Below are 142424 nucleotides of genomic sequence, written 5' to 3'. Positions count from 1 at the left end.
CTGAGCAGGACTATGGGACTTTGGCAGAGCTGAAAGGGGAGCCCATGACTGAACTAGCAGTGGGGCTGCAGGTTGGGACTTAGGGTCATTAGCACCCTGAGGATAAGTGGAGTGCAGGACTAGAAGGGAAATTCAATCCACATGGAAGTAGAGCAGGATTGAGTGGAATATAAGGAAGCAAGATGCACCTGCACTATCTCTAGCTGTGCCTGGCACATGCAGAATTAAAGTCCTAAAAAAGGGATAAAATTCTGTTCCCATGATGGGGAAGTTGTGCTATTGTTTTTAAATTTCCTTTTTTCCAATCATTCTGATAATCTTTGAGCCACATATCATATCTAGATGCTGCAGCAAGCCTCCCTCCTCTCCTTTGCTGCCACTAATGGTTTTTTTGTGTCACTGAGGAAGAAAATTGCATTTTACTAAGAAAATAACAGAATACCACAAGCAAAGCAGGTGGTGGGGAAACTGAGAGTCCCCCCTACCCTGGCCTAGCTGGGACACACTGGAAAAGCATATCCCTGTTGCCAATGCCCCTCAGTCCTGAGCCACAGCATGCCTTGCTATCCCACTCGGAGTTATGCCCCCACAGTTGTGCTAATGCCCTTCATGACCGCAAAGATAGTGCCTGCTGCTGCATTTCCCTTCGAATACAAACTTGCCACGTGAGATCTGCAAAGAGAAGGGCGCAGTCCTCTGCCTAGGTGAGAAACGCAGACTTTCCTCTCACTGGTGCGCCTGGGATCCGGGAGGGGAATGACTTCGCGACTGGCGTTGCCTTCCCACCAGAGGGCGCTGCCGGTTGCCTATTGGGAGCCAAGGGGAGCCCAGCCAGCTCGATCTGGTTATGTACAGTATGTAAATGCTCAGGAGAAGAGCTGGGCCGTTCGCAGCAGTGTCTCACGCTCGCCCAATTAGGCCTCAGATGTGTGGAGCACTGCACTATAGTAACCACTAATTAAATATGATTAGTCAATGTGAATGGCTGGGGGGACAGGCAGCCAGTGCTGGTGAGTATTTAAAGTGACAGCACCTCCCACATGGCGTAAGTGTGCCTGTTTTTGTCACAGAAGAATTACACTAAACGTAGTGCTGGTTGATGCTCCCTGGGGTTCTCTGATACCCCCTGAGCCAGGGACAGCCTGAGCAACAGCCGGGCAAGCTTTCCCAGCCTGCCTGGCAAGAGAGGACCCCTCTTAGGGGAAGAAGGACAATCCAACTGCATGCACACCAAGCCCACTACTTGTTTAAATGACATCACTGCTTCTGGCCATTCAGCCTTTGTGCTCACTGCTGAGGCTGCCACAGAAGGGGGCCAACTAGTGCCAGTTGTGCTGGTGGCTTTTGTGATGTGGGCACCTGTCCTGGACCAAGACCAAATCATGTGAATGAAGATGTGAGACTGTGACTCGAACAATTCTCTGGAGAGGGACATATATAGAGGGACTGTAAACTCCTCTCCATAACAAGGGAGCGGGTGGGATGGATTCTAATCTCTGTGGGATGAATCCATTCTAGGAAATCTACTATAGTAAATCCACCGGAGAAACTGCCATATATTCCCTAGCCATTGTCCTTCTGCTCCGCTTTGTTCTGCAAAAATAATAGCGTGAGCACTGAGGTGGATTCAGGCAGTCTTGCATAAAGGGGTGACTCTCGGGTCCCAGAGTATGACCTAGTGCACTGCATGGTGTCCCTGCAAGAAAGGGAATGATAAATGCTGATCCTGTCAACTGAGCCTTGTAGCTTGCATCCAGCGCCATGTGGATTTATTATGAGGGCAAGTAAATTATCGCAATAGGCATGAAAATACATTCTCCAGAGTTTTCAAGAATTCATGGCTTTGACCAGCCCAAGTGTTACAGATGGGGCTTTCCAGGACCCAAACCAGTCTGACTGCTCCATGCCAAAGTGCACTCTCGCACTATGCCCTTAGTTGACAACACCTATCTGTGGGAAAAGCCTATTCTGTAATCAGCCTGTCCTCTGTTTTGGATCCCTTTTGTCAAGAAGATGGAGCACATCCGTGCCATCAGCCTTCTCTCAGAGGGGAAAGGGAAAAGCTGGATGATGATTCTCTGTGCTGCAGCAAATGCCAAAGCACTACAGCATGTTGCCATGTAGTCTAGGATGGACAGTCCTCCTGTGGCAAGTGGAAGGGATGGATGAGGTGAGGGCGATGTTGAGAGCTGGCCATGGCTATGTGATTTAAGTTTATGTAGAACCTAGCATGCCAGTGAAGGCTGAGATATTTAAAAAGCTTTACGTGCAGGGATGACCTCACTCTCCACTGAAATGGAGCCACTTATGAGGTGAAACAAATCAGCGGTTGACCTTGAAAATCCTTGACATCGCTACACGAGAGTTTAGGGCAGGAATTGAAGAAAAACTCCATATCCAAGTGAAACTTAATAGGGAATTTAGGGAGGCAGAATAGAATCATCAGAATTGGAATTGGGCCAGAACATTGGGGTTAAACACCCCTAGTCTTACAGAAGTATACCTTATATCCCTTAATGACCACAAGTGGCCAGGACCTCAGTTTTACAATACAGTGCCTTCAACACCATAGTGGGACATTGGGTCAGTGAGAAGACCCATCTACTGAATCATCACTGCTTCCTGCAGAACCCTAGCGGTCTCGTATTTAAGTATTGACCAGGCCTGGCTTTGCTTTAACTTATGGGAGATGACAAGATCACAGCCTGAAGTGATACAGCTGCACTCTCAGCTTGTGGAGTGTTGTGAGGGAGGAGATATGCAGGCCGTGGCTGTAATACAGTGTGAAGACATCTGGGACTGGCATAGTACAGGGTGCAGTCAGAAACTGGCACTGGTAGTGATGCAGTAGGAGTGTGGGGTGTTAAGTGCTACCTTTATTTGCCATTATCATCATGAAGGATTTAGGCATAGATTCTAAGGCCGGAAGGGACCATTGTGATCATCGTAAATATAGTCCATCAATGCTATTACCTTTATCAACCAAACGTGTAATCTCATCCAAAAAATAAATCTGAACTCCGCTTTCACTGATGCAGAATTGGTGGCACTTTCATATCTGTTACAGAGCTAGAGGATCTGGATGAAATCACCTCTTGTCCTTTGTTTCAGCAGCACTGAGCTGGATGCCTCTTATTCAGATCCCTAAGAGGCAACATTCAACATCTAGATTTATAGCTTCTGAGGCCAGAAGGGACCATTGTGATCATCTAGTCCAACCTCCTGTATAACCAGTGTTTCTCAAATGCAGCCACCATGGCTCCATGTGGCCACCAGGGACTTTTCTTGCAGCCACAGCCTCCTGGGCTGTGAGTGTGTGTGGTGGTGGTGGGCGGGGGGGGACAGCGGTGTGCTGTGGCTCCCAGAAACAGCAGCATGTCCCCCCTCCGGCTCCTACGCGTGGGGAAACCAGGGGGCTCCGCACGCTGCCCCCGCAGCTCCCATTGGCCAGCAACCACAGCCAATGGGAGCTGCAGGGGCAGTGTCTGCAGACGGGGCAGTGCACAGAGCCACCTGGCCGCGCATCTGTGCAGGAGCCGGAGGGGGGACATGCCGCTGCTTCCAGGAGCTGCTTGAGGTACGCGCCACCCAGAGCCTGCACCCCTGACCCCCTCGAGCGCTTCAACCCCTTGCCCCAGCCCTGATCCCCCTCCCACCCTCTGAACCCCTCAGTCTCACCTTCCTGCACCCCAGAGCCTGCACCCCCAGCTGGAGCCCTCATCCCTCCACCTGCACCCCAACCCCCTGCCCTAGCCCGGAGCCCCCTCCCGCACCCTGAACTCCTCATTTCTGGCCAAACCCCAGAGCCCACACCCCCTCCTGCATCCCAACCCCCAATTTTGTGAGCATTCATAGCCCGCCATACAATTTCCATACCCAGATGTGGCTCTCAGGCCAAAAAGTTTGCTCATCCCGGTTTAGGTCCAGTAAAGAATAGAGACAACTATACATTATTTTGATTATTGACACTGCAAAAAAAAATCCTACATAAATTACAATGATTTGGACGTGTATGTGCATATTTATTTGTTTTTCCTAAAGTTAATTAAGTATTTTAGGAAAAAATTGTCAGAGTGGCCACCAGCAAGAGTTGGTGGCTGCACTCTGAGGCCACCAAAAATTTTGTTGTGAGAACCCCTGCCCTAGAACTTCCCCAGAATAATTCTAAGTGCATATGTTTTAGAAAAACATCCAATCTTGATTTTAAAATTCTCAGTGGTGGAGAATCCACCACAACCCACTTGGCAGATTGTTCCAATGGTTAATTACTGTCTGACTTTGTCTAGTTTCAATTTCCAGCCATTGGATCATGTTAGATCTCTCTCTGCTAGATTGAAGAGCCCATTATTAAATATTTGTTCCCCATGTAGATACTTATAGACTGTAATCAAGTCACCCCTTAAACTTCTCTTTGTTAAGCAAAACAGATTGAGTTCTTTGGGTCTATCATCATAAGGTATGTTTTCCAATCCTTTAATCATTTGCATGGCTTTTCTCTGAACCCCCTCCAATTTATCAACATCTTTCTTGAATTGTGGGCACCATAACTGTACACAGTATTCCAGCAGTGGCTGCATCAGTTGTAAATACAGAAGTAAAATAATATCTCTCTACTCCCACTCGAGATTCCCCTGTTTATGCATCCAGGATCTCATTAGCTCTTTTGGTCACAGCATCACACTAGTAGCTCATGTTCATCTGATAATCCACCACAACCTCCAAGTGTTTTTCAGAGTCACTGCTTCCCAGGCTAGAGTCCACCATCCTGTAAATATGGCCTATATGCTTTGTTCTGGAAAGACATCCGCTTGATGACTATTCCCTGTTTACAATTACATTTTGAGACCTGTCTGTTTAGTAATCCATTTAATGTGTGCTATGTTAATTTTATATCATTCAAGATTTTTAATCAAAATGTTGTGTGACACCAAGTCAAACACCTTACAGAAGTCTTAAGGATATTATGCTAACAGTGTTACCTTTATCAACCAAACTTGTAATATCATCAAAAAAGATATCAAGTTAGTTTGACAGGATCTATTTTCCAAAATCCCATGTTGATTTGCATTAATTAGATTACCCTCCTTTAATTCTTTATTAATTGAGTCCGATATCAGCCGCTCCATTATCTTGCCCAGGATCGATGTCAGGCTGACAAGTCTATAATTACCCAGGTCATCCTGTTTACCCTTTTTAAAAACTTGCACAACATTAGCTTTCTTCTGGTCTTCTGGAACTTTCCCAGTGCTCCAAGATTTACTGAAAATCAACATTAATGGTCCAGCGAGCTCCTCCTCTTAGATTCAAGTTAACTGGTCCTGCTGATTTAAAAATGTCTGATTTTAGTAGCTTCTGTTGAACATCCTCCAGAGATACTAGTAAAATGGAAAAAACTTATGATGAAATTGTAGCTGTTTTTTTCGCCTAATACAGAATAGAAAAATTTATTGAATAGTTCTGCCTTTTCTGCATTATTATTGTTGATAATTCTACCATGTCTATCTAGTAATGGACCAAAACTATTGTCAGGATTCTTTTTGCTCCTAATATCTTTAAAAATACTCCTTATTGTCTTTAACTCTGTTGGCCATAGATTCCTCCTTGCGTCCCTTTGCTCCCCTTAGCAATTTTCTATAATCCTAACTTCTGATTTATATCCATTCCTATTAACTTACCCTTTCTTCCATTTATTATATATATTATTTTTCATAGCTTCCTTCACTTTCCCCTAAATCAGGTCAGTTTTTTAACCAGTATGGCTTTCTTCCTTGATTGCGGCTTTTGGGGCATCTAGTAGGATATTTTTAAGTGATTCATGATCATCATTCACATTTTTTCTGATTTAATTCTTCCTCTCAACTGATTTGGCTTGTAATTGTTCTGAGCTTTATGAAATTGGTCCTATTAAAGTACCAAGTATATACATATTACAGGTCTGAACTTCATTCCTCACCTAAATGTATTAGTTGGGGATTCACGTCCCAGGCCCTGTATCCAAGCACTGGAGCCGGAATTCACACTCTGAGCCTTCGAGTACAGTAGGATCCACACATCAGGGCACTAGTGTCAGGATTCAAAGCCTTCGGGTGAGGTAGACAGGATCGCACAGATGCACAGCTCCTGCTCCAAGATGAGTGCTGTCACTCAATGGGGAGTCACTGAGACTGTGTGGAATGTGTCATTTAAAGCATCACTTGAAAAATCACATTCCTTTTTACGAAAGAGACAAGGTGGGTGAGGTAATATTTTTTTATTGGACCAACTTTTGTTGATGAAAAAGACAAACTCTTGAGCTACGCAGACCTGAAGAAGAACTCTGTGTAGCTTGAAAGCTTGTCTTTCACCAACAGAAGTTGGTCGAATAAAAGATATTACATTGCCCCCCATCCTTGTCTTTCTAATGTCCTAGGACCAACATGGCTGCAACAACATTGCAAACAATGACAGAAGATATTCCTTTTTACTATAACTTGAAACAGGGATATTGTGTCTTTAAGGCACCCCCTTCCCATTCTCCCTAATACCTCAAGGCCTCTGAGTGTTTCTGGAGGAGCGGATCAGTGCGAGAGTTTAAGGCATCTCTCCCAGCCCTGCTGCACTGCTCACTTACTGCTCTGAAGGCTGTGCTTTGCAATTTCCATGGAAACCATTAGTTGCTAAGCAACTGGAGCATCATCTGAGCTGAGCCCTCGCATCTAATTATCCCATCACTGTAGCTGAGAGGGGTTTGGCGGGGAATGGGGGGATTAACTCTTCTAACATGGCAGATCCATTGACAACATTTAAAGGTACAGTGTCTGCCTTTCACAGTGTGTATTGATAGGCCCCTGATCAGGTGTGATTGCTTGGTTATCATGCATAATCTCAGTATGAGAAACTGGACAGGCTTAGGTGAGCTACAGATACACCCTCAGCTCACAGCATGCTCTTTACGCCTGCTGGGAGCCCTGTTAGGAGCCCTCAGTATCTCTGTCTAGTTGAGTTATCTGTGCTGTGCTTAGGTGTGTGTGGACATTTGTATGTTGTGGACTCTGTGCCACATTTCTCATGTAGCGGCTTTCATAGAAATATAGAGCTGGAAGAGACCTCAGGAAGTCATCTAGTCCATCCCCCTGTGCTGAAACATTAAGTAAACCTAGACCATGCTTGACATATGTTTGTCAAACCTGTTTTTACAAACCTCCAAGGATGAGGATTTCACAACTTCTCTAGGTGAGCTGTTCCATTACATGCTTTCTTGCTGTCTGTGTTGTGGTCTGCTTGACATTGGGGCACAGACACTGACATGGAAACAAAGTCCCCATGATGTCCTCTCCGCCAGGTAGAGTATTGTTAATTCTGCAGTCTTCAGGCATCCTCATCCTGTTTGCTTTTACAGATAGATGGAGCAAAGCTGGAACAAAACACTACAGGAAAAACATTTTATTGAGCCACTGTGAACCAGCCCAACTGAACTTCTGACCCACAGACTTTGGTCATTCAAATAAAACAGGACCTGGATGGAACCTGTCTGTGTTCTGGTGTGTGCAAATCTAGAGCCAGATTAAGGTTTTACAAAACTAATTTTAGTCCTCAGTATTGCCAGCCGGCATTTGCTTCCCATTGCCATGCTCTTAGCTAGTGGCAGGATTGTGTTGCTGCCAGGCTGACCTACCCCCGGACTGATGGGTTCCACCACCTTGATTGATGGCCTTCCTGAAAGTCCTGCTGCACCAAGTGCTTGTGTAAATTACATCACTTCTTCCAGCCACACTGACTGTCAGCCAGAGTGACATCAATGTGAAGAATGTTACCTTTCAGAGCCATGGGAACAAGGGGACCTGCCATGTTGGCAGCAGTCATGTATGTGCATGTGCAGAAACAGTCCTTACCAATCTGAACTCTCCAGATGGTTTTTCTATCCCCCTACTTCTCCCCCCCCGCCCGCCAATCAAACTCCTCTAGCAGCTTTTGTCTGTATATGGAGTGTCTTTCAAAGTCTGTAATAAACACTAGCCTAGAGGAAATGGGAACCTCATGCTCATTAGCACAAGAACAAAGATCATAAAGCAGCACAGAATCAAAACAGTCACAGGGAACGGGGTAGGGGAGGCAATGAAGGGGTTGACCAGAGTCTTCAGTTGTCAGTGATGTCAGCAAGCAGCCCATAACAATATATTCCATTACATTCTGTAATGAATGCAGAACATGCCTTGTAGAAAGTGCTTCTGCTCAGCTTCTTCTCTGTCCCTGCTGCTCAGCCCCACCTGCCTGTGCATAGTGTCTGTGCAAGAAGATGGCACTTTTCAGAGAACTCCTTTCCTGCTCTCCTGGTTGGCCAGATACTGAGGAATTGCTACTTCTTCTCCTGAGAGAAGAGCACTTCTTGGGCTGCTGCTTGGTGGCTGGATCCTTGGGGACCTGGAGGTCCGCAAGGGAGTCTCCCAGCTGCTAGCATTGTTGCATGGAGACCATGACCAGCTCAATGTTACCACAGAGTCTTTGTGTGGTGGTGGGTGCAGCATTTCAGGATGTAGGTGCCTGTGGATAGGACGTCTTCCTTAGGAGAGCAACATGGTATAGTGGGAAACTTTCTGGGAGTCCCCATAATCCTTCCACTGAATAGAGGGGAATCCCACCATAGTCGCTGTCATTCACTGCACCTTTGCCCATCCCTGAACCCAGACTTCTGTCATGACTATGGCCTGCAGGCTCCATCAAGCCCAAGCAATATACTGTGCCAACCTGTTACCTGTGTTTTCCCTCCCCTTTCCCTGGCATGATTCCAGGCCTTGGAGCTCTCTGAGGAATGAGTGATTGGGGACTAGGTGGGAAGCTGCTGCTTGGGAAGATAGATCAGATACCCTCCCCCCTTGCCCTCAGGATGGGGAGATTGTTATTAGAGCTCTATAATGATTGTGTGGAGGGGGCAGACAGAGGAGAGAGAAATATTTTGTCATGAAAACAGTAAATGTAATTAAAGCCTACGTCTTAATTAAGAGCTGAGGATAAGGGGGTAGTTGGATTTCTGGCTGGAATCTCAATGGCATTGGTAATTAGGCACTTTGCGTAATGCTAATAAATAAGGAAGAATAACTGGAGGAGAGGAGGGCATGGAGTGAGCCTTCAGCAGAGGAGGGAACAGGAGTGAAGAAGTTCCTGGAGTTTGAGGGAAGAATGTTTAATGTAATGGAAGGTTCTGCTCTTATGGCTGAGGTTGGGAGAAGGGAGTAGGAATGTGGTGCCCAACTTTTCTTCTCCAGGCCTTTGGTCTAACTCAGCCAGATCAATAACAACGGGAAGCTGTTCCTGTCCAACGTCCTTATCTCGCAAACCTGCAGCACAATTAACTCCCTTGCTCCAGACTCAGCAGAGGGGCAAGGGCTGAATGAGCCATGGAGAATGAGCTACCTTCTTGCCCTGAGCCCCACCAGCTTGCAGCAATGCTGCCAGTGCATTTGCTGTCCTGTGGGTAGAGGATTTAATTCTCTGCAGCTTTAGGCTGGTAGCTTCTTACACTTTAAAAAAAAATTGTATAAAACTTCTAATCTCCCCTCAACTCATTATATCCATGCAGGGGAGATCTTGGCTAGCTGCAGTCCTCAGAAGACAATTAATGGGCAGGGCAGCTGCTACCATAGCTCATTGCTGATCAGGGCACCCGAAGTCCTGCTAATCTCCCTCTTTTGGAAATGCGTGAAATTGCTTAATCAGGTTCAGGCCCCCAGTGGCTGCAGCTGGCTTTAATAAGGAATTTAACACTTAGGACTCATCTACACTACCACTTGTGTTGGTATAATTTATGTCCTCAAGGGGTGTGACCCCCCCCCCCGAGTGACATAAGTTACATCAAGAGAAGCGCTGATGTGGACAGCACTCTGTTAGCGGGAGAGCTGTTCCCACTGACATAGCTTCCGTGGCTCGTGGAGGTGACTTTATTATGTCAATGGGAGAGCTCTCTCCCGTCGGCATAGAGCAGCTACACAAGGCATTTTACAGCGGCACAGCTGCATTGGTACAGCTGACTGTAACAAACATGACTGTAATTAGCAATGATGACATACTTGTGTGTAGGAGAATGAGGTGAAGTGAATGTGCAAGGGAGAAGGGGCTGCTGGGGAGGGGGTGCACAGGAAAATTGGGGGCACTGAGGGAGTGGGGGCAGCTCTATGGGTGTGTGTGTGAAGGAGAATTGGGTGAGGTGAATATGCAAAGGAGGAGAGGCTGCCCTGTGGGAGTGTACACTGGAAGAGTGGGTAAAGTAGGACAGACTGCCCCATGGGTTGTGTGCCCGTGTACATGTGACTGGTACATGAGGGCCCTGAGTCGAGAAGTGGGTAATTTAGAAGGCTGCTTGTGCTGTGTGTTGAATGCTAATGAGGCTGCACAGCTTTCAGACAGAGGTGCTGCAGCTCCAGCTCCTGTCATTGAGTTTTACTGCTAGCGAGGTCGAGTCCCTGAGAGAAAGGAGTGGGGATGGGGATGGCAGAATGTGCCTGATGCCGGCATTCCTCAGGTCAGGAGAGCTGAACAGGATCACTAGCCAGCCCTTCCACACTAGGGAGGCTGTACAAAAATCTCCACATTGCTGCTCTGGATTTCTGAGTGTGGTAAGCCCTCATGCAGAGCACCATCTGGGCTCCCCATGTTGCCATGGCTGTTGATGTTGGACCAGAGTTAACCTGTAGGGGAACTGTTGGTACTACTTCCCTTGTGTTAACAAAGCTTCTATACCTTATAGGCGGGGAGCACTTGTGTGACAGACATTACTGCAGAAATGTGCAAAACCTGAGCATGCTTATTATAGTCCTTTTCATCCAAGGGTCCCAAAGAGCTCAACAAGCTTCACTTACAGAGTTGTTTTCACCTACCCTTAAATACAGCTACCTCTGAGGTGGCGCACTGCAACCGCTTACACACAGAAACTGCAGGGGGAATTTAGGGAGGCAGAATGTAGTTACTCAAGTTGGAATTTGGCCAAGATGCTAGGGCTAACAGCCTGAATCCTGCAAAAAATGTCATGGGAGTTGTAGTTGTAGTTGTCCAGTACCTTGGTTATAGTCTTATCTGAAAGATGTGAGGTGGGTTTTCAGAGTACCTCGTACACCACTGATTCAGTGGCAGACTTGTTAGCAATCGAATTGCCAGCATTACTTTTCATAGCACCTATATGAACCCCCATCCAATTACTAACTAAAGCCAAAACTGCTTAGCTTGTGAAATCTGACAGCTTCCCAGCCCCTGATGGCATGGCTGTAGGGAGCAGTGCTCAGCTGAGAACATGTCTGACTACACACATTCACTCCTCCTTTAGCTATAGAAATGATGGGATGGTTACTCTCAGCAGACAAAACACTGTCCAAATATTAACCAGGTCTCCCAACACTTCATGAGGCTGGTGAGTGTCATCATCCCCATTTTCCAGAGGGAAGTGACTTACCCAGGAGGTCTCAGAGCTGGGACTAGAACCCAGGAGTTCCTGGCTCCTGTGCCATGCTGCATCCAACAGACCACATTGTCTCTCTGTTTTTTCTTTTTGGCATGTTGGTGCTTAAAAAAGTCTTTCTGTAAGGAACCAATGTCAGGAGAGCAGTAGTCAATGGAACATTGCCAAATTCTCTCTTTTTCTCTCCTGGTTTGACAGTGCTGCATGAAAGCAGATGGTCACTAATTAAAGAGAATCAAGTGAGTAGTTTGCATTGGCCTCTGCATTCTTATTCCAAAGAACAAAAACTCTAGTAGCCTTGGAGGAACATCCTCTCCTCCTCCCTTGAGTCTGCAGTGTGCAGTGATCTGAGTGGTGTCTGATGGGGATCATTGTGGGGAATCCATCCTGCTCTGGAAATGGAATCTCTAAAAAAGCAGACTCAGAATGTTTGCTAAGAGCCCAGTCTTGCTGCCATTGAAGCCAGAGGCAAACCTCTCATTACGACTGTGACGAAGTGGGGGGTTTTCTTGTTTTCTGTGGAGTTTCAAGGGTTTGCATGCGGAGGGGGTGGGACTCAGTTTTCCAGGGTGTTACTGGTTTAACGAGGTGAGGGGAGAGGGAGTGTGTTTTGCAGAGGACTGGAGAGAGGACGTGGGGACCCAGCCGGTGGCCGGGAGGATGGATACCCCAGAGACCGGCGACCTGGTGACCCGGAGGCCCAGCTGAGGAGACGCAGCCGGTTCTGGCCAGTGGGAGGACAATGGGCTGCAGAGTGAGGACCCAGTGACCCAACCAGCCAGTTCCAGCCAGAGGGAGAAGCAGGAGAGGAGGCCCCGGTTTACGACCCTGTTTACCTGGAGGGAAGACAATGGACAGAGGCGGGGCCTGGGGCCGGGGATCTTGGATGCCCAGCAGCGAGCAGGAGGGCTCTGGGCTGGAGAGGGGAAGCAGGCAGAGCCTACCTGGATGCAGAGAGACTGGGATGTGCTGAGCTGAGGGAGGCCAGGCCTGAGGCCCTGAGAGTTTCCTGTGCTGTGTTCAACTCTCAATAAACCCTCCTGTTTCATGCTGGCTGAGAGTCACTCCGGTCTAGAGAACAGGGTTGCATCAACCCCTTCGGGGGTGGAGGCCCCGGGGGTCCAGAGCGAGTGGACTCCCTGAGGGGGCCCACGGCAGAGACAGACGTGCTAAGGCTCAGAGAGGTGCGGATCCAGGAGGTGGAGGGACCGGACCCCGAGAGAGAGAGGACCCCCGAGAAGGGCTGTCTCACTAAAAGGGGCACCCCCCACGGACTGCACGGGGCCAAGAGTGGGCACGGTCTGTGAGTCCGTGACAAGGACTAGCCCTAGACTTGTGATGTGAGCATACAGGACATTAACATAAGGATCTTCCAGCTGCAAAGTTGGATGGAAGTGAAAGAATTTGCTGGAGAGGGGCTTGAAAAACCATGAGGAGCCTTCATCCCCCACAGAAGCTAAAACTAAGAGCTTCTCCTTCCAGTGGGGAGAACAGAAATAAGCCTTTGGGGCACTTTATGTCCCGCTGATCTGTAGATTCAAGGTGAGCCATCCCCTGCTTGGCACTCAGAACCCTTTTGTGTTCATCATCACGTTACATCTTCCTTACAGGAGTGTACTTCAATCACAGCCATCATCGGACTTTCTGTATACTGTCTGGGTTACTTCTCCAAACCCATGTGTTTTTTTCTAATGGCACTGAGAGCTAGATGGCTGGGGTAGTGAAGGGCAAGCATAGTGTGTTTCTCTCTCTTTACTGTCAAGAATACTTGATTCCTAGAGCCAGTCGTAACAGATACTGTCAATACTATCCCACCTCATGTGGAAAAGATGCCTATGGGGGAAAAAGTATCGGCAGCAGTATATACCTTCTTCTCATCATTCAAGACATGTGTAGTAGCTGTATCTCAATTAACATTTAGGATCCTGGTCCTCTGTGGGTTCCCTTTGTTGAAGTCCTGATCATTCTTCCTATCAATGCTATTGCTGAAGGGCTGGATTTCCTGGGGTTTGGACCAGCCCCCAGGGCAGGGAAGCTGACCTTCTGAAACAGCATATTGCCCTTTTGGGTCAATGGTGCGCTGCTGAATTCTTCCGCTCCCACTGCAGTGGGTCTTTGTCATTCCCCACATAAGTCCAGCTTAGGCAGGCCACAGGGAGATTGTTCCAGCTCTGCTGTAGTCTCTCAGTGTGATCCTTTCCCAAGTGCTGACACCAGCTGTAGTGCTGGTGCTGCATGAGCAACAAACATGGCAACGGCCAAAAAGAGATTTATGTGCCCCTCTGAATTGTAGAGTGATTTTACATTTGTATAGCGCCTTTCACCCACATGGAACTCAAAGCACCTTATTAACTGAGCAAATTTTATAGACCGCACAGGGGCCAACTCATCTGCTGCTGAAATGCAGCTGTCTTTGAGGGGCAGTACAACAGCTGTTGATAGTGCACATTAGCAGTACTGATTTAAGAGTGCAAGGTGCCTTTGCTCCAGCCAGATTGCATCCTTCCATGAAGCAGACTGCTCATAAGGGTTTTTCTCTCTGCCCTCCCATCACCCCACAGTGCTCTCTTCTGGGTGAGCATAAAAGAACAGGCCTCTACTTTGTCCCCATCTCTCTGCACTTTTGTATCCTTACTTGTAGACCTAGCTCTCAACTGCAGGAGGAAGAGGTGATTCCTCTGAGCGCCTCACATATACCGAAGCAATGACCCCAAAGGCTGGAGCTATGGGATGCCTGCCTAGCCTCCACCCACTTCTCTGCTAGATCTCTGCTTGACATGCAGATCAGACGCCTTTCCAAATCTGGTATTTGTAGAGGGAAGGGGCAGGATCAACTCTGCTGCTTGCTCCATGATAACGGGCTGTTCTAGCTCATCTGTGAAATACTGCTAATGTGGACAGATCTCCACATTAGGAAATACCAATGTGCTGCGCACTCACATCTACCCATGCATGCATGCCCACATGCCTGTCGTGCACGTGGCAAGTTGCTGTTGAATCCTTCACATTTTGAAGAAAAAGAGACTTGGGACCAAATTCAGCCCTTGTGTTCATTGCTCTGCCCACACCAGTGCCCTCCCACATGCCCATTGTGCTGCTGTTTATTCTCCCCAGCTCCCTGGATGGATACCAGTGGCCCCCATGCTGCCCTTGCCAGCTTTTTGGGGACTCCTGGATGGGGAAAGTGTATGAAAAATAGACAAGGACCAAAACTCAAATCCAACTCCCCTTTTGAATTTGAGAGATTGAGTTGAATCCCTGGATCTTAGCCTGCCTGCACAGTTTGGGACTAGGTCAGATCCAGTACCATCAGGGACCTATTGCCCGGTTCCAGTTTGGTTCTCATGGATTTTCACTATTTCAGACCTAATCTGATGTGATTTTTTGGTGCTATCTAGCCTGACATAGCCCTGAATTGGCCCCTGGTTTAGCACTGAACCTGGAGCACCTAATCCTAAATTAGTTTGAATCCTGACATCCTCAGCCTCTAAAGGAAAATTAATTAGCTGGCACTGCTGTGGCCACATTGGGCACACCTCCTGTCCCCTCTTTTGTAATGGAATCAGAGGACTGCAAGTTTGAGAGTGATAATTGTTTCTGTTTTCATGTCCTATCTTGGGGCCAATTAAATTTGCTGGCAGGTGGCTATCAGCTGTATGGGACTGTACTCACCCTGTGTAGTGGTTTTTTTTTTTTTTTTTTTTTTTTGCTGTGACATGTCACAAGTTCCAGGGTAAAATACTGGTAGATTTTGTCAGGAGTGACTCTAGGCACCTGTGAATCCTCCTAGTGCAGGAGCTTGGAGCAGATGCAGGTGGGTGTAGCTCTGTTCACCTTATATAGGGCCCCTGCATTTGGTGTTTTCAGGGCTCTTTATATAGGCCCAAGGAGACTGGTTTGAGGTCTACTGTGGCGAGAGCAGGAAACCCCAGTCACTGTGTGTTCCTGACACACACACATCCATGTCTGCTTGGCCTCACTGAAGAATCAATCTCCCTGTCATGAAATATTCATGACTGTTTCCGAATGGGCTCCAGCAAAGCAAATCTACATGTTCCTCCCCTCCCCCTGCCCTCCTGTGCATACCACCCCCTCTGCACACAGACACAGAGGCACAGCGTCTGCTGCAGTGAGGGCGGCTGCAGGCTCTGCTGTGAGGTCAAACCGGATTCAGGCAGCTGATCGCTATGTCTTTGAGGAAATAAAATAGAAAGAGCAGAAAAAAAGCAGCGAAAGCCCTAGGAGATGGTTGAGAGACTTAACCCTTTCGAGGGCAGGGAAGATCCAGAGTGCACCAGGCAGTCTGAACGGGGAAAGGGAGAATGAGATCTGGGGAATGGAACAGATTATGCAGGACTCGCTTAGGCTGGAGGGTGACTCCCAATTTTGAGAATCCTGCTAAGGTGCAGATCTGGCTGCACTGGGGCTAGGAACGCATCTCTTCATACTTGTGCCCTGAATCGTGCATCCCGCTGCACTCAGAAGCACTGGGCCACAAGAATGGCCATACTGGGTCAGATGAATGGTCCTTCTAGCCCAGTATTCTCTTTCAATAGATGCTTCAGAGGAAGTACATAGAGCAGGGCAATTTATCGATTGTTTGTCATTCAGGCCCAGCTTCTGGCAGTCAGAGGCTTAGGGACACCCAGAGCATGGAGTTGTGTCCCTGACCAAAGGCTAATTGCCATCGATGGACCTATCCTCCATGAACTTAGCTAATTCTTCTCTAAGAATTACTCTAAGATCTCTTTCTTGAATGGTAACAGCCAACTTAGACCCCATAATTTTGTGTGTATAGTTGGGATAATGTTTTCCAATTTACATTACTTTGCATTTATCAACATTAAATTTCATCTGCCATTTTATTGCCTAGTCACCCAGTTGTGTGAGATCCCTTTGTAATTGTAACTCTTTGCAGTCAGCTTTGGACTTAACTATCTTGAGTAATTTGTACCGTCTGCAAACTTTGCCACCTCACTGTTTACTCCTTTTTATAGATTATTTATGAATGTGCTGAACAGCACAGGTCCCAGTACACATCTCTGGGGAACCCGCTATTTACCTCTCTCCATTGTGAAAACTGACGGTTTATTCATATGCTTTGTTTCCTGTCTTGTAACCAATTACTGATCCATGAGAGGACTTTCCCTCTTATCCCAAGTCTGCTCACTTTGCTTAAGAGCCTTTGGTGAGGGACCTAGTCAAAGGCTTTCTGAAAGTCCAAGTACACTGTATCGACTGGATATCCCTTGTCCATGTGTTTGTTGAGACCCTCAAAGGATTCTAATAGATTGGTGAGGCATGATTTCTCTTTACAAAAGCCATCTAGATTCTTTCCCAATATATTGTGTTCATCTAGGTGTCTGATAATTCTGTTGTTTACTATAGTTTCACCCAGTTTACCTGGTACTGAAGTTAGGCTTGCTGGCCTGTAATTGCCAAGATCACCTCTGGAACCTTTTTAAAAAAATCCACCTCAGAGTAGCTATTCTCAAATCATCTGATACAGAAGTTGATAAAAGCAATAGTTTAGATATCACTGTTGTTAGTTCTGCAATTTCATATTTGAGTTATTTCAGAACTTTTGGGTGAATACTATTTTGTCCTGGTGAGTTATTACTGTTTAATTTATCAATTTGTTCCACATCCTCCTCTGTTGACACCTTAATCTGAGACAGTTCCTCAGATTTGTCACCTAAAAAGAATGGCTTAGGTGTGGGAATCTCCCTCACATTCTCTGCAGTGAAGACCGTGCAAAGAATTCATTTAGCTTCTCTGCAACAGCCTTATCTTTCTTGAGTGCTCCTTTAGTACTTCAATCATCCAGTGGTCCCACTGATTGTTTGGCAGGCTTTCTGCTTCTGATGTACTTAAAGTATTTTTGCTGTTAGTTTTTGTGTCTTTTGCTAGTTTCTCTTCAAATTAATTTTTGGCCTGCCTACTTATTCTTTACATTTGCCAGAGGTTATGTTCCTTTCCGTTTTTCTCAGTAGGATTTGACTTCCAATTTTTAAAGGATGTATTTTTGTCTCAAACTGCTTTATTTACTCTGCTGTTTAGCCATAGAGGTGTTTCTGTTATCCTCTTACAGTTTTTTTTTTTAATTTGGGATATGCATCTAGTTTGAGCCTCTATTATGGTGTTTTTAAAAAGTTTCCATGCAGCTTGCAGGCATTTTACTTTTGTGACTGTTCCTTTTAATTTCCGTTTAACTAGCTTCCTCATTTCTGTGTAGTTCCCCTTTTGAAGTTAAACGCTACTGCAGTGGGCTTCTTTGGTATTTCCCCCACAAGGATATTAAATTTAATTTATATTATGGATGCTATTACTGAGTGGTTCGGCTGTATTCACTTCTTGGTCCACATCCTGTGCTCCGCCTAGGACTAAATTAAGACTTGCATCTCCCCTTGTGGGTGCCAGGACTCTGATCTAAGAAACATCCTATCCTGAGGTGACATGTACCCAATCAATATGGGGATAGTTAACATTTTCCTTTATTATTGGGTTTTCTGTTTTTGTAGCCTCTCTAATCTCCCTGAGCATTTCACAATCACAATCACCATCCTGATCGCGTGGTCAGTAGTATATTCTTACTGCTATACTCTTATTATTCAAGCATGAAATTCTATGGTACAGATTGCTTCATTTAAAGTTTTTACTATATTTGACTCAATGCTTTCACATATAATGCCACTCCACCAGCACGACCTATTCTATCATTCCCGTATATTTTGTACCCTGGTATTATAGTGTCCCATTAATTATCATCGTTCCATCAAGTTTTTGTGATGCCTATTATATCAATATGCTTATTTAATGCCAGGCACTCAAGTTCACCCTTTAGACTTCTTGCATTTGTATACAAGCACTCATAAAGTTTGTCAGTATTTAGTTGTCTGCCTTCATATGATGTAATTGAATGGGACTTTTTTTCCTTTTGACTTTTTCTCTTCAGTTCCTGCCTGTACTTTATCAACTTCTGTCCTGTCCTCTTTACTAGGATATAGAGTATCCCCTTTAATAAGTCCTCCCCTAAAGGATGTCTGTGCTCCTGCACACCTTTGGCTTTCCCCCAGCCCTCAGTTTAAAAACTCTTTTTTATGGCCTTTTTCATTTTACATGCCAGCAATCTGGCTCCATTTCGGTTTAGGTGGAGCCCATCCTTCCTGTATAGGATCCTCCTTTCCCAAAAGGTTCCCCAGTTTCTAATAAACCTAACACCCTCTTCCAAACACCATCATCTCATCTATGAATTGAGACCCTGCAGTTCTGCCTTTCTAACTGGCCCTGTGCATGAAACTGGAAGCATTTCAGAAAATGCTACCATGGAGGTCCTGGACTTTTAATCTCTTTCCTAGAAGCCTAAATTTGGTCTCCAGGACCTCTCTCCTACCTTTCCCTCTGACATTGGTACCTACATGTACCATAACTACCAGCTCCTCCCCAGCACTGCATATAAATCTATTTAAATGTCTCAAGAGTTCCACAACCTTTGTACTTGGCAAGCAATTCACCATGCTGTTCTCCCAGTCATCACAAACCCAACTACTATTTATATTTCTAATAAGCAAATCCCCTCATTACTATTACCTGTCTTTTCCTAATAACTGGGGTTCCCAAATTCATCTATTGTGTAAATGCGTCCATCTCCTATTGGCTTTGAGGGGAGCTCTGCTTGCTTACACTGGGCTGCATTTGGTCTGCAGAGTGAGAGTCCTGGTTCTAATACAGTGAGGTTTGGATGCTGGTCACTTGGGTGGGAGTGTATGAATTCTGGCTCTAATGTTTTGTTACTTCCCTGGGATTTTTTAAGTTCAAGATGTTTTCAAACCTCCCTCTGGATTATAATTAATAATGCCAGGCACAAGGATTATATGTTGCCCCAATTAAATAGAAATCACTCCAGTCAAAGAGAGGAAGGATAGTTTTATATCTTAAGTATTGGACTGGAAGTCAGGACTCCCAGGGTTCTTTTCCTGGCTCTGCCAAAGACTCCCTGTGTGACCTTGGACAAGTCCAGTCCCTTCTCTGTGCCTCAGTTTCCCCTATGTACAGTGGGTACAGTGATATTTGCCTCAGTGGGAGATGTAGGGCTAAATGAATTGATGTGTGTAAAGGTGCTTTGGCTGGCAGGCACCAGGGATGGGCAGGGGGCAGCTCTGTGGTGGGATTCCACTTGTTTGCAGCGCAGGTGGGCCATTGTGCAAGTGGACTGGTGTGGCTGCTGGGTGCAGGTGGCTCATCCCTCCCCATTTGTCCCCTTGATAATCCGATTTACATTCCCCTTTTCTTCCTCTGGATCCTTCTGTTACCATGGGAACTATGTTCTCAGTTGCGTTTCATTGGCTTCCCAGAGAAACCCTTTTCTTTTCTTAACTTAATTTCAAGGCTTAGAGATGGGGCTGGGGCTGTGTGTTTGTTGCCGGGAGAGGGAGCTCTTGGCCACATGTGGGGGCTCTGTGGAACTGGGGTCCTCTGGCCCTGGGAGCAAGGCAAATGGCTGATGTCCCCATTGAGTGGCCAGCTGTAGTTCAAGTGCCATTGTCAGGAGAAAGTGAAGGCTGGTGATGAGTCCCATAGGTGCATGGGGTGGAGGCAGGGACTCCTAGGCAGGAATTTTCCTGCTTCATTCTGCGGCCTCCAGGTGAGAAATGGGGTTCTGGGTGGTCAGTGTCCTAAGAGCTGCCTCTTTGCCCCAAGGCATGTCCTGGCCTCCTGATGATTCCCACTCTGAACTGCAACTAGAGAGTTGGGGCCAGGCCTCTGCAGCATGTACCATGACCCACCCCGCCCTGGCTGTGGCTTTCTCAGCCCTGACCCTGCCAATGTCAGGCTGGTGCCCTGGCTGCTGGTGTTATGAGAGTGAGGGTAGGATAGGCAGCTCCAGGGCCCTGCACTGTTACTGTCTGCTTCCCTCGGCCCAGGCGAAGGAGAAATGTTGGGGTTTGGAGATGAACAAACATATTAACTTGATGTAATTTATATTTCTCAAGTTGCCAGAGAGAAATCGGGGATGGGGAGGGGTAGATGGGCCTGAGCTGAGAGGGAGTTTGTTCCTCTGCTGCGTGAACAGGGGGCTACTCCTTCCCTTACCTCTTTCTGTCTCATTTATGGGGGAGGAGAAGGGGGCCTTGAGGTAAGACTGTGGCACCCTCTGTCTAGCCGGCCCTGACTCCTGCACTCTTACTCCCCTCACTTCTATTTACAATGGTGCTGCCAAGATCATCTTCTCAGCTCGTCTGCATAGACCACATCAGCCCCTTGAGTCTCTCTACTAGCTCCCACTTCATCTACATATCAAATAAAAACTTCTTGTCTTTACCCTTGAGGACCTTCATAATGTAGCCCCGCCCCACCTGGTGGCTTAGGTACTGATCGCAATGTCGACCCCTGTGTTCGCTCTGCCAGAGTTCCCAGCTTTCACTGCCCATCAGGCAGCTTCTCCCTCAGACACCTCCATACTGCCCTTATGGCTTAGGAAAATTGCCACTGCCACTGCCTTGTCTTCTTCAGGACACCAATCTGCTGTGAAGCCTGCAGAACCAGCCAGTCCCCTTCTTTGCTTTCCCTCTACTTGAAACTAGCCATCCACCATCTGTGTAACTCACCCAGCCAGCTCCAATTCCTTACCAGGTTAATTAGTTTCCCTGTGTTTTTGCAATCCCCTGCACCATGGGGCCACAATCCCGACTGGAGCCTTTGGATGCTACCAGAATATAAATATTTAATAGGAGCATGGGAGTGGGAGTCAAGACTTCTAAGTTCCATTCCCAGGTCTGCCACTGACTGCTGCATGGCCTTGGGGAAGTCACTCCTCTTCAGTGCCCCACTTGTAAAGTGGGGATAATACCCACCTAGTAGGGAGTTCTGAAATGCTTTGAGATCCCTCTACTGTAGATGCTGGCGAAAGGCAATGCCTTATATTTCCCTGTCTCAGGATGTCTGTGCCAGAGGGAATGGTTTAATGGTCTAAGCACCAGCTTTAAAGCATTTGCACTTTCTAGAACTGAGGGTTCAAACTCTAGCAGGGTCAGCACAGTCCTCTGCCTCCTGGTGTAGGAAAATGGAGTGAGGATCTATCAGATCCCTCTGAGATCCAGCTCATCTCTTCACTGCCTGGACATTAATGTTCAGATGAGGCACTTTCCCAGAGAGCCAAGATTTCTCTTGTTACCTCTAGCTAGAGCATCAGTTCCTATTGAGCAGTGTGCTGTGCCCTGTCTGCCATGCTTTTCCTCAAAGGTAGCTGCATCTCCATCATTCTGCCTGGGATGGAAGGGTGTGTGTGGTAGGGATGGGGATTATTATATCTCTGGTTCTTTCCTTTCTCTAGCTCTGTTATTGTTTCTCTGTTTACATCCCTATTAATCCACCTCTGCAAAAAGAAAGTGCTCCTGTGTTATTGATGGATATGTCAGGGAAGGAGCTGTGTGACTCAGCAAGGAGGAGGTAAGGTACAGCAATAAACCTGCTGCTCCTTGATGAGGCCAGGGCTGACCAGCAGCGGAAGGATGGGGCTGGTTTGGTACAACAGGCTGATGCAGCAACTAGAGGGTTTTTGTCAGGTTTGACACTTGGGAAGAGCTCACTGCAGGGGACTAAAACTCATTCGCCCCTGGGTACGTCATGGAACTGGGGTGCTGCAGAGGAGTATGGGGTATCAGGGCAGTGAAGTGTATGAGTGACCCACAACCCTCTACACTCCTCCTGTATTGGACTCTGCTCGCTTTGTGTCACTTTGCAATGCTGAGACCTGTCAGCATCAAGGAGAGGCCAATTGACTCATCTGGAAACGTAGGGATGAAGGATCTGAACTGCACAAAGTAGCACTGGGGGGCTGAACTAGCCCCCCAGCTCCATGTGCCCTATGTCCCATGGCTTCTGTTGGCCCTTGAATCAAAGTGTCACTGGGAGGTGAATCCCACCCAGCCCTGTGTGGGCAGGACTTTGCAGAGCAGCTTGGGGCCTCCCCTCCTGGTTCCACGCCCTAGTTTCCAAAGGCTGTTAGTTTTATTTCCTGGGAGTCATCTCTGCCCCTGGGTTCCCCTGCTGCCCCACCCCAGTTGGGAAGGCCATTCCTGCCCCCTTCTGCTCCACACTGGGGAAGACGGGAGCTATATCTGCCTTTCCCGACCCTTACATCCCACCCTGAAATGGCTGCCTCATCTCTCTGACTCCCCAGTCCTGTGCTGCCAGTGCTGTCTTTGCCCCGTTAAGTGAAACATTCCATTCTTGGATGCCTCAGTGGATTCTTTCTATCCCACATGAGCCACCACTTTCCAGAGTTGCTGCCAGCAGGCCTTGTGGCAGCTCCAGCGGGGGATAAACACATATTGCATTTTGCTTTCATAGGGATGGACTTCAAGCCCCCAGGCTGTCTGTACCAGGGACAGGGATGCTTCCCAGTTTGCTGCATGAGCTTTGGTGATGGGCCAGGACCTGCTGTGGGGGGAAGCCTTTTTCTGTGCAGATGGGATGATGGATCCTTTACCAAATATGACTGTCCTTGGAGTCACTCACCTTTCTGCTATCTGGAGTCTGAGTCCTCTGTCTCTTCCTCTGACTGGTAATGACTCAAGGACCCTCTCCCTTCACAGCTGCCAGTCTGAATCCAGACCAGGCTGCCAGAGACGCATCTGACGGCTGTGCAGTGGCACCCTGGATGAGATTACTTTGGTGTGTCTTATTTCAGTTCTCAGGGAACCAATGCCCACATCAAAAAAGCCATTGATACTCTTGGGGAGAGACCAAGAACTGAAATGGCTGTGGTGCCAGTACTCCCATCTCACTCCTAAGTTCTGCATCCCAGGCAGGGCTGAGGCACATTGATGGGGGAAACCATTCGGTCCCTGCTTTGCAGAAGCAGAAGGGCATCTGTCTCCAGGGCTTCATGGATATTAGACAGTAAAATAACCAGGATGCAGGATTCTGGTAGTTGGAAGGAAATGACAGCAACAGAGAGAACTTGCTCCTCTCCACTCACCAAAGAGAGCAGTGTCCAGTGTGTGCCTTGCCAAGGGAACCTTAGGAGCAGAGATATCATCCCTATCTGGGGAGCAGAGCAGCCCCCTCCCACCTAGTAATTGCCTCCAACCTTAGGGGGTAGCACCTGAGCGAGTGTTTACACTGGAAACTGGACTGAGCCACAGAGTTTGGATCCAGAGAAGTCTCTATGCACCCCAAAGGTTGTCTCCTTGCAGAGATGAGGCTGGGCCACTGAGGTCAGACCTGGATCCATGTGTGTCCCTGAGGATGACTCTAATTTGCATATTTTAGCTACAGAAGTTCTCAAAACAAAATAGGACAGAAATCAAAGTCCTTAATTCCCAGGCCTGATGCCCCCTTTCCCAGGCTGCCAGGAGCTGGCAGAAGGGCAAAAATGCTCAGTCCTTAGGGAGGTGCAAGGTAGAGGAAAGTGCCTTACATTGCTTTCCTTTGCCTCCTTGGCTAATTAAAACAATTCATTAAAGGGCTCTGATGAAAACTTGACATGGATGGAGAGATGGTGCCTGTCTTGGGAATGGGGAATGAATGGACAGCCCCTCCAGCTTGGCTGCAGGTGTGAGTTTGTATGTCTGTAGGCTGGTGCAGGGTTTAGCCAGGGCCTGCTTGTAGTTTTCAGCAATGGGGATCCAGGCCTGTCTTTAACAGGATTAGGAGTGGCTTTGTGGCAGGATTAACCTCCTTGACAAGCTGATTCCAGCATCTCCCCCTCTCAATTCTCTGACCTGGAAGCTCACTGGAGCATCCCATTCCCTCAGCCTGCAATATGGGAATGGCCAGAGGAGCTCTTCTGGCAGAATGGGGTATCCAGCATGGTGTGACCCCTGCACTGACCACCATGGCGCAATTTGTACTACAAATCATTCGCCTTCTCATCCTATCTCTGACCCTTGCCTTTCCTGCAGCTAGGGGACTAGAGATGTGACCAGAGGCCTTGACAGGTGACATTGCTGCTAATGTATTCTAGGCCACCAGGTGGCACCCCCTTTTCTCCTGTACAACCTTGCAGCTCTCTTGTGCCACACCTTGTTCACATCAAACACTAGTCTCCTCAGGGGAATCCAAGTGATTCTCCTATAGCAGCCAGATGGCAGCCTGTGAAGTCACAGCTCCTGCAGAGAAGTCAAGCTGGGAAGGTCCCAAGCTGGGAAAGCCCACAGGCTCCATTCTCCCCATTTGACCTCATTTAACAATCCTCCCGTCTTCAACTCCTGGGACAAATCCAGCCTCAGAGCTGTAACTCCTACTAAAGCCAATGGCCCAAATACCTGTGGCAGGAGGCCAGGCAGGCAGCACCCTGCATGACATGGAGGACACTTTGGCTAAAGACATAGGAACAAGCCCCCCTTTGCTTCCCACTTGCCTCAAGGGAATCTGTTGCAAGGTTTGGGAAAGTTTCACAAATTCATAGATGCTGCCTGATTTTTGTGGGCTGGGCCTAGAAGCCAAAGGTTAAAACTCCTGTGTGAGGAGCTGTTTTGGGGCAGCCCTAGTCTGAGTAGAAGCAGGAAATACCAGAAATTACCTTGGTGAGCCAGAACTTTGGAGGCTTCAAAGCCAGCTCTGCAAACCTAAGAGGTTCAGAGAGTTCAGTACTGGGCAATCCTGCAAGCCCATCGTGTGTAGATCCAAGGTCAACGGGAGTTCTCGCAGGGGGCAGTTCTCCAAATTGTCTGTTCCAACTTGACAAAGAGGTGCAGGAGAGAGATCTGCTTCTTCCGCCCACCATGGACTGAGAACCCCGGGGCTGAAACACACCAACCTACTAGTGACCCAGTGCATCTCTGCAGAGAGAGGGTAGAACAGAAGTATGTGAGGGAGCAGTCTTCTCGGCCTTTCCCTAAAGGCGTCACAGATGCAGAGATGCTGAGTTTGAACAGGGCAGGGGCCAAAGAAAAGGTGAAAGCTGAGTGCATGGGGCAGGGCTGAGAACTACAGCAAGGAAGCATGGCCCTTTGTTAGCTCCAAATGTCTCCAAGCGCTTCTCTGATGGTAATGAATTTGGCTGCTCAGCACCCTCCTGAGGCAAGAAAGTCTCGTTATTCCCAGTGTACAGATGGGGACGCTAAGGCACAGAGTGGGAGAGGGACTGACCTAAAGCCACAGTGACAGAATCCCTGATATCCAGTCCCCTGCTCTAATCACGAGTCAGACAAGCCTTCCTCAGAGCATGCAGGGGACCTGGCACCATCTGGGCAGCAGGGCCAGTTTGGGACCCCCTTTAGCTTCAGGGAAGTGCTGTATTCCTGGCTTTGTCTTAGAGTCCCTGCCTGGCGCATAGAACTAGTCACATGCAGGGCCAGGACCTTCTCGCAGCTGGTGACTGTGGCCACATTATTAAGATATTATATATAGTCAAGTAAATGACTACCTTGGAACCTGGGCCAGATAAGTCCATTGGGCCCTGGGCACAAGCAGCACTCAGAGCTTAGACCATCAGTCATGGGTGGCCTAGCAATGCCTGAGAGAGTGAGAGTAGGAAGTCAATTGCCTGCAATGTCCAAGCCTCAGAACTCCACTAATGGTGAAGAAACAGGGACTGTGAGTGTGTGTTATGGAGGAAGGGGATTTGGAGTTGGGCCTTCAGGGTGCAGTTACCAGCTCTGTTACCTTGGGCAAGTTCCATCACTTAACTGTTGGTGTCCCCATCAGTACAATGGGGATAATGAAACCAACCCACCTCTCCAGAGTTAATTATTCTTACTAAAGCACTTTGTGATCCTCAGATAAAAGGCGCAACACTGTGTGTCGTGTATGTCTGAGTACACAGGATGCATGTCTTCATCCATGCCCTGTGTGTGTATTATACTTTGTGTGCAGTAGTACATGTGTGTGTATGTATGTAGAATGTCCATGTACTGTTTGTGTCTATTGCACCCTGTGTGTTTAGTTACATGTTCAGGGTGTGTATTTACCTACATACCCTGTGTGTGTTTGGGGTACCCTCCCTATCAGGTTTGTTGTCAGAGGAGCTTCAGAGGTGCAGAGTGCCTGTAGGAGCAGAGCCAGGTGCTTGTGCGGGAGGGAGAGCTCAGGAATGCAATAGCAGCCAGCCAGCAGCAGAGCCAACCACCTATCTGTGTGTACTAACCTGAAATCCCCTGCAGCCTGTGCAGGGTCTGTTCACGCCTGCGCAACCAACCAGGAATGTCATAGGAAAATCTCACTCCTGGGGGGTGGAATGGTGTCTTTCTCCCCCCACCCCAAGATCTGTCTGTCTCATCCCAACCCCCAATTGTGCACATCCCTTGCCCCATGGCCTGTAGCATCCACTGAAGCTAGCAGGGTGCAGGGGTGTAAGCAAGGCAGGATGCATGTCTGCCTGTCCCTGGCCCACACCAGCCCCTAACTCTCCTTTATTTCAGAGGGGAGATCTGGCTGGCTTTGTGTCACTGAGGCGCTGCGATTTCAGAGCCAGCCCTGCCTGCTCAGTTTTTCCAAACCCTCACTTGGAAGGAAGGAGCCGTATCAGGATAAGAGTCCTCCCAACCCACCCCTTTCACTGCCATCTTCCCTACTCCCCAGCCAGCCCTAGCCCTAGGTGGCGGTGGGAGGGCTGTCTCTGCTGATTGCTACATTTATCACACTGGTGGCCTTGCTAAATGGTTTAACCCTTTGGTCCCTGCCATCCTCATTGCACTGCGTGGCTGTCTGTGCTGACAGCAGACCAGGAGGTTAGTTCTGCTGGTGGCTGCCCCAGCAGCCTCCCTTGCTGCACTAGGATCCAGGTCTTACTCCTCAGGCTGGGCTTTTAGTCTCTGGCTCCCAATGGTGCATTTGCTGTCTGCCTAGGATGGGAGATGTTGTACCTGTGTTTGACCCCGGATATTAGAGAGACCAGCTGGGTGAGGCAATATCTGTTATTGGACCAACTTCTGTTAGTGAAAGAGACAAACTTTTGAGCTACACAGAGTTCTTCTTAAGATCTGGGCAGCCCTGAAGCTCTGTGTGGCTCAAAAGCTTGTCTCTTTTACAAACAGAAGCTAGTTCAGTAAAAGATGTTAGCTCACCCACCTTGTCTCTGTGATGGGAGAGACAGCTTCCACCCTCAGCTGGCCCCAGGGCTACACCAGCTCTCTCCTGACTTGGAGCACAGGGATCCCAAGTTGCCAGATGGCTGGTTTGTGTTTGCCCATGTCTTGGTCTGCCAGCCAGACACCACATCTATTGGCAGCAAAGCAGAGGTCTATGTGGGTCTCCGTGCAACAAACACACCAGCCCTGGGACCAGTGGAATAGGAACCTTTCACCACTAGCCCCACCCCTCTTTGACAGCAGGATCAGAGCGAGAGGCAGCTGATAGCCTGATTTCCAAACTAATTCTCTCCTTCCAGAATTTGGCTGCTCCAGGACAGGCCTAAATTGCTGCATGAGTCCTGCATGTTACCACAGTCAAAGCACATAGCAAGGGCCTTGGCCTCTGATTTGCCAAGGAACCTTCCCTTGGCCAGTCCAGTAGGAGCTGTGCTGATCTCCCTGGCCAGGGGATGTCCAGGTTCACAGCAGTGCCGGGGCTTTGCATACACCATGATGGATCTGGGTTTAGGGAATCCTCTGAGATGCAGTAGGCATGTAAGATTGCAACAACACTGGGACTGCGCAGGCATACAGTGGGCATGGGAATGACAGTGCTGGGGCAGTGCAGGTAGGATTGGGGCAGCACTGGGACTGCACAGGTATGCAGGGTACATCTGGCATAGCAGGGATACTGAGGCTACACAAGCATCCAGAATCATGGCAACCCAGTAATGCTTCTGGAATTTTGGCAGCTCTAGATCTCTGTAGGAAAGTGGTGCAGTAGCTGCACTGTGACTGCTTAGCTGAATGGGGCTCTCCTCTCTGCCACCCCAAACCAGGCCCAGACCTGTGTCTTTAGAACGGCAGTATACATGAAACTCTCAAGAACCCAGGCTTGGCAGTTAGAGCAGGAGGCTGGGAATCAGGACTCCTGAGATTTATGCCCGGCTTTGGGAGGCAAACGTTGAGCAAGAGTCACTGGGTGGTCTTCGCCAGGACACTGCTCTGTGCCTCAGTTTCCCCTCAGTGCAGTGGGGCAATGATCCTATGCCGATGGGGCTGTGATGGTTAATGAGTTAGGGTTTGTGAAGCAGGCTGAGGTCCTACCATGAAAGGTGCTATAAAAGTGAAGAGAAGATCCTCATCATGGCCCTCTTCAGATCCATCCGATCAATGAGCACATGCTGCCCAGGCAGCTGCAGAGGTGGGATAGGTGGTGCTGCTGCCTCGCTGCTCAGACTCTAATGAGCTTGTAATGAGGGAACCCATTCTTCCCTAGCCAGCCTGGAGACTTCTGCGCTGGGCACAGACCTACCTTTATTTGCAGCGCATGTTGTTGGGTGTGTGTTTTTTTTTTTTTTTTTGACACAGCAGTTTGTGATACCATAAAAAAACAAGCAGAAATGAGACTGAGACCCCAAAAAGCTGGGGAGCATGGGAGGCTGTCAGGATCTGAGGGGAGAGTCAGGAGGAGCTGGCAGGCAAAACAGCTTAATGGCGGTAATGGCATCATCTGCCCTTCCCAGCTTGGGTGCAGCCTTCATCCCTTCTCCCTTTCTGGCTTATGCCTTCTGTGCAGCAGTTTCCAGTGAGGGTAGGATATGGATGAGTCCAGCCCCATCTGTACCAGAGTGTAGCCCAAATGCCAGAGCCACGTGTGCTGCACTATGGGAGCAGGAGGATCCAGCACTTGATCACACAAAGCCACCCTGGGCTGGATCCTCACAGCTGATGTCGTCACTGCAGAGCAAAGGGCCTTGCCTTTCCTGCTTGACCCTAGTGTAGTCTGTGGAGCTGATTTCCACAGGGACTGGTGGGGCAATGCCCTGCACTCTGTGTCCTCATGTTTGCAGTGCAAGTGAGTGCAGAGCATGCCAAGTCAGAATGGGCACATTTCACAGCACTTGCCTGCAGGGGCTGCAGCACAAGGCTGGGACTTACCCTCACCACACCTCACCTGCTCTCTGTTCTCCAGGGGCTCTGCTGCGTAGTGCTGGAATGAGAGACACGCCGAGGAAACACTTCACTGAGACATGGCTCCAGCAGCTAACTGTGAGTCATGTAATTAACTCTGGTATGGTTAATTGGTCCTAATTCATGGATGTAATGAAGGGCTTTGCCCACATGGGTCTCCCTGCGTATGTCTACACTGCAATTAAAAACTCATGGCTGGCCTATGCCAGCTGACTTGGGGTAAGGGGTTGTTTAATTGCAGTGTAGATATTTGGGATGCTCCCACCTGTCAGGGTCCTAAAGGCCAGGCTCCAGCCCGAGCCCAAATGTCTACATAGCAATTGAACAGCCCCTTAGCCCAAGTTAGCTGGCACAGGCCAGTCATGGGTTTTTAATTGCAGTATAGACATACCCCCTGTCACTGCATCGGGCTGGGGCTGGTATGGGAGGGGCAAAGGGGCTCAGCAGAGATGAGCAGACTCAAGACTGACCGGGATCTAGATCCCATTTATCCCAAACTCCACCAACCCCTTGGGATCAGGATGGAGCCTATTACATGGTTCTGGCCCCCTCCAGTGCCATCCCAGGTGTCTGCAGCCCTTCTGTTCCTGCCTAGGGCTTCTCAAGGGGCTTAGTGTGAGTTCTTCAGCTTGTTTACTATATAATGAATCACAAGTCAGCTGCTTGGTTTCCTTAACAAAATGCCAAGGTATGAACTGGCCTGCAATAAACCTGGACCAGATGACAACTGTGGTTGGAGAGGTTCCAAATCTGCACCTGAATTTTGTACGCTGGGCCTATCTTTAACTCTTATCAAATGTAGAAAAGAGATTCCAAAGAACTGAGGGTTGAATACCACCATTTATCTGGGATGGAAGCCAGCCCTCTGTTCTCAGTGAGCTGTGTATCACACCTGTGTCTCTGGACTAACCCATTAAACACAGGTGCGGGCTAGAACATTAGTTGCAACAGTGCATCGCTTTTTAAAACTATTCTCAGGCACAATTAGCCAACAGGAAGATGGCATCTCACAGTGAGTGCAGCTTAGTTCATGCTAAAACAATTAACTATTTTGTTGCTAAATTAAACCCTGTGCCAATACATCTGCTACAGGATCCAGCCTGTCCCTTCTGCCTGTCTCCATTGCAGACTAGCTCATGAAGTTTCTTTAGGGCATTTGCTTACCATCTGTCAGTCAACAGAAAATGATAGGAAGCAACAGCTACACAGGCTGATGGGTTAGGATTAGGGTCAGGGTCAGGGTCAGGCCAGGACAGTAAGAGATAATCACTCCCTGATCCTTTGAGGTCGCAGCTCCAAACAGGGTCCTTACTTATGGGGTGGGGAGATGGGTATTGAAGCAAAGTTCTTTTCCTTCCCAGTTTTCTGCAGTGAGCTGGGCCAGTTTGTATCACAGCCTCCCTGAACAGTGGGGAAGGCAATATTCCCCCTCCCCCACCACCAATAGCAAGGAAAGGAGTTGCTGTTTGGAGCACTGGGGCAGGGACACCCCAGCATTGACTCATCCAGCAGAGCGCTTGCCTCCTCTTCCTTTATCCTACTCCCCATCCGAGCACACATGCTGTAATGGGGCCCCTTCTCTGCAAGGGAAATAACAGTGGAGCCAAACAGTGGGTGGTACAGAAACCTATGGTGAAATGTAATTTCAAACTCAGGAGATGAGGAAAGGAGTGGGGTACGGAGCTTCTGGGTTGCTGGTTCCAATCCACCCCCAGGCAGTAGTAAGTGACAGTTGTTACCTGCTGATTGCTGGTCATTGGCCTGTCGGGGATGGGTTTGGTAGGTCTCTGGTGTGGTGGGTTTCTAGAGAATGGGTGTATACGATTTAACTGTCCTGTTCCTGACAGCCAAGGGCTGGCTGGGCCATGGAGCCTGAAATCTCCAAGTGCCTGGAGGGGTCCATTGAGGGCAATGGGGCAGCACATTGTTGGGGCAGCGTGGAGGAGCCTGCCCTGCCCTGCCATTGTGTGCGCTGGCGATGGAGAGAGGGCTTCGCTTTATGGAGCTGTCAAGACAGCATCTTTTGCTAATGCTGAATTTACTTTAAAAAAATTTACAAGAGGAAAAAACCCAAATGGCCTGAAGTCAGGAAAGCTCCGTGTGTGGCAGAAGCAGGTAGCAGCCGGTCTGGGCTGCTCAGCCTCGGACTCATTAACATGCTGATGTACCAGGCAGCTCCTGGAATCAGCTGCTGGGATTTTGTTGGTTTTGGCATAGGGAGGCTGTGAGGAGCTCCAGGGACTCTGCTTCCCCCATCGCCTCTCCTTCCTGTCTCTCCTGTTGTGGGCGTAATGACAGAGGAGGGGAAGGGGAGATGGGAGTAAGAGTCAAGTGCAGGGAGGATGGCTTGCCCAGCAGATGTTAATTAAAGACAGAGGCTCAGCACTGAGCCGGCAGCGCCTGGTCCTCCCGCTGACCTTTCCCAGTCTCACTCTATCGCTTTCATGCGCACAGCCTGGGAGAGACGTGAGGTGCTGTGATATAGGGAGCCCAGGAGGCTAAGGAGAAAGAAAAAGAGGACAAGGGAAAGCTGGCTGGAGGGCCTGGTGAACAGGGGGCTTGGTATGTTCCATCTGGATCGGACACAGCTGGAGAAAGACGCTGCCAGCATCTATACCCCTTCCACAGAGAGTGTTGGGTGCCACCATGCCAGACGGCAGCAGTCAGGTGCTTTTATTAACCCTCTGCATGCTGTGGTCGGCTGCACTCATGGAGCATTAGATATATTAGTGACTTTACATTGCTATGGGAGAGAAGGAAGGGTGAAGCTGTGAAAATCCCCAACCCCATGCAGACTGGGGGTGCAGACCAGAATCCCGAGTGCTAGAGCAGTTTAGATCCAGAAGTTGCCCAGCATTGCATTATCTCACCAGTTGCCAGTCACCTGGGCCCATGATGTGAGAGTAGGGCTAGGCAACCTGCTGGAGGCTGAGTGAGAATGCCTGCCCCTCAAGCTTTGAAAATATTTGGGTCTGACCCACACGCAGGACCCCAGGCAGGTGCTCAGATATACTTCAGAGAAGTATCCGAAACATGTTGTGCTGTTCCAGGCCCTTTCAGAGCAGGGACCTTTGTGAGGCTCCCATATCTTCTAGGAATTTCACAGACTAACGCTGGGGATGCTGGAGACTTGCCTGGTGTTCTGAGACAATAGTGAGAGCCAGTGTGGTCTAGGGGTGAGAGCAGAGGGTGAGGGGTGAAAAGACCTGGACCCTGCCATGCATTCATTATGGGAGCTTTGGCTTCACCTATCTGTGCCTTTGTTTCCCTGCCTGTAAGAAGGAGAGTCCATGTGTGGCTGCATGAAGCAAGCTGAGATCCTCCTCCAAGGAAGGGCCAGTGTTGCTGTTATACAGGGGTGAATAGAGATGTCTGTATTATTTTGGCACTGTGGCCAGATTGTCCCCTTTCTCTACTCCAGCCTGTTTGCTGGTCTCCTCAGGGGCAAAACCATGCAGTGCCTTGGGGAAAATACCTTCACAAGAGAATTCTGATCCCTTCTCTTTGGGTTTTGGGAACAGTGAGTGTCTCTCTCTTCCCTTGGGTGTCTCTTGGCTGCAATATCTGAAGTTTGCTTTGGTAAATTCTGCAGAATTTCATGCATACTGTGTTTATTCATGCTGCCCCAGCTTGCTCTGTACCCAAAATGCAAACAACCAAAGGAACAACGTGGCGTCAATAAATATGATTTGTCAAATGAATTACATCATTTCCTGCTCCTGTCTGGGGAGCACAGGGTATGGTTTGTTCACTTGTTAGAGTACAGTATGAATGTTAACGATGTCACCTTCCTGTCCACGCACATTCACATGATTCTCTTTGTCTTCGTTTATTATTTTATAGTCCAAATAAAAAACAACACCATAGCTGTAGGAAGAGAGTGGGGTCTAGTGATGAGACTGGGGAGCCAGGACTTGTGGGTTCTTTTCCCAGCTCTGACTGTAACTCACTTTCCCTCCCTGTGCCTCAGTTTCCCAGGCTGAAAAGTATGCTTAATACTGGCAGCTACTTCATGGGAGGCTTCATTACTAACATCCCAAAATGCCCTGAGATTTTTCACATGGCAGGTGCTAAAAAAGAGGAAAAGCATCATTACTGGTAGACGCAGCTGTTCCATCCTCAGATCCCAAGCTGGGTGCAAAGCCAGGGGGGCTGGAACAATTTGTTTGTAGAGTGGGGGTGCTGAGAGCCATTGAACCAAACTGTAAGCCCTACATATAATGGAAACCACTTCAAGCCAGGGGGCGTGGCAGCACCCCTAGTTCCAACACCTATGTGCAAATCCTACTGGGAAGGCAACATTGCCCTTGTTTCCACTCTTTCCTTAGCAGATTCGCTAACCTGTGACATGTAGGACTTGAGGTTATCTGTGTGACTGATGCACACGTCAGGCAGGGAAAGATGTTTCCTCGAGGAGAGGCAACGATATTCCAACTGCCTGCCTGGCACCTCTTCAGCCAAGCAGAGAAAGCTGTTGTGAATCAGCAGTTTAGGCACACTCCACAAGGGGGCAGTGGTGCACAAACCCTCAGCTGCAGTTCCTGTGAGTCAGTCAGCAGAGTCCCAGTTCTGTCCCAGTACAGGCTGGGGGACAGAGAGAGCCTGTAGCTCAGAGTGCTTTGCACACATGAAATCCCCGAGCCTCCCAACCCCTGCCAGGTCAGAAAACAATCATGCCACTTACTGTCCTTAGTACGGGCAGCCCCAAGCCTCCAAAAATCATGTCACGCAGCCAAAAAACAAAAAACACAAGATTTAAGATCTGAAAAACAAAAAGTTGAGGGTAATTTTATTTGCTTTCTGGTTTCTGAGACTTTAGAGTGTGCTTGGGCCACCATTCATTGCTACTTCCTACTGGGGATCTCAGAGGGAGTGCTGTCTCCCCTTCTAAAGCTGCCCACCTTGCCTGCTCTCAGGTGGAGGATGAGGGAGGGTTGCTGAGGAATCCTATGGATAAGGCTGCTGCATGCTGCACTTTTATGTCTTCAACAAAAGATGGCACCTCCTGCAACATGGTACCCTGTAGCGTCAGGCTGGGACACTGGGGTGAGTGCTAACTTGGTAGAAGAGCATGCCCTTGCTGCGTTACTCACATACTTCCCTGTAGCGCAGCAATTACTTTGTGGGGAGTGACCCCAAGTAAGCTATCCACACTGCTCCCTGCAGTACAGTGCCCCCAGTGCCATGCTTTCACATTGGTTCCATATGACTGAAAGCAAAGAACAGTATCTACCTAAGATACCAGCACTGCTCCCTGCAGCTCTTGGGTATTCCTTTGAGGTCTATCCAATATTTTTTTACCTAGACCATACCTGCTTAGCTTGTGAGATCTGAAAGATCATAGACCTTGACACGACAGCTGCAAGGCTAGACCTGACTCCTGGATCTTGGCTTGCCAGAGGCTACATTTGCTTTCTTGCTGTGACATTCCTCCCTGCTGGCCACGGGAGGGTTAATAATATAGGGTGTCTGTCTCTCTCTGGCTGTGGCCACTCGTGTATGCACATGGAGCAGGAGGGAAAGGTGTATTTTCATTTCCAATTAGGGCTGCTGCTTCCCATCAGCTGAGATTGATTGTTTGTCCCTGGATCCCCTTTAGCTTTGCAATTCTTTAAGAGGCTGCCAAGTGGTCCCTGCCTCCAGCCGTCTCCACTCTCCCCAACCCACCCCTGAACAGTTAGTGTGCTGCAGACAGGAGGGTGACACATCCTGGTTAGGATGCTGCTGGCATCAGCTGAAAGTAGGTGGGCTGGTTTCATAGTCTAATGTGTGTGTGTTGTACAGCTCCCTTCTGTTGCAGGAGGCAGAGCGGGGGCATGCAAAGAGCCCAGGCAGCCAGCTGTGTCCTTTCTCAGCTGTATCTGTCATGCCTTTACCAACAGCAGGCTCCCACTTGGAATACATTTCCTGAGGTGCATGCCATCCGCTACTTGGAAGTCTCTATTCCTGCCACCCAGCCAAAGCAAATTGTGCATTTGAAATAGATGTTATTTCCATCTGAGCATATGCCAAACTGTATCTAAGCCTCTTTGCCCCCTCCATTCCTCTGCTCCTTTAGCTCCTAGCCTGACCGTCTCCTCTCCCAGGTTCAAACCTGCAGAGAGACTCCTTTTGTGCTGGGGTGCTGCAAGTTTCAATTAGATGTTTGAAAATCCTGCTTATACTTTTTTTTAACTCTTCCTTGTTCAAACTGTCCCAACTTGACAGCCCTGCAGGGTTATTGCTGAACTTATCAGGAAAATGGGCAAGGAAGTACTATTTAGATCTTGGGGTGAGAGGGACTCTAAAATACCTCCACTAGAACCTGTATACAGTTTAGTTGTAGCCATGTTGGTCCCAGGATATTAGAGAGGCATGGTGGGTGAGGTAGTATCTTTTATTGGGCCAACTTCTGTGTGCCTTGAAAGCTTGTCTCTCTCATCAACAGAAGTTGGTCCAGCTCACCCACCCTGTCACTCCCCTAGACCTTATTAGATGAGTGGAAGAGGGGGTCAAACCCATGGAGGGACCTGCCAATGAGGAGGGGGATTTTATAATGGTTTCTGGAAGGGACAGGAAGCCAAGGTGATTTCAATGGAAGAGGATTGTTGTGGGCCCCAGTTCTAGGTACAAGAGAGGGGAGATGCTGCTCCATGCATGAAGAGTAGGGGCTCAAGGCAGTCAGATTGGTGGTTGGGAGTTGTCCAGCTGAGAAGAGGTGAAGACTCAATGACCAATCTCGGCAGAAGTTGTGGGCCCGGGGAAGGAAGAAGGAGAGAGTGGAATGCCTGGGTTCCTCATGGGAATGAGGACCTGCAGACTGGGGTTCTGGAGAGAGATGCAAGTGGTGAGGGATTTGGATTGAATATGCGGTTTAGTGGAGTTTCATTCAGAGATGAAGCCTGGACAGTTTGGGGTGAGGATGGAGCAGAGGGGGCTGGAGTTTGGTCTGAGAAGCCTCTTCTTGCCACTTAGCAGGGCATCGGTTTGGGATTTGTTAAGCTGAATTAAATGGTGTTGGAGCCAGGGCCTGGTGGTGCAGAGATGCTTAGTGACTAAAGGACAGAAGCTGTGACAAGGGGATAGTCTGGAGTGCACGCAGGTACACTTCACTCCCACACGTGTGTACATTCACAAACATGTACATGCAAAATAGAGACTAACCTTTAGTGATACTGGTGTTGACTAAACATGGACCACAGCATGTATGTAAACAGACTCCTGAGTAACTATAGTCACATATACTTTTTGCATAGGCACATGCCTGAAAAGCCACTTGCAAGGGTGCGTGACCATGGTGAGCGTTTAGGCTCTGCCATTCCCTTACAGGGTGTGAACTCCCAATGCGATCATGCATGATTTTAAACTGAGCAGCAGGTGACAACTAGGGTTGACTGCCAGAAGCTGGGACTGGACAACAGGGGATGGATCACTCGATAATTACCCTGTTCTGTTTATTCCCTCTGAAACATCTGGCATTGGCCGCTGTTGGAAGACAGGATACTGGGCTAGATGGACCATAGGTCTGACCCAGGATGGCTGTTCTCAGGTTGTTCTGTGATCTTCCTGCATACTGAAGGGAGAAGGACCTGTGGAGATGTGGGTGCTCACAACAGCAGCTTCTGACATACCTGCTAGTTTTAGGTAAAGTACTCAATAATCCCATTAGTTCTAATAGCCAGTAATTTGCCACTCCCCCCCACCCCTCCCCGAGTTTACTAAATTCCTATTTTGGAGCTGGTGGGTCGGACAGATGACCCAGCCCTCTTATTAACTGTACAGCACTCAGCTCACCCTGAGTCTGCTTGGGTGTCTGGCAAAGCCTAGCTCATGAGCATTAGCATAGCATGACTGGGTGTATGGAGCTTGCAACTGTGAGGTCTTTGTTTTGTGTGTACTGTACCTTTACATTTCTGCTACCTCTCCCAGAATGCAAAGACAGCTGCCATTCTCTTCTGAGGTGCTGCACCTGTTGTGGAGATAACACATGCCGCACTCTCTCCTGGAAACTTTACTTTTGTTCTTGGCATTTTCCTCATTCTAAAATGAGTGGCTTTAGGCTGAACATTTCTGTTTTGCTGCTTCTGCATGGAAATGTAACTCTTGTTTGCGTAGTTACAGCCCCCCTAGTGAAGCAACACTACCTTTCCATGCAGCAGCAGAATGTCTCAGGCCAAAAGCATCATAGATCCAGAGCACTGGATGACCCAGTAGGTACAGTACTTTAAGAACCTTTCTTTGTTGAAAAATCAAAGTCAAGTACATTTCTTCCTTGTTGAGAAAAGTGCTGGCATTTGGTGACATCCATGAGCCATGTGGAAAGGACTGTGCATGTGTAAAGGACTAATCATTGCTTTAAACTGGAATAGGCCACAACCTGCTAGAAGTCATACCAGGAGGGAACAATTCTGCATTGGTGAGGAGATGGACCTGAATAGGGATTTTGGTGACCCCACTGTAATAAATATCAGGGGGTAGCCGTGTTAGTCTGTATCTACAAAAACAACAAGGCGTCTGGTGGCACCTTAAAGACTAACAGATATATTTGGGCATAAGCTTTCGTGGGTAAAAACCTCACTTCTTCAGATCCACGAAAGCTTATGCCCAAATAAATCTGTTAGTCTTTAAGGTGCCACCAGACGCCTTGTTGTTTTTGCCACTGTAATAAAACACTCAGAAAAGGAAAGACTTAAGCTTTCACACCCAACAGTTCAAAAAGCAAATAAAGGATTTAGGGCCTGATCCTGAGAAGTGCTGAGTACCCCCAGTCTCCACTAAAGTCAGTGGCAGGATTGGTCTCTTAATCAAAGTAGGGATCCTGCCCTTTACTAAAATCCTGAGGAGAGTTTTCATATGATCTGATCATTAGTAGATCAATGAGTGAGTCAGACCCACAACAGCAACAAGGAACCTCCCTCTTAATTGTCAGAGTTTAATTAATTCCCAAGCAAGTGGAGGAGCTGGTAGGGGCTAGGGCTCTCTGGGGGCTGTTTTTAATTACTGTGCCAACCAAGCCAGAGACTCAGGTGCAGACATTTAGCCAATTTGCTAAGCTTGCTTACATGGGGGCTGTCTGTCCTCTGCCATTAGCTTGGGCAACTTTCGTTATGTCTGGAAAAAAAACTCATTCCTCATCTTTCACTACTAGGAGCAAACAAGAGCACCAGTCCTGAGTGTATAACATTATAAGATTTGCTGTTTTGGAGTTTCCTTGATTTTTTTTTTTTTTAAATAATGTATTTATTTTTAATGCTCCTCCTCAATGTCCTTCAAAAACTTTGCCTCTCCTGCCATTATTTCCCTGGGCCATAAGTGCAGGTGAGACATTTAGCAATGGGGGTTAATTGTTTCCCATCATCTCTTTTTGCAAGGTGTTCCTCTCAGTCAGGCCACTGGGAGGCCAGAGGAGGAGACCTAGATTAGGAAGCAGTTAATCAGTGGAAGAGGCAAACTGGGGCTTTTATTTTGACAGGACATTGCTTGGCTTCTTGTATGAAGGCAAAGTGAATGATCCTGTTTCTCCAAATGATTATTCAGACTCAGGAAGAGAAAGAGGGAGAGAAAGGAGCACTCCATACACAGAGCTTTGCCCACTTTATAACAGCATCCTCTCAAAAACACAGAGATTATTTGCAGGAGGGATCTAACAGACAGTTAAACAATAATAAGGATCAAGAGTGGGGAAAAAGAAAATTGTGGAGAAGGTTCCTGTAACTTCAGGGGAGCAAGAGGGAAGTTGCTGCTAAAAATCAGCCAACCAACAACCTCCCCCACCAGAAACTGAGTCTGAATTCTCCTCAAGTGAAAGTGAAACAACTAAAGGAGTGAAAGTGTGTGCGAGAGGCAGAGTGTTTGAAATGTGTGTGTGTGTGTGCTGTGCATGTAGGTGAGACTCCAGTGCGTGTGGAAAGAGCATGATCCACTCCCCAGAGCCCCCTGCAGCTGGCTGGAAGGCTGTTGGTGAAGAAGACCATGAGCCCTGACTGCATGGCTGTCCCCCAGCAGCTTCCAGATCCTCAGCTCCCCTCTAACAAGCTTCACGGAGCAGACAGCTGCTGAAAAGCCCAAAGGAAAAAAGCACAGGATCACTATGGGAAATACCTCTGGCCTTTCTTGAGACCCGGAGCAAGAGAAAGGTAAGTAGTCTCCTAACCACTTTCTTTCAATGCCTGAGTGTTTTGAAATGAGAGGACTGTCCTACAGGCAGGTCCATTTTGTATGGTGTAATGATAAGTCTGGGGCTGGGCAGAGGGAGTATTTTTTCCAGCATGCTGCAGACTTCCTAAGTGTTTTTCTTAAAAGATGGGTCAGAGTCCTAATCTTTATTTTCCCCTGGAGACTGCAAGGGTCCTTGTGGGGAACTCCACTTTTTCCTTCCTCTTAGATTTGTGAGGAATGTGGTGTGCCTTGTGCTTAGATTTCCTGGTAACAAATGAAGACCTGTAGTTGCAAATGTTTAATTGTTTTGAATTTAAAATTAAAGGTCGTCTTGCTTTTTTGTTCTTGTTTGTGAGGAAGTGCCCTCCCTTGCTGCCTGTTGGTATGCAGGGCTGCTCTGGGAGCTCATCTTGGGCTGCTGACTTGGAGTACAATTCTATGTCTGTGTGTTATTTTTGTGAGAAATTGACAGTTTCTTTTGAACATCACCTCAAAGCCCAGATCTTTGATTATGGCTGTCATTTTCAGTCAGCCTAGCTGGCAATAGGCAGGGGGTGATGGACAGCACAGGCATCCAGTGACTGGGTAGAAGTCACTGAATTGAATCAAAGTACAGCCAGTGTGAAGAGAGCAGGCAGGCCCTTTGGCAACTGAAGGTTGGCTGCGTGGCCCCAAAGGCTTCTGGTCGCTGTAGTCTTTTCCTTTCTCTTGTTTGTCTGGCTACTCAAACAGAAGTCTTTGCTTTTCTCTTATTTTTTTTCATGTGCTCAGAAATCATGGTGGGCTGCAGACTGCTGTGCATAGAGACTGAACACAGGCCAGTCAGCAAATGCAGCATGGCAAAGTAATAGATTAGCGCCTGCAGCTGGCTTTACAGAGGCGTAATCAGACATTGTACTACAACTCCCATGGAGCTGTTTTGTTTTTAGGGGGTGGAGGTGGCAGCATTGAGAGGTTCCTAGACAGAGGTGACAAGAACTTCTTGTGGAAAGGGCACTGGCCTCAGAAGAGCCTGGATGTATTGGGTGGTTTTCCCAGTATCTCATTTCTGTCCCTTCTGCTCAGTTTGCAATGTGCAGAGGGCACTTGCCTACAGCTCTGGAGCAATGATGCAGGGGATCCAGCCCTCTAAATATTTCTGTTCACTCCTCACTGCATAGAGAGTTTTTTGACTTGGGGATGTATGGGACAGAGGCCCTATCTGCGCCTCCCTCTCTCTGGGCGCATGATGAGCCTCATCTCCATTCTCTTTGGCCCTTGGTGCTTAGTTTTTATGTTTGGAGACTCATTCTCTTAGGCTGCAGTGCTTCCCCTTTGTGAGGGCACTGTCATTGGCAGCAGTTCCAAGAGCGGGGTCAGAGTACTCTCATTGATGGCTCTGCTACAGGTGTGACAGGCTTACCTGCCGTGCACCCAGCTTTCCCCATATGCTCCAGGCCTGGCCTGCTCTGTCTGGGACAGATCTGGGTTTCACAAGTCATCACCAGTTGGGTCCAAACCCTGGGATGGCTTGGAACTGGGGTCCATTTTATCTGGAACTATTGAAGTTCAGGTAGAGTCTGGATAAATGGTTCCAATTTTGGCCAGTCTCTTAACAGTGAAATAGACAACAGGGAAAAGCTCTCCCCATTCCCTGGAATATCATACCAGGGGCTGCTCACCGTTCTCACTTGGGAAGGAAGGATGCCTGGTCAGTTTGCAAAGAGCAAAGCTCCTTTTTTCTTCTGCATTAACCTTCCCTCCCCCATCCAAATCCACATTAATGTGCCCTTCACTGTTTTGTGTTGAGGAAGTGGTGAAGTTGCCCCAGCGCTGCTTTGTGCTAGCAGCCACTTGCTGGGGTAGAAACCTGAGAGGGCTGCATTTCTGTACATGTAAGTAATGCTACATGACAGGGCATGCTGTTGTGGTGTAGTATGCAGCTTCTGTATGCCTTGGGGCAGTGCTACATGACATGGTGTTCCGCTGTGGTGTCATACACCTGCGTCCTGGGCATGTAAGGCAGAGCATTGCCAACACTGAAGGCACAAACAACTGCACGCTTAGGACTGCGTTGCTGGAATGGAATGGAATACGAGGGTTTTAGCTGCTTACTCTTGACCTGTGGACTCTAGTCTCCTGTGAACACAGCCCTGATTTCTCGCCACCCTTTCCAAATGCTGCTTCATGCCAAGCAGGAAATAATGACATGCCATCAATTGCAAAGTTCTTTGCAAAGGAGGGTGTGCATTGTTCTCCCTACTTTTACACAGTGAGGGAGAAGGAAACTGAGGCACAGAGAGGAGAAGTGATTTGCCCAAGGTCACATAGTGAGTCTGTGTCAAAACTGAGCATCCAAACCCTTAATACTATAGATATATTTTTTTTTACATCTAATCTACCATTTCTGCTGGACATAAATATCCTGCGATGCCCTCTCCTCCCTCTCTAGCTATATTGCATAGTGAACTGAGGAGAAATCGATCTTGTTTTTCACAGTTTTTGTGCCTTAATCATGTTTCAGTTCTCTCTAAATCCAAAACCAGAACTTAATCTTTTTCTGGGTGAGGGTTTATAGGAAGAATATCAAAAATATACTTAAAAGAATACAAGCTTAAAACCAAGATTTTTTTTTTTTAAACCCTGTTGCTGGAGGCTAATAATATATACTTGTAGACTTTAAGCCCAGAAGGGACCATCATGATCATCTAGTCTGACCCCATGCACATTGCACAAAATATTACTTTAAAGCCTTCTACCTATTAACTCATCTCCTGTAAGATGGGTCCTATTGCCCCATTTTACAGATGGGGAGTAAAGTGAGGCTAGTATTTTAAGTGACTTACCCAAGATCACACAAGGCAGTGTCAGAGCTGAGATTACAACTCAGGCATTACCGGGGGTGCTGGAACAATTTGTATAGTAGAGGTGTTGAGAGCCATTGAACCAAAATGTAAACCCTGTATATGATGCAGCAGCACGCCTAGTACCAGCACCTATGGGAGTTAGTGGCTCACAGTCCTGTGCTCTAATCACTAGGCAATGCTGTCTCAGTGTAGCTGCTGACTGCCTAGAATGCATTGGGACTAAACTCTGCTTTGGTTCCACTAGTGTAAATCTGGAGTAATTCTTGACTGGGCCTCAGGCCAAGCACTGGACTTGTACTTGTTTGGGACCTCTAAGACTTGATCAGCTCTGTCTGTCTCTTTTGCGGACAATTCAACCCAGTTTGCACAAGCTTCTCAAAGTTTGGTATTCTGGGAAGGGATCTTTGCCTTCTCTTCCCCCCCTGGAGTCCACCTTCCTGCCAGCATCCCCTGGGTTCTCACCCTTGCAGCTCTCTTTCCTGAGTGAAGAGGCCTGAGGGGGTATTCCCCTTTTATCACAGCTGCTTCTTACCTAGACAGAAGGCTCTCCTTTACCTGACCAAGGTACCTCAGCTGCATTCCTGGCCCATGCAGCCTGGAGGCCAAGGAATTTTTCTGCAGTTATTTTGTCTGGGTTTAACCCACCCCCACCCACCCCAGGTCTGATGCATCTTCCCCTGTCAGGTACAACAGTTGCAAAGTCCAAGTCACTGCTAGTCTCATCAGCGTTTCTTGTGCCTGGTCTCTTACTTATGGCCAATACTTATGGCCAACACCATGACATGTTTCCTTTTGCTGCCTTAGCTGGTGGCATCGGGCTCATCTGCTCTGGTGAGTGAGACTTTACCCATCCCTGTGCTGCTGTCTGCTTGTTTGCTCTCTGTCTGTCTATCCTTGTGGGGATCTAGAAATGAACTCTACAGGTGGGGAAGACTGGTTGGGCCCATCCCTAGTGAGCAAGGCAGACTGGATCCCAGCTCTCCATTCTCCTGGTGTCTGTCCATTTCAGCTGTGAATGTCTTGAGTAATGGACACCTAGTCCCTTAGAGAAATGATTCTTCCATGGAATGAGTCTTCTGGATGAATCCTCCCCTCCTTTGCTTTTGCTCTTGGACCTATCCAAGAATCACAGCCTTGTGGGCAGCAATTGCATTCCACTGCCAGTCATCCGGTGGCCAGGTCAGACAGACATAGCTCTCTTTGGCTCTTCGCTGCTGACTTACCGTTTCCAGACCCTTCACTGTCACTCTTCTGTAAAAAACATTTTCCAGTTTGGCACAAAGTTGAGGCTCATTTTCTACCCATCCTACATGCTGTGGGGACCATGTGAGGCTTTGCTCATCCATTTTCCTGCTCCTTTGTTCAGGTAATTCTAAGATCAGAGCCGTGATGGCATAAGATGGCCATGCTGGTCACCTTGGATGTCTGCCCAGAAATACCCACAGCCCCCAGGCTCAACTGAACAGGACCCTGGAAGTTGCCCTACAACTGTGGTTTTCCACATGGTGGTGTTCTGGCAAAGACCCAGAGTGATATCAGCCACTGCATCCTCTCCTCAGGGTGCTGGACCCTGCCCTTGCAGGGGTAGAGACTCGGGACAGGTCTGTAATGAAAGCTGTTGCTGGGATAGTAATCTCTGTTAGGAGTGTGTGTGTGTGTGGGGGGGAGGTTAATGACATTTTTATACCAGCAAAAGCTCTAGTGTAGATGCAGTTATAGGGGGGAAATGCGTTTGCAGATATAGCTTAGTTTGTTTTGGAAAGTGGGGTAAACTTTATTGGCAAACACACTCTTTTCTGGCATAGACTATACGCCTTGGTCCCTTCCAGTTTTCAGCCAACTGCAACCTGATTTATTTCTCTCCTGTGGAAGGTGCTGACTGGCCAGTGCAAGTTCCCTGAGCTGTTTGCGTCTCACTTCTCCACAGGGTTGAACTTGTGAATCCTGGATAAAAATGACCCCAGAAGTCACTGGTTCAGACTGCCCAGGGAAACACACACATCTTGGAGCAAAGGACCTAGGAGTTTGGCTGCTGCTTGTCCTTCTCTATTTCTGATAGTAACCACAAGATATATTGGTGTGGACTGGGGGGGGGATAAGGAAGGAGGAGGCAGGGAAGGCTGGAAATCAGGATTCTTAGAACCAAGAATTGAATCCATCTATGACTCCTGGTGTGACCCTTGGACAAGTCATTCCTGCTATTGGTGCCTCAGTTTCCCATCTGTAAATACCTCCTAGGGAGTTGTGCATGTAAAATGCCTTGGGTTCCTGTCTGAGAAATGCTGGAGGAGGGTAGGGTGTCAGTCTATGTGCTGATCTCTATTGTCCTTGCCCAGCCTTCCCCTGTGAACCAGAGCTGGCCAAGTCAGATGGACCTTATTGGAGATTCTCTCCCAGAGGGTGTGTTTCCACAGGACAATCTCCAGGACACCTGCTTGGCACCAGGCAGCCCCCATGGATATCCATTTCATTCCTGTCCTCTGTCAGACCCAGTTACCAATTGTGGGTTTGGGTACTGAATTACCTCTATCTGGGGTCACCTCCTTGTGGAGCCTGTACCTGCTGCAGACTATTCCCTGTCAGGAGTTGGCACAGAGGAAGCAGTTAATGTCACTGGCACCTGCTTTTGATTTAAGGGAGAGCCACGTAATCAAGGGGCGGGTTGCCAGGACCCGTGCATGTATCCAACTTCCTTGGAAAGCAGGGTTGTGTTTGTAAGTGCAGCAGGCATTCTGTTCTCCAGTGCAGGAGGAGAAGGGGGCTTGTGCAATACAAGCCAGGCTTTGTCATGACTAACCAAGGCCTGCGCCGATTCCCAGAGATCAGGACAGTGAGATTCCACCTCCCCACCAGGTCCAAGCAGGGCTCCCTGCTCCCCCTCTGCTTGGCCTCCAGCTCCCTCCTTTGTATGGGTGGGACCTGCCCCGTACATGCTGCTGCCTGGGTTATGATGTGGGCTGTGAAACACCCTTGGGACTGGAGTAGTTATGAGTGCTCCCGCAGCCAGTACTCCTGCCCTGCTCCCTACAGCACGCCCTGCTGGGAGAGGCCAGCACTGGAGACTCCTTTGGAAAGGGGCCATGGCCAGTGGGGTTCTTCAGTGCTAGTGTCAATTACAAGGAAGCAAGGCAGAGGAGAGACTGGAGACTCCTGGGTAGGGCAGGGAGGAAGTGACATCCCATTCTTTTCACAGCAAGGAGCTGGTCACTGGAGGTGTGAAAGTCTGTTGAGGCTGCTCAGACTGAGAGTGGTGGGGGATGGGGTGCCTCCTTCATATACTCAGCTGTCAGCTCCTTCTGGAGGGAGCAGGGGAGAGCTTTTCCTCCTCAGCTGACAGGGTCTGGATGTGGATAATCGAACGGCTCCTCTCTGAGCCCTGATTACCCTCCCCCCACCCCAAATCCAATGGAACCATCCAGGGTGCTGTAAATTGGGGAAATTGGGCCAGGAACTGCCTCCCTCTGTATCAGGCCTGCTGCTGGAGGGGAAGGCTGTTCTCTTGGGGAGTCTGCTCCCCTTTGCCCTTCCTGGCAGAGTGGGAGGGCAGGCCAGGCTGTGGTTCCAGCTCCTCTGGCTCTGCTGCTGTTGAATGGGAGCAGAGGGGGAGGACCTGTGGAGTGTGATGGTTTGGGGCAGGCACACAGTGAGAATGGCCCATGCATCCTGCAGCACTGGTACTTGTGAGCAATGAGACGTGGGTAGGCATGCCCAGGAAGCAGTGGTATTGGCTGTAGCTATAAAAGTCTGAACAGGATCTCTGTGGTAGGGATGGGGCTCTGTTAGGAACTGTTAGTCCCTCCTGTGGCTCATTCCCTTCCTCCACCCCCCCCCCCCCCCTTCCCTGGGGATAGACATCTCCGCCCTTGCTGTCCAGCTCCATCTGGCTTCTTTCCTTCTACAGTCTCTGAGAAGCTCAGGCCTCTGTCTGGCCCACAGGATCTGCTCCATGTTGAATCTATCAGGGCTGGGAGAAGCGAGTCTGTTCCTCGGTATATGAGGTTCCAGAAGGCAGTGCTGGGACCTGCTTGTCTTCCTTCTGAACAATAACAAAACTCGGCTCTTTGGAAGCACCTCTCAGCTGTGGAGCTCCAAGTGCTTCACAAACCTGAATCCTCCCAGCACTCCTGGGAAGGGAGCAGCAGTGCTCCCTCAGTCTTCCAGGTGGGAAAATCAGAAGTACTGAGAGTAGAGAGAGATTCTTCAGACTCAGAGTCAGTGACAGACCAGGGACCAGAACACAAGAGCCTCAGCTCAACCCCCATCTCCGCCCGCTAACTCCCACGGCCTCCCAGAACAGGGGATAGAACCCAGGAGTTTGGGCTCTCTGGCTTTTATTGCTAGATCCCACTTCCTCCCAGAGCAGAAATAGAGCCGAGGCCTCCTAATCACCTGCTCTAACCATGACACCAAGGTGCTTTGAACCCCAGTACGCATTAGTGAAAGTCAGGGGGTGAGGAGCCTGCTCTGGGGCTGTGGCTGATGCTCCCCAAGGTAATAAGCAGCTCCAGGAATTGGCTGCATTCTGTGCCTGGGGACGGGGTGTCTCCCTGGTTGAGGAGAAGCTTCACTGGAGCCGAATCCTGGGCCAGGAGCCAGGTTGGCGTCCTGTGCCAGAGAGAGGGCGAGACTTGGAAAGTGGAGCCAAACTCCTCCTGTGTGAGAGATGGCCTGAAATACCGAGTGAAACCACAGAGTGCTCCTTGTTCTGCCTCTGCCTGCTGGTCTTCCCTGAGCCTGATGAGTGTGGGAGGTCACAGCACTTGGCTGCTGAGGAGCAAGCAGAGCCCAGCAGAACATATGGGCCTTTCTGCTGTCTCCCAACTCTCAAAGATGCTCGTTGGGTTGATTTTGTTTTTAACCTTGTTACTCCCGTCTCTCTGTCCCTTGCTACTACTAGTTGCAAGAGCCTTCTCCTCTGTATCTCCTGCTGTCTGAAACAGCCCATGCACAGTTGCTCTCTTATAGCTCAGCTGAAAACCTCTCCTCTTCCTTGCCTCTGCCTCTTTAAATAATGAAACAGAGGGAGAGGAATTAGCTGGAAAGTGTCTTGAAGACATAGTTTGTATAAAGATGCTGACCAAAATATTGAATGTTTACAGCCTTTATGCTCCTTAAAATGTAAGCAAAGGAAATGCCAGGTTTGTGAGAGTACATTGTAGCTTCCTATATGTTACTGGGTGTTCTGTTCAGTTAGGCCTAATGACTGTGGATTCTGGGATCCAAATACCTAGTTGTGTTCAAAGCATCCCAGCGGATGGCTTTGCTTGATAAGTGGTGTGCCATGTGTAGGAATTGGGTAGTATGTCTTGAAATCGTTTGTGAGCCTTCTCATGGTGCTCTGTGTTCTGTGTTTAGCACCCTATCAGGTCAGCATTATGTATGTGTGGCTAGGACCTGCATGTTGTATATAGTTAGTAAACAGTGATTTGGACCTCGCTATGCCTGTGTGAGTTCTTCATGTTACATTTGTTGTCCATGGAGCCAGAGACACAAGAGGGTGTTTTGTTTCACTGCATTCTCCTGCTGTAGAGAGGGCTGGGCATGCTCCAGCAAAATGCCAGTCCCTGTCTCCAGATAAGGCTGCGTCCTTGTTTGGGGGAGGAAGCTGAGTGGCTGGACTTTGCCCCAGAGCATGTTGTTTGTGGATCTGAATGTTGGCAAGCTTGTCAACTGAGCACCATCCTCGTATCTGCATTGAGTTCCTGCTGACTTCACCCACAGGTCCAGTCATCGCATTTTTGGTTCTTTCTCATACGAACGTAACACTGGTGGAAAGGCTCCAAGCCAACAGTCTTAGGTAATGCATCCGAAGAAGTGGGTTGTAGCCCACGAAAGCTTATGCTCTAATAAATTTGTTAGTCTCTAAGCTGCCACAAGTACTCTTGTTCTTTTTGCGGATACAGACTAACACGGCTGCTACTCTGAAACCAGTCTTAGAGATTGGTGTCTTCTCTATCTGCAGAGCAGGAGCAGCCTGAGCAGAGGCAGGGCAAGTTTCCCCCACACTAGCCCTGCCAATATAACTCACCCCAGCCTGCCAGGGACACGATGTTTCCTCTAAGAATCTGCCTGATCTGTCAAGTTTCAACCCCTAGAGCCAAATTTAGTCCTTTTGTAAGGGGGTGTAACTCCACTGAAGCCGATTGGAGGCTGCACCTGCCTGCAGTCAAGATGTATGTGGCCTGTCCTGGCTGTGGTAGATGCCCATGTGGTGGATTCCCCCACCTCACTTATGTCCAGGAGTGATAACTGTCCTGCCAGGCCTGTGTCAATCAGCACATCATACAGAAAAAGACTCGACTGAGCATTTCAGTCTTCTTTAAAAGCAAATACTGGTTTAACTTGCTCAGTCGATACAAAGGTCTCCTTCTCTTTCTGTCCTAAATGATTGTGTGGTGTTTTTATGCAGTGGTAAACAGCTGTAATGCTCCATGCCAGAGATGGCTGCATTTCAACAGTGTGTAAAGTGATCTCTGCCTCATGCAGTTGGCTACTAAAGTGTTCTAGACTCCTTAGGGATGATATAATGTGAGGCTCTTGTCATTAGTGGGCTTGGGGTTTTGAACTTGGGCTAGGCAGGGCCCTAAATATGCATAGTTTGAGCCTTTGGGAGACCCAAATGTCTGAGTCTTCTGAGAGCATAAATGGCTGGGATGAGGAGGAATCGCTTGGGGTGCTCCAAGGGAGAATGACTAGGAGCCAGGGGATGAAACTCCAGGTGACTTTCTGACATGAGCTGCATGAAGCAGCGTAATGCACTATGGTGTAGCTGCTTTCACTCCTTCCCTTGGTAGGAGACAATCCTGCATTGGTCCCCAGTGAGGATTGGGTCAGACGAGACGTGAGTGGAGCTAGTCTGGCCACAGCTTAGGCTCAAGCATGGGTGGATGACTGAGCTGAAAGCTGCTTGTGTCCAGTGTCTGCATGGCCATGTTTGAACTTCTCCCTGGCAAGGAGAGAAAAAACCTGGGGAGAGAAACAGGGCTGGGCTGAGCAAGTTTCTTCTGCCCTCCCTGTCCCTTGGACATAAATGGGGCAGCAACTCCAAACTCCAGCACTGTCACCAAGGCCAGCTTGGGGGCCTTGGTGCTGGTGGTTGTTCAAAAAATAAGTTTTGCCTCCAGAACTCTGCCTCTCAGGCTGTGATGTTTTCGAGGGGGGTGAAGCTGTGGTTTAGAATGAGCCCTCTGGATGGCAAGAAAATTGCTGAGTAGCCGGTTTCCAGGCTGCCGAGGACTAAGCCAGGGCCCAGCTTGGCTGCCAGAAGCAACAGGCTTGGAATTTCCTCTGCCTGGTGCCAGGTCCTCTCGGGCTGGCCACTGCACTTCTGATGGGGCCAAGGCTCCTCCAGAGCCCCACGGAGGGTGGTGTTCCCAGAGCAGGGTGGGTTACACTTGGAGCTGAGAACCTCCCCCCATTCTTGGGGCCTGGGAGAACCTCCCCCCATTCTTGGGGCCTGGTTTCTATTTTCTTTTCCAGGGTCCAAGCTGTTTTGAATTATGCAGCCTGCACCTCCCGCGGGGCTCCCGGAGCAGCCGCCTAATGAGCTGAGCTCCTGACAAACTTCACTCTGGCTCTGGCTGCGCTCGGAAAATTTTACAGCCTTTTTAGAGAAAGGAAATGCCAGTAACGTCTGTCTCTTCTTATTTTTATGAGGGGGTCCCAGTTGAGTGGGGGATGGGAGGCTTGGAAAAGAAGACAGGAAGGATTTTGTATAGCACTTATTGCTGTAACCCTCTGCCCCCCTCAACCAATGTGCATTGGAGTGGGGATGCTAGTGATTGGTGCATGGTAGAGTGAAACTGTCATGGCTGCACCCTTTCAGAGCTGTGTACAATATGGGGTAAGACCTGCAAAGGACCATCGGGGTGGGGAGCATGGTGGAGCAAAGGAGATTTCAGAGACTTGGGCAGTGGGAATAGGAGGAATCCACCAAGCAGTGACAGGCCCTGGGGAGGCAGGAGAGTGAATGATAGTGGCATGGGACCAGGCCACCAGCCTGGATTCCATGAAGTACTGAGTCCCTCTGTACCTGAGCATCTGGCTTCCTAGTGGGAAATAGTTCTGTGGAGACAGGCCCAACAGCTCCCCTTCTCCCCTGCAGCCCACAAACCACCTGTCGTCCGTTGCTGTGTGCTTAGCAGAGCTGGAAGGGCTGGGGAGGAACAGGGAAAGTTCACCCCCAGCTGGCATAATGCTGACTCAGTGGGAGGGGAGGGGAGGAAAGTCTCAGGTGCTAGGAATTGGGGGCCACCTGTGGGTGGATAATTTTGCATTGATGCCTGAACTTGTCCAAATGCTCCTCACACAGACAGTGGGGAACTCTGCTACTGGCTGCCAGGATAGTTATTAGTCATTTAATCGTTGCTAATTATGTGTTTAAATGAAATATAAAAACCAGAGTTTTATTATTTCTACTGTGGCAGCACCCAGGGGCCCCACCTGGGGTCAGGGTCCCATCCTGCAGAGTCAATTAGACGGTCCCTCCCCAGAATGTGTTAGTGACATAGTGCCTGGGCAATAATCTCATAAGGAAAAAGGGGTTAGGAGCACCACGGCCCTTCTGACACAAGGAAGTCCAGGAGCCTGGTCTGTTCACAGATTGAATCTGCTCCCCAGGTGGCCAGAATATTATCCCAGGAGACTGGCGCACTCTCTATTCTCAGAACATGGGCAGAGCAGGCTGCCCTGTGTTGTCCTGTGAATGGGTGCCTCCTTGTTCTGGAGTGGTCTCGACTAGAATGAAAGGGGAATGCAGACTCCCTGGGACTTCTGTTGAGACTGCCAGCAAGGGATCAGTTGTGGCATGGTCACTATCTCCTGGAAGCCACCAGTTTGCTTATAGGTAACCATTAAACAGTTGCCAGCTGGTCACGTTGCTCTTGTGCTGGGCTGGATTGGAGGTGGCTGCCTGGAGTTGAAAGTCTCCTGTTAAGGAAGCAGAGCTTGTGAACTCACACACTCCGCTGTGAGGGGCCCTTTGGAGTAGGATTTAGCATGGCCAGAGTGTCTGGGCAGGGGGTTGCCCATATGTCCATGCCTTGTGATCAGGCTCCTACCCTCGCTGTGTAGCGGCCTGATATGCAGCTCCTACCTTGTGTGCGTTAGTGGTGTCACCGGTTCCTTTCTCATGGCCCATAGGGATCTGTGAGGAGGGGATGGTAGGTGGAATATAGAAAAATGCAGCTGCCTGGGGAGATGCACAGCCTCTTCTCTGGGTTGGGAGGGGTTTCTGCATGATCTGTAGGCATCAGCTGTTGCCGGTCAGAGTGAATGAGTGTCAGATATGGGCAGTGCATTGCCCTGGGTGGATGAAGGCTTGTGTTAGTCCCGCTCTGAGGGCTTGTTTGTTATTTGTGTCAGGAGCGTGGCTCTGGATGGCTATTTGATGTGGCAGCCTCAGCAAGCCTGGCAGCCTCCAAAGCAAGTTGAGGAGTGAGGAGCAGGCACCAGAATTGTGCCCCATTCCTCCCTGCTTTCTGCTGCACAGGGGCTGGAGGGCACACCTCCCCAGGGCAGTGAGTGATGGGCCACCTCCCCTCCCCAACCTGGGAAGTGAGCAACAGCCCCCCACTTTCTCTAACAGATTTTATGGGTGGAATCTGGATTTTATTGGGCTAAAGCCTGGAGGCTTCCCCCCCCCCCCAGCTGCGGAGTATGAATCCAGCCATCCCAATGTTTCCTCACTAAACCAGCACTGGACCTTCCCCTTCAAACTTGCAGCTGCCACTTGTGTCTGGTTTCAGGGGAATAGCAGGGTGGGATGGGAGCAGCACGGGGTCCCAGGTGCTCCTGGGATGTGATGCATTTGTGATTCTGCAGTGTACCATTTGACATCAGAACTAGCATGGTCTGGGGCCCAATTCTAGGAGTGCCTGAGTACCTGTAGCCCCTGTTGATGTCTGCACTTCCAGAACTAAGGCCTCTATTGCCCAAGTGACTCTCGGATCATGCCCTGGTTTGGGCTGAGGCTCAATATCTCCCAGTGCTACTTGGTGAAGAAGTATTAAGTCTGTACTGGGTTATCTCCATATCAGAGTGACAGGGCTGATGCCCAGTAATTGAAAACCAGGCTAGACAGCAGGGAAGTGGAAAAGTTTGGGTCTGAAAAATGAGGGAAGCAGCCACTCTCTCAGCAGTGTAGGTGCTTTGCTATAAAGCACAGAACTGGAGGTGTATTTATGAGGGGACTGTGTGTATGTGCACACGTGGGCAGGGGGAAGTTTCTGCATGCATGTACATACAGTCAGGGTTGGTTTTTTTGTTTTTGTGTGGTGGTTTTTTTTTTTTTTTTTTGTGCATGCCATGTTGGCTCCTGGCAGTCTCTGGAAGCACAGTCTAAATGACCTCCATTCAAGCCCAGACTCCGAGACAGACTCTATCTGCTCTCTTGGGAAGAGCTGTGTTCACAATGGCTCTGCTGGTTTCAGGATTCCCTTGAGCATGGTGCACAGGAGTTGGTTTTTGGCCAGGAAAAGGATGGGTTAGTCTATATCCTGGTCTTCATGGAGAAATCCTCCCTCTGCACCAAACCAAAAATCACAGACTGGTGACCTCCACTGTGTACATAGCCAAATTCTGAACCCTATTGTAGAAAAGGCCTTGGAGGGTTTTAAATGACTCTCTCATGGTCAGTTACTTATAGAACAAAATGTGCCACCTGAGCTGGCTGCTGCTGGGTTTACAGAGAAGAACACCACTGAATGTGTGAAGGGAGCTGCTAGGGTTGTGAGCCACCAGACTTCTTTCAGAATGGAAGCCTTGGTGGAATGGGACAGCATGGGGGTGGTTGGGCATGAAATGGCTGTTAGCGTGTGTACCCCAGGCCTCAGAACATGCAGCCCATGTGGTTTCAAATGGCTGTATCTGTGTGCTACAGTGTCAGTAACTGCCCCAGAGCCTGGGAGTTGAGACTTCTCCAGGTTGACAAATATCATGCTTTTAAAACAAACAAATAAAAAAAATGCCAACAGATTTTTTATTTGCATGATGCCAGCAGTGGCTTCCCATTTTATAGTCTTAAATTGCTGAAGTGGATGTTTTGTACTTATTTCTTTAATTAGTTTCCTAATTGTTAGTAGAGTTTCAGTTTTTACACAGCAATTTTTTTCCCTGCTAATAAGTTTCACATTTAAAATGCTTTTCTATGCTGAAAAAGATAAGTCCAGGCCTTTCATTAGCATCCTTGCTGTGAGAACAACACAAACTCAAATGCAAAACAGATAAGCAAATAGCTTGTGCTATATTTACAGATGATAACACTTTCTGATGTATTGAACTTCCACAAGTCAGTAAAGTTGCAGTGCTTTGACCAGGCTATGCTACTCCATCAGCGTTTGCATGCTGACATCAATGGGAACTGTGCTGCTATGTCACTTCAGGTGCTTTTGAAAATCTCAAGGTACCGTAGGCACCTAAATATGGAAGTCTGTTTTTGAAAATTTGGGCCTATGTATAAGTAACAAAATTATTGTGACTTTTATGTATTGGAAGTCTAAACTTTTCTTTGATAATGCTATTTTGTTTTGAAGTAACAAAAATTTTATGCCACTAAGAGAAGTCTCTAATAAAAATTAAATTTTAACTCTTGATTGCTGCTAATGCTTACACATGAGAGTCACTGGGAATCTTTCTGAGAGTAGTTCCTACTTAAATGTTTGCAGGGTCAGGACCTTAAGTTTCAATATTTTGTTTAGCCCGTTTTGTAAAATTAAAATAAAAACCCCTGTGAGCTGTGGCATTTAAAATCCCAGCATTTATTATTCAGTTTATTAGAAATTTTAATCTAAAATTGCAATAGCACAATCTTTAGATTAATTTTACAAAGCCTCAACCAAATTTGAACAAATCTACTGTGGGACTTCTGGGTTCTCCTGCGGAGTGTCACTGCCTTGCTATGAGCCCTCTCTGTGCACCAGTTTCCCCATCTGTCAAAGGGGAGAATACTTGCCTCTCTCATGTGTTTGCAGGTCCTAGAAGGTGTTATAGTGACACAGCAGTGTCTCTACTGCGCTCTGTACTGCGCTCTGTATCCATCTCACCAAAACCAGCTGGAACAGTAAGTTGCCTTATGTGGTATCTGGCTGTGATTGGGGCATGGATGAAGGTGGGCTGAGGCTCAAATTGGGTAGGGCTGCAGTGATGATTGGTTGCTTGGAAGCAGAAGGGAAGAGGTGGCAGGGGTCATATCAGCCCTCCCCCTGTCCAGGGAATGTCCACCTCTTGCTGCTTAGGTTTGCAACCTAAGGCCATTGTTGGCTGGAGCCCAGTTGGATGACTGAGTCTGTTGTTGCTATTTGTAGCTGTATTTGTGACTGTTGTCAGGGCACTCAGTGACTCTTATTTTCCTTCTTGTATAAAGTGGAGGAGAATTAAGCTAATAAACACCCCTGGAGAACGATCTGGAAGTGCCTGTTGCTCTCATTGTTTCTTCTACCCTTCCATCACTTTATGGGCAACAGGCCTTTGCCTCACATGCGCATCAGGCTGGCTATAGTGTCCGACTCGTTAAACTCAGCTTTCAGCTCAAAGTCTTGTTTTTCATCCGTCCCAACATGAGGGTCAGATGGATATGACCATGGCCCTGCCTGCTCCCATAGTAGAATTATGGTTGTCCAAACTCTGTTTTGCGTCTTGGTCTTATGTCAGTGGGAACATTTCAGCTCACAAGGCTAGTTTCAAATGTATGACTCTTGAGTTGAGGTCTGAGGAGGAGAGATATTGGGATCATAGCTTAGAGCAGGGGAGGAGCCCATGCTTTGCCCTGACCCCAAAGCTACCCTGGCAACTAGCTAGGAATCACAAGTCCCAATTTAATTTGCATATAATTAACTTTTTAATGAGGATCCACACCTGCCCCGATACTTGCTGATGCCTCTATCTGCCCCCCGAAAAGACCAGGAATCGTTTGATATGAACAGCAGTGGAAACAAGCTGAGGGAGGCAACACAATCAGTGGTTGGGAAATGGGTCTGGGTTTCATTTCAGGTTTTACTATGCAGTCCACCCTGTGGCCTTGGCCAAGTCTTCCCCTCTGTAAATGGAAGGCAACTATACTTGAGGCTTTAAAGTCCTTGGGAATAATACAAGCCATGAGAGGGGAATCTGGCCTTTTTGGGCTGTTTAGTCTCTGCATCTATGGGGGCACATGAACTAGGTTCAAGATTTCTGTCACTAATGGGGGCTCTGGTGCCATGGAGCAGGCTCTCTGCCCTGGTGCTATCTCAGCTCCTTATCCCCTCTCCATACTCTCTTCCCCTGGGACTCTACAACCCAGGTGGCACAAAACAGAGTCTAAAGGTAAAGTGGGGGCTGAAGTCTAGAAGCTTCTCTCTGCCACTGTGCCCAGCAGGATGTATTACTAGGGAGAACCTGAATGCAAAGCTTCCCCAGGTTGCCTCATACTGCAGAAAGGGAGCCAAAACCTTCTCTACCCAGAGACAGGAAACCAGAACCACGTGTGCTGCCTTAGAGCCCAGCTGATACCTCACATCTGCAGAGAAGGGACTTGGCTTGGTCTAGGTTCTCTGGCTGCCTGCCAAGGAACTGACTGCTGCATTCTGTATCATCTGTTTGAAAAATGAAGGGGGGAAATACAGGCCTTCACTCCCAAGTGTATGGGGGAGGGAGGAAACTGTAAACCTGAATAGTCCCTGTCAGGGTTTAGAATTGTCTAGTACTTAAAGTTGGGGACTGGGAGTCAGGACTCCTGGGGTCTGTTCCTGTTTTTCCTAGTGACATACTGTCACTGCGTCAGGCATCTATGCCACAACCACTGCGAGGTGGGGAGGGGTTTCAGTAACTGTCTGTTGGTTACGTTGAGACCGGGCAGATATTATCTACCAGGCTTTGGGGGGTTCGGACCCAAGTGCATCCCTGGCACAAGGGCCTGCAGCTCCACCGAATACACTGAGAGAGCCACTTGCGCTGTGTCTGCCTGAGATTCCTAGTTAAGGGACTGATGGGTTTTATTGTGGGGCTCTTCCCTCCTTGGATCCAGGTTCTCCAATCACTGTCCCGATCTCTTCCTCTGACCCTGAGTTCAGGGTCCTGGGATTTCTGCCTCACATCTCTCACAGCAGTGGTTATTGGAGGAAAAAGGCAACTTAAGCTTTCTCAGCACAAGCTGTCGTGTTTGTTCAATTACAATGCAGCAGCAGTGGCACCAGCCCCTGCCTCCTTCCTATTGCTGGTCTGGAGCACAGTGGGCCCTTGGCGGACATCTGCTGCCTCCTCCCCGCATCACCTCCTGGTAGGCAGACTGCAAAGGCTTCCCATTGAACTGAGTTGCTCTTTACATCACTCCCCCACCCCAACCAAAGCTTCCGTCCGCTCTGATAGGCTCCTTCACTGGACCTTGAAATGGTGGTTTCCCTGGAGCTGGCTAATATCCAAGCAGCTTTCCCTCTCACTGAATGGTAGGTTAAAAATCCAGGGAGGATGGTGGAGGCGAAAGGCTTAAGGGAGTCTGGGTGTCACTTGCTCCAATCTGGCTTGTGACAGGCAAACCCCCTCCAGGCTAGTCTCCACCTGGAGCCCAGGGCCCCAGACATACATGGTCTGGGACATTTGGAGCTTGGATTGGTTTGGCTGGAGTAGATACAGGTGCGGGTCAGCTGTGAACTTAAGGCCACAGACCAGAGTCTGGTGTCTGGCTGAAACGTATCCCATGGAGGGTGAGGTTGCCAGTACAGTGTGTGTTGCAGCGGCTGTGCAACTGGCCCCTTTCTCCAAGAATGAATGTCTGTTTCCTCCCACTGTGTCTAACTGGGGCAAGAAACTCTCTCTTCTCTCCCCCCGCCCCCCTCCAGTGGGCTGGAGAAAGGCAGTTAATGGATCTCTTCCCCTGTGACCGTGACCTGGAGACTCAGTGCCTTCACAAGTCACAGAAGCGACTCCAGTCCCCCAGCCTTGGAGTGCTTTTGATTATTTATTTATTTTTGGCCTCTTGTCGTGCTGGGTCCCTGTGTGTGAACATGCAAGCGCTCCAGAATGGTGGCATTCTGTGAGTATGTACGTGGGGCACCAAAGGAGGGGAAGATGGTGTAGTCTGAAGTCCAACTTTTGCCTTCTCCCCAACCTTCTCGTTCCCTGACACACATTCTCTGAGGCCCATTAGCTTTGTGCTTCTAGCCTCAAAGCTCCTTTGGAGATGGGTATGTGCCTGTTGGGGTGTGGTCTACGATGCCACCCCTTTGTGCAGCTACAACAGAGACAAAATGTGGTAGAGAAATGGAAAATCCCTTGGGAATTCAAGTTCCCATCTCCCTGCAGGAATTTTAATGTTAGTGGGAGGAGGGGGGGGTATGACCTGGAGCAGTGTCACTAATCACCATTATGTAACCCCTCCTCCCAAGAGAGGGTAGGGAACAGCAAATAGCAACATGAAGGGGCAGCTGGCCTGTAAACTGTGGGACAGCCCAGGGATGAGATGCATGGATTGCTACTCAGAAGAAATGGTAGAGAATAAAAGAGGGTGCAGCAGTAGTGACTGTAAAGGCAGGTTTGGAAAGAAGTCACTAGAGGGATTTCAGGTGGGACAGAAACATGAGAGTTTGGAAATGAGGAGTGAATGGATGTGGTGGGGGATTTGCTGCTTTGTGGTGGGAGCAGCATGATGTGTGTGAGAGAGAGAGAGATTCAACAGGGCTTTTACAAGAAGACACAAGTCTCCAGGTGGAGGGAGATGGAGTTGATTTTGCTCACACTTACCAGTGTCTTTTCAGTTGGTGCCAGGGAGGTGGAAAAGCCCAACAAGAGCCCCTCCAAGATCAGAAAATCTACTGCTGACATTCAGAGTAAAGTAACCGTACCTGGCACATGAGTTATCAATGACATGATGTCATACAACAGGCCCCTCAGTTTGTCTAGCAAGAAGTCTGTATGGGGGAACAGTGCCACCCTTGCCACTGCTGGGCACCTGAGCAGTAGTGGAGGGTGCACTTAGAGGCACAAGTGAATAGTTAAATCATACAGGAACATACTTAGCTTGGCACTCGAATGAGACCAATGGGTGGGGCCATTTGGGGGAACAAGGAAATGATGAGGTAATTAGATCCATGGGATTGACCTAAGCAACAGCTGGGGACTCAGTGTGGGAACAGTGTGAGAGAAGGGGGTGTTTCTGGTCTGGCAGCAAAGGCTTTTCAAGGGAAGGGCCATCTTCAGACATGTTGCTGGGCCTTGGCACTTAATTACCTTTTAGGTTCACTCCCTCTGGGGCACCTGACACTGGCCACTGTCGGTAGACAGGATACTGGGCTGGATGGACCTTTGGTCTGACCCAGTACGGCTGTTCTTATGTTCTTATCAGGCACCAGCAATGAGTGTGGTCATGTACAAAACCAAGAAGGAGGTGCTGCCCCAAGGATCCTTTGTTTAATTTTGACAGGGACTAGCAGGGCAAGGATGGGGCCCTGGGGGATGGGGCCCTGGGGGACGGGGCGATGTCTGGGCAGTTGGTGGGGCCAGGGCCTGGAGGAATCTCTTTGCAGCTGGCAATGGCACTGCAGGGAGTCCCGTGCAGCTGGCAGGATGGGAGCAGGTTGAGGTGTATTTTTATATTAACTAAGATGCTGAACTGCAGTGATTGGGATCAGCCCCATTGCATCAAGGGGGAAGTGAGTGGGCCACAGTCATGTAGCAAGAGCTGGGATTAGAACCCAGGTCTCTTGGCTGGGCATTAACCACAAGCACATCCTTTTGTTAGCACAACAAGCCTTTGTATGTAAGGAAGATGAGGCGAGTGAAAGAGCCTGAGGCCCCTAGAAGATGGAGCTGTGTGTGAGTTCATGCAACACGTGAGGGTTGCTGCCGAAAATCATAACGGAACTCTGCCTTATTGTTTGCTGGCAGATACTTGGCAGGGGTGGGGGCGGCAGGACTGGGCTGGAGGCCAGAAACGTGTGCACACGTCCCTGGGAAAGGAAGTCGAAAGGCTTCAGGAAGCCAGGCTCTTGCCTGCACAGGTGATCCAGGACTACAGCATCGTAGGAGTGAGACGGCAAAGCCCTTCCCATACTCGGTCAGCTGAGCTCTGTCCCAGAACCTGGAAGGAAGGGGCCAAAGAGATAAGGGAACCTAGGCGATGGTGTTAAAACCTCCCCTTGGAAATGGGAGTGACATCAGCAGCCTGAGGAGAGGCTAACAGACTTGTGTTTACCTGAGATGCTGGGGAGAACCAGAAAGTCCATGTAAAGGCCTGTTGCTGGTCCAAAGGGGAGCACAATGGAGCAGAGAAAAAGCCATCTTGGATATTGAAGTCACTGTGGGAGGAAGATGGCTGGTGTGGAGACACCAGGGTTAGTGCCAAGATGGCTGCTGATGTTGGCATCCTTATCTCCAAGCTGGAGGAAAGAGGGCTTGAAAGCTAGAAGCCAGGACTCCTGGGTTCTCTCTCTGGCTCTACCTGTGCCTCCTTGGCCCATTTGAGATGCAGGAGTAGGATTACATGGGAGTTATGATTCTAAAGGTCTTTGAGATCTGGGGTAGAAGGCACTGGACAGAGCAGAGTGTTGTTCATACTGATGTTAGGGACCCAGTGCAGGAGGGAAGATTAGTGAGTGCGCAGAGTGTGGCTGAGCTCAGAGTCTTGGGACATCAAGGGCCAGATGCCTGTAAGAGAGTGACTGATGTAAATGGGGGACCTGTGGGAAGAGGACTGTAACTTTCAGCATACTACCTGCAGTGGGAGAGGGAAGGCTCTGTGTCAAGGCCTAGGGGAAACAAACCAGGAACCAAGCTTTTCCCAAAAGGCTGGTGACTTAGCTGTGTTCCCAGGAAGGGAAGTATACGCCACCATTTCCAAGGGGGACTGAAACTATTCAAAATGGTGTGAAATGGGGGTGAAGGAGGTGCCAGCTCAAGTCCTGGGAGAAGGACCGTGCCTGGCAGGGATTTCCTTACGCAGGAGCATAGGACAAGCCTTTCTGAGCCACAGGGAGGAAGCACTGCCTCTCGTGATTATACTGCAGGGTTCTGTGCTGTGCTGGAACAATGGGTCCTGACCCGGATGGGGCCTCCAGGTGCTGCTGTGATCTAATGTGTGGGAGGTGGGGGTTTGAGGGAGGCCCGGACCCATTGGGCTGCCTAGTTCTTCTGCGAGTTGATGCAGCCATATATTCTACTCAGCCAGTGCACCGGAGCCAGAGAATTTTCCTAGAAGTACCTGTAATAGGCGGCACTTGCGCCTCATGCTCATAGCCCCTACGCAGCACCGCTTTGACCCTCCTCAGTTTCTTCTTACCATCTGTGGCCAGAGTCAGAGCTGTGTCTGGTTCCTAACCTCACAACCTCTCTCTTCCTTGGTAATTTTTTTCTAATTGTATTTAGTTAAGTAGTGCTCTTAGTATAGTGTTAGTTAGACTTAGCACTAGTTAGATTTAGTTTAAAAATTTCACCAGTGATGCCCTCACCAGGCGTTAAACATTATCTGTCGTATGGGTGGATGATACCCAACAACAATCCCCACACATGATACTTGCTGTGCTTAGGCAAAGCCCACATCAAGGAGTGGTGTTCAATTTGCAGATCATTCACGAAATGGATTCAGGTGGAGAGGGATCTTTGTCTAAAGCACAACCTGCTCAAACAGGCCATGTGACCTGCTTTGGCACCAAGGCCCTCATCAGAGTGGAGGTCACCCTCGGTTTCTGAGAGTGCTGACGTTTCATGCTCTAGAGACAGTGCGTCTCTGAAGAGATGGAGGAGGTGTTCCCCATCAAGTGCGCCAGGGAAAAGGTCACATAAAACCTATGGAGGCCACTCCAGGTTGCGTGGGGACTCATGCCTCCTCCAGAAGGCGCACAGACCAGCATGCTGTGAATGCTGGAATACGGGATGGAGCAGGTCCTGTTAACTGCTCCCCAGTACTGTGCAAGGACTGCGTCGACTCCAGTTCTGGCGCTGGAGTGTCTGTTGAGTCTAGTATTGCCGAAGGTGATACCAGCACTGGCTGTTTCCACGCTGGTGGTGTATCAGGTGGCAGTGGACCTCCTTTGCCTTTCTGTACCAACCTCTCCCTTGGTCCAAGAATTTGCAAGGGCTGTGTCATTTATAGCCCCATTGGCTGAATGGGCTTCTAAACCTGTCTGTTGGCACCACATCCTGATGTTTCCCTTCCACAGTCAGTGGAAGTGAGGCTAGTGCCGGGCTCTGCACAAGAGATCTCTGTAGCACGAGGAACTTTCTCAGCACCCTTGCTGTCGGCGCTGCTGATGTTACTATGGCAGCACTCACCACCTTCTACTTCAGCAGCGTCTGTCTCCTCGGTGCTGACTTCCAGGTCGACACTGCTTCTGACACCAGAAACAACGGAAGCGTACTCGGTGCCAGCAATACTGTTTCTACTGTCAGTGCTAGTTCTCTCTTTGTTCTGGGCTACGGATGAGTCAGTCTGATTGCTCAGATGCTTAGGGCTGGCTCCACCTTTGTCCCCTCAAGTCAGGAATTCCTCAGCATACAGGTCGGGATCCTCCTCCTCCTGCTCTCTCTTGCTTGACCTGCATCGGGGGCCAGGCTGTTCATGCAGCATTTTGGGTACCAGGATTGGTGCCTGTGTCATGGTCAGCACAGGGACCCCTTGCCTGGGGCCTTCTGGCCACCAATGCCCTATCCATGCCAGTAGCCTCCACGGAATCCATGGGATGCTCGTTGGTTGTGGAGGTCCCACTCCTCATCAAGCTCTAAGGAGAGATCATCAAGTATGTCTATGGCAGTGACCATCAATCCACTGCAGGCCCAGGCACTGGTGAACCTTCCCCTCAGGGAGGCTCCAGAATCATCCTTCCAAGTCTGTCAGTCCTGGAACGGAGTCTGGGTCTGGCACAGCTAAGTGCTTTGTCTTCATCCCTGGATGATTCTGCTGTACCTGGCTGTTCCTCTCTTTCCACACCAGAGGATTTCAAGGCATACCAGGACCTTTTGCAGCATGTGGCTGCTTCCCTGGGTATTCAAGCAGAGTTTCTGCAGGAGAATACCCATAAGTTTTTGGATATCCTGCAGCTGTCTGCCTGTGGAGTGTCACTTTCCCTATTAATGATGCGCTCCTGGAGCCTTCTATGGTTTTTTGGAGAATGTCTGCTTCAGTACCGCCTACTGCAAAGAGCTTGGAGAAACACCCAAGCCTTTCATGACAGTTCGGATGTGTCTGTGGTTCTTGGGTCACATGTACACTTCCATGCAGGTGGTACAGTTTCCAAGGTTGCTTTTTTGCCCCCTTTGAATGTGGCACAGGACAGTTTACTGTCTGACTCTTCAGATTGGTTTGTCTCCCTCCACTGGTCCTGGACTCCTTCCAGTGATGGATGGTTCTGGAGAATGTTTGTCAGGGCATTCCCTTCATCCGGCCCTTACCAACCAGGTCTCTTGTCACCGACACTTCCATGATAAGCTGGGGAGCACATCTGGGGTTGCTGAAAGTTCAGGATCTATGGTCTGAGCAAGAGGCCTCACTGCATATCAACATGCTGGAGCTTCAGGCTGTCTATGATGCTTGTCTTGTTTTTCTGGACCGTATCAGGAGCTCAGTGGTTCACATACTTAATGACAATACCACTGTGCTGCGTTATGTCAGAGGTGGGCAAATTACGGCCCGTGGCACCCTCCTGCCCGGCCCCTGAGCTCCTGGCCCAGTAGGCTAGCCCCCAGCCCCTCCCCTGCTGTTCCCCCTCCCCTGCAGCCTCAGCTCGCTCCGCTGCCGGCGCAATGCTCTGGGTGGCAGGGCTGCGAGCTTCTGGGGCAGCGCAGCTGCAGAGCCCTGCCTGACCTGGTGCTCTGTGCTGCGCGATGGTGACGGTGTAGCTGGCTCCAGCCGGGCAGTGTGGCTGTAGTGCTGCCAGCCACCAGTGCTCCAGGCAGCACGGTAAGGGGCCAGGGAGTGGGGGGGTTCGATAGAGGGCAGGGGAGTTTGGGGTGGTGGTCAGGGGGCAGGGGTGTGGATAGGGGGCGGGGTGGTCAGAGGGCGGGGAACAGGGTGGTTGAATGGGGGCAGGAGTCCTGGGGGAGCAGTCAGGAATTAGAGGAGGGGTTGGATGGGGTGGCAGGGGGCAGTCAGGGGCAGGGGTTCTGGAGGTAGTCAGGGGACAGGGAGAAGGGGTGGTTGGATGAGGCAGGGGTCCTGGGGGGGTTGGATGGGGCGGCGGGGGGCAGTCAGGGGCAAGGGTTCCGGGGGTGGTCAGGGGACAGGGAGTGGGGGGCGGCATCAGGGAACGGGGGGGGGGGGGGGGGGGGGGGGGGGGCCCCCGGGGGGGGGGTGGGGAGGGGGGGGGGGGGCTGGGCCATGACCCCCTCCCCTAACTGGCCCGCCATAATTTCCGAAACCCAGTGCGGCCCTCAGGCCAAAAAGTTTGCCTGCCCCTGCATTTTGTGAACAAGCAAGGGGGAGCATGCTCCCGGGGGCTTTGTCGAGGCAATAAGGTTGTGGCAGTTCTGTATTGAGGAGATTATCACTCCCATAACTGATCATTTGACCAGGGTCCAGAATCATCTTGCAGATCATCTAATCAGGAATTTTTCCCCAAGTCACAAGTGGTCCCTGAAGAAAAGTGTCCTCCGGGTCATCTTCGCAGCCTTGGGCATTCCAGTGATTAACCTGTTTGCTACAAGGGACAAGAAGAAATGTCAGCTGTTCGGCTCTCAAGGGGCCCTTAGTCTGGACTCGCTTCTTCTTTCATATGGCTGGTGTAGAGCAGCAACTACAATTTCACCCGAAGTTGATTGAGCCAAATGGCTACAACAGGAGTAGCAGAATTTATTGCAGTGATGCCTCCTTCATATTTATAAATTGGACAGTAGGTAGTGATATGTTCAATGGTCTGTTGTGGGCAACCATGCTTGCATGCCAGGGAGTCCTTGATTTTCCATTTGTGCATTAGATGTCCACATCTACTATGGTTGGTTCGGATTCGGTTCAGAGTTGACCAAGATGACCATGGAAGATCAAACCCAGGAACCTTCTGCATGGGATCTGGCACAAGGTGCTTATTTTTTAAGTCTTCTTTAGCCCAATCTGCTTTCCAAGCCTCCTCCTGATCGTAGCTTGATTGCATGAAGCTAAATGAATGTTCCAAGGCTTGCGGGACTTAAGACATTGTGGGGTGCATTGTCAAGATCTTGGTGGACAGAAAGACATCTGTTTTCCTGGATTTGCTGAGCTTCGTGGAATGTCACTGTAGTTTGGCATGTTGGCGGGGAAGCAACAGGTAGTCATGGTGTTGGAGTTGACTTAAGGGTTCCCGTAATGCACTGCATTACTATATTCAGCTGGATGTCCAATGCCAAGGTAGCAAGATTCTTAAAAGAGCCCCTTCATCTCCATCCACTGGTCTGAGGGCCGGTTCCTCTGTGGGACCTTAACATGGTCCTAGTGGCTTTGATAAGACCTCCGTTTGAGCCCCTGACATCTTGTCCCTTTTTGGTTTTGTGTCAGAAGACTGCATTCCTGGTAGCGATAACATCAGCAAAGAGAGAGTGAGTGGCAGGCTCTGTTGGCAGAGCCTCCTTATACACAATTCTCCAAGGACAAAGTGACTTTACTACCGCACCCAAAATTTTTGTCTAAAGTGGTTTCTCAGTTACGTTTGAACCAGGCAGTTTATTTACTTGTGTTCTTTCCACATTCATCTATGGAAGAGCAATGTCTCCGTGCAAAAGCTGTCAGTCAATGTCTAGCCTTCTGTCTGAACAGACTAAACTGTTTCATCCTTCACCTTGTCTGTTTGTGTCATATGCAGATCGTATGAAGGGGCAAGGGGTTTCCTCACAGATGATCTCTAAATGGATGACGTTCTGTATCAAGACTGTATATGAAGTAGTTTCAGTTACACCCCTCAGCAGGTGTGAGCTCATTCTACAAGAGCGCAAGCAATGTCAATAGCATTCCTCAGTGACATCTCCATATTGGACATTTGCAGACTGCTACATGGTCATCGACACGTATGTTTATGAACTGTTATGCCATTGCCACATAATCAACCGCAGATGCAAGTTTTGGTAGGGCGGTCCTGCAGTCCTTGTTTAGGTAGACTCTGAGCCCCACCTCCTGGGGTTAGTACTGTTTGTGAGTCACCTAAGTGGAATACATGGCTGCATCTACTCGAAGAAGAAGAAATGGTTGCTTATTGTAATGATGGTTCTTCAGGATGTGATGCAGATGTGAATTCCACGACCCACCCTCCATCCGCCCTACATTGGAGTCTGGTCTCTGGGTGTTTGGTGCGAAGGAACTGAGGGGGGTCGAGGCGCTGCCACCTCATGTAGCCAGAGGAGGAGCTATGTGCACGAGGCGCAAGCGCCACCTCCTACAGATACTGCTAGGAAAAATTCTCTGGCTCCGCTGCACGAAGTACAGAATACACATCTGCGTCACATCTCGAAGAACCAGTTACAGGGAGTAACGGTTTCTTCTTTCACATCCTAAAATGGCCTATGTCCCCTGTGGTCTATAATTGTCATTCTCTCCCATCCCTAGTGCTTGGACCTGAACGTGACTAGTGCTGGGATAGGGCTAGATTCTGGGTACAGCTTGATCCCTCACTACAAAGCAGATAGGTCTGGCTGTGCTCTGCTCCAATCTTTCCCCAGCTCAGTGCCAGGCACTGCAGCCCTAACATGTCAGGCGCTCTTGGCGCCTCTGATTCTTGCCGTAGTTATGGTGGTTGGTGAGCTGGGAAGCAGTTGAGATTTATATGCTGGTGTTTTGACTCCAGGCCCTAGGTGCAACTGACGCACTGGCTCCCACACCTGAGGAGGTGCACCTCTGCTCCTGTTCTGCTGATGTCTGCTTCTGAGCTATCTCCCCTATCCCCAGGCTAGGGCCTGACTGAAATGCAAGCGAAGCTAGCAGCTGTTTGGGGTCCCCCACCTCCTCCTCCACAAGGGGGAGAAAACAATTCATTGCTAGTCCCCCTCCATCTGCTCCCACCCCAGTCAAGGGAAAGAACTCTCAGACCATTCCCCACCACCTTCCTCGTGTTTTGAGGGGAGCATGTTCTAAGGCTTCCCCTACTGAGGATCATCCTCCTCCACCACTCCATTTTTTTATTCCAGCGAGCAGCGTTGTGCTTACTGGGACAGACACAGCAGAGCAGCTGTCATGCAAAGGGTTAATTCTGTGCAGCAGCTTGCTGTGTGCTGCAGGAGTGGTGTTTAGCAGCTTGCTCCAGTTGGCTTCTTTCCCAGAATGCTTTGGAAAAGCACTGACCTCTGACCCCCAGTACAAACTGAGCCCAGCACGTGGGAGGGAGAAATTACTCCCAGACCTTCAGGCTCCAGAGTTTACAAGCTGCTGCAATAAAGCAGCCATTTTTTCCCGACAGTCACTAAATCTCCCCTTTTAGTTCCACTGCTAACCCCAGCCCCCCCCCCCCCCCACAATTCTTTTTCCTGGAACTTCTCCTCCAAAGGTGACACCAACCCAGTGGCCCAAGGGCTTGTAGCTCTGCAGATCTTCAGGGCTGCTGGTTCTAAGCTGTGAACCGTGAATCTCATTGTGGAAGATTTTGTTAGACTTGGCGGTCAGCCTCTTGTTGACTGGTCCGGCTGCTTTCTGCATAGTGCTGTGCTCACTGAGATGCCTGCATGCCTTGTCAGGGCCTCTCCAGAATGGTTCCTCCAGGGAGTCTCTGCACCTGCCAGTTTTTTCTCCTCGACCCCTACCCAGTGTGTACACGTGTAGAATCCTGTGCCTGCTCTGACTGTGGACTGAGACTCCTCACAAAACGTGGCGGCAAGGGGATCGGTGCTTGTGTTACAGATAGTACCTTGATAGAGGAGCATTGTCTACAACAGCTCACAAAATGCCAATTTAAAGAGCTGGATTACAGTAATTCATTGAGTGGCAATATTGTCTTAGTGGTCATATCAGGAAATAGAGAGTCAGGACTCCTGGGTTCCATTTCTGGCTCTGCCACTGGCTTGTGCAATTCCTTAGCTTCTCTGTGCCTCAGTTTCATCATCTACAAATGGGAATAAAAATACAGTGGCCACACTTAACTCTTTCGAATTCCTCAGGTAATTCATCTCCCTCCACATTCCCTGCAGTGAGTCTAGAATTAATTTCCAGCCAAGCTGGCCACTTTCTGTGAGTGATTGCTGTGTGGGAGACGCAGGTGACTTCACCAACTAGTATTTGTAAAGCATGCGATCTGTGCACAAGAAATCAGGGAGGTGCCAGCTGGTGCTCTTTCCCTTATGACTTCACTGATAGCTCCAGGTGAGACTGTAAGCTGTGTGTGTCTGGTACTGTGCTGAGTACATCAGTGCTTAGCATTGCCGTACAGGTAGTTCCTGCAGCAGAGGGTGTGGGGAGTTATTCATGTTTGAACGGCATTTTGAGAACACTGTGCACTCATTATGAAATGCTGCCGTGCCCTGGGCACTACAGGATCCAGATAAATAAAATAGGAGTCAATATTTAAAAACAATTATTCCCTGTTCCTGCTGCTGCTTATATGCAGATTTCTCAGACAGACTGTGGGTCTCCCTGAAGGTGGGGAAACACCCACAGCGTGCAAGATTTAGAGCTGCAGACCCGGGACCTGTGGATCATTGCACTGGCAAGAAAGAAACAAGTCATTCTCACTTCTAGACATGTGCATGAAGCCAAACCCACTTCTCAGGAACAGCTCTCCCACTGCATATTGCTTTGGCTTGGCTATTTTTCCACTATACTATAGACATTATCAGGGCTAGGGGAGCACATATCAAACAAGTAGTACTTTCTCCCAAGCTCTTTCAAGATCTTGAGGGATCTGCAGGGGGAGCAGACCTTAGTTTAGCCTTGGGCTTTTATTTTATTTTCAAACCAAGGCATTTTCAGAGGGCAGTGTGGCCAGAGACCCGTGCTGTGCTGCCCGAGACCCTACCGACAAAGTGTGATAGAGAAACCATTTTCCTAAATACATATTGGTCTGGTCTAGAATCCATTTGCAGTCAACAAAAAAGCACATTCATCTGAATCCCCTGCTCTCCCCTCTCTGAGAGCTGGGTTTTGTTTTTAAATCTATGTGGCAGGAGACCAAACTGGCTGAGTCAGTCGGCTGGCTGGCCACCAGAAATAAAAATGTGGTTTCTGTCCCCTCCCTCCTTCTCCCCTTGGTATTTTTTTTTCTTCTTCTTCACTTAGCGACAGTTTCATGTATTCATAACAAACCTCTTTCTGCCTCACTCCTTCTCAGGGCTGGGACAAGTGGAAGCTGGTTTCTGTTCTGAGAATCAGTCTAAAAGGAAAAGGTGCTGTGTGGCAGCTTGTTTTTGTCGCACTCTCTAACCCATGGTGATGGAGTTTCTGAAGGGGTGGGAGGCTGGACATTTCAAATTCTAAAGCTAATGCTCTGCACTTTTCTAGAACTTTATCTGCTAGTCTCCAGGTGTGCAGCTAGTGGTGCTTCCCCACACCCATGTGAGGCAGTTATTACCCCCATTTTACTGACAGTTAATGGAGGTGCAGAGGGGTTGCCTGAGGCCACACAAGCTAGTTGGTGTTAATCCCTTTCTTCCTGTTGTACCACAGGAGGCCGCCTGGCATGGGGTTGCTGCACCAGCCACAGGGCAGGTGTTTGGGGAATGAGAGGAGGTGAGAGGTGAAAACTGTGATTTCTAAATGTTTACAGTGCAAGTGGCCTGAATGGCACAGAACTGGGGAGGCTGTTCAGAAAGAAACTTAGGGTCAATGTTCACGCTTGGGTGTCCAAAATTAGCAGCCTAAATACAGTACATGAGAGGCCTGATTTTTCAGAGGTCCTGCGTACCTACCCCTAGTTCCAAGTGGCTGAATGGCAGTCGTGGATGCTTAGCACTTCTCAAAATCAGCCATTTGCTTCTGGAGGTGCCTGGCTTTGAAACTCTTCTAGCCTTGATGTCCCTGTGCCTGGCTTTTCCCCCAGTGCTTTGCATCTGGATGGCAGAGGGGAGAGTTCACGTGCTGGTGGCTGTCCATCTGGCCAGCGGCTGGGGCTCGGTGGCAGTGCTTGTGTCTATGCCTACCCATCCTTGAGGTGCTGCAAGGAGCCATTAGTTAATGTTTGTGCACTGGGAAGCACTCCGAATGCTAAGTGTTATTACCATCTCCCACAGAGGTGAAATTGCATCACTTCCTCCCAGGCCATTGCGCCAACTCCCAGGGCAAAGTACATGAGTCTGAGACATGCACACACCCCCAACTCGTCCGGAGGTGGTTGTATGTGAACAGCAGCAGGAGGGTTTAAAATCCTCTCTCTGCTACTGACCGCATTCATAGGTCTCCCCTGGGGTCTGCTAATTCCCAGAGGAGAGCACCCAGCCTTGGAAGTACAGCTTTTCCCCAGGGCTTTCAGAAAGGCTGCCAGCCCCTGCACTTGTCGCATGTCCCCACGTTCCCTCAGAGGAGCATTCCTGCCCAAAAGGTTGCTGCTCTAGCAGGAATGGCTCTTGGCCTCAGGCTGGTTGGCTCAGACCTGCACAGCCTGCTGATGGCTTGGAGGGAGCTACCTCCTTTAGGTCCCAAAATCTCACACATCTCTCCTGCTTCTCTGACACCCTGGGGGAAAGATCCCACCTTTGGTTCACTTTAGGGAGGAATAACAAGGAGTCTGTGGCCCATCAGGGTAAGCTGATTGCAGGCCGTGAGACATTTTGTGGACATTAACTGTCTGCAAGCACGGCCCCCCACAGCTCCCAGTGGCCGTGGTTTGCCGTTCCCGCCAATGGGAGCTGTGGGAAATAGTGGGCCACAGGGACAGGCTGGCCGCCGCTTCCCGAAGCTCCTATTGGCCAGGAACGGTGAACCACAGCCACTGGGAGCTGCGGGGGGCCGTGCCCGCAGAATGTCTCGTAGCCCGCAGTCAGCTTACTCTGATGAGCCGCAGGTTGTCCACCACTGCTCTAGAGTGTCAGTGAAGGTGCATGTGGGTGAGGGAACCATTTTCAAGTTTTTCTCTGCAACCACAAGGGCTAGAAACATACTTTTTAAAATGAGAGCTGAGATTTTCCTGTAATCACAGGATTCCAGGAGCTGGGACCTTAAGAAAAACATCAAATGTTGTGAGACTTAGCAACTCGGGCTGCTTCCTACTCAACCTACATCCTGAAGATCCCAGGAGAGAGCTAATAAAGCAGAGGTGTCAAGTATCAGAGGGGTAGCCGTGTTAGTCTGGATCTGTAAAAAGCAACAGAGGGTCCTGTGGCACCTTTAAGACTAACAGATGTATTGGAGCATGAGCTTTTACGGCTGACCTGGAACAACGCTTCCTCAGCTCTCGTCCACTCACGCCCCTTCTCTACCTACGCTACATTGATGACATTTTCATCATCTGGACCCATGGGAAGGAGACCCTGGAAGAATTCCACCACGATTTCAACAGCTTCCACCCTACCATCAACCTCAGCCTGAACCAATCTACACAGGAGGTCCACTTCCTAGACACCACAGTACAAATAAGCGATGGTCATGTTAACATCACCCTATACCCAGGGCCGGCTCTAACTTTTTTGCCGCCCCAGGCAAAAAAAAAGAGCGCTGCCTCGCCGTACCCCACCCCCCGTGAGCGCCGCCGAATTCCCCGCCCCCCCAGCACCACGCAACCCGAAGCCCTGCCCCCCAGCACCGCGCTGCCCGAAGCCCCTGCCCCCCCTCCGAGCACCGCGCCGCCCGAAGCCCCTACCCGAAGCCCCCGCCCCCCCTCTGAGCGCCGCGCCGCCGAATCAAAAAAAAAATCGAGTGCCGCCCTGCCCCAAGGTGCCGCCCCAAGCACGTGCTTGGTCAGCTGGTGCCTGGAGCCGGCCCTGCCTATACCAAAAACCCACCAACCGCTATGCCTACCTTCATGCCTCCAGCTTCCACCCCGGACACACCACACGATCCATCGTCTACAGCCAAGCGATGTATTGGAGCATAAGCTTTTACGGCTGACCGCCATAAAAGCGGTCCAACCCCTCAGACAGAGACCAACACCTACAAGATCTTCACCAAGCATTCTCAAAACTACGATACCCACACAAGGAAATAAAGAAACAAATCAACAGAGCCAGACGTGTACCCAGAAGCCTCCTGTTACAAGACAAGCCCAAGAAAGAAACCATCAGAATTCCATTGGCCATCACCTACAGTCCTCAGCTTAAACCTCTCCAACGCATCATCAGTGATCTACAACCCATCCTGGACAATGATCCCTCGCTTTCACAGACCTTGGGAGGCAGGCCAGTCCTCGCCCACAGACAACCCGCCAACCTTAAGCATATTCTCACCAGCAACCATGCACTGCACCATAACAGCTCTAACTCAGGAACCAATCCATGCAACAAACCTCGATGCCAACTCTGCCCACATATCTACACCAGCAACACCATCACAGGACCTAACCAGATCAGCTACAACATCACTGGTTCGTTCACCTGCACGTCCACCAACGTTATATATGCCATCATCTGCCAGCAATGCCCCTCTGTTATGTACATTGGCCAAACTGGACAGTCACTAAGTAAGAGGATAAATGGACACAAGTCAGATATCAGGGATGACAATATACAAAAACCTGTAGGAGAACACTTCAACCTCCCTGGCCACACAATAGCAGATGTAAAGGTAGCCATCTTACAGCAAAAACACTTCAGGACCAGACTCCAAAGAGAAACTGCTGAGCTTCAGTTCATTTGCAAATTTGACACCATCAGATCAGGATTAAACAAAGACTATGAATGGCTATCCAACTACAGAAGCAGTTTCTCCTCCCTTGGTGTTCACACCTCAACTGCTAGCAGAGCACCTCACCCTCCCTGATTGAACTAACCTCGTTATCTCCATACTCATTCTTGCCTGCATATTTATACCTGCCTCTGGAAATTTTTATTACATGCGTCTGATGAAGTGGGCATTCACCCACGAAAGCTTATGCTCCAATACATCTGTTAGTCTTAAAGGTGCCACAGGACCCTCTGTTGCTTAATAAAGCAGAAGGTTCAAGCAGGGGATAAAGGGCTGCTGTTGGATATTCCTAGCACCCCCTGCACATGCAGATCTGGGGCATCCAAATCTTAGCTGCTCTGGGTAATTCTAGAGCATGTAGTTCTAGATCAGACATAGCCATTGCATGGTTCTGTAGCTGGCTAACCGTGGATGGCTAACCATCTGGAACATCCAGGGCTATGACATGCTAGATAGCTCTAGATTTGGCTGCTCTACATTGGGTGGTGAGCTAATTCTGTTCTCCATTAGTTCTTGTGCTTGAGTCCTTACCCTTGCTGCTCGTACTGCTAAGGTCCTTGCTCTGCACAGGTCTTTCCAGGGATCTCTTGGGGGTGCTGCAAGCAGAGCCTTGGGGGAAGAGGGGTATGTGCTTTCTCAGTTGTTACTGTCAGCCCTGCACAGAGTGTGATTATCTCTAAAGGGAATGTTGTAAGAACCTACCTGTGGTGGGGTTGTGCAGGGATTCCAGAACACGTGCTCTGCTGGAAAGTTCAATCAGTTCCTTTGCCGGCACTGGCACCTAGTCTGGGATCCCCAGATTTGGCTGCATTCTCTCTGCTTCTCGTGTCTCAAGCAATGAAGAACTTGCCCTGGGAGCAGAGCTGGCAATCCTGTGGGAAGCCGAATGGGCTGCAGCTCACTATCCGCTGCCATGCTGGATCCAAAGGAGGAGGAAAACTCTGGGTGCCAGTGTGGTCTCTGGGTCATGGCTGCTGGTGCAGGGATCTGGTCTGTGGAGCAAGTAAAGGACTCACATGTTCTAGAGTGAGTCTAGAACATGAGACACTGCTGCAAACATGGGCCCTCGGCAAAGCAGGAGGTTTGGAGCCCTGTCACCCTTCCTGGTCCATCATTGCAGTGTCATTATAGATGAGGCATCCAACTTACAACCCAGGGCAAGACAGATGGGGAGGTTCAGGGCCACTTCTCTATTGCTTGTCACACCCAGTCTCTCTCCCCAATCAGGCATGAGGCAAGCTTATCTCTATGGCCCAGTCAGTCCTTAGTGCCTCTTCTGAGATTGGCAAGGGGGCCAGTTAGTACCAATGACTGCTGATGTGGAACCCTGGAGACTGGGGGCAGATGTAGCAAACTCAGCCCTGCAAGATGATTGGGAGGGTTTCTAGTGACTATCTCAAACTACGGCTTGACTTGTCTCCGTGCTGCAGCTTCATCTAAGAGGATCATCCCAGCTGGGGCATCAGACTCCATTATTAGGATTTATTTGTATTCTGGTAGCACCTAGGGTCTGACTGAGAAGGGGGTCCCGTTGTGCTTTTTGCTGTGCAGGGTAGTAGATAGTCCCTGCCCCTCAGTTCTTGTTGCTCTGAGCACCCACCAGATGCCTGGATGGGGTGCTGGAAGGCAGTGCTTAACCCCTCTGTAGCTTGCAGGGACAGGGTGCTGCTACTTGGAATGGATGATAAGGTCCTGTCCTCATTGATCCAGTCACTAACCCACCCAAACTGGAGATGCCCTTTGAAAATAACAGGGGAGCTCCTGGATGTTCTCTGATTGCAATGGAGTTTCGGTTTTGATGCTGGGACTTGCCCACCCTTGTGTGGCTCTGTTGGGGAGGCTCCCTGTGCCGGGTAACTAGCCAGGACACTTCTGATCACTTTGGAAATTTCTTAACAGGCCACAGTCCCTTCTCCTTTCTGTATGTCCTGCAGGAGGAAGTGCCAGCCGGGCCCATGTGCCAACATGATGTGTGTGCACAGTGGCATGTGGCAAATGGGAATGGAGAAGCACTCTCTAGTTGTCTGAGTGTCCATGTGGAGTGAACAATTGCAGCAGGGAGGGGAGAGTGATCTCCTTTTCAGAGCAGGGAGCCAGGACCGTCTCTCGGCCTGGGCGGCCATGCTCTGGCCATGTAAATATTCCTACCCTCACCATCCAGCTACATCTAAACGTGGAGAAAAGCAGGGTGCATGTGAGGGAGGAAGCATTTGGTTCCTTGTGGGCTGTGCTTTGGCTGTTGCTGGTTTGGCTCTTGCCTGTCTAACTTCAATAGTACTTCTGTGGGCAGCCCAGTGACATGTTCCGGGGGAGTGGGGAGACAGTGGGTGGCATTGAAGCAGGTGATTGACATCTCTTCTTGCTGCCAAGTCAGCTCCTTGCTGCACTGAGTGTTCATGGCTGCCCTACGTCTCCATTTTTCACTGCGTGCCATATCAAGAGCATGCAATCAGACTCCCATTGGGGTGCACAGGAATTGCGGTGCACAGCACCTCACAGTAGCAGCACTTATTTAACAGGCCAAGGAGACTCCCTGGGGTGAGATTAATTTTCTAATGCAAATTGGCCAGTCGGTTTCTGAGGTAGATTTTCTTCATTTGTGTGTTTGGATTTTATTATTACAAATGCTGGCAAATGCTTCAGCTTTACTCTGGCTTCTGTGTGCTTGAGCGAGGGGCCTGCATAAATGCAAGGAGCCAGTTGGCTGCTGTGAGTCATGCGGGTATTTGAGGATATTCACACTGGTCTGAACTAGTTTGCTGCTTTCTCACGTAATATCACCACTCAATTGCAATCCGTACTTCCAAGGCAAGGAAGGAGAGAAATTGATTTACTGTTTTTATTTTAGCAGAAGAGGATGTGATGGGCTAAGAAATGGAAAAGGGGAAATAAATCCTCTCGTAAAGAGAATGGACTCTAGTATACTTCACTCCATTGAAATGAAGTGAACTTAAGATGTGTAAAAAAAGGTTGGGAATGCAATGAAGAGAAGTTGCTGGGGGTTCCCATGGGTCTAAGCTGTAGCTTTCGCCTCAGCCCCCTGCTCTGCACCAGGGAAGCTGGACACTAGAGAAATGGCTCTCCTCTTCCCTAAAGGTGTCTGTCCACAAATAAACCATTTTCCCGTTTTGATTCAATGGCAATGGTCCTGTGTACGCTATGCAATGCTCTTCTTCAAGTGCTTGTTCATGTCAATTCCAATCAGGTGTGCGCGTGCGCACGTGCATGGTAGCTGGAAGATTTTTCCCATAGCAGAATCCGTTGGGTCGGTCCAGGTGCCCCCTGGAGTCACGCCTTCATGGTGCTCATTATAGAGCCCTGCCGACCTCCTCAGTTCCTTCTTACTGTCAGTGACAGTGGCTGGAACTTCCCCTAGCCCTTGCTTTAGCGCTTTCAACTCCAGTTGTTTGCATATAGTTAGTTTATCTTCTTAATTAGTGATTACAGTTGTTGGGGGGGTCTCCACCCACTTTCCAACTCCGTGGAACTGTGGTATGCCACAGTCCCCAGTGTTTAAAAACTGTGTGGTCTGTGCAAAGCGCATGCCATAGATCAATCCACACTCCCCGTGTTTACGGTGCCTAGGGGAGGGTCACCAAAAGGATTGCTGTAAGATCTGCCGCAAGTTCTGCCCTAGAACTCTTAAAGAAAGGGAGCAGTAGCTTAAAGTGATCCTCATGGAGGCAGCTCTACGCCCACATTCAGGACCTGGCTCCTAACACTTCCTCATCGACGCGGAGCATCCCGGCGATGTCATCGAGTTCGGTGCAGAGAAAGGACTTGTCCTGGGATGCTCGGCACCGGACTGGCACCTCCCAAGGCCCAGCGGAGAGCAGGAACCAATCTCACTCATCGTTACCCCAGAAGAAAAAGCTGGACAGTCGGTCACCTCCAGCTAAATCTAAGGAAGTGAGACCCCAGGCGGGCCACAGCTCAGGATCCCCCATTAGGGCCATGTCGACTCCTGCCCAGGTGAGGCAGTTGAGTCCGTGCCCCCCACGTTCACCTACGTGCCAGCAGCTGCCGCTTCCTTCGACACTGGAAGCTTTTGAAGCTGCTTGGGATCTGCTGCACCTTACGGTGCCGTTCTCACCCCCTAGGAGGGAGGAACCTCCTGCGCTGATGATCCCATCCCGCCCCCAGGTGGAGTCGAGGGAAGCCTGCAGTGATGTCCAGGCATTCCTCCTCTCCACATCCTTCGGCACCGGCCCACTCAGACAGAGAGGCTAGTCGCTCCCCAAGCTCTTGACACTTGAGGCACCGAAACTTGGCTCCTCTGTGGTCTTCAGTCTCTGAGATCTCGGAGTCAGAGTCTGATTCCTACCGCTCTTGGAGGAGTGGGAGCCGACGATCGAGGTCAGGGAGAGACAGGTAAGAGCCCCAGGCGTGGCCACCACAGTGGCCATTCTGGACCCCCTGGGACTTTCACCAAAGCCAGGGAGGGATCCAACGGCACCGCTCTGCAGCTTCTTCAGTGGCCTCAACCACATTCGCCTCGGCGTCTATCCACACGCCAACGCCATCGGCTGCAGCACCATCGCTGGCACCAGCACCGGTGACTCTTTCAATCTCTGCGCCAGCACCGACAGCATTTTTGGCACCAATAGCAGCACAGACAACGGCCCCGCCACCTTTGTTGGCTCAGGCAACTGGTTCGGCACTGGCTCCACCGGCAGTACCACCAGTGTCTCCGGTGCCCACACCAACGCTGAGTTCGGCATTGACAGCCCCGGCGCTGACGGGCGCTCCATCGGCATCGCTGTTCCCCCAAGAGTCGCAGGACCCCATGGGAGCTGATGGCAGGGAGCATCCGCTGCTTATAGGGGCTTCGTCCTCATCCTTTCCGGATGAGGCATTGGCAGGCACAGCCCTAGCACTTGAGGACAACAGGGTGCTACAACAGTTGCTGCGAAGGGCTGCTCAGGGTCTGGGCATTAAGGCTGAGGAGGTGGTCGAGGAGGCTGATCCCTTGGTGGATATCCTCGCCCCTTCAGGACCTTCTTGTATTGCCCTACCACTGATTAAAACTATTGTGGATACCACCAAGACCCTGTGGCAGACGCCAGCTTCCTTGCTGCCCACTGCCAAGCACAATGAGAGGAGTTATTTCATGCCCTCCAAGGGCTACGAACATTTGTACTCCTACCCACCTCCCAACTCTCTTGTCGTGGATGTTGCTAATCAGTATGAGTGGCAGGGGTCCCAGGAGCCCTCCCCTAAAAACAGGGAGGCTAAGCGACTCTACCTTATCAGGAGAAACGTCTACTCTGTAGGGGGTCTTCAGCTCCATATTTCAAACCAGCAGGCCGTCTTCAGCAGGTACTTTTATAACACCTGTGCGGCAATGGCCAAATTTGCAGAGCTCCTCCCTTCAGACTCCCGAGTCGAGTTCTTGGCCTTGGTGAAGGAGGGAAAGCTAGTCTCCCAGGCTTCCCTCCAGGCCGTGTTGGACGGTGCTGATGCCAAGTATCAGGGGGTAGCCGTGTTAGTCTGTATCCACAAAAACAACAAGGAGTCCGGTGGCAACTTAAAGACTAACAGTTTTATTTGGGCATAAGCTTTCGTGGGTAAAAAACCTCACTTCTTCAGGTGCTGATGCCGCCACTAGGGTCATGGCTATTGGGGTGGCCATGAGAAGGGGCTCCTGGCCCCAAGTCTCGGTGCTCCCTTATGAGGTCCAACAGACCATTCAGAACCTCCCATTTGAGGGTGTGACTCTTTTCTCTGAAAAGAGACAAGAGGCTGCATAGCCTGAAAGACTCACGAGCCACCCTGTTTGGGCCTGCACACTCCTGCCACACAGTGGAAACACTTTAGGCCACAACCTCCTCTGAGGTTCAATCAGCAGAACCGCCAGGACGTTTCTCGGAGGAGGAACAGGAGTGGTTTGAGCATTGGCCTGCTAAACCCAGAGTTGTGAGTTCAATCCTTGAGGGGGCCATTTAGGGATCAGGGGCAAAAATCTGACAGTACTTGGTCCTGCTGTAAAGGCAGGGGACTGGACTCAATGACCTTTCAAGGTCCCTTCCAGTTCTATGAGATAGGATAGGAGTGGCAGGAAAAGACAACACCCATCCTCAGGCCAGGGCTCTGGCCAATCCAAACCACCTTCCAGCCCCAAATCGGCCTTCTGAAAGTGTGGTCGAGGACGGCACACCAGAACAGAAACTGGATCTACCCCACCTTACCTTTTCCTCCTGACTGTCCCCTTTCTACCATGCATGGTCCTGTATCACTTCGGACCGCTGGGTGCTCCACACGGTAGAGAAGGGATACTCCATCCAATTCTGTGTCCTCCCATCCTTCCACCCTCCTTCCCCGTCCCTCTTCAGGGACCCGTCTCACGAGTAGCTCCTTATCCAGGAGGTGCAGTTGCTCCTATCTCTAGGGGCAGTGGAGGAGTTTCCTCAGGAGCACAGGGGTGAGGGCTTTTATTCCCGGTATTTCCTAATACCAAAAGCCAAAGGCTGCCTCAGGCCTATCTTGGACCTGCAAGAACTCAACAAGTTCGTGAAGAAACTCAGGTTCCGCATGATCTCCTTGGCCTCCATCATCCCCTCTCTGGATCCAGCAGACTGGTATGCCGCCCTCGACTTGAAGGATGCATATTTTCATATTGCAATCACTCAGCCCCACAAGAAGTATCTCAGGTTTGTGGTCAAAAGTACCCACCACCAATTTACCATCCTTCTATTCGGCCTGTCAGCAGCATCTGAGTCTTCACCGCGTGCATGGCAGTCGCCGCCGTGTTCTTGTGCAGGCACCAGGTACAGGTGTTTCCGTACCTTAATGACTGGCTGATCAGGGGCCGCTCCAGGACCCAAGTGGAAGCTCAGGTCAGATTCATCAGAGCCACCTTCAACAACCTGGGTCTCCTTCTAAACAAAGCAAAATCGACTCTATCCCCCATCCAGTGGATAGAGTTCATAGGGGCAGTACTGGACTCGACCCAAGCCAGGGCATACCTGCCAGAAGCAAGGTTTCAGGCCCTGACTGATATAATTTGAGGCCTCAGACAGTTTCCCACCGCCACCACAGCGAGAAAGTGCCTGAAGCTTCTCGGACACATGGCTGCCTGTATCTACATGGTGCAGCATGCCAGACTCAGGCTTTGACCTCTTCAGTTGTGGCTCGCATTAGTGTATCATCCAGCCCAGGACAGCTTGGACAGGATCGTGACCCTGCCTCGGCCAGTCCTCGACTCCCTCCTGTGGTGGCTCGACCCTCAGGAGGTATGCTCGGGGTCCCCTTCATCACTCCACAGCCATCTCTGTCACTAGTGACGGATGCATCAGACTTGGGCTGGGGAGCACATCTGGGAGACTGCAGGACTCAAGGCCTCTGGTCTCAGGCAGACCTGGGTCTCCACATCAACGTCAGAGAGCTTAGAGCGGTGCGCCTAGCATGCCAGACCTTCCGGGCATACTTAACGGGACAATGTGTATCAGTCATGATGGACAATACAACAGCAATGTTCTATATCAACAAACAGGGGTGTACGTTCCTCTCCTCTGTGCCAGGAAACCCTCATGCTGTGGGACTTCTGTGTAGAACATTCAGTACACCTGCAAGCGTCATACCTCCCTGGGGTGCAGAACGAGCTGGTGGACCACCTCAGCAGGTCGTTTCACAGCCATGAGTCGTTCCCTTTGCCTGGACATCGCGATTTCAATCTTCCAGAGGTGGTACCGTCCGCAGATAGACCTTTTCACCACGTCACACAACAGGAAGTGCCAGCAGTTCTGTTCCTTCCAAAATCACAGCCCGGGCTCCAGCGTGGGTACGTTCCTCCTCCACTGGGGAGGTTGTCTCCTATATGCTTTCCACCCATAGTGCTGTTTCACAAGGTGTTCCTCAAGATCCGGAGGGAACGAGCTCAGGTCATATTGATAGCACCAGCCTGGACCCATTAGCGCTGATACACATCTCCCCTAGCCATGTCCATGAAAGCCCCGATCACCCTGCCGCTCTTCCCGGACTTTCTGACACAAGATCATGGCCGACTTCAACATCTGAACCTCGAGTCGCTTCACCTCATGGCATGGAAGCTCCGTGGTTGAACACAATGGAGCTTTCCTGTTCAGATCAGGTTAGACAGGTCATCCTTGGCAGCAGAAAACCCTCTACGAGAGCCACATACCTTGCCAAGTGGGAGAGATTTTCAATCTGGTCGGCACTGCGCCATTCGTCCCCGACGCTAGCCTCAGTACCGCTTACTCTGGACTACCTCCTCCATCTGAAGCAGCATGGGCTTTCATTGTCATCAATAAGAATGCACTTAGCCGCCATCTCGTCTTTTCACCCGGGCGCGGAGGGTCGCTCTGTGTTTGCTAACCCTATGGTCTGCTGGTTTTTAAAAGGGCTCGACAGGCTATACCCTAACGTCCATCAGCCTGTCCCTGCCTGGGACCTCAACCTGGTCCTTTCTAGGCTCATGGGACCCCCCTTTGAACTGTTAGCAACATGCTCCCTGCTCTATCTCTCTTACAAGGTGGCGTTCCTGGTAGCAATAACCTTGGCCAGGAGGGGGTCTGAGCTCAGGGCCCTAATATCAGAGCCTCCCTACACCGTGTTCTGTAAGGACAAGGTTCAGCTCAGGCCTCATCCTGCTTTCCTCCTGAAGGTTGTGTCGCAGTTTCACATCAACCAGGACATCTTTCTCATGGTGTTCTACCCTAAGCCACATTCCAACGGCAGGGAGCAGAGACTCCACTCTCTGGATGTTCGCAGGGCACTGGCCTTTTACATCGAGAGAACGAAACCGTTCAGAAAATCAGTCCACTTATTTGTGTCAGTGGCAGACCTAATGAAAGGACTGCCTGTGTTGTCACAACGCATTTCATCATGGATAGTGTCCTGTCTTCATGAGTGCTACAACCTGGCAGGTGTTCCTGCACCTCCGATTGCTGCGCACTCCACCAGGGGGCTGGCTTCATCAACAGCGTTCCTGGCTCAGGTTCCCACTCAGGAAATCTGCAGGGTGGCGACGTGGTCCTCCATCCACACCTTTGCCACGCACTATGCGATCACCCAGCAGGCCACAGACGACGCGGCCTTCAGACGAGCAGTGCTCCAGTCAGTGGAAGACTCCGACCCCACCACCTAAACTTGGGCTTGAGAGTCACCTGATTGGAATTGACATGAACAAGCACTCGAAGAAAAAACAGTTACTCACCTTCTTGTAACAATTGTTCTTCGAGATGTGTTGTTCATGTCCACTCCAATATCCACACTCCTACACCTCTGTTGGAGTAGCCGGCAAGAAGGAACTGAGGGGTGGCAGGTTCGGCAGGGATCTATATTGAGCTCCAGGGGGCGCCCAGACCGACCCGACGGATGCTGCTATGGGAAAAATCTTCCAGCTACCGCGCCTGTGCGCGTGCACACACCTGATTGGAATGGACGTGAACAACACATCTCGAAGAACAACAGTTAAGAGAAGGTGGGTAACCGTTTTTTACCATGTCTGAGCACAGCTGTGAACATGTTGCAGTGTAGGCAAGGCCAGAGTTTGCTCAGGAACTGGGATAACCTGGTGGGGGTGGGGAGTTGAGGAGGAGGGAGGGCAAGTGATGCAGGTGACACCTGGAATGTGTTGGCAGAGCTTTGTTGAGACTCTAGGACTGGAATCACACAGGGTAGTGCAGATCAAGAGTGAGAGGTATTGGCAGAGCTGTGGAGGGCCTGGACCCCTGGAGCTGGGACAGTAGGAGGTGCTCCAGGGTTAGGATGAGAATCCACTAGTACAGCTGCCTGGGGAAATATATACTGCACCTGCTTGTGTCTAGCCCTAGGCCCCTACTACCTTCTATTCCATTTTCAGTCTCTAAAACCCAGTTCCCCCGGCTTCAGAAGGTGTAGGGAGAAAGAAGGGTTAATGCCTGTGGACGTATGTCTCTGTGGTCAGAAAGCCCAGTCCTGTCTAGCACCAGATTTCCTTAAACATATTTAATGGTCTTCAAATAATTCCCCTTTTTATCAATACCTGAAAAGGCCCCCTAACAGAGTGTGGCTAATCTGCTAATCCGATACATTCTGCAACCAATGAGATGAATTGATCTTCTCTCCAGGGTGTTATGACTGCTGGCCCAAGATGCATTGGCAGAGCTGTGTGGTGTGGGATCCTGTCTGTACTATGCCTGGCAATGCTCAGTGCCTTTAGTTTGTTGTTTTCATAAACACCAAAGTCCCCCAACAAACAAACTTTGGGATTTTTTTTTTATTATTGCATGTGGCTGCAGAAATCCTCCCCCTCAGTGTTGCAGTAGTGACTCGCTGAGCTCACATCAGTAGAGCTTGGGGGAGAAGGTGAATGGGGGCCAGGAGCCCTGTTAAGGACTGGAGGAGGAAACATTAATTAAGTCAGAATGACCTGCAGGCTGCTCAGATGCATCACAGTGCTTTAGAAGTGTAGACCAACAGTTCCAGCCCTGGGCACCTAACGCTGCTGACTTCAGTGGGAGCTGTGTGTACTCAGAAGCTCTGAGAACTGGCACCTTTATTTGGGAGCTTAATAGGAGGCACCCTAGTGTGAAAACTGCAGTCTGCTGGCTTTGGTGCAAACGTGAGCTTGGCCAGTCACAGCACTGAGAATGCATGTTCAACATGATAATTACAATAATTACTGACGTTGGCAGTAACCCCAGAGATTGTTCTGAAAACCAGCTTCCTCCTCACTATTCCTGTGTTTTGCCTTTTGCCATTCTCTTGGAAGATTGGTTAGTTCCATGATTTTCTGGTCAGTTTCCCTTTCTGGCTCTCCTGTCCTAGCCTAGTGCTGCAATGGTTGGGTTACAAGTGCTGCAGAAATCTTTAAATCCCAGCCATTCTTCCTGAAATGAAGGAAAAGAACCATGAACATGGATTTGTTAATGGCAGGGTTGTTTAAACCCCTCCACCCAAACCTCCTCTCCTGCCCCCAACCAAACTGAAATCCTGTCTAAACTTCATGGCAATCAGTCCCCCTTTGACATTTTCTACTGTAGGCAGTTGTTGCACTGCCTGATCCACTCTTTCCCACAGGGCACACACTGTTTTGTGGCCCACACTACAGCTGTTTGTGGTGTTCTTCTATCCTAGCAATTGTTTTTAATGGTGAAGGAGTGGGAGGAGGGAAGCGTCCCTGAGGGACTATTTAACTTCCACACCTGCCTTCATGTTTCTCCCCAGGCAGGTGACCGGAGCTTGGCACAGCCTGTTTCTAACGTAATCACCAGGAAAGACGTTTGTAACAAGGCCTGACCCATGGGCAAACTTTAAAACAAACACAAACAAACTCCTGCATCCAATCAATAACTGGATCAATGGGTTATTTTTTTCTCTCTCAGGGAAGATTCTAGGGCTGTGTTGACTCGGTCTGTCAAGGTGGCTCTGCTTGTGTGGCTGTTTCCCAGAAGGCTGAAACTTAAGGGCCAGAATTTCAAATGCTTAGTGCCCACAATTGGGGCCAGAGTTGGGGTGCATGTTGGGTGCTAGGTTTTTGGGGGAAATCTGGTCCGTAACATCCATTGCTGGATCCCATGTTTACTGGTCCTGTCTTGGGCATATAAAAAACTTGAAGGTGGGCGAGACCACTCAGTTTTGGAGATAGAGGAGTCCTTTCAGGGGGCTGGCAATAAGAAGAAGTGTGTATTTGCGTGGGAGTGTTCCTGAGCTTTTGGGCAGCTTGCAGATTTGGATCTGGGCCTTGTTCTACTTTGAATCTACTTCTGCTCCTTAACTCTGTCCTCCTGATTCTGTAGGGCCAAGTAACATATTAGCGCAATGGCTGTTCAGCTAGTGAAGCATTTGGCAAATCCCATGGGAAGTTGTGGGATAGTAGTATTTTCTACTATTTGACCATCCCTGGCAGTCATTTTGTCTCTTTTAAAGCGTATTAAATGGAAAGCTGATTGACAGCATGTTATAGTGAAATGCAATGCCCCCGGGCTGGATGGGTGGCAGCATCCACCATAGCTAGTAAGTTTAGTCCTGTTACATCTTGGTAATAAACAGATAGAAAAGATTCCCCCAGGTTCTATAACCCAGCACACTTCCCAGACACCACGACTGTGTGTCTGAAAGGCAGGTCCAGTCCCACATGTGCTGTGCTATGGCTGATCCACTCCATGGTGCTACTTGTGACCAAGGTTGCTATCCTGGAGATCCCTTCTGGGGCCATAATCTGAATAAAAGTAGAACCCTCGGGCCCCGTGACCTGATCCCCGGCCCTCCTGCTTTTGTAGTTTCACTGTATATGACCCCAGCCAAATTGTTGGGGGGAGACATATTCACCCTGGAGATCGCTGGAAGCAAAATCTGGGTATTCGCTAATCCTTGATTAGCCTTCATTATGAAGAAATGGGCGCCTGCTGACTGGCCTTCATTTTTCCCTTCAATGCTTTGTGGTCATGTGCTCTATGTTTTTATCCTGGGGTGTTGGGTTAGCCAAGGGCAGGGCATGGCATGGTCTTGTGACGGTCCCTCTATGTGAATTCTGGTCAGGGTGGGTTTTTTTAACCTGGAGATTAAACTTGTTTAAAATGAGACTGGAGAAAAAGTCTCCTTAGGAGCAAGGAGGGGGTCATTCCAAAACACAGGCCCAACCCAGGCTGCAAGCACAGCTGCTCCGAGTCCTCTTGACCGGCATGGGCTGGGGAGGAATTATCTGGCCCCTGGCAGAGCCCTGTGACAAGCTAATGCAGGGTGTTTAGAAAGGAAACATGGGCTTGTGGTAAGGCACTGGGCTGGGACTCAGGAGATCTGTATTCAGTTTCCAGCTCCACTGGAAACCCTGTCTGACCTCAGACAAGTTGCTGAATCTCTCTGTGCTTGTTGCCCCATCGGTAGAATGGGTTTAGTAACACAGGGGGTTGTGAAGGTAAATCCCCTGATATTTATGAGGCTCAGACACTACAGTCGGGGGGCTGTATGAATCCCTAAAGAGAGAGAGAGGATCCGACAGCATGTGTGGGAGTTCAGTCAGGTGCAATGTGCATAATACAAGACTTGCCTCCATAATCTATGTATACACATTGGTTGGGAAAACCCGGCAGCCACCAGCCATGCCTGAGTGTGGTGTGCTGTGGTGGTAGGTAGCATGGCTCTGGCTGCAGCCCCGCCCCGGTAGGGCCTCAGTCACCTTTCTAACCAGGTTCTGATGTCCAAGGCTGATTCTGTTTAGTTTACAGGGCTTGGCAGCCAGGAGACAGAATACCCCAGATACCCCATCCTCCACCCCCATTTTGGTGAATGGAACCCCATGTACTCACTGCCTGCACTCATTGTCTGGGTGGGCCCTTGTGAGGGCTTACGGACAGTGTGTGTGTGTGGAGGGGGTGTTATAGGGCTCTCACAGAAGTATCCAGGGAATGCTCAAAATGAACAGTGGCTGGGTACCTGCCTGCCACAGCAGTGTAGTTTCAGCAGGAGTGATACAAAGAAGGCCTCAGCCTGAGTCTCTGGTTTCTACCATGCCTCCCCTTGACACCAGAGAATGCAGCATGGCAAGAGTTACACATTCCCCATGGGCCTCTTCTGCACACAGACATACATGCTTATGTGGGCACATTCACGTCCACACACGCTGGTGTGGGCACGCTCACACATGCACATTCATGTGCACGCAAATACAGACTCCCACTGTCATGGGCATGCTTGTACAGGTTCACACAGATATGCTCAAGCAGGCATTCCCATGCATACAGACACCCGCTGACATGGGTACACTTGCTCACTCGCTCACTTGAGCGGTCTTGGTCACATGCACATGGATGCAAGCTCACGCTGGCGCAGGCGCGCACACACACTGACACGCTCATGCACACACAGGCATGCGGCAGAGCTAAACTAGCTCTAGTCTATTTTTGGGAGGACTCCTAAGAGTTTGGAACGTATTTCAGATGTTACAATCTTAGAGGGGGGAACGCAAGAACAGATGGCTGGAGGGTTCAGAGCAGCAGCCCTGCTGGGAACTGATATTTATAGGTGGATTTAACCCTTGTGTGGTCTTTGGAACCACCTTTAAAGGCACAGGCACAGAATCTCTGTTCCAGAAGTGAGCTGCGAGGACCCACACAACAGAACCAAATCCAAATATGGGTGGCCCTTTCCCTTCTGTCTCTGCGAGTCACACTGCTATCCAGATCAATTAGTGATCCAGCTTGGAAATCCAGGGTAACATGCTCCTCCTGATTCCCTGTGTGGGGGGACGTGACTGTCTCTGCACTGTCAGCCTGGGCTGTTGGCTTAGCTGTGCTCATTTTTCCGTTTGTCTTGTTTAAATTGGGGCCGGTCTGTCTCTTCTGAGCAGCCTCCAGGAGCTAGGGCTATGAGTGCTCAGATGAGCCTACAGTTGCTGGATTAGCAGGACTAGAGATATCCAAACAAAGGCAGGGCTAGCTTCCTTCCCCTATTTATGCCAATGGCCACCCAGACTCTTGCCTTGTCTTCTGAGGGGGGAGACATTGCAGCCTAGAGAAACATTTGCTCCTGGGCAGACTCCCCTGTGAAGGTGCTTGGGCCTCTCCATAAAAAGATCCTTATCTGACCTCTTCTTGTGGCCTGTTCCTGATGTTTTAGATGAAGAACAGACTAAGTTAGTTGAGCAAAGCTGGTCATGGAGCATGGAATACAACCTGTCAGTGCTTTGCCAATGGCTGCAGACTCATCCCTAGCCCTTCCCCTAAGAGCAGTGAGCTCCCCGATTGGGACCTGAAGTTATACTGTACTGTTTATCTTGTATAGTGTGTCTTACACAGTATCCCAAAAGACTTTGCTGAGATGAGTAACTTGAGAGGAAGAGAGCAATTAAGAGGCAAGGGAGAAAGTGATGTCTTCACCTGAGACTTGGCGTGACACAGGCGCTGCAGTGGAGAAGGCTCTTGGACCAACAGGTGAAAAGTGGGGAGGGGAGGCAGGGATGTGAGATGCTGGGCAAATCCACTTAGGCCACTAAACATAAGAAATCGAATGATCAGCTTTGGTCTGGAAATGAATGGGAAGCCAGCAGAGCTCCTGAGCCAGAGCAGGAGGCTGATACCCAAAGGGGTATCTGACCTAGTCCGAGTGAAGGGACAATGGAGACACTGGCCACACTTGCAAGGTTAGTGCTGTCAGATTAGTGGGTGGCACTGGACTGTAGCTGCTGATGGGAGAGAGCCTGGTCACTTAGCCTGTGTGGGAGATGGAGGGGGGAGGCCCAAGCTTGAGGTGGAGACGGACATGCATCACAACGTCTAGCTACCCATTAACCCTCTAGGCTTTCTACTGCACTGTAGCCAGCATGGTGTGTACCAGTGCCTGTTCCTAGCAGGTTGGGATCCTGGGGTGTTAATGTCTGTACTCTGACTCACACAGGGCTGTGATTGTGTCCCTGTCTGTACTGCATGAAACATCCAGAGTGACTCAGGGAGGCCAAACTCAGCACATTTCAGTGATTTGGACCAATGCAGGGTCTGGGAATCAGGACTCCTGAGTTCTTTTCCTAGCTCAGCTGCTGACTCACTGCGTAACCATGGGCAAGTCACTTCCCCTTTCTGGGCGTCCGTCTGAAACCTGGGGATGTGCTTTTCTGCCCTCGCTGAAGGGGTTGAGAGGGTAGGTTAATGTTGGTAAAGGGCTTGGCCATGCAGGGGACAGAGTGCCATTGACACCTAAAATCCTCACTCACCCCAGAGGAGACTTTCCACCATATGAACTTAAAGGGCAGGAGCTGCTCCCTGGACCCTGCCCTGCTTCTTTTCTTTCCTGTCTGAGATTGAGATTTGTGTCCTTGGAGCTTGTATGTGTGCTGTTTGGCAATTCCCAGCACTTCCCTGGAGCCTTGGCTGGGCTGCTGGAAGCTCTAGTGTACTTCAGGCAACAATGTGGTTTCTGAGGCCTGGCTTGCCCCCTCTCATTGTCCCCATCTTTCTGCCATCTCAATCTTTCTTCTCCTCCCTCCTTTCCAGTTCAGCAGCAGTAATAAATTTAACTGACATCTCCCCTACTAAGCACCTGGTAATTGCTGCTGTGTGCCCCTCACTGTTTAACAGGATTGTCTCCTCTTCCCCACACACACACCCTCCAACCTGTGCTGCTTTATCTTTCTCCTAATTATGCAGTAGATCCTATACTGGCCAAGGTGGGAGCCGAATGTTCTCTTACAGTTGTGCCCTGCTGGCAGCATAGAGTTGGGGAGAGGGGGAGCGAGAGTTTTTTGGCTTCTGTGGCCAACCACCTTTGCCCCATGTTTGGAATCCTGCCTTGGAATATGCCTGTGGGGTGAAGGGAGAGCCTTGTACCTCCTGCCACCAATCCCCCTGACTTCAGAATAGCTCCAATTATGTTGCTAGCCATGCAGCTAGCACTCAATGGCTTAAAAAGCATAGCAAGGAACCATCCTGCTGCACTCTAGAAGCTTTGAATGCATCTGTCTCTATTCAGATGTGGCACTGGTTCCCTTAATAAATGATCATTGAGGCAGTAGAAGCCAGGTTGTTCAGCAGCATGATGCATCTTCTCGGGATGGCTCGGCCACCTTTGGCAGTGGATTGCTGTGTCCTGTGTGGCTCTGACTATATCTAGATTTGTGTGCAGGGTCAGGGAGATGTACTCACTCTCTTCCTGTACCTGACCATGGAGGAGGAGAGTGCATGGCAGGAGCAATACACCCATTTGGTAACTCCCAGTGCCAGAAATCTGCCCACACTTGCCTGCCCTCCCACAATAGCCCCATTGTTCCTGCCAAAAGCAAGGAGACTTTCTGCAGTTCCCTGGGCACTGTTAACCCTCTGGTTACCAGCTGCAGAACCAGCAGTGTGCTCCTGGGCAAGTGCAGAGTGGAAGATGTAGGGGGCAAATGGGGAGAGCTTCTGTTGCCCTTGGGCTAGTGGTGCAGCTTGGGAAGCAGGAGCCCCAATTCTAATGCTTCCCCACAAACATCTGTTGGTTGTTACCATTTCAGAAGATGGGTAGTAGATGCGTTTGTTGAAAATGCCATCCCAGCATCCCCCAAGGAGAGCTGTATCCGAGGGGATGTAAGCAGGGAGAAAGAGGTCCAGCTGAGCTCCTACGTCCTCTCCCCAAACGAGAGCAGGGGGAGAGTATTCTGCATATTTCTAGGGTGCTGCTTCCTGTGGTATCTAGCCAAGGTGACTTGCTACTCTGGGGGCAGCCCCAGCCTGCACCTCTGCACACAAAGAAAGATCCAGGTCATCCATCCCCTGTTACTCTGGCACTGTGTCTGGGACAGGAAGTGCCTCTGGGTGTGGGGAGATATATTTGGGATGTTGGGGCGCTAATTCCAGTGGCTTAGATATCGGCATGGAAACCATTTAAAGCAATCCCAGCTTGATCAAAGTGCCCTCTTCCTTCCTGTGCTGTAATGTGATCGTGAGCCCAGGAGCTGCTCTTGGGCTTCTCTGGTTTCTGACTTCTGTGGATTTAAAGACAGCCCTGGAAGGAACAGACATGCTTCACCAATGCACTCACACAGCCTGAATACAGGCTTGCTGTCTGGAGGGGGATATGGATAGAAACAGCATCCTGCGTGTGTGAAAGAGAGAGAGAGGAGTATAGTAGATAGTGAATGTAAGGCAGTGCTGCCGAGTAGGGGGCTGTGGGAACCCAGAATCCTGGGTTTTGTTCCCTGCTATGGCTGTGTCTACGCTGGCCATCTTCCCACTACCAGAGACCACCTGCAGGGGTCAAGACGGGATCCCTCCCACAATGTATTCTGGGTTTTGTTTTCATATTTTAATCTCCTTACGCAGAAACATCCGGGATGTCTGTGGCTGGAGATAGGATATAGGAGGGGTGGACCAGGGCGCTGAGTGGCACCCAGCATTCTCTGTCTCAGGTGCTTGGCTGGCAGATTCTTGCTCACATGCACATGGTCTACCCGATTTCCATATGTGGGATTGGGAGGGAATTTTCCCCTAGGCCAGGTTGGCAGGGACCTTGTTGAGAGGTTTTTCAGCTTCCTCTTCACTGTGTGAAGATTAGGATTATCTGGGTGTATCTCAATCATTTTCCTGCCATTGTGGGGGCCTCCTGCACTGGTGCACTTCAGTCCCTCCTATTTGCTGCCTGTGCCATGTAATAGTCTAGTTTCTTGAGGGCTGTAATACCTTGGTCTCATTTCAGTTGTTGGGTTCATTGTGCAGGTGCTGGATGGTGCTGGTGGCCTGTGATGTACAAGAGGTCAGACTAGATGATCTGGTGGTTCCTTCTGACTCTTTATGTCTCAGGGAGGAAGGGTTGGTGCTGGACGGACACGGACACACACACACACACACACACACACACACACACACTCAGCGTTACCATCTGTAAAATGAGGTTCATTCCCTGTTCTGTCCTTTGGGGTTGTGTCCCTGGAGAGAAGGGGCGAGGGAGGCTGCTCGAGGTGTTGCTGTTGTGTGTGTTAGCACAGGGTTTACTATTTTTTTTTCTCCCGTGCATGTTGATATATTGTGTCTCCTCTGCGAAGACTCTGTAGCTAAGGGTCTGGCTGAGTTTCAATTATAAACATTATAAATCCATTCAGAGTTGAAGCTTGGCACAAACTCTCAGGCCCAGAGGTGACTATTTTCCCCCTTCCAACTGCAGAGACTCAGCCCAGCTGAGGTGAGGGCTCAAGCTGCAGTCATCTCTTTGGAACAGGCTGGTACCCTCAGTTCTGCATAGACCCAATCTCTGTCCTTGCCCACTCAACTCCGACCTGTGATGCGTTACAACAGGACTTTTCTCAGGGTCACATGAAGGCAGAGCCCTGTGGAATTACCACAGCATTCCTTCTGTTACAGAATTATGCTTCAGAATGGTGAGGGTTGGGGTGAGGAAAAGGAGGAGGTGCTGTACTAGTTGTTCCAGAATCCTGGGGGGAGTCTCTCCAGTTCTGAGTTGTTTATTTCACAGTGACTGTCAGTAAGCTGCCATCCCAGTGCCAGATGCCCCAATTCCCACTATGCACCTACGAAACAACGTCTAGCTTCCTACCCCACACATGTTTTCAGTGAAGTAACAGGTCACTATGAAAATCAGTCACATGTTGAATGTGTAGTTAACTCCCAGAGTTACTGCACTAAACATAACTGAAGCTGCCACAGAATTTTTGTCTGGCTGCATCATAGCTGCAGAATCCAAACACCTGGCCACAGAGCACAGGGCCTGTTGGCTGCAGGAGCCATTGCATACCTTGAAATGGGCCCCGAATGAGCCCTAAACACTTGGGGCTAGGGACTCTGTGGTTGGAAAGCCAAGGGGTATCTGCATGCAGCCTGCCCCCTGCTGCCTGTCTGCTGGGTCTTGACAATCCTGCCTGCAATCCCTGCCCACAGGGGAATGATCTGTGATCCTAATGGCTCTTTCCATTCTGTGACCTGACTGAAGTGGTGACACTGAAACAGCAATAACCCCTGTTGTTTGGAGCACCTTGCTTCCTGCCTGTGGGGTCCAGACACTCCAGTATTACCTGGCCTCTCTGGTCCTTTCTTCTCTTTATGAGGTGAGTGTCCAGGTAGCTTCTGTCAGGCTGACTGACTCAGCATCCCCACCTGCATCACCCACTAACTCCCAAGACTGGGCTGCTGTGCTGCTCCTGAGGGACTGGCTTAGTGGTAAAATAGACACACACATCCCAGTGCCGCCGCCCCCCCCCCCCCCCCCCCCCCCCCCACAGGGTTGTCAGTGAAGGACTGGAAACGGCTTAAGAATACTCATACCTAGGGTTGCCAACCCTCCAGGATTGTCCTGGAGGATCCAGGAATTAAAGATTAATCTTTAATTAGAGATTGTCGTGGGATGAAACCTCCAGGAATACATCCAACCAAACTTGGCAACCCTACTCATATCCCCAAAAAACACACACACACACTCTCTCTCTCTCACCTCCTTGCCAGCTTTGTGGATGTTATAAATTAACAAGGCATCTTTCCCTTCTGTGCAGAAGGAGTCTCTGTAGGGAGCTCTAGGAAAAGTTGTTTGTTGGGCCTGCCCCTTAAAAAGTAAGCTGTTGTGTGGCACCACTGTGCTGCTGTTAAATTTATACCATGCCTCACCCGAGCAGGGCTGCATTTCAGTGCTGGGGGAGCGATTCCTGTCCTTAGTCTGCTGTACCTCGTAGGGTGATTGGAGAATTAGGAAAATAGGGAACCTAAAGGGCTTGGAGACACTGGTCTTATGTGCTATAGAAAAGCAGAATAACCTGAGACTTGGGGCAGTGCTGTGGAGTGTCTCTCACTTATGTGCGCCCACCAGAATGAGAGAGCCTGAGAAACTTCACGTGAAGGTGGGAGGAAGGCTTTTGGGACAGGAAGCACAGGGAGGCTGGTGGAGCTGATGCCCTTTCAGGATGCTAGGTGGGAAAACCCCTAGTGGTGTCCAAACCCTGCACAGCAGTGCAAAACCCAAACTCTGATACAGTGATGGAGGGGGGAGTGCTCTCTGCCTGCTCATCCCTCTCTGGGCTTTTCTTTCCCCTTCCCCTGTCTCCCCCACCCCCAATCCAGAGGCCCCTGTGCTGAAGTTTCAACACCCTCAGACTGTCCCTGCTCCTTCCGCTCTGGCGATCTCTTACAGGCAACTGCCACTGCTTTGCTAGCAGGATTCTAGCTGCCTGCTCTGACGCTGCACTGTAAAAGGTGAAAGGTCGCCCACGGTGGAATTTCCTGCCAGGCAGATGCATGGCTATTTCCCCTTTAACCTTAAACCCCAATGCGCCTTAGTCATGATTGCATGCAAATAAGAGCAAACGGGGGTGTGGGGAGCTGCCGGGAAAAGGAAGCGATCTCAGTCAAGGTTTAAATATAGAGCCAAAGCTTTTTGCTGCATGCCGGGCCTGTTATTTATAATCTTGGAGGAGTGTTTGGTGGCTTCTCATGTCTCATCTGCAGCCCAGGCTCATACGAGGCAGCACAGTTAGAAAGTGCTTTCTGTGCAGAGTGAGAGCAGTACAGGGCAACCACCCCTGCACTCCCAACTGTCTCCATCATTTCCCTGCATGCCAGTGCCTCCCATCGGTGTAGTGTTATACAGATGTACGTCTCTGTGATTTAAACTGCTCACTAGGGTGTAAGTGGTCCAGCCTGAGTCCCCTGATGCTACTCAGAGATGATCATGCCCTTTATGCAAAGCTGTTGGGGCTCAGAGTGGGCCATCAGGTCAGAGTAGGGGAACCTAAATCTTTCCCAAACAGGAGCAATTTAGAGGCTACCCAGGAAAGTTAGGGCTGCAGCTGATGTGTGTGGTATGTAGAGAAGGGCCAGAGCACACTTATGTGATTCAAATTCCCCCTGCCCTTGGGTTAAAATTAGCCTTGTTCATTGCCCTGTAAGGCTCCACGGAGCCAAACCTTTGCTGGTCCCTAATAAAGCAGAATGAACGTAGCAGCTACCCTGCTCTTCGATATGGAGAGGCGGACTGGTTGGACTACAGGTCCCAGCATGCAACATGACTAGTTTACCTGGATCTAGCTGGAGTATTGCACGATGGGAGTTGTAGTCCACATGGGCTGCACTCCTGTTCAAAGCAGGAGGTGATGGCAGTTTGCATGGCTTAGAGTCTCCGTTTCTGGGAGGATTTTATGCAGATTGTTGAGGAGCCTTCAGCTGCTCTAGGATGGGGGAGTGCTTTGAGATTTCTCTGGCAGTTCATAGCAGAATTCTCCATGCACTGTTTATCTGAGTTGGCATCAGCTGGGTTCCTGCCAGTGGTGCATAAGGGGTACATGGCTCTACTCGCCCATGTCACCATCTACAGCACTTGCAGTAACCGCTCCCTGGAATGCTCCTGTTCCCAGATTCAGGACTTGGGGCCAAGGGAAAGGGTCCAAATTGCAGCTAAAACCATTCCTGTGCGGTGTCAGGGTTGTCTGCCTTGCTGGAGGTGAGTGAGTTTGCTAGTTCTCCGTCCCAGCTGTTGTAAGGCCTGGGAGTTTAGCTGAATCCCCTGGGCAACGGTGACACCTAGTGGCACAAGATCATAGTCCACGGACCAGGTTTAGAGACAGGCTACTCACCAAGATGCCACTGAAAGTCTCCTCATTGCAATCTCCAGTGTGCTGAAGTTGGGTTGGGCTGAGCTGGCTGATGGCTCCTCCATGTTGGGAGCTGAAGGCAAATTCCCTTGATTTGCTCCAAGTTTCTGGAGTGGCCTGTGGGTTTAATCCCAGGAGGCACTGACCATCCCCACACAGGCAGATCCAAGAAGACAGGGTAGGCAACTCTGTGTGAGGGCCTCGCTGGCGTGGAATGTACCTTGGGTGCAGACAGGGAGTGAGAGTGGCCTGTCTGATCCCCTGGGCACAGGGTTCCTGCTGGAACTGTATGCCACACCTGCGAAGGGAGAGTTTAGTCAAAGGGCAGGAGCCCCCTGGGCTTTGCTGCTCGCTGAGGTGTAAGTGCCTGGCTTGCATTCCCTGACACTAGTGCCCCGTGTGTGAGCCCTGGGAAAACTGAGCTTAGTAGCCTGCTGACCCTTGGGAGGTGGGACTGTTGTGGGAGAGACTGACCTTAGTGTTAGAGCAGGGAGGGGCTCAGGGAAGGGAGTCTGGGTATTACAGGCCTGGAATTGACTTATCCCGTTCTCTGTCCGAAGGGGATGAGAGCTGCTTCCCTCCTGCGTGCAGCCCCTTGAGACTCTCTCTGCTGAAAAGGAGCTACAAACATGTAAAGTGTGATTGTTCCCTTCCCCTCTTGGGGCTGAGAGAAGTGATGTATGTGCCCTGTGTGGGAGCCCTGCCCCAGGCACACTGGGCTGGAGACTAGGTGCTGGGAGCTCTGCATGTGATGTTACTAGGTAATACCTGAGCTAGTGTGTATCCCCCTGCCCCCAGGAGATGAGGCTGAGTCTCAGGTGAGTCACTGGCACTTGCATATGGCAATCCCTTCCTGAACCCCTCTGGTTCTCAGGTGATGGAATGATAGCAGCTAGCAGTGCCCTAGGCCCAGTGAAGCCCTCTGTGCCCAGGGGCCAGGCTGCCTCCAGGAGAGGGGTGTGGAGAGGAACATTAGAAGGAGACACTGAGGAAGCAAGTTCACTTATAAAGCAGCTGATCCACTCTGCTGGCTGCTGCTGCTGCTAGTGATTCAGTCAGAGCTGCCTCTAGGAGAAGCTAGGGAGACCAGGGGGGTGAGGGAATATCTTTTATTGGGCCGACTTCTGTTGGTGAGAGAAAGAAGCTTTCGAGCTTACACAGAGCTCTTCTTCAGGTCTGGGAGACAAGAGTGTCATAGCAAATTACAAAGTGGAAAAGATTGTTTAGCATAAGTAGTTAACACATTTCAAGGGACCATTCAAGGTGAAGTGTCTGTACACTGGTTCCTCCCCAACCTCCCAAATCAGGTGAGCAGCCTGAGCTAAAATAGCATTAACCCTTGAGCTGCTGGCACGAAGAGATAGCTGTGGTGCTTGTGGACAGGCTGTTGGTGTTGTATTGTACAGAGGCCTGCTGTCTGAAATACCCAGGGACTCCTTTGGAAAGCCACATGCGTATGTAGGGCCTGCAGGGAATGGTGCCAGGTACCGATTGTTTTAGTTCAGCCTTTGGCATGGGGAGTGAAGTACTGGGTGGAGCGCCTCTTGAATAGGGAGCCAGGTGTGATCTTGGGGGGGGGAAATTGGGGGCTGGGTACCATGTGTGAATTGGGGAGGGGATGGATTTGCTGAGGGCAGGAGCCCTCAAGGATGATGGGGAGCCCAGCACTCCCTTCTCATGTAGTGCAGACACCTGCTGGGCACCACAGGCCAGTGCTGTCTTGGCAACACATGGCCTGGCCCAACTTCGAGCAGCTGGACTGGGAGGGCCTCTTCATTACCATCTTTCTCGTCCCCTCCTTGGCAGTGCATAGCCTTGTCACAAAATGCTCAGGCCTTTCCCCATTCCTTGCCAGGTACTGGGGGGCCTGGGCTGCCTGCAGGTGAGGGGTGTAGCACCGTGGCACATTCAATCATTGCTATCTCTGCTGCAAAGGATCAGTTAGTGCCAAGTGTAGTGCTGTGTGACACAGTCCACTCACTGGAGCGGCGCCTCCTGCTATCCATTACAGGGATTAGCTCCGCCAGCCTGTGTGCCCCCTCCAGGTGGTGCCTCTCCCATCATTGTCTCCACTTGCAGACCAGTCTCAGTCCAATTACCGCAGCATTCTCTTCATGATTCAGCCCTCCAGGTGTATCACCATCCGTTTCTTCACACTTTGGGGGGGTGGGGGAGAGGGAGGGAAAAGTGTTTTAGTTCAACCATCCAGCCACTTCCCCAGTGGCAGGTGGGGGGTGACCCGAGCCCATTCAGTACTCTGGGTCCTAACCCAGGGACCCTGTATATAGCAGCCTCCTGCTGCATCTCCTTCACTCAATGCTGCTTCTGTTCCCTGGGCCACTTCCCTGTGACCCCAGTACCTTCTTCACCCTCTTCTCAGGGCTTTCAGCCAGCCAGAAGCTCCCGCTTGCTCCCTCAGTCCCTGCCAGCAACTGCTCTGTCCAAGGTGCTACCCTTCCTGCAGCCCACTAGGAACACAGCCCTTACTCCTTAGGCTCCCTGCAGCAGCTGACTGTCTCTGTCCCTGCAGCTCTCTTTTTATGGGCCCTGATTGACTGTTCTGTGCAGCCTCTCTCCAATTGGCTGATCCCTGCACAGCCTCCCTAGGCTGCTTTTAACCCCTTCCTTTTCCGGTGTGGGGTGAGAATCCCATCACATGATGTGTTTGAACAGAGGCCACGAAATAGCCATGAAATGGTAATGGCTTCCATTCTCCTACTGGGTTTAGATCTAGAGGCTCCACAGCCCAGGACCTGATCTTCTCAGCAGCCCTTCCTGCTCTCCTGCTGGAATTTCTTTGCCCAAAGACTAATCCTTTGACTCTGCCAGCTGCAGCTGGTAAATGTGGCTAAAAGCACCTGTGCTGCTCCCTTTCAGGATGGGAGCACTCATGCTTTCAAGGGCCAATGCACAATGGGCATGTAGAAAGAAAATTTCTGCCACAGAAAGGGACAGCGGTTAAGGTGTTAAAGCAACAGGTAGGGAGTTGGCAGTATTAGTAGCCTACCAGCATCCATGCCTGGATCCTGATCCAGGTAAATGTGGGTCTGCAGACTGCTCCTGATGCCTGTCCTCTGCATCTCTCCTGCCTGCCTATGGCCCCTCTCACTGGCCACTCCCTGGAGTCCTGGGATCATAGTATTTTGTTTAATCCTGAAGGATCCCAACGTGTTTCATAAACTCTGTATGCAGCCCTGCTGAAATACTCTCCACTCCAGAGGTGGGTGCATCAGGCATGTGCACTGCACACTGACCAAGCCCAGCCGTGGCTCTCCCATACTACCCATGGGAGAGCAATGATGAGCTGGGGTTTCAAGGTCTTGCCCAAGAGCCCTGCACCCTTGGGATGGTTAGAGTGGTGGGGGGCAGAGGTCCACACCCAGAGCAAAAGCCAGAGGCTGCAGAATTCCACAGCAGGTCACTGCTCCTGCAGCAGCAATGACATCAGGACACAAGCATGGTGAGAATGACATAAGGGGATCCTGTTATCTTATGTAGTGGCTGGGCCAAGGGGGGCTGGGCTGCAGAGCTGCGCCAGGGCTGGCAACGTCACATGGGAGAGCGGTTCAAATAGGGAAGCTGCAGCGTTCCCCTTACATGCTGCAGTCCAGACCTCACCAATGCTCTTGCCCCCACTAAGGAGCTGCATGTCATGGCGACTGAGGGGGTCCCCAGGAATTGTCTAGGTAACAAAGAATGAGGACTAGGCTGAGGTCCTGGGATCTTTTGGGTAGCAGAATAGGGTGCTGGGGGAAGGACAAGGTCTCAGGAGATTCTGGGTAACAGGATCTGGGGCTGTTCATCGGGCACTTGGGGAGGGGGGTTAATGTTCATGAGTATCTCCTCTACCAGGACCTGCTCTGCCTGAGCCTAGCCGTGCTGGGGCTCTGTTCTCTGCGAGGCCCAGCTCCGACTGAGCAGTGCCAGTACCTCCCCTTGCAATCTAAGAGTTCTGAGATGTTTACCAGATGCTGGGTATGAGCAGCTGGCTCCCAACAGCAGCTTGTGACTCTGGCCTGTTCTCTCACAGTGCGGGAGAGCTCCTGCCTCAGTAGAAATCTAAGGCACTTGCTGGCTTAGACTCCCTTGCAGCAGCCTTAGATATTCATGGCTTTCTTGCCTGAGCTCCCTATCACTGCAAGCCTGCAGTGCTGGGAAGTGGGTAGCTGCAGCACCTCATACGTGGGGCAATGGGATCACTACAGCTCTCTTACTGGCTTCTCCTCCCTTTTGGGAATCAGGTTATCTGATCTCTGCATGACCCCTGGAAAAGTCCCATTGAATAGCTGGGCTATGTGTGTGAGAACAGCATGGAGCACTGACTCTTCCCTGTAACATCTGACATGTGTGGGGCGGCTGGGGAGGATTTGCCAAATGGGCTGAGACCCCAAAGCAATCAGCAAACCAGGTAACTGATTTCGGGAATCATTGGGAAGGGGAGCTGCCTGCAAGGGAGTCTCAGCCATGCTCTAGCAGGGAAGTAGCATTTTCTATAGCCAGAGAACCACAGAGGGGAGCTCCCTTTGCTGACTGGCCATTGCTGGGGGCAGATGGCATGAGCAACCTGCAGTGAAATGGGGAAGGTGCAAAGCAGTATTTAGGGGGAGGTTCTGTCCTGATTCCCTCTGTTCTTAGACAAATCTGTCAGCTTCTCTGGGCCTTGGTTTCCAAATCTATAACGTGGGGGATGTGTATCCCTAGGCAGAGGATGGAAGAGGGATTTTGAGTGTTCATCCCTTTTAAAATGGTTTGAGATCGTTGGCCAAATAACACTGTGGAAAAGTAAAGTATTGTTCTTGCCCTTTGAAAAAGCCCTGGTGGGGGTAATAGGATTCTGTCAAAATTACTCTAATCACTTGTAGGATCCAACAGAACATTAGGTTCTTTCTGAAGGGCTGTTTAAATCCTGCTATAGAGCTTGTGAGTCCAATACACTTTCATTATTCTGTCAGATTTAGAAATGAATGGATAGTGGAGAGGGGTCAGGCTCTTCTATTCCCCTTGCCTTGTGATATAGGAGTGAAGGACATCAGTGACATTGATAAGGTAGCACATTTAAAACTGATGCACTTTTTTACACAGCACACAATCAGTCTGTGGAACTCACTGCCACATGGTACGTTGAAGCCAAGAGCTCTGCAGGGTTCAAGAACGTTTCAGACATTTATGTGGATAACAAGAATGTCTATAGTATTGGCTTGGATTACATTTGATTTTAGCAGTGATATAAACCCTTGTGCTTCAAAAAAGTGGCCACTAACTTTGGAGGTAGGGGGTGAGAAAACTCTTCCCCTGTGGCTGGGATAGTCCATACTCATCTATTGTGAGGTTTCTGGTGTTGTCTCTGTTAGAGACACAATGCTGGTCTTGTGTGTATGCCTGCTTTGTGCTGGCAGTGCCTATCATTGTCTCTTAGCTAGAGCTGGCTGGAGAATGACCATTTCATTTTGTGACAACTTTCAAGGTTTTGACATTTGCTTTTGTTCCACATTGGAATGGAAACAAAACATTTTGAATGTTTTCATCAAAAGAAATTGTGTCAGAACAGCTGAAATTTTCAATTCTGGTCTCTCTCTCTCTGGTCAGAAGTGACTAGAGAGCCCTGGACTTCAGAAACGTTCCTGTTGAAAACTTTGGTGAAATCAAGAAGTCTCAATAAAACATTTTGGTGTCAACAAAACAGCATATTTCAACAAAACTACATCACTGAAAATATTCCGACCATCTCTACTCTTGACCTCTGTAGGATTTTCCATATGAGAAGTTATTGGCCAGTACTAATGGCTCCCAACGGAGATCTGTAGGCATGGGGGTCCTGTTGTCTGGTGGGGAACAGTCTTTGGGGTCATTTATTTTGCTGACCTATGAAGGGTGCCTAATGGGCTTTCTGTGGGAAACAATGGTTCTGTCCTGGGCCCCTCGTTTCAAAGTGAGGACTTCCTGGTTGAAGGTTTGGGGGTATCCATGAGGTACTTCAGATCAGGGCCTCTTGTGGCATGATGGGGGTGGTTTAGCGGCATGTGAGAGACTGGGTATTTGCAGTAGGAACCTGTCTGTTACCAAAAGGACTGGCTGAAGGAGAGGGGCAGGGATGAATATTTCTGCTTGCTGCATTGCTTTGTCATGCCCCATCTCTCCATGTATCAGGGGGTAGCCGTGTTAGTCTGTATCCACAAAAACAACTAGGAGTCCGGTGGCACCTTAAAGACTAACAGATTTCCGTGCATCTGAAGAAGTGGGGTTTTTACCCACAAAAGTTTATGCCCAAATAAATCTTAGTCTTTAAGGTGCCACCGGACTCCTCATTATCTCTCCATGTGTCCACTCATTGGGCATTTGCATTCTATGGGGCATGACAGCACAGCACATGGAGAGCCCAATTCTGATTTCACCTGTGCCCATGTAACTCCAGTTTTACTCTGGCCTGTTATGACCTCTTGACCAAGTGTCTCCTTGCTGACGGGTAGAGAGGTGTCACTAACATGGTCAGTCTCCTTCCTTCTCTAATTGTCTTGTTTTTGGTTTTCCCTGCTTCCTTTCTCGCTGTTGCTCTGTCAGTGCGCCGTGCGCTCCCCTCTTGCTGGCTGGTGTGACTGAAGGATTGCACTGCAGTGGTGTCAGTCTGCACTGAAATGTGGAAGTAGCAGGGCAGGCGGATTGGCTGCTGGGTGGCTTCCCTGCTCCTTCTGGAGATGGGGGGCAGGGGAGCCTCTGCGTTCTTGTGGCTGCGTCAGGAATCTGTGTTATCCTCCTTTCAGTATGAGCAGGAGCATGATTCACCAGAAACTCCTCCGAGAACGCACCAGGGTTTCAAGTTGCTTGAAATATCAGCTAGCAATTCCGAGACTGAGTGTGTGTCAGGTTCACTCCTCAGCCTGGAGTTTCCTCCTCCTCCTCTATCGATCAAACTGAGACTGCAAGAGACTTATTGAAACCAGCTTATTTTTTTTCCTGTCTAAAGGTCTTTTGATTTAGGTCTGCGGCTTGTTGAATGTGCAGAGAACCAAATACTTGCCTGTGATGTTTTGCATTTAGCATCTCAAAAGGCTGTAGAGGCATTTATTAAGCTTCACTTATCCCTTAGCACACTAGGTTATCATCTCCATTTACTGATGGCGACACTGAGGCACATAGGCATGAAGTGTCTTGGTCAAGGTCACTCAACGAGACAGTGGCAGAGCCAGGAATAGAACCCAGGAGTCCTGGCTCCTTGCTTTAACAACTAGGAATCAAAAGTTGCTGCTGTCTTTAAAGCTGCCAGGTAAGGGTAAGGTTTCTGCTAAACCTGCTGTCTTGTCACTAATTGTCAAGGTAGCCACATTTCTGTGCAGCCTCGTTCTCTTTGATGTGTCCTTTCCAGGGATATTTTGGGTCATTTGTCACCCTGGGTCTATGTAGGCACTTTTTCCATGGTCCAGATGTTTAACATGTCTGCTGGGCAATTTCCCTAAACTCCTCATCTGCCCCTTCACCCAGAAGTCCATCATCTCCCTGCAGAGAGATTGATGGGGGAAGTGGCTTATCTCTCTACGTATCTTCAACAGGATGCAACTGTTGCTACTGCCGAAGGCACTGTAAAAACTTGCAGGCAGTCAGTCACTTCTGGCTGCAATCCTGTTGGATCTCACAAACTAAGGGAGGCCAGACTTAGTTAGAATGTGAGTAGGAGAACCTCCCCAGAGAAACCCTGGATTAGCAGGGGGGCTTGACTCAGGATTGGGGATTGGCAGTGTTGAGGGAGGGAGGAGCCATGGGCTGAAATAACAGGGGCTGCTGGTTGGTATCAAGGGGCACTGACAAAGCGGTGTGTGGGGAGCCCAGGGCTAGAATTGGTAGGGGGCTGCTGGTCAGGTTGAGGAGGCATCAGAGAGCTGTGTGTGGCTATCTGCACTGTATTTGGCTCAGGGAGATGGTGATAACCTTTCATGAGCACCAAACTCACCTGATTCTGTAACTAAGGGGGAGGGAACTGAGGCAATTGCCTGATCTAAAGAGAAATCTTCTGAAGCCATGGCTTGACCAGGCAGATGGGGGCAGCTCACTGGCAATGGTGGTCACTAGGCCCCCCAGGGTTGTTCCATCCTAGTCTGCACTAATGTTAGCACGTGTTAGCTAACACATTTTTAAATATGACTTATTTTCCAAGTCCAGGCATGGCCTGGAAGGGGCTTTGCTAATTGCCCTAGAATGGAGCTGGGCTGGGAGGAACCAGGACTCTGCTCTGGAGAATCCCTTGCAATGGGGAACTTTTATTTACAGGGCACCTCATATCCAAATGCCTCTCAATGCCAGTGAGATCTGAGAGAACCCATCCCCAAAGGCAGCATGGCCTAATAAACAGCAGCAAACAGAGTCCTCTCTAACTCCTCTGCCAAACACAGCAGATCGGTCCCCCTCCAAGCACACAGTCCAAGCTGTGGGAGACTCGGAAGGAAACCATGGCTACTGTTCAGACAATTTCCGTGTCTTAGTATGGTATGGACACAGTGTCTGTGGGGAATGTCTTTGTCTGTGCCTGGCTGGGGTGGCCTGGTATGTGGATCTCTGTTGTGCATGCAGTATGTAAACAGTTTTTGTTAACTTTTTATTTTAAACATTACCTTTCCCCTTCACTATTTTAATGATTTTATTATTGCTAAAAGGGCTGTCTATATAGCAGGTTCACTGTATCACCCACAGAAGCCCTGTAACCACCGTGATGGTGCTGTCTCCATTCTTTGCGAGCGGCTCTGTCCCACTTTTGTCTGTGCTTGGCGGAGCTGACTCTTGCCCAGACCACGAGCACTCTGTCCTGGTGCTGTGCAGTTCAGAGGGGCAGCCAGAGGGTTAATGACTGAAGTGAGAACAGTGGGCATTTTTCTAGTCAGCTGTGCCCTTGAGCTGGCAACACAGGCCACAGTCCCTGTGGAGCCTGTCAGCAGAATCCATAGTGATCAAGTCAGTCTGCTCACTGGTTTTGTCACCCATGGACAATGGAAATGTTCCAAACATTGGGGCTTTTATGAGAGAATCTCCCAGTTTGAAGTGTTCCTTGTCTTGTCTCTAGGGACTTTCAAGCCTGCTTGGATGGGATGGCTGGTGGGTCTCAAGCACCTAGACTCTCTAGAACCCATGGGTTTGGGTTCTAACAAGGCTGACTCAGACCTACCCCCCCCCCCCAAAAAAAAAAGTACTGTCAGCTTAGTGGGTATGTGTGATTTGTGTACTCAGCCTTTAAACCAAGGGCCTCTTGTCTGCCCTGGATGGTCATTAAATGTCACCAAGCCTAGGCACATTTCCTAGGAGTAGAAGTTTACACTCCAGTCCTTGGCCATGATTCCCCCCATCACTGACGCATACAATACTGTGCTCTCCCACCTCCCTGAACTGGCAGCATCCTGGTGCTGCTGGGTGCGTACTTGGTGAAGCACTTTGAGATCCATTTCAATGAGGTGCTGTGTCTATGAAACTTCGGATACCCTGCTGATCTCAAAGCATTCTGCATGCTGTGCACAAGGGGATGGCTACTGAAAGGAAGGATGGCATCATCTCTCTGCCTGCCAGTGGAGCCCCAGCCTCAAGTCAAGTGTGTGACCCTCAGGGCTGTAGTGTAATGTGCTGCATAGACTGCTGGCTTCTCTGGGATCTCTCAGCAGTAGGCAAAGGCTCCAGGCCACCAGCAGCAGGAACTGCTGCAGGGCTTGCTTTCTGGAATGCCGTCTGGCAGCAACAGCAGCTTCCAGAGGGGCTGAGGGCTCCCTGCAGGCAGCCTGTGTGCTTAATGCTGCAGTTTGCACCATATGGACCTTCTCCTCCTCTTCGCTCATCCTCCCAGTGTCTCCTTCCCTGTTCTGCTCCCCTCCCCCTGCAAGCAGTTAGATAGAGCAATTGGCCAGGCACTGGGACAGCAGCACTGACATAAATCTCTCCTAGTGTGGAATGAGGGGTATAAATATCCAGAGAGTGATGTGATCTTTCCAGCTGCTATTAATAGGTCCCTAGGGAGAGAGAGCAAGCAAGCGAGACTGGCTGACACTTAAAGGGCTAGCTACTCCCTTATGTGCTGTGAAAATTAATCAGCACCATGGCTCACCATCTTCCTGTAGGCTAAAGCAGAGCCCTCTGCTAGGTGTGTGGGGATAAGGAGGAGGAGGGAGCCACTAATGACTTGCTAGTTAGGAAGCAGTGATAGGCCAAATGGTGCAGGAGGGATCTCACTTCACTAACTAGAAATGTTTGGGCAGGCTGTGTGGCAGCACTGCACTTGCAGGCCTCTGAGTCCCATCTGGTTTGGTCTCACACCCACTGGCAAGGCAGGTCCTATCATCCCAGATTTTACAGATGGGGAAACTGAGGCACAAAACTGTGAAGGGACTTGCAGGGGTTATGGGGGAACTGGTGGCAGGTTGCCTGAGTTTGGGTCCTGGCTGACCTGACCCCGAGGCTGTTGCTGTCTCTTGGACAGCACAGATCTGCAGCAGGCAGACTGGCTGCTTTGCTGCATCTTGTTCAAGGTCCAACATCCTGCTGCAGTGGAGTGGGACTTGGCTTTTCCCCATTGCGTGTCCCCAGGTCCACTCTGAGCAGGTCAGAAAGGGCATCCATCCCACTGCTGAGCTGATTCAGTTCTATTTAGAGCCCTGGGGTTTGGGTTGGTGCCCAGCGCTTCTGGTCCCTGGCTGGCAGAAATAGCTGTATTCAGCGTATGGGTAGGGCAGCCCGGCATCATGCAGCAGAGCCCAGGCAGAAGGGCTGGTACCCTGTGTGTGGTGTGGTGGGGTGATCTCTTTGCCTATGCACGGGAGGAGGCTCCTTTGTGGGCAGGGTAGGGAGTTTAACAGAGCTGAACAAGCAGAGAACACCACAGCAGCTTCCACGAACAGCTGGCTGGAGGCTCCCCCCAGGAAGTAAAAACGGAGTGAAGGGGAGTGTCTGTATCTTTAGGGCCAACACAGCAGAGGGACATGGGGTGTGTCTCTGGAAGTTCCTGGCACATGAGCAGGGTACTTTTCATGGAGAGTTTGGATGCACTTTGCCTTGTTCCTTTCTCAAGTGCAGGAGCCATCTCACACTGCTGGTGGTTTGTCAGGAGCACAGGGCAGGGGAAGACACCGCTCCCCTTCACTTGCTTCCCCTGCCTCTGCCCGGGTGACTCTGAGTGCACTTGCCTCTTCCTCTCCTCCCATTGTGGTACTGCATTTACTCTGGCCTCATTGGGGTTATTGCTCCCTGCTAATGTGAGCCGTTGTTTGTTGCATGCAGGGAACAGTGACAAGCCATGAGGGATGCAGGCTGCAGCTGCCTAGGCAGCCGCCTAGGCAGCCCATTGAATGGTGAGTGGTGCTCCATGGCTCCCCAGAGCAGATAATGGACCCAGCAAATACCTGGCATCTCATTCCAGTCACCGCAAGACTCCTTATCCCAGCATCCAGGGCAGAGACACGGGAGAGCTCCAGGGAAGGGATGAGGATGTGGGTGAAAGAGTCCTGTGTTAAGTCAAATAGATGCTGAATAAAGGCTGAATCTGCATTTCCTGAACAAACCACACACACACACACCTGCCACTCCCCAACCTCCCATATGTGCCCTTTGCTCCCATCTTCCCTCTGAGCACCCTGTGGGGCTATCTAGAGAACTGTGCCCAAGGTCTGGTATGGTGAAGACCTCACCCCATTATCCCTGGCAGCCCCATGCTGCACCACAACATCCAGCTGGAAGTTCTGGTTAGTATGGAGCTTTCCCCATCCATCAAGCATTCCTGTCTCAGGCCATTGTAGCAGGTGCTAAAGCTACCCCTTTGCCTCCTACAAGAGCAGCGACTGTTGCTTGGCTGGCTGGTTCCTCTGCCTGCTCCCACTTCTGCCTCTCTCTTATCCCTCTGCCCCCCACTCCTCCATCCATCCCACTGCCTCCATTCCCTCCTTCCCTGAGCCTTGTTCATTAATTCCTGCTCAGAACAGCCCCCTCTCACCTCCTGCTCTCTCAGCCCTCCCTGGATTTCTCCCCCACTGCATCCCTCCCCTCAGTAGGCTGGGTTGTCACCTCTTGTCCATCTGGTTGAACCACATGGTGACTGGTAGGCATCATGTCTCGTGTGTTTTCAAAGCACCGGAAAGGCTCTTTCAGTACTAGCAACAACTGGGGCTGGCTGAGAAATGGGCAGTAGGATTTGGGGTGCTAAGGCCCTGAGGGCTCTGTATTTCTGTTCACTGTACAAATTTGTTCTGTACTCTGGGAAACACCTGCAAAATCTTAGAAACGTAGGACTGGAAGGGACCTCGATAGGTCCTCTAGTCCAGGTCCCTGCACTAAGGCAGGACTAAGTATTATCTAGACCATCCGTGACAGAAGTTTGTCTAACCTGCTCTTAAAAACCTCCAAAGACGGAGATTGCACAGCCTCCCCTAGGCAACTTGTTATAGTGCTTAACTACCCTGACAGAAAGTTTTTCCTAATGTCTAACCTAAATCTCCCTTGGTGCAATTTAAACCCATTGCTTCTTGTCTTGTCCTCAGTGGTTAAGGAGAACAATCTATTACCCTGCTCTTTATAACAAACTGTTACCTACTTGAAGACTGTAATCATGTCGTCCCCCCCCTCAGTCTTCTCTTCTCCAGACTAAATAAAGCCTTTTTTTTTGTTTTTTTTTTCCAATCCTTCCTTGTAGGGCATGTTTTCTAGAGACCTTTAATCATCTTTGTTGCTCTCCTCTGGACTTTCTCCAATTTAGCCACGCACATCTGTCTGAAAGTGTGGAAGAATTGTGCTGGGTGTCCTTCCATTCAAGAGAGGACAAGCTTTGAGTGAAAATAGCCCCATTTTATTCATACCATATTGAATTGGTGGATATATATGCCTGCATGTTTTTGTGTACATGCCTCTACTTGGTGGAATTGCTTCTGTGTGTCATAGAACTACTGTTTCTAGCAAAGGAGGCTTCTCCTTTAGCTCAAGTGGTCAGGGCCTGATTTTTGCCTCTGGGAAGTCTGATTTATCCTGCTGCCACCTTGAAGTTCCACACAGCCAGATATGCAGCACAGTGACAGTTGTGATCTCCTGGGTCCCCAATGTAGCATTTAAATAGGCAACTTAGAAAATATTACTGTGTGAATCCCATTATTCCTGGCAAAAAGGCCTGCAAAGCTTATTTTTGGGGGATGAAGAGGTGGTGTCATGGGATGACCCAGAATGTCGAATTTTGTGTCCATCCTTAGTAATGTGTAATGTGCCAGGACTACTGAACTGGGCATGCTGGGCTTTGCTAAAAGTTAGAACCCTGCAAATCTGCGGGGTTGAGGATATCCATAGACTGTTTGTGGATTGCAGATCAGATACGGATATAAACTTCGTATCCACACATGATTCTACTTATAGTGGTAGGTGTGGGTACAGGCACTTTCAGTTGGGATGGGGGACAGGCACAAGGGGTGCAAGCACCCTCGATGGAGGGAGGGGAGGAGGCACTTGGGCTGTGGGCACCCTGGAAGGCTTGCGGGGAGGCCCACAGGCACTCCTGGTGGGGGAGGCATGTAGGGCACAGAGGTTTATTGGTTGCTTTCTCTTTTTGCAGGTGTTTTGACCAAAGGGAAGCAGCAGCAGGGACTTGGAGCTCCCTCCACTGTCGCTGTCAGAAGTTTTAGCCAATCAAATGCACCCTGACAATAAACTGACCAATCATGGAAAGACAGGTAACAGCGGCACCCAGTCTCAGCACCATAATGTGAGCCAAGGACCCACCTGCAACCTGGGGTCTAAGGGCGTGGGGGCGGGAAATCATGGCAGCAAAGCCAATCAGATTTCTCCTGGCAACTCTGGACTGAAAAACAGCCAGAACGCTGTCCCAAACTTTGGGTCCTTGAAGGGCAAAGTGAAACGGGAACGAAGCATCTCGGTGGACTCAGGAGAGCAGCGGGAAGCCAGCACCCCCTCACTGGACACAGAATCAAAAGGTAATGCTCAAAAACCTTTGCCTTGGAGAGATTGTCTCTGAACTGTCCCTCGCATCCTAGTGGGAACTGGGTGTGGAGCAGCTAAGAGCTTTCCCTGCAGCCTGTGATCCTGCAGTGCCCATGCTGGGCTAGCTAGGAGCTCCCCTACTCAGCCTGTGCTCCTGCACCCTTGGGCTGCCCTCTCCCTGCAGGTGGTGCTGGGACTGGAATAACTGTGAGCTCACTCATGGCCTGTGTTCCTACACTACTCCTCACAGCACCTTCTGCTGGGGAATGCTTGGATTGCACTGGTTGGCAGCGTCACCCCAGACACCCTACATACCCCATACTGGGCTCCATTTTGTACTTGCTTCTAGGGCCCTAGTGAGCTGCAGCATGTCATCAGGAGTTGTGGTGAAAATTCCCTAATAGTGCAGATTCCAAGCACAGAACTGAGACAGGTTTTGTTAATTGTCTAATTGCTGTTGCCAAAGATCTGACTCTTTGTGGTGCCCTTGCACGTGTTTTGTTTCTGCCCAGCCTTAGTTAGAGGGAGTTGGTGTGAGGGTCGCTGGTTGAAGAGTTAGTGGTTTTGTTTGCAGTGGATGACTTCTGAGTTAAATCACATGGTTTCTTGAAAAGGGCTGAGTCAGCACTTCCTGACCGTTGGCTTCCCTGTTCTAACCAGCCTCCCACAGCTTGTTGGGCCCTGCAGAGCACTGTGCCAAAGGGCTGCATGTGACACTCACCACAGCAGACCTGGGAGCATTTTGCCAGTGAGTTGCAAAGTGAGAACCTCAGGCAGTATCCTTGGTTCCTCTTAGGGGCCATCTTTACACCTGGTAGCCTGGAGCTGCTCTTCCCAGGAGTAGCACTGCTGCTCTGGCCCATATTCCAGCATGTCTCATGATCAAAGATCTGTTTAGGCTTCTATAGGAACATAAAAACTGGCGGGCTGGCTTGGACCAGAGCTGCATCCAGCCCAATGTCTTGTCCCTGACCATGGCCAGTGCCCGCTGCTTCAGAGGAAGGTGCAAGAAACACCATTATAGACTATGTCCTGCTTAAAAGGAAGGTTTCTTCCTCAGTGACAGTGGGAGGTTGGCTAATGCCCTGGAATGTGAGAGTTCATAGCCCTAGCTAATGGGATGGGAATGTTCTCATTATCCATGTAAATGTTCAATCCTTTATTGAATCCAACTATGCTTTTGGCTCAGTGTACTGAAGCATTGATTTGAACAGGTGAATTATTAAAATAACTCAGTCTAGAATGCCGGAATCTCCTATGTAACTTCTTTGGCCTCCCAATTCAGCTACAGCTCACTGATGTCTATCTTGAATCTGGCCTCTAAACACTGTTCTGTGTAAGAGGCTCAATGAGGGAGTGATGTTTTGGGGGTTACAGCAGAGGACTGGAAGTCACCACTCCTGGGTTCTATTCCTGGCTCTGACACTGACACCCTGTGTGACTTTAGGCAAGTCTTTCCCCCATCTCTGAGCCTCAGTCTATCCCTCTGTGTAATGGGGACAATACCCAGTCTTGCAAACTGCTTTGAGATCTTCAGAGTACAAGTGTCATAAAATGGCAGGGTATTATGGCACCAATCCCTCAAATGGCCCTAAATCTCCCTACCATTTCCACCCCTGGAAATCTCTGCCCCGCAACCTTGGGCTTAGTGCCAAAGCCTTCCCTCACTCGCAGCAGGAGCCAGGTAGCATTTGAGTATATGTAGGGCCCTACCAAATTCACAGTCTGTTTTGGTCAATTTCACAGTCATAGGATTTTAAAATAATAAATTTCATTATTTCAGCTATTAAATTTGAAATTTCACAGTGTTGTAATCGTAGGGGTTCTGACCCAAAAAGGAGGTGTGTGTGTGTGTGTGTGTGTGTGTGTGTGTGTTGCAAAGTTATTGTAGGGGGATGTGGTTCTGCTACCCTTACCTGTGCTGGTGGTGGTGGTGGCATTGCCTTCAGAGCTGAGCAGCTGGAGAGCGGTGGCAGCTGGCTGGGAACCCACTCTGAAGGTAGCACCACCACCAGCAGCGCAGAAGTAAGCATGGTATGGTATTGCCACCCTTACTTCTGCACTCCTGCCTGCAGAGCTGGGCCTTCAGTCAGCAGCTGCCACTCTCCAGCCACCCAACTCTGAAGGCAGCAGCACAGAAGTACGGGTGGCATGGTATTGTCACCTTTATTTCTGCATTGCTGCTGGCGGGGCGCTGCCTTCAGAGCTGGGCACCCAGCCAACAGCCGCCACGCTCTGGCTGCCCAGTTCTGAAGGCAGCGCAGAAGTAAGGGTGGCAATACTGCGACCCCCTCCTGCAACTCCCTTTTAGGTGAGACCCTCAATTTGAGAAATGTTGGTCTCCCCTGTGAAATCTGTATAGTATAGGGTAAAAGCACACAAAAGACCAGATTTCGCGGCCCGTGACATGTTTTTCATGGCCGTGAATTTGGTAGGGCTCTAGGTATATGGATTCCTTTCAAAGAATAATAAAGTATCTCGTATTCCAAGCTGCTTGTGTTTATAGAGCTGCAGCCTGAGATTCATCCTCTGAGGCAGTTGGCGAGGATGCTTACTAGCAAAGATATGTGCAGAGCTCTCTCTCCTGGTCACATGCCATGGATGGGCTGATGTGAATACAAGGCTCCACCCCCACCCCTAACCCCCTCCAAAAAAAAACATGGTTGCTGGGTTGGCAATGCTGATCCTTGCTGTATGTTACTCTTTCCTCCTGCCTGCTGGGTGGTCTTGGACACCTGTGGAACTGATTTCCAGGGATGCTGTGAAGGCCCAAAGTATAACTGGGTTCAAAAAAGAATTAGATAAGTTCATGGAGAATAGATCCAAAACTGGCTATTAGCCAAGATGGTCAGGGTCACAACCCCACATTCTGGGTATCCCTAACTCTCTGACTCCCAGAAGCTGAGACTGGACGACAGGGGGATGGATCATTTGATAATTGCCTATTCTGTTCATTCTGTGCCTCTGAAGCACCTGGCACTAGCCATTGTCGGATTACAGGATGCTGGGCTAGATGGACTTGGTCTGACCCAGTATGGCCGTTCTTATGTTCTGATGATGGTGAAACGGAACAGGCCAGGTTCCGAACGTGACAAAACCCTAGGAGAGGGACGCACTGCTCTCCCGCCTGTTGCCTTGTTGAGAGACCATTGAATCCATGAGGCAGGAAGCCATCTCTGGGGCAAAAGCTACATCCCTGCCCCAGTGCAGCATGTACCTGTTGCTTTGGCCTAGCTGAGCTTCTATGGTTGTTTTTTGCAATCATGTCCCTGCCCCCCCTTCCCCTTTAATTCTGCTCTGATTGGAACTAGTTGCCATTTTCTGGGGGCAGGAAGGGGTGGTTAGTAATTTTTCTTGTATGAAAACCAGTGGTGCATCTCTCCCTGCCAGTCACCATACACGGCTGCAGATTCAGGCCTCTGGGGAGAGAGTCTAAATGCTGAGGCCAAGATGTCAAGGGAGAGCGCTCATTGTGTCTGGCTGGGAGGAGAGCTGGGGAATGTGAACCCCATGCAGGGAGGGGAGTTAGAGCAGGAGCAATAAGGGAGAAGAACTTGGCTGAGACTGAGAGGGGAAAATTTGGGCTGGATGCCAGGAAAGTGCCCACGCAGTGAGATGGCTCAGGCTGGGGAATCGTCTCCCAAAGGGAGGGTAGGAGCCCCATTGCTTGGCACATTTCTGCTACTCAGGGCAAACCTCTGGGTGGGACCCTGCTGGGAACAATTCTGCTGCAGCCAGCAGGGAGATGGGAGTTGACAGGCCTCTAATGAGCCCCCATATCAGTCTGTTGTGCCAGACTGAGCTCTTGTGAATGGCAGAGACGGCTGGTATTGACTGAGGTTTCCTGATCAGCACTCCAGCAGCAGCTTTGCCTCCCCTGGCTAATGTCTGGGTCGCAGCTCCGGGATGGTGCTGGGGCTCCAGCAAAAGCTTCCGGATCCCTGACAAACAATCTCACGCTGTTTTAAACAGTTCTGTGGCAGCAGTTTGGACCCAGCTCAGGCTGTGATCCCATCCCTCCCCATAGGTGAGGAATGACTGCATTGGAGAACGGGTCCTGGTAGCAGGCTCCCAGCCTGGGCTCTGACTGCTAAATGTCTCTTTGCAAAGCCATGCTAGCAGGGCCTCACCCACAGCACAACCAGGGCCTTGCTGCAGGCACATCACAGTTCAGCCAATGGTCTCTGGGCAGAGATGGAAATGCTGCTTCCAAGTTGTGCACTGTAGGAGGGAGACTCGATGCAAGTCCTGCACTATTTGGGGATAGCAGGGCTTCTGACCCACGTAGGGCTGTTCAGTCATTGGGCAGGAGTCCACATGGCTCCATGCTGGGTGGGATTGCTGTGGTTTAGTGCAAGAAGCAGACAGTGGCTGGTTGTCAGGGCCAGGGTGATGCCTGTCACAGGGAGCTGAACTCTTGTACATCTGCCCCTCTGTTCATTGGACTCCCCCGGCTGGTTTTGCTAGCATGACCCTAAGTGCCAGGAGATGGTGGGGCAGAGCCCCAGCCTACTCAGTCCATGGCTGTGCCGTGGCACTCTCCGCTTTCTGACAGGTTCTGTCCCATTGCAGGTGAGGTGGCTCCCCGCAGCAAGCGTCGGTGTGTGCTGGAGAGGAAACAGCCATACAGCGGGGACGAATGGTGCTCAGGCCCGGACAGCGAGGAGGACGACAAACCCATCAGCAGCACACACAGTGAGTATCCCCTCCCCAAACAGCCCCGAGATCACTGCATGCCTAGTTCCTGCCCTGGAGTCTGTCAGAGACGGCAGCGATGGCAACCAAAGGCTCCCAGAAGAAGCTGTCTGCTGGCTTAACAGGGCGCTTGGTGAGGCGTGTGTTGATGCTGCAGGGTTATGGTATTGCACACAGTGTGGGTATATTGTGAGGGAGGTGTGGTGTGGTGCTCTGCAGGTGGATTTTGTGCAGTGTGGTTTAGATGGTGGTGTGCTGGAGGATTGTTGAATGCAGTGTGAGGGTAGGAGGGGTTGGTGTGTGATATGGGACTGGATCAGTCCCCCAGCCCTCTTGGCCCTGTCTCCACGAGGGGATATTCCCCCCCAACCCCCATGACAGGTGGGCTGGCCACGCTGGGCTGTTGTGCATGGCTGGCACTGACTTGGCTTCAGTGCTGTTTTGCAGGCCAGTGGGCATGCACAGAGTTCATCATGTTCTGTGAGCGCTGTGCTGCAGAGAGTGCCTCCCGCATGGATTTAGATCCCTGTTCACACTGTACTGTCAGACCATCCACTCTGGAGTCACTACAACCCTGCTTGCAGGGGGTTGTGCTCTGGCATCGAGGGAAATGCTCAGGGCCTGCCAAGAATCTGGACAGGGCTGAGTTAACCAGATTGCACTGCACACTGCCTTAATTTCTGATCAAGGCTTTAAATCAAGTTAAAAGCTTGCTCTGAGGCCCTGACGGTTTTTATTGTAAGTCTCTGGGGAATGGTGACGTTTTATCAATAGGTTTCATGTGACTTTTAAGCCTCCGCTTCCTCATTTCCCCCATCTCGGTCCTCCCTCCCGACCCATTGGAATCTCATATGTTAAAAAAAGTGTCATTTTGTGTTTAGCTGGAAGCTGAGGCACTTCCCTCGGCCTAATAAATAGCACAGTGATCTGACATGTCTGTGTGGGGGTGGGTTGTGAACAAACTGAAGGTCCCTCCTGCCTTCCAGAAACAGGAAAATCCTTTGATTTGTTGCATTTTGAATTCAACTGTTTTCAAACTGTGGAAGTGAAAATATTTTTGATGCAGCTGGGTCAGGTCCATTTGGGTCCATCCTTCACATTCTCACTCTTCATCCTGCCAATGGCTTTCCCAACAGACAAGTTCCCCAGCTGCTGGAAGAAAAAGCTAGATTTGTTTCCCTGGATCCATCTATCCTATTCACTTCCCTTTCTCTCCAGAATTGTGTTTAAATTCTGCTCACAGCAACTGGAACATGGTAAAGTCATTAAGAAAAGTGTGAAGCTAAGAGTTTGTGAATCAGAGCAATTGCCCCTAAAATGATAGAGGAGATTTTCCTAGATCAATATTCATGATGGTTTGTATTTCTTAAAACTCCAGACGCTTTTAGCCATGAATACCTCCCCCACACCCTCTCCGACCCAGGCTCCCAATTTGACATAAGGGACTCACGTTGTTATCTTCTCCATCCACATAGCTGCAGTCTTAGCTTTCAGTAAAAAGACTGTACAGGGTAAAGACTGGTTTGCCACATACTCTGAAGTATGCTTCCAGTTATTGAAGCAAAATGCATGCTATATATCCACTACAACATGAACCCCTCTCCTGAAATATGTGCTAACCTCAGAATAGCCAAGAGCACATTGCAACAAACATCAAGGCAACGTGCTCAATCGTACTGGCTCTCTCTCTCTCTCTCTCTCGCTCTCTCTCTCTCTCTCTCTCTCTGTGAAAAGATACAAATGTCCTTTGAGAATGGAGATCTAAGAGGATGATGGAATCAAGAAAGCAATAGTACCTTCAGCCAGGAAGATTGCCCACTCAAATCTCTTAATGGAGACGACATCATCAACAGAAGCAAATAGATGCAGTATCACAAGCTCTAGTCACATGAAACCACTCTTTCTGAAGCAGCGCTAAATGCAGTCCCCAGGCTTCTATATCAAACTCTTTGATAGTCTGAACCGTCTATAAATGAGCTTGAAAAGGCAATCACCTCCCTAGTACCAGGAAAGGCTACAGGAAAAGAAGGAATTCCAGCTGAAGTACTGGAATAAGACTTAAACATCTGCCCAATGTCTTGTTTGCCTGGTGGAGGGAAGGAGGGGTATTGCAAGACATGAATGATGCCAACATCATAATGCTGTATAAAAACAAAGGAGAATGGAGTGATTGCAAAAACTACAGAGGAATCTCTTTCCTTAGGATTGCTGGTAAGGCATTCGCACAGCAATCAACTTCAAAAGACTCCAGGTTCTTGTTGAACGCATATATTCAGAGAGTCACTGTATCTTCCGTGCCAGTAGATCAGCTATCCACATAGTCTTCATTAAGGCCGCTACAAGAAAAGTGTCAAGAACAAGGAAAAGCTCTCTACATGGCTTTCATAGATCTTACAGAGGCTGTTGACCTGGTCAGCAGAATGGGTCTTTTCCAATTGCAAGAGAATTTGTTGCGCCTCCTCCCCCACCCACAGTCCTCCTCAGTCTAATTCAATCTTTCCACAATGGCATGAAGGCTACAGTCCAATATGATGACGATCAATCTGACTGCTTTGTAATCCACAGTGGTATTAAACAGAGATATGTTTTGGCACTAACACTTTTCGATATATTCTTCTCTCTGCTGCTTTGTCATGCTTTCTCATCTAGCACTGAGGGTGTACGGACAACACTTCAACATTGCACATATAAGAGCTAACAGCAAAGTCAAACACCTGCTGATAAGGGAACTTCTTTGTGCTGACAGCGCACTGTTTGCCGCACACAGTGAAGAGGACCTTTAGCAACGTGGCAGTAGCTTTGCACTAGCTTGTGACAAATTTGGACTAATCATTGGTCTAAAGAAGATCATGATTATGGCACACATGTGTGGACTGCACCAAAAGTTTTAATAGCTAGTACCATGCTAGAATTTGTCACAAGCTCTGCTATCTAGGATCAACTGTTCTGGATAACCTACCTCTATATGATGAGCTTAATTCTCACATTGGAAAGGCAGCCACCAGACCCACACCAAGGGTATGGGTCTACCAGCTGTGCATTTTAATTACACTGCTGTATAGTGGCAAGATTTGGACCACCTACAGTGGACATGAGTAGGCTAAACACCTTCCACACCCATTGTCGTCTTCATATTCTAAATATCAAGTGAGAAACCAAAGTTTCTGACACCAAAGTACCTGAGAAAGCAAAATTGCCAAGTCTAATCACTAATCTTAAACACAGTTGCTGGCATTGTCATCTGCAATGGATAGATGATGGGCGCATTCGGAAGGATCTCCTGTATGGAGAATTTGTGGATGCTCCAAGGCCACTGGGCCAACCTAGGCTCAGGCTCAAGGATGTTTCCAGGAGTGACTTCAAAGCTTTTAATATAGACGCTACAGGGTGGGACGATGCAGCTAACAGGCCATATTGGTGAGCTGCCCTGCACCAGGGAGTCAGAGGCTGAAGAGATGTGGTTGAGGGAGAGGAAAGTGAAGGCAGCAAAGCACAGCAGCCTCAAAGTCTTAGTAGTGCACTAGCTTCCTCTTCTGGCCTTGCGCCTTCTGCCTGCATTATTTATGGCAAAGACTGTTGCTCAAGAATTGGATGTTTTAGCCACTTGCAATGTTGCAGCACAACACACAGTAACTGAACTTATTTGGCTGTTTCACTGTCAACTTTCAAGGCTGCCATTCCATGTTAATGCTTCATAAAGTTGTATGGGAGTCTGACTATCTTTGCTGCAGGAAAGTTGCCAGTTGGAAATGCGCATTTCTGCATCACCCTAGAGCGAGGATCCTCCCCTCTGCTGTGCAGGCCTACAGCTGGGTGCAGAGCAAGGCAGGCAGGCAGTACAAAGAAAATGGACAAGCATACAAGGAGCTGCAGAGTTGCCCTTGTGTCTGACTCAGTGCAGTGCAAACAAACAAGGGCTTACAGCAAGTTGCTGTTCAAGGCTCCTCCCTTTAGATCACTGGGTTTGAGGCAGTATAGCCCAGGGCACTAGGCTGGAAGTCAGGACTACTGGGTTCTCTTCTTGGCTCTGCCACAGATTCACTGGGTGACCTTTGGCAAGTCACTTCTCCTCTGTGCCTCAATAGAAAGGGATAACGCTGCCCTGCCCTTTACAAAACACACTGTGATCCATGGGTGAAAGGTGCAAGGTAAGACTAACTGCTATTTCTGAGGCTCGCTGTAAGCAGATTGTCAGGATGCTGCCATGTGTGACAAGCTGGAGAACAAATGGCCATTCTGTTTAAAATGGCTGGATTTTAACAGTTCTGCATAGAATTTTGCCAACTCAGGCACCATGATCCCCATAACATGGGGAGGAGTGAGCCTTCCTCAGACTGCCCCCATGACCGAGACAAGAGCCTGGTTCCCCTCCCAGCACAGAGACTCTAGGGAGTCTTGCTCAGAGACACAGGGTAGTCTGGACAGTGCACAGAGGAAGCTCTGGGTGAATCCTGGCTTTGAACCATTCCGGCCTCATCCTTTATTTAATGCCAGAACCTTGTAGTTCACATGAAGGTGCAGTAGCTCTGCACTCCCAGTCAAGTTCAGGGCCTGGGAGGATGAGTGTGGCTCTGGCTTCAAGGGGGCTTTGTGCAGGTGGAAGTGCTAATGCAGAATATCTACTAACTACCCTCCAGCTGTCCATAGGGCGCTGTGCAAATGCAAAGCACTAAGTGTTGTTGTTAATTACAATTATTATTAATATTAAGTAGGAGTATTATTAAATAATTGATAGTGATTAATTATTATCACTCCAGTGTGCCGTGTTCCCGGAGCGTCTCTCTGGAAATTGCCCTGGAAGGGGAAGGCTGCGGGTGTTTGGGGCCGATCACTCACCAGGAGGGAAAATGAAGGGGAGGAACTAAGCCACTCCCTGCTCCTCACATCTCTCTGGGAGGCTGTAGATATCCAGGCCCAGAAAAATCCCTGTTGTGTGCTGCCATCTGCTGGAGGCTGGGGGAATGCATAGCCCTGCCCTGCTGGCGGGAAGATGCAGGAGAGAGGCCCTGCTCCCCAACACATGCGTTTTTTGTTCTTTCCTGTGTTTTGTAAGGGGATAAACTTCAGGGTAGAATGTTAGACCAAAGAGACTGAATCCTCTCCTCACACGCACCTCTGACACTGCCCCACAATCCTGATACTCAGACTCCCTGCTACTTCCGTCCTGGGCTCCCTCGACACGCACATCTCTGCCAGTGCCTCTCATTCCCAGCTTGCAGATCCCACTATCCCAGCCCCAGGCTCCCCCACACCATAGGCAGCTTTGCAGGTTCCCCTCAATCCTGACCCCCCAGACTCTTGTTATTCCAGCCCTGAACTCCTGTGTTATACCCACCTCACTCTGGTAATTGCCCTTAGTCCAGACATTCAATGTGTGCTGTTTAGCTCTGGCATCCTGCGCGGTGCTTCCCAGCAGTTTGTCTTATGCTGATTGTTGGTAACAGCTGCTCTCTCCTGTGCCCTCTGCAGACTGTAATGTAGCAGATCCTGCAATGTCCACAGCCCCGCAGCTTGGTCCTGGGTCCAACCCGCTGCCGAACCTGAATGAGACCAGTTCTTCCAATGCACCACATGGCGCTGCTCCTGGCCTGCGACCCGATGCTGGGGGCAGTGGAGGTGGTGGTGCCGGAAAGCAGCCTTCCCAGTTTGTTTACGTCTTCACCACTCACCTTGCTAACACGTAAGCGGTAAACCCCTGTGTCCTCCCCAATCCTCCCCATTGGCTCTGGCCGCTTGGATTGTTTTACCACAGCTGCCTCCTACATGCTGCAGTTAGCACTGCAGCCTCTGGAGAAGGTGGGGACTGGAGGTTCCCTGGGTTGCCCCTAGCATGACCTCTCCCATCACCCCCCCAATCCACATTCTCCCTAGCATAGTTGTCAGCTGCTGGTGGAGAGATTTCATCTTAAATGTGAGCTGCCTCCTGGTAGTGCCCTAGCCCTGCCAGCTGCAACAGGAGCCACAGAGTGCATTTGGCCAGATGTATAATAAAAGGTCATAGGAGTACTGAAACACGTGTTGGCTGCTGCCAGAGGCAGGATACTTGGTTAGATGGATTAGTGGTGTGATCTGGAAGGGCCCTGGGAGAACAGATTGCAGTGGGAGGCACTGGGTGCTAACGCTCCAGATTACTGGGTGCCCTCGACTTGCTCCCTTCATTCTTTTGCAGTATCTCAACTGCTGATTCTCGGGGAACATATAGCTTTAGAGTGCCTGCTTAGGTCATAGCTAGAGTCCTGTGAAATTCTTTTTATTTTTTATAATTTTTCCTTTTATTTTTCGGGAACTTTGTGCTGTTTTATCCATGTGGGAGGGGCTGTGTCCTGCCCCCAGGAGAAGTGGGAGGCCCTGAGGGGGCACAGAGCGAGCCTGCCCCACACTCACCCCATTGCAGCAGCTCCTATCCTGCAGGACCTCCTCACTCTGAGTGTTGAGACCTGGCACACGGCGTCACAGTGCTGCTCAGATTTGGCCCAGCTGCCCCTCCATCGTGAGGACCGGGGTGTGGCTAGGCCAAATTTCAGTGAGTGGTGCTGCAACATCATCTGCTAGGTCACAATGCTACTCACTCAGATTTGGTCCGGCTGCACTCCCCCATTCCTTCCTGTTATGATGGCAGAGGGATGGCCAGGCTAAACCTGAGCAGCATTGTTACCCTGTGCGCCAGGTCACAAAGCCCGGTGCAAGGAGCTGGGCCCAGCCCCTGCTGTACAGTGATTTTTTTCATTTGATAGTTGTTTTTGCTTTTATTTTGTGTTATTTCACATTTGCAAAGAACATGGGGTTCTAGTCCTAGCATATCCCAGTGTCACCCTCCCAGGCTATATCCCTCTGACAGCACACAGCAACCAGTGCAGAGTCCAGCACAATGCACAGTTCAGGGGGTGGGGAAGGGGAAATTGCAAGGCAGATGTTTTCCTGTCAGAGAGATGCCCTGAGATCTGTGCAGAAGACAGGGAAGTTCAGTGCCAACTCTCCTCTGAGATTCCACCTTGAGCCCAGGGGGCTTGGGCATTCCACTAGGGGGCCAGCAGGCAAAGGGAGCCCTGCTGGGAGTTCTGAGCCTGTGGACCCAGGTTGTTGCTAAGTATTTCTGGCTTGACACTTTGCTGTTCTTGACTGGCTGCTCTCTCTCTTAGTGCCGCAGAAGCCGTCTTGCAGGGGCGAGCAGACTCCATCCTGACCTATCATCAGCAGAATGTACCCCGGGCAAAGCTAGACCAGGTATGGCTGGGTGTGAGCCAGACACTCCTGTCTGTGCATGCTGCTGGCTAATGTCCTCATGGCCAGTCACACCCTGACCCCACTTGCAGCTCACATTCTTTCAAGGGGGATGGGCTCAGTTGGCTCTTGTGGGGATTCAGGGCTCGAAGCCCACCCAAGGTCTGGGGCTATACACCTGCCTTACGTGTTTCTTGCTAACTTTGGCTTCCCCTTTCTATCACAGGCTCCGGCTCCCAAGGTACTGGGAGTCGCCGAGCAACTGGCAGTTAACCCACCTGCCTCCAGCACTCCACAGTCCCAGCCCCCAGCATCGCAGGGCAACCAGGCACAGCCTCAGCCCCCCCCAGCACAGCCCCCCCCACCCCAAAGCATCAGTCAGCAAGCTCTGCCTGCACCAACTACCCTAGCCCAGGAAGGGACGGGAGAGGACATTCGGCGGGACCTGACTCCCAACTCTGTGGGAAATAGCAGCAGCAGCACCCAGCCAGGGAGCAACCACCCCAACACGCCCAACGCCTCCACCAACCCGATGCAGCCTGGGCAGGTGGACTCTTCTAGTGCTTCCAGCTCTAACTTACTGGGGGATGGTGCCAGTGCTGGGGCAGGCGGAAATGGGCAGGTAGTGCTGGGCCCCAGGAACCCTATGAACTCAGAGGGGCTCTCTAAGGAGCAGCTGGAGCACCGGGAACGCTCCCTGCAGACCCTGCGGGACATTGAGCGCCTGCTGCTGCGCAGCGGTGAGGCCGAGCCCTTCATGAAGTCCAACCAAAGTGCTGGTGAGGGTGGCCCCACTCCCCAGCCGCAACCCCCACCCACCCAGCCACCCCTCCCACCTGCGGGCATGAAGAAGTATGAAGAGCCCCTGCAGTCCATGATTTCACAGACGCAGAATCTGGGGGGCCCCAACTTGGAGCATGAGGTCCCCCACCACCCAGGCTCTGACATGGGGCAGCAGATGAACATCATGATGCAGCGGCTGAACCAGGACAGCCTGACACCAGAGCAAGTGGCCTGGAGGAAGCTGCAGGAGGAGTATTATGAGGAGAAGCGGCGGAAGGAGGAGCAGATCAGCATCCATGGTCGACCTATGCAGGAGATGATGATCCCACAGTCCATGGGTGGCATGATGATCCGGGGGCCACCACCACCCTATCACAGCAAACCAGGGGAGCCGTGGCCTCCAGGGATGGGCAGCCAGCTAAGGGGGCCCATTGAGGTCCAGGACCCCATGCAGATGAGGGGAGCACCCCCCTTCCCAGGGCCAAGGTTCCCTGGAAATCAGATGCAGAGGGTCTCTGGCTTTGGCGGGATGCAGAATGTGCCCATGGATGCCCTTGGGCCCATGAATGCTATGCAGCGGCCAGTCAGGCCTGGCATGGGATGGAATGATGATATGCCTCCAATAGGAGGCCCAGGGAACTTTCCACAAGGGAGCCTGCCCTATCCTTCAGGGCAAGGGGACCCTGAGCGGTTCATGAACCCTCGAGCCAGGGAGGAGATCCTGAGGCACCAGCTGATGGAGAAGCGCCCGGTGGTGATGCAGAGGCCCATGGGGATGTCTGGCAGCTCCATGAGCCAAGGTTTGGAAATGGAGAGGATGATACAGGCTCACAGGCAGATCGACCCGTCCATGTTCCCTGGACAGATGCCAGGAGAGAGCCTAGGTGGCACACCCATAGGTATGGACTTCACGGGTACCCGGGGGATATTGAGCCCACCCATGAGCCAGTCGAGCCTCCGAGACATGGATGCGCCCATGGGACCTGGGAACCTCAACATGAACATGAATGTCAACATGAACATGAACATGAACCTCAATGTCCAGATGACCCCACAACAGCAGATGATGATGTCGCAGAAAATGAGGGGCCCTGACATGATAGGCCACCAGGGCATCAGCCCTGAGGATCTGGCCAGGGTGAGGGCTCAGAATGGTAGTGGTGGCACAATGATGGGGGGGCCACAGAAGATGATGATCCCCTCACAGTTCCCCAGCCAAGGGCAGCAAAGCTTCTCAGGTGGGCAGGGCCCCTATCCAAGCATGCCCCAGGAGATGGGCAGTGCCCCAGACATGTTCAGCCCTGAACAGGGTGCCATGTCCATTGGGAACATCGGCGGCACCACCAGGCTCAGCCACATCCCTTTGCCGCCAGCTTCCAATCCCCCTCCCACCCAAGGGGGCAACCTAGCCAACATGCACCCGGCACCCTCACGGGGGCTGGGCCGCAGGCCCTCCGACCTCACCATCAACATCACCCAGATGAACTCCCCTGGCATGGCCCACCTCAAGTCCCCAACTCTCAGCCAGGTGCACTCACCGCTTGTCCCCTCCCCATCTGCCAACCTGAAGTCTCCCCAGACGCCCTCGCAGATGGTCAGCATGCCACCTTCCAACCAGTCTGGGCCCCTGAAGTCGCCCCAGGTGATGAGCTCCTCCCTCAACGTCAGGTCTCCCACCAGCTCACCAAGCCGCCTGAAGTCCCCTTCCATGGCCGTTCCTTCACCCGGGTGGGTGCCATCTCCCAAAACCACCTTGCCAAGTCCAGGAGTCAGCCAGAGCAAGCAGCCTATCAGCATGAATTCGTCAGCTTCCATGGGAGGGCTGGATCAGGGTAAGCTGTGCTAAACTGTGTATGTGAGTGGGATAGGGCCATAGAATTAAACCTGGTGCTCCAAAGGTCTCTGCACATTGCTGGTCACTCTCATAGGGCCCAATAATTCTGTGGCTTCCAGACCCATATTTTCCATATACTCAGACTAGTAGTGATTACGTGACTATTTCCCTGCAGGGCAGTGGTGGGAACCTGCCTTCCCATAGCCAGCTCTCCCTGTGCTGGGATTTGGGGCCCAAATCTCTTTGATTTGGGGTTGGCGAGTGGGCATCTAGGGCCCATGGGGATGTCTGGCAGCTGGAAGTGCTGTGATAGCAGCCCAGTTCCTTTTCCAAAGGGATAGAACACACCATCTCCCTTTCTGTGCCATGCACCAGGCCTCAGGGCAATGTGGCTCAGCATCGGGAAGAAGGGAGCAAGAGCCTAGATTAGGGGAAATGCATACACTCTGGAGAGGGACTGCTCTTTCCTGGTGGGCTGAATGAGCCTGGCCTGCCCGACACATGCAAGCCTGCATTTGCTTCTTCTGGGGATTAATGCCAGTGATTTGCTGTGCCCCACCCCACCCCCTGATGCTGTGCTTTCTTATTCACAAGGAGGAAAACAGAGTAGGCAGCCTAACGTGCACTGTAGAGGTTTGGAGGGAGACATTGGACCAAATTAGAAATGGGGAGCCAGGATGCCAGCATTCCCAAATCCCTCTGCTGAGTGGCTCATGCTCTCCAGGGTTGGGTAGGGATGGAAAAATGGATTGATGGGAGACAGAGTCCTTAAACATGTGTCCTGACTTGAGGAAGTGCACTGAGAGGAGGGGACAGTGGGTATGTGTCTGTCACTGAGCAAACCTGTCTTGGTGCATTCCAAGGGTTGGGGGGATTGCAAGATGTGTCTGGCCAATGCCCAGCTCCCTGCATTTCCTTGTGTTTCTTTTCTCAGGCCCCAGGTCCTGTTGTCTGGGGAGACATTTTTCAGGTAGATCAGAATTTAATCCAGTTATTTATGCAGGCAGCATTGTCTAATGGTCAAAGCAGAGTCTGAGAGTCAGGACTCCAGAACTCTAAGGCTTGCTCTGCCACTGTCACCTTGGGCAAGTCCCTTCACCTCTTGGTGCTTCAGTTTCCCCTGGCCCTGACTTGAGTCTTTCATTGTCCCTCTGATGATATGACAAGGATTCCCCATCCCCACTTTCTTTCTTCTATGGCCACTCATATAGGGGTAACAGGACGGGCTAGAAAGCAGGGTTCCTTCCTAGGTACTAGGGGGCTGGTTCACCTCTCTCCCCATGCCTTCTAGCAAGGTTAACACCTCTCCCCAGCAAACCCCCACCCCATTCCCCTGTACAAACAGGCTGTTCCTATCCATGCCTACTTGCTTGAGGAGGCCTTGGGTGAATGCAGAGCCATTGCCCACCAGGGTAATTTGCATCCTCACAATACACACTGAGTGCCGGAAACCTACCCACAGCTACATCCAGGGAAGGGATGTCAGGGTAAGGCCCCTGAGGTATCTAGTGCTGGAAGAACGGTTCCAGGTAGCCCTGCATGGTGCAGGCAGCATGTGCTCAGAGCTACTTAGTGCAGTGGCGTCAGTCCCATCTTGTACTCCACCCAGAGCGGATTGTCGGCCAGGCCACCAACTGCTGCATTTTTCTTACTCACGCTTGGCCTCCGCACACTTGACATGCACACGCATGCCCCAGTTTCTGACTTCTTTCTGTTCGCTCTTGAAGTTACTGTGTATTTTGCCCCCAGGCATCCAGCGGGAACTTTAAAAAGAAGCAGGTAGGGGAAAGGGGCAAAGTTTTCTGTATCCAGGTCTAGAAAAAGGCCTCAAACTCAGTGCCTTCCCCTCAGCACCTGCCCCTCCCCTTCTTCAGTTCATGAGGGAAGGGCCAGAGCTTGGAAGTTGGGACTAGATCAGATCTAACTCCCCCATAGTTTGGGGTGACTGGCTCTGGTGTCAACCATAGCAGGTGGTCCCAGCACAGAACTTCCCCAGAGTCCATAGGGGGTTTTGGTTGGGGGCCAGGCCTGGTTTAGGTCTATCACTGTTCCAAGCAGAGAATTGGGGATGCTGCCCGATGGGAGCAGGCTGCAGCTTGCAGGGAGCACTAAGCTGGTCTCTCTCTCTCTCTCTCTCTCTCTCGCTTGCAGGTTCGCTCCCTCCTGGGCCTAGGAGCAGTTCCTCTGCGCCAGCCAGTAATCCCTCTAGCACCATGAATCCCAACATACCTTTTACTTCCTCTCCAGATCCATCCCCCTCCCAGAACCCCCTCTCGCTGATGATGTCACAGATGTCCAAGTATGCCATGCCCAGCTCCACACCACTCTACCACAATGCCATCAAAACCATCGCCACCTCTGATGATGAGCTGCTCCCAGACAGGCCTATGCTCCCACCAGGAAGTATGCCAGGTACGTTCTTCTGGGACTGTGTATGCGCCAGCAGGGAGAGCAAGCTGGAGCTGGGCTTTATAGGGGTAAGACTGGTCTTGTGGCTCACACACAGGCCTGGGAGGCAGAACACCTGGGTGTGGTTCTGATGCTCAGAGTGGAGATCAGGAATTCTATTCCCAGCTCTGCCACTGACTTCTTCTGTGGCTTTGGACAAGTCACTTAACTTGTCTGTTCCTGTTTCCCTATCCGTCCCTGCCTCTGTTGGAGATGGGGCTCAGTGCATTGATGACTAGAAAGTACCTTGAGGACATGTTGTAGAAAAGTGTGTTAATTGAGTGTCAGAATAGGAACAGACACATTTGGAGCTGCAAAGCAAGGAGAACGAAAGGGTTAATTGAGTCAGATGAGAGCATTTATCCTGTGGGGAAGAGAAGAGTCTGTTCCAGGCACAGGGAGAAGCCTGAGGAAGAAGTTGGACAAGGGAGAAGACTCAGTGAGCCCTCTACAGGGACAGGACAGGGTGTAATCCTTGTTGTGCACCATGCTGTGGAAGGATCACTCCTTTCCAAATGTATGACTTAATATAGTAGAGACTCCATGGCTGCATCCTTGCTGTGGCCTCTCAAAATGTCACAGAGGCAGCAGGTTAGAACCCAGGATCGCCCACTCCAAAAGCATTGGCCTGACCAACTGAGTTCAAGGAAAATTACTATCTGTTAGTAGTATGGGGCCTTGACACACAGCAAGCAATTCCGATTCCAGCCAGCAGAGGGCAACAGTGCCATATACACACCAGCCAGTTAATTGCCGTATAATACAGTTGGGTTATTAATGGTAACTGTAGTCATTGTAAGTCCACCAGCATGCTAGGGGTACAGGTTATTGCAAGGGTTACATCTCCTTAGGTGAGACATAGGGATGTCAGGTCTGAGGTATGGGTGTCTTAGCCTGTCCTGAGTGTCTTGATGAGTGTCTTGGGCTCCCAGTGTTCTCACTAGCACAAGTAAAAGCAATGGAGCCCGTCCAGCTGTCCTGCATTCAGGTGTAACCAAAGGCCTTGGGGAAACTCTAGCTCCCTGGATACTATTGACTAAGCTCCTTAAATGGAACTGCTGAACTGGCTTCCCAGGCTGGTTTCCCAGCTTGCCGCAGCTTTGCAAAGGCATTGGGTGCTTCCAGAACCTGGTGCGAAGCTGGCAAGTGTTTGTTTGCTTGGCATTGGCAGATGTGGTGCTGTTCTGCCATCTGCTTCTTACTGACTGGCCAGGGCCAGCTGCTGCCTTTTCCATGTGCCATTGATCTGCCTGGCAAACATAGCGAGCACAGGAGACACTAGAGTTTCTAGCCCAGCACACAGCCAAGATCAGCTGGGGGTAAAACAGATAATGGGAGATGCAGCGTTCATGTGGGTTACATGTACATCCCCATGTCCGGTGGGGATGATGTAACACCCCCTAGATCTTACTTATCTCCCTATCCTCTTTGTCATCTCCTCTCTGCCCCCACATGCCCAGTGTTCCTCCCTCAACCATCTGCTGAGTGTTGTCTCTGGGATGGCAGCCCATGCTCTAGTACTTGGCCACTCCCCTTGTTTGAGTCCTAGACCTAGGTTTCCAGGAACCGTGTTTGCCCTGCTTAGAGGAAGGAGGGGGCTGTGACCATTGGGATGCCCTTAAATTTTCCCCTCCCACCAGAGATGTCCCATCATCACCACTATCTCCAGCCCAGAGCTCTGCTGTGTAGGACACCTCAGATGGTCTCAGCAGGGTATGTCCCAGTGGAATGGGAAAGCCTGAGCGGGGACTGGGCTATCCAGTCCATGCAGAGTCCCAGTGCCTGCACAGTCAGAGCTGAGAGAGAGGCATAATCTGAGAACTCCTTAGTTCTGATTTCAGAAAGTCTTTCTGACCTCCACAGTGGGAGGCCCACACCTCCCTCCCATGCTGGCTGTGAGCCTTGTGTAAGCCAGGCAGTGCTGGGCGCTAGGTGGGTAGCTGTGCTGTCCTTCTCAGTATCCACCACTGGGGGGCACGTTGGAGCTGCACAAAGGTTGCCAACTAAGGGCTGTGCTGAGGGTGTTCCTTGTGCTCAACACAGTAGAGAGGTTGCTGTGCTGTACTGTCCCAGCCTGCCTAGCAACAGAGGGGAACAGGATTTGCTGGGCTGGTAAGAGCCACAAGCCCCATGTATGGCCAATGACCGACTGAGTCTTGCGGTAACATCCCTTGAACCCCACCTATTCCCTGCCTGCACTAGGCCAGCTCTGAGGTCTGGAGCAGCTCTCATCAGAAGCAGCAGCACCTACCAGCGGGCCCTCTTAAGGCAAGTCTACACTGCATCTGGGAGTGAGCCTTCCAGCCCGGGTCCACAGACTCACGCTAGCACTCTAAAAATAGCTGTGTAGATGTTACAGCTTGGGCGGGAGCTCAGGCTCTGATGCCTGGGGTGGGCTTGAGAGCCAAGCTCCAGCCACAGTAGCAACTTCGAAGTACCATCTACACCGCTATTTTTAGAATTCTAGCACGAGTCTGTGGCCCCGGGCTGGAGGCTGGCTCCCACATGCAGTGCTGATGTGCCGTTACTGCCTCAGTGAGAGAGGGAGGGGCTGGCCTCCCAAGCATGTGCTCTGTGGTGCTCCCCTCTCCCCTGTACAGCCTAGCACCTGGCTGGTATGGGGCAGGGTGTGATGCTGCCATGGCAATGAGGTACTGGGTGAGGGTATTGAGCAGGTATCAGGTCTGACAGCAGAGTCCCCTGGGCTTAGGGACTCTTTCGTTGACCTTACTGCCCTGATGGACCCTCCATGGCAGACCCTCTCCATGGGTCTAGCAGTGAGAGCAGAGCTGGGCCAGGTTTGAACGCTCCAGGGAACCTGGCTGGAGCTGATCTCAGCTTAGATGCTGATTTCAATGGAGAGAGCTGCTAGCACCAGGGACATACTCTCTGCATGCGGTGGGAGGAGGTGCATGGGTATTGAGTTAACTCTCTTTCTCCCCTTCATTAGGTATCACAGGAAATCAGCCAAATCAACTGCACTTGAACTCAGTGGGGCCTGCATCCTCGCAGAGTCCCATGGGGATGAACTTGCCTGGCCAGCAGCCACTCTCCCATGAACCCCCCACGTCCATGATGTCCTCGCCGAATCCCCTGGGCGCCAACATTCCGATGCACCCTGGTGCGCAGGGGACGGGTGTGCCCCCCCCAAACCCCATGATGCTGCCTCCAGGGCCCCAGGACTCCTTGAACCAGCCCTGCGGCCCTGTGCCAAACAATTCTCAGATGATCCCTTCCAACCAGCTGGTGTTCCCCCGCATGCAGCAGCCCCACAATGCCATGCAGTCTCCAGCTGCGGGTATGCCCATGACACCAGGAGGTGGGGGAGGGGCTGGGATTCAGCAACATTACCCGCCTGGGATGCCCTTGCCACCAGAGGACCTTCCCTCCCAGCAGCCTGGCCAGATGCCCCCCCAGCAGCACATGCTGGGCAAGAACATCCCTCCTCGGATTGGAGATCCCTACCCCCCTGTGCTTCCGGGTGTGGCTTCAGTGCTGAATGACCCTGAGCTCAGTGAGGTCATCCGCCCCACACCTACGGGCATCCCTGAGTTTGACCTTTCCAGGATCATCCCTTCAGAGAAGCCGAGCAGCACCTTGCAGTATTTCCCCAAGAATGACAGCCAAGCACCGAAATCACAGCCTTCCAACCTCCACCTCATGAACCTGCAGAACATGATGGCTGAGCAGCCACCCACGCGGCCAGGCATGAGCACCCCCAGCCTTCCAGGGCAGCAGGGCATGCAGCGGGGACTCAACATGTCTATGTGCCACCCTGGACAGGTGTCCATGCTGGGCAGGACAGGTATGCCACCCCAGCAAGCCATGATGGGGAACAGCATGCACCAGGGCATGATGTCCCCCCAGCAAAGTCTGATGGCCCAGCAGAATTTCATGCTGATGCAGGCTAAGCAGAGGAGCATGTCTGTGTCAGGGGAAATGTACGCCCAGACGGGCCATATGATGTCGCCTCAGGGCTCCCTCATGGGGCCCCCACCTCAGCAGAACCTTATGGTCACACACCAGATGAGGCAGAGGAGTGTTTCACTGGACAGCCAAATGAGCTACATCTCCGGGCCTGGAAACATGGCAAACCTGCCTTTCTAATCATGTCCTGAGGGGCAAGGGCCGATTGTAGAAACTTTTTTTTAAACCTTTATTTGGATTAGGGTCGGGAGGCTGGGGCCTGTGGGGGTGCGGAGGGGGGATGTTTTTCATATTGGATTTGCCTCTATACGGAAAACCAGATGTGCAGTAAAATGGATGTGAATCCTTTTTGGGGGGCGGGGGTATTATTATTTTTGAAACCCAAGTGGTGACCGGGGGCTTCCAGACCCTACGGCAGTTTGTAAAATCTTCCTTTATTTTTTCCTCGTAGTGTGGGTTTTCTTTGTTTTTTGTTTTGTTTTAAAGAACAACCAAAATGTACAACAAGATTTTGAATGAGCTGTAAATAGGGCTGGGAAAGGCAGAAACTTGTGCTGGTTTTAAATTGTCTGTATTTCTGTGTTTTAATAGAAGCCTCAATTTTCTGTTTTAAAACAACAACAAAACTTTTTAAAAAATCAATGTACGAAAAAATCAAAAACTCTTGCAGAGGGAGTTCTAGGGGAGTGGGAGGAGGTGAGAGTGGGTATTGAGAGAGCCCTCTGCAAAAGAGCCTCTTTGCCAGCCCCACATCATTCATGCATCAGAACAGCTTGTGTGCAGGGATGCATGGTTTTGAACAGACATATATACACATCTTAGATCCTGATTCTGCAGTCAGACCCTCTGGGCCTGTACTCGATTCAGGGGTGCACCCAGTCATATGGATCCACCTGCAGGATTGGAGCTGCTGAGATGTCTATAAAACAGTGTTGGTTGTGGGAGTCGCTGTTTGGTGGTTGGGATTGATAGTGGTCTTTATCTGTCTCTGCTACATGGTGAAGCTGCTGGTAGCATGAGCAAAGAGAGGGCCCAGTTGTTTAGTTTAGGGAAGGGTGGGGGTCTGATCCCACTCTGCAAGTAACAAGTAACTGGACCATGAGCCTCCACCCAATCATGACACTCCCTGCTCCCCTCTCCATCCCCAGATGTTGTGTGTGATGTGTGCATGTCGCTGTGGAGTGGAGATAGCAGAATGAACACTGGGATTTCTGACTGGCTGATTTCATCCTGTGCTTCCTGGATGTGTTGTGCAGAGGCCAGGAGGGAACTCAAGACACACACAGACACCCCCCCCCACCAAAGCATCCCATACTTCTTGTTGGCTCTGCTCCCACTTACATGAGTTCATGCATCTCACCCTGCTGCACTATGCCCCTTGCCTTCTTTACAGTCCTTTGCCTCCGAAGTGCACACATTTCTGTGGGAGAGCTAGCCTGATGCATAAAAGCAGGCATTTTATGGTAAAGGTTCTCCAAGCATTTTCTCAATCTGGGAATCCCAGACTCCTCCATTAAAGGCCCTAGAGGCAGTTGGCCAGCAGTTGTAAGGCCACCTTTATACCCTGAAACCACCTGCAGCAGCCCTGCTCTCTACTATGGATGTGCAGCCTGTAGAGACATCAGGTCCTTGCATGCAATACTCCACCTGGATACAAGAGGCCTCCTGCTCAGATTGAGCTGATGTTTTTCTAAACGAAGCTCTAGTTCAAACAGTAATTTATTCAGGGAAGTTCCATGGCTTGTGTTATACAGGAAGCTAGACTAGATGATCACAATGGTCTCATCTGGTCTTAGAATCTATGCTGGGAGATGTCTCCTCCACAGGTCATTCCATGTTACTCCTAGGAGCAGCTGGGACTTCATTTCCACCACCACTGTAGGCTGCTTAAAGCAAGGACTGCAAGCATAAGTTTCGTGTGGGGGAGTGTCCCCATGCCTGGCACCCCCTTCCTGCAGAGAGTTCTTAGAGTGTGCTATGACAGCTTTTTGAAGGGAGGTTGGAGATAATCCATGTGTGCATGCAGTCTCTGTGGATTGCAGGAAAATATTCTAAAAAATGGATCCAAATGACCATGGGGCACCCTAACCTACCACCAATTTGAGGTTTATCTCAGAAAAGCCAGCCTTTTTGTTGCCCCTCTCATAGCAAAGGGGCCCCTTCCCTAAGCACCACAATGGAGGAGAAATAAAGCTTCTGCACCGAGAAGTTGAGAAGCACTGCATGAAATGTGAACCTTCTGTTTGTGGTTCCAAGAGTGAATCTGTTAGCAAAGGCTGCTGAACTGCACCAGCCCAACAGTCTCTTAGGCCAGATCCCAATGGGCTGAAACCAAAAAATTTAGACAGAAACATTCCCAAGTTTGAGGGTGTTTTGTGGGAATGGGGCTGGCTGGGAAGTCTGGATCCAAACCCAGTACAAGGGTGTTGAGCTCTGGTCTTTTGCTTTGGGCCTGTGTCTAGAGACCATGAGTGTGGCTCTCAGAACAGCAACGGGCTAAAACCAGAGGGACTTTTCCAGCTCTGTCCCATTTGGTAAAATGGGAACAACCCATTGCGTTGCCCATCTCTGCCTGGGACAGTCCCCTGCCCTGTCGAAGGGCCAAGAGGGCTGTCCCCTCCACCTCCCACTCTAAGTGCACTCAGGCACCTTGCTTTTTAACCAGGGTGGTTGTTTACCCATTTTAGAGACTGGAGGGGGGAAGATTGGTGCTGGAAGAGCTGGTTCAAGCAGAACAATACAAACCATACTGTAAAACAAACCTTCCCTATTTCTCCATGTTGCCCCCTGGCAGTGCTGTTGGGGGTGACGCCTGCTAGTATTTCCCTTGTAAACACCATTGGGAGTTGCTCAGGACCAGCACAAAAGCCCCTGGCCCCATACGCTCAGGGGCATTTCACCCCCCACCATTAAGTCTCTCTATTTGAAGCCATAATCTTTTAAATAAAATTAATCTTTGTCTCCAGGCAGCCATTGCTTTGACCCCTGAGTGATTAAAAGCTCCAGTGTGTAGACCTCCTACACTTCCCTCTGCCCATCTGGTCTAGCTGAGAAATGTCCTGAGGTGTTGGATCTCTGTTCTGTCAGCATTGTCCTCACATGAGTCAGGGCCTGCAAGTTGCAATATGTCTGTGTGAGGAAAGTCAGTGCAGCTGTGTAGAAGAGCGAGAGAGAGAACTCGCAGATGCAGGTGGGAGTGATGGCGTTCCAGGTAACAGACAGGGAAGGTGACAGTGATGATGTTATTTATCCCATGTTAGATTGCATGACAGTTGGGAAGGAGCAAGGCCTACAGCCCAACCGCCCTCAGTACAAAAGTGAAATTCTGGTACTTTGCAAGGCTGTTGGCCCTCCTGGGGCACTTTTTGTTTGGTCTTCAGAGCAGCCAACTGGGAAGTCGTAACCAACCCCCCACTGCCCTAGCAGCCAGTCTTCATGATGTCTGAATCTGGAGGCCAGCAAGGCTGAGTGGTGCCTTTTTTTGCTTCGGGTACCATCTCCCAAACAGGTCTAGTTCATCAGCAATATGGTGGGAGCCTTTCAGAGGTGAATGGTCGCCACCCCTTGTTTGCTCTGTAACCCTCTGCTGTGCGCTGGGTCTCATCTTGTGCTTTATTGCTTCATTTATTGGCTTCAGTTTTGTGTGCTGAATTCTACCCAGTCATGGTTATGGATGCCCATTTGTTTCTAACTATGATATGTCAATGTTTTTTCCTGCTCCACACAAAGGAAAACGTCTTTCCAATGCAATTTTAAGCAATCACATGTCCAGAATTAGCTTTCATGTCAAGGTAACAGTGACTGACCCCCCCCCCTTTCTCTGTCATCCCATGGAGAAACTTCCCCAGTCATTTTGTACCATTATATAAATATATATATAAAAATATAAATATATAAATACAATATGTGAAGACATCTTATTGGTTTTTATTTTGAAACAATTTTTAGGCTTGTTTTTTGGGTATCTGTGCTGCCTGTAATGTATTGACCTGTTTTATAGGTGCCTTTTTATTAAAAAGAGAAGTTTCAAAACCTGATCCTTGGAGCCTGTCTTCACTAGTCTGAGTTTCTTCAACATTAGCTAGTGTGGCCCACTGTACTTGGGGGCTCACATCAAATCACATATAGCTGGTAGTTGCTGTTTGGTAGAGCCCCAGCGAAGAACTGGCTTGGACACATGCTTTTCTTCTGGTTGTTTTCTCCAACTTACGTTTGAGTAATGAGGAAAGTTGTTGCCATGTGAAGGGCAGAGATGTTGTTAATGCCCAGATTATCCGAACTACAAGTCAAATCTTAGCTTTTAACTGCAATCCTTTCCAATGATGCCAACAGCAGTCTTCTGCTCCTAGCAGGATCTGATGCTGTAGTAGCACCTATGATCAATGTCCTGCTGAGCTAGGCCACTGGCTAACCCTCTGTTGCTGCTTTTTGGGTAGTTCATCTTCTCCATTCAGTTGGAAACAGCTACCATGAGGCAATAAAAGAGCCCATTCCCTCCCTGCCCTGCTGTCAGCCCAGCTCTCTGCACCATAAACCATGTGTGTCTAAGCCCTCTTGCTCTCTCAGAACTGCAGAGCCATGGATGCTCCTGAGCCAGTCTCTCTCCTGCTGGGCAAAAGCAGTGAAGGAAAGGAGCAGCGTTGGCTTTATTCTCTGACTGCTCCCTTGGAGCTAGTCATCAAAGGCTACAAAATAATCTTCACTCCCTGATTGCAAACTATGTCAGTCAGCATACGTGTGTGTGTGTGTTCTTTCCATGTGCTGTCCCAGCTCTGCACAGAGAGCTAGTGCAGCAGACTTCAATATATTGAGACAAGTTACGCATTACACTCCTGGCTAAGAACATAGGAGTTGCTGATTCAAACCCTCTTTCTGCTTGCTGAGCTGGGATTTTAACTTTATTCTCATACCTCCAGTGAATGGCTGAAGTGCCAGAGTGGGAAGTATTTTGATGTGGGAGCTCCCTTGGTCTTTCCTGGTGAAGCTGGTCCACCACCACTAAATAATAATTGGGTCAAACTCAGGCTGTGAATCCTTTGGTAGTCCAGTTGTTTCGGTACGTTCTCCAGAATGGGTGAGTTGCTGGTTCAAATCCCTTTTGTGCTGGTTGAGATGGGATTTGAAGCAGGCTCCCTTACCTCCCCTCTGCCTCAGTGGAGGGGATCTGGTGCCTGAGGTGCAGGCTATATTGACTGTGGACTCTACAGAGCAGCTCTTGCTGGTTTAATTAATGAGTAATTGGGTCCATACAAAAGACCCAAATCTCTTTTGTCCCCAGTGGCTAGGATACACACCCAGGCTGTGGCACAGCCCAGGTGACTCCCCTTCTCTGCTGAGGGGTGTGAACTGGTGGCTCCCACCTCTCACGGAAGAGTCAGAGATGGGGTTCAGACAAGGATGTCCCACTGCAAAGGGCAATCACCTGGGAGGGAGGAAATCCTGGTGCAATCCCCTGCTGAATAGGCAAAGTATGGCTTTGAACCAGGCTCTCCAACAACCCAGGTGTGAGTATTCTCACCACCAGCCTATAGAGGGATTCTGACTTTTGGCCTGGCCTGAAGAATTGTTAAGTCAATTGCAATAGCTTCAAAAGGCAAGAGTGAGGGAGCCCCTCAGTACTATACCCCAAAGCCCAGGGCACACACCTTGGCTGCAGGAGAACCCTCTTCAATCTGCTTCTCCACAGGCCAAGGGACAATTTGAACCAGCATCTCCCACAGGCCAGGCATGTAACCTAACCACCAGGTTGCAGAGCACGTCTTGCCCATGGGCTGGCCCAAAGAATAGTTAATTCAAGTGTAACGGCTTCAAGAGGCAACAATGAGGAACCACCCCATCATGAAAGCCCAAAGTTTAGGGTGCACACGTGGGATACAGGAACTGGCTAGTCAAGCCCTCTCTTAACAGACCAGGGTGGGTGTGTTGCCCTAGCATTTCCCACAATCTACAGCAGTCACTGAACCACTGGCCTAGAGAAGGCATCTCAATTATTCTAGGGGCCAGTGAGTGGGTAAGTCAAGTGGAACAGCTTCGAGGCAAACATGAGGGAACCCCTCCCCCCTGCCTTTCTGTGGCTGTGATGGGGTGGACTAGGCCCAGAGGCCCCATGTTGGTGGCCTCAGGGTCCTGCTACACTCATCCCAGCTGAGGAGCAGTGGAGCGGTCCTCGAAGCAGGCTAGAGTGGCTGCAGAGGAAGCAGCTAATCATGGCCTAGCAGGGCCATATAAAAGGAGCTGCAGAGCAGCGCAGCAGTTAGTTGCTGCTGGAAGCTGGAGAAGAAAGGACTGCAGGCCTGTCTAGCTGAGGGATCTGCAGCACAATGGCCAGCGAAGTGGAGGCAGGGAATGGGGGAGCGAGAGGCTCCTGGCTGGCTGCTAGGACTGAGCCAAAGACAATTTGATCCCCCAGGCCCTGCTAGCAATGAAGGAACTCTGGGCGGGCTGTGGACACTGAGCCGGGACTGAGCCTGGGGAGGGCCACAGGAAGATAGTGGCTCCAGGGAGGAAGCCCTGGGGATACAGCCCAACATCAGGGCTGGACTAGTTTAAAGACTGCAGACACACCCAACCAGAGGGGGCGCTTGTGAGAGGTGGGTGCTGACCCCATTATAGGGGCCCAGGGTATTGTCAGTTGGCATGCAGAAAGAAGTTACTCACCTTGTGCAGTAACGCTGGGTCTTCGAGATACATGTCCCTGTGGGTGCTTTGCTGTATGTGCTCTTGTGTGCCTGTGCTGTTGATTACCAAACTTTGGTAGCAGTGTCCTTTTGATAGCTGTCAATCACTGTGTGCCACCAGGCTGAGCCTTGGATTCTATCTAGGTAAAGCCCCATAGGCAGCTCCTGCCACAAAGGCCCATCTGTCCCAGTTGTTCAGGTATGGGCTAGGGGCAGGTCCAGTTCTCAGTCCAGAGAAGCTATTTCTTACATGATCACTGCTCCTCTGCCCTGTTGCACTGACCTGTTTGGAGCTGCTCAGCGATTTGGGCATGTAACGTCTGTTACAGACTTTGCTGCATTCGATGTCCAGCTTCCTGTGTGTTTTGGTGAAGCCCAGGGCTTAAATTCTCAAAGATTATTTCCCGGAGCACCCCACCCCATTAGGGGCTCCAGGCTTTAGCTTGGGGGTGGAGGGGTGCCAGGGCTTGGGGCTTTAGCCCCGATGCCTCCGCAGGTTTGAAACTATTTACCAGAGCTCCACTCTGGTGTGCTCCAGCTGAATTTAAGCCCTGGTGAAGCTCCTCTTTCTTTGACTCACTCTTTCCTCTTTGCTTGATGATGAGTTGTTGCCAGGTAGCCATGGATCTGCAAGACTGGGCTGCAGCGTCACATAGCAGGCAGGACTGTAGAGCAGTGTATTATCCCTATTTTGGAGACGGTCAAACTAAGTCTATGTGACTTGACCAAGACCACATCAGGCATTAGTGTCACAGCTTTAGAATCCCTTGCTCAGACTGCTGGACCATGCAGTCTCTCACTCTTGAGCTGCCTCTTCTTGCGGCCAGGGCCAAACTTGGATGAGCAGCAGAGCAGGCAGACAAATAAGTGTTTTTGCCACCAGGCAGTTCTTGCAGCAATTATGGAAACCTGGGAGCACCAACTCTCCCCGGGCCTAATGCACTGTGAGCACTTTAATAAGACCTCTCCAACGAAACAAGCTCCACTTGATTTTTTTTTTCTTAATTAAAGCGGCTGAGCTTTGAGTCCAACTCTGCTATGGGTTGGCAAATCTGAAACTTGAATAAAGTATGCTATGCATCTGATGAAGTGGGCTGTAGCCCACGAAAGCTTATGCTCAAATAAATTTGTTAGTCTCTAAGGTGCCACAAGTACTCCTGTTCTTTTTGCGGATACAGACTAACACAGCTGCTACTCTGAAACGTGAATAAAGTAGATTATAGTAACCTATTAGGGTTAGCTGATGTCTCAGTACAGTGGTGATGGGTGCTCTAGGCAGTCCTTGGTTAAAAACTGAGCGAAACCTGGATCTTACATGTGCCCTAAAATAATAGAGCCTGCTGCAGCACTAGTGAAAAGAATAAATTCCATTGAGCCTCATAAGCAACACATGAAAGGCTCCTTTTATCTCCATACAGAACTTATCAGAAAGGCATCTGACCAGCCAGCAGCTATTCATTGGTCTCTCTGATCTGTCTGTGTTTCAGAATATTGACAATTCTGGCTGACTTTCTGCAGAAGCATGAGACATGCGAGGTGGAAAAAGTACTTTATTTAATCATTATAGTTCATTTAAAAAAAACTCAGCAGACAAAATTTATGGTGAGTTTATAGGGACACTAGATATAAGTTATAGTAAAAAAAATAAAGCCTCTCAAAATTCCCCTTTGAGTTATGAACACTGAAATAATGTACAAACTGTAGCTGGACTTTGCCACAGTAGCAGTTTAAACAAACTTTTCGGCATTTCTCCCTGCTTGGACCATAAGAATCACCTCCTCAGCTTCACTGGGGTCCTCAGTGGCTGTGCTGTGAACACCGCAGGGAATGTTTGATTAACAAAAATAAAAAACAAAGTTACATCCCTTGGAATTTAAAAAATAAATAAATCTCTAAACCTTGGACTTTTCCTGTTGGGGTTAGAGTTGGTAAAAGGCTTCACCAATGCTCCATTTTGGGCTGAATTTAGCCCAACGGTGATCCTTTAAATATGGATCATTCCCCTACAGATTCTTCTTCTGACAGATCATTTTTCTGGAAAGGGGTGAGTGAATTGTAGTTGGTCTCTTTGTTATTGGGTGAATGCTACTAGTAACCTTAGCACAAAGCTCAAACATCCACTCTGCCACATGGGCAGTTTGACAACACTGAAATTAATACTGATCAGCAGAAATAGTTTTAGTTTTGCCTAGAAAATCAGGTTAATTTTGGAGCAGATTTTTACAAATGTATTTGCGGTTAGGTTGTGCCTCGGATGAGTGGTGGCCAATGGCTCTTTAGACAGAACTATAACATACATTTCAAGCCAAAGTAACACTTTACCTATTAAGAAAAATATAAAGAAAGCAGCAGCATTGCCTACACATTGTCCCTGTCGATGTGACAATAGCTAATGGAAAACAGACAGTTAAACAGAGTCCCTTATGGCTGCTCTACACAGACTTGCCTGAAATAACCCCAGCTGTGGGTTAAAACTGCTGTCGTTAGTTTGGTGCATGTCTGTGTAGAGGCCTGATCCTGAGCGCTGCGGGGTACCCACAACTCTGGTATGAAGTCAAAGTTCAGACCCTTTTACCCTAAAATCTAATACGTGAAATTTTTAAAAACACCATCAATGCAAGTAGCGCTAGAATGCCTGAAAGCACAGTACAAAGCATAGCAAAAACTTTCCCTTGTCTCCCCCTGAAGAAAAAAAACAAAACAAAAAAACCAACCTCCTCCCTACCCCCCCAAACTCCTTTTCTCCTTCCATGTTCTGTTTTACTCTGGAATAATGGGAATTCTTGCTCTTAAAACCAAGAGATACAGCAACCGACCCCCAAAGCAAATCAGTAACACATTCAGCCTTATTTCCCTCCTCCTCCCCCCCCGGTAATCAAAGTAGGAGAGGGTCTGTGCCAGCATTCAGTTACAAGACTGGACAGGGCCTGCTCAGAGAATATTCACCCTCAAAGGAAATCAATTAGTTCCAGTAAGTCAGTAACTGGAATTATTAATAGCAATAAAATGGATTGAAAGTGAGTGAGAAAGTATGCATCTGATGGGCAGGAAAGGAATTCCTGACAGTAAAGTCTTTGGGCCTATGGAAGAGTCTCCCAGTGTGAGTCGCAGAAACGCCGCCGTTGGGGATTGAGGCACCCAACCTGCCCAAAGCCCCAGGAAAGGTACAACAGGAGACAACCCCACGTTGTCTGGAGGAGATGGGCTGGCTGCCTTACAGACCTCTTCTACTTCCAAATTCTGTGATACAGTCAGAAGAGCAGTGTCCAGTCCTTTGTAGTGACCAGAACGGTGTGTAACATGCAGCTACGTGCCCAACTAACTAAAATGTACTCTAAACGTCGTCATATTTTACATGACTTTCATTAAACATAGAACGGTTTCTAATTAAAAGCAATAATCGGGCTGTTTCACTTTCTTCTGATCACCTTAATGAGCTGCACAGACTAAATCATGCTCTTCCATTTCTCTGATAAAAATCTCTCCGTCCTCTGGAATTTCCTGTTTGTCATTTTCTAAGGGCCCAATTCTGTGGTTGGCTCTGCACATGGGGCTCCTCCAGTGGGGAGGATGCAGTATCAGAGCTAACTTACTAGGGTCCCAGCAAGCCCCTTTGCAGTGGTTGCTATGTAAAGTCAGTATTTACCAAGGGCTACCACAAACCATTTCTCCATATACTTAGCACAGGAAGTAACTATGTGGTAACAGTTGGCAAGTATTTGCTGTTTTAATGGTGGCCTTTAGACCTCAGTTTCTTGTGGAGAGGAGGGAAGTGGTAGGGATGATACTGAGGCGCAGAGCTGAGTCCTGCACCAAGGGCATTACATGCTCTGCTGGCCAGGAACACCAAGGTCTATCTCAGCCCCGTGCCCAGTTCTTTCCCCACTAGAAGGTGCTGACAGAAGTGATGGTGTCCGACTCAATCCCACTGCTCTTCCTCGTCACATCAAGGATCTCCTGCAGGGTCTCCTGGCTTATGCAGCCCAGGTCTCGGAGGATCCGGAAGAAGTCGTTGCGGAACTTGACTCCAACAAAGGCATAGAGGATGGGGTTGAGACAGCAATGTGTGAAGCCAATCACCTCTGTCACCATGATGCTGGTGCCCAGCTGGTCCGCCAAGGCACAATCGTTCGGTAAGGTTTCCAGCTTGTCTAGCGTGTCCAAAAAGATGACCATGTGGTAAGGGCTCCAACAGAGTAAGAACACCCCTGTGACCAGGATGGCCACTCTCACGGCCTTCTGCCTCTGCAGTCGCTGAGACTGGCACAGGGTCCTCACAATGGCTGTATAGCAGTAGCACATAACCAGCAGGGGCACGAAGAAACCCACAATGTGATACAGGAAGCGGGTTGCCAGCCACATGTTGCTGCCATGAATCCCAACTTGCTGGAAATTGCAGACACTGTGGTTGCTGTTGTCTGACCAGACCTCCATGAGCACTAGATCGGGCAAGGTCAGCACCAGGGAGATGAACCAAATGGCCAGGCACGTGAGGTGGATGGACCTGACTCTGCGCTTCCTGTAGGTGTGAATAGCGTACACTATGGCCAGGTAGCGATCCACACTGATGCAGCCCAGCAGCATGCTGCTGCAGTAGAAGTTGATTTTGTGGACAGCGCTGAGGACTTTGCAGAGGAAAGTGCCGAAGATCCAGCCAGTCAAGCTCTCGGTCACGCCAAAAGGCAAGGTGAGCACTAGCACCAGATTGGCCAAGGCTAGATGAAAGAGGAAGTTCTCGGTGGTAGTGCGAGCGCGCTTGTAACGCTCCAGGATGATCAATACTAGGGCATTGCCCAAGGTCCCCAGAAGGAATATCAGAAGGTAGACTAAGGGCACAAAGATCTTCTTGAAAGGATGTGTGGGATCGCTAGCCAGTGACGAGACTGTATCTGGACAAAAGTAGTCATCGTAGGATCTTGTGGTATTGTCATTGTCGTTGTAGTCACTGAATTCCCCCAGCAAATTCTGCAGAACAGGAGGAGAATAATCCCATTACAGGCTGCAGTTTCTGTACAGCCATTTCCCAGGAGAAAGCCCAACCATTACATAGGAAATGCCAGACAAGATTAGACACCTAGTCGATCAAGTCCAAGGCCCTGCCTCTGGACAATAGCCAGCACCAGACACTTCAGAGGAAGGTGCAGGAAACCTCCAGCAGCAGATGTGAGATAATCTGCCGCCAGGGAGGGTCTCATCCTGATCTTTGATCGTTAGAACCTCCTGCTCCAGCATTTAAGCCAACGTTTATCTCCCTTCCATTACGTTTTATCATTAACTAAAATATTTCTTGATATTCTTGTTATCCATATAAATATACAATCTCTTTTGAATCTTATTAAGTCCATGGCTTCAACTATCTCCTGTGGCAATGAGTTTCTCAGTCTAAGTACGCACTGCGTGAACAAATATTTCCTTTGGTTAGTTTTGAATTTGCCACCCTCAATCTCATTGAATGTCCCCTTATTCTTGTGTTATGGGACAGGGTGAACACAAGCATCCAGTCAGCTTGTCTATCCCATTCATTATTGTATAGACTTTTATCAGGTCCCCTCTTATTCAGCTATTGCTAAGGTAAACAATCCCAATCTCTTTTCATAGAGTTTTTTCCCAGCCCTTGATCATTCTTGTCACCTTTCTTTGAACCCTTCTAATTCCATTGTATCCTTTTTGGGATGGGGGACCAGAACTACACAGACTGTCTGGAGGAGGATGTCTTGGTGGTTTATATAGAGGCATTAGAATATTCTCCATATTATTCTCCACCCTATTCCTTGTTGACACTCACAGGTTGTTAGCTTTCTGAGCACTGCTGCACACTGGGCAGAGCCCTCCATTGAACTGGCCACCTTCACGCCCTTTCCTGAGTTGATGCAGTTAATTCAGAACCCTGTAAGGGCTACGAATAGTACATTTTCCCCTCCTACATGCATTACTTTGTACTTATCAACACTGAACTTTAGTCACCATTGTGTTGCCCATTTTACCTGGCTTGGTTGTGTCCCTCTAATTAACTTTTCTGTCGTTTTCTATCATGTTAATTCCATATTCTGTTCCCAAAACTACCTTCACACACTGGCCCCAAGGACTTTCTCTGATTTGTCTGTAGGGTGATTACAAACTATGCTGTATCTTGAGACAGAGAATATATTGCCACTCCTCTTGACTCAGTACTGTCCCGCAGCATGACACCACAGCTGTCTGAGCTCCTTGGGCTAAACTACTGCTGGGAATTTGTGATATCAGGTCCACACCCAATGCGCAGGCTGTGATGCTGCCACACAAAGTGAGATTTGCACTGGGAACAATGCAGCAGCTGGCCAATGGAGTGAGCTGTACGTAGGCACTGGAGATGGGACGGCCATTGCCTCCTACTTTTAAAAACCTGGCTGGGAGGGAGCACACTGAGCCTGGCTGGCGGCAGCTGGGGTCTGCTCTGCCTTGTGGCACATGCATCATGCTGGTCAGTTCCGGTTTTGTGTTGTCTTGCATGCCTGCAGCTGGTCCCTCACCTGCTGGTGGCTGAAACCACAGCAGTGGCTTCTAGGGGCTGGGGCCTAACCAGGTTTGGGAAGCAGAATGGACCCATTACCCAAAGGCCTTGGGCTTGCCAGCAAGGAGGGGAAGGAGTGAGGGAAGGAAGGGACTTAGAGAAGATCCTGTTGGTGGGGGGCTTGCCCTCCTCACTTTTATAGTCCTTTTGGCACCCATGGAGCTGTATCACACACCAAGTTTTTTATTCAAAGCAGAAATCAAATCAAAGTCCTGAGCACTAGAAAGCTGGCAAAGCCCAGCCCTCACAGTGGAGCACATGCTCTGACTGTCCTGCGCT

At 50.1% G+C, this 142424-nt stretch overlaps 2 protein-coding genes across 4 annotated transcripts in view; one reads left to right on the top strand and one right to left on the bottom strand.

Moving 5' to 3' along the window:
• The first annotated feature begins 38941 nt into the window (after positions 1-38941).
• BCL9L (BCL9 like) lies at positions 38942-129160 on the top strand. Of its 3 annotated transcripts, none has more exons than XM_024207268.1 (8): positions 38942-39533; positions 107625-107742; positions 112583-112705; positions 118175-118385; positions 119845-119929; positions 120153-122541; positions 124695-124955; positions 127942-129160. In XM_024207268.1, exons 2-8 carry the CDS (start codon positions 107703-107705, stop codon positions 129096-129098), a joined length of 4266 nt encoding a protein of 1421 aa, XP_024063036.1. In that variant the 5' UTR covers positions 38942-39533; positions 107625-107702; the 3' UTR covers positions 129099-129160. The 3 variants fall into 3 exon arrangements, with proteins under 3 accessions (XP_024063036.1, XP_024063035.1, XP_024063034.1); XM_024207267.1 differs by having other exon boundaries at positions 107625-108003; positions 124791-124955; XM_024207266.1 differs by having other exon boundaries at positions 107625-108003.
• Positions 129161-139068: 9908 nt separating this feature from the next.
• CXCR5 (C-X-C motif chemokine receptor 5) overlaps positions 139069-142424 on the bottom strand; it is an 8012-nt gene continuing 4656 nt past the window's right edge. Inside the window, exon 2 of the mRNA XM_024207321.1 lies at positions 139069-140560. Within this exon, the coding sequence (XP_024063089.1) occupies positions 139481-140560 (1080 nt within the window). The 3' untranslated portion in view covers positions 139069-139480. The remainder of the gene's footprint in view (positions 140561-142424) is intronic.

This window comes from Terrapene carolina, unplaced genomic scaffold (genome assembly GCF_002925995.2).
Source record: "Terrapene carolina triunguis isolate 2854851 unplaced genomic scaffold, T_m_triunguis-2.0 Scaffold374, whole genome shotgun sequence".
Lineage (NCBI taxonomy): Eukaryota > Metazoa > Chordata > Testudines > Emydidae > Terrapene > Terrapene triunguis.
The sequence above is the reverse complement of the archived record's forward strand: the minus strand, read 5'-3'. Positions and strand labels throughout refer to the sequence as shown.

Excerpts from the sequence above, each read along its gene's own strand:
- BCL9L (XM_024207266.1), top strand. The coding sequence starts at position 107,703 with ATGCACCCTGACAATAAACTGACCAATCATGGAAAGACAGGTAACAGC. Across the intron at positions 112,706-118,174 it reads ACCCATCAGCAGCACACACA|ACTGTAATGTAGCAGATCCT; the intron begins GTGAGTATCCCC and ends TGCCCTCTGCAG. Across the intron at positions 119,930-120,152 it reads CCCGGGCAAAGCTAGACCAG|GCTCCGGCTCCCAAGGTACT; the intron begins GTATGGCTGGGT and ends TTTCTATCACAG.